Source organism: Anomaloglossus baeobatrachus, assembly GCF_048569485.1.
Source record: "Anomaloglossus baeobatrachus isolate aAnoBae1 chromosome 5 unlocalized genomic scaffold, aAnoBae1.hap1 SUPER_5_unloc_4, whole genome shotgun sequence".
Lineage (NCBI taxonomy): Eukaryota > Metazoa > Chordata > Amphibia > Anura > Aromobatidae > Anomaloglossus > Anomaloglossus baeobatrachus.
The window spans coordinates 899,979-1,021,874 of record NW_027441808.1 but is presented as its reverse complement, the minus strand read 5'-3'; the positions used below and the strand labels follow the sequence as shown (position 1 = coordinate 1,021,874).

The following is a 121,896-nucleotide window of genomic DNA, read 5'->3' as shown; positions in this document are numbered from 1 at the left end:
CGGAGTGTCTTAATAACTTCCACATAGCTAGGTGTCACGGGTGACAGACAGTCATGTGGTTTCTTGCCATCAATGCTCACAGCGTCCGTACAGAATGCATTCCTGCTGGATTTATCTCTCTCCCTTTTGGACCCAGCAGGAGCTCGACTTCCACCCACCTGTTGATTATCAGTATTCCCTTTGTGTTTAAATTCCCATTCCTTCCGTTGGATTGTGCTGGCGATATTTTCAGTTCCTTCAAACCGAGGTTGCAAGCAGGTGGCTTGTTCTCCTCTGTGGTGTTGTTGCTGAAAGCTCTGCTGAACTCCTTCCTGAGACATTAATGATAAGTAGATCATGCATTTCCTCGTGTCCCGTCCCCCCTGTGTCTTCTATAGTTGTTTAGTGGGGTTGACAAAGAGCTCATCCCATCTGTTCCCTCTTTAGGGCCCAGCATTAGGATACCTAGGGTCAGGTATCCGGCTTGGCACATAGGTGCTGAACCTATTTCGGGTAATGAGGGACCTCAGGGACCAGCAGTAGGTTTAGTCAGGGGTCATCATCTTCCTAGACACAGGGTTTCCCTTCCATTTCCTTCCTCCGTGCGCTTGGTACTTCCCCGTACCTAGCGTGACACTAAGATACAGTGTGATTTAAATTCTCCCCTCCCTATTTTTGTGTGAAATGTCTACAGCTCTGCCTCAACTCCAGAGGTTCTGAGGCAAAATCATCACATCTAAACAACAGAAAGCCAGGCATGAAGAATATATATTTACAAGCATTTATTAACAAAACAACAAGTTTTGAAATGCAATTATATACAATGTGATATACTTCAATACTCACTCTTCAATATTCACTGCTCCTCACTCCCATAATCCCGTCTACCTCTAGCCACTGAAGCCGGCATCGAGGGGTGGGTAGAATTATGGGTGTGGGGAGCAGTGAATATTCATACTCTTTAATAGCAGGCACATGATGACCCAGGCACCAACTTACTGCTGCGGCTGAGTAATTACGTGTGTCTGCTATTAGAGAATGAATATTCACTGATCCTCCAGTCCATAATTCTGGGTGTGGGGAGCAGTGAATATTCCGGTAGCTGATGTCTGTGTGTAACTGCAGGTGCATGGCAGTGACGTCAAGCAACGCACCGCTTACACAATGAATTCACTTGCCGTCACCAAAGACAACACCGCACACTGGGGGAGCAGAGGGATGGTGAGTATAATCATTTTTTTTGTCTGCAGTGTGATGAGGGATATATACCTGGATGACAGCAGGGGGAGATAGATCATTCGTGCAACCTGCAGCCCAAGAGGTAAGGGGCCCATTTTCACCTGTACATAACTAGATGGGAATCATATATACAGTGCCTACAAGTAGTATTCAACCCCCTGCAGATTTAGCAGGTTTGATAAGATGCAAATAAGTTAGAGCCTGCAAACTTCAAACAAGAGCAGAATTTATTAACAGATGCATAAATCTTACAAACCAACAAGTTATGTTGCTCAGTTAAATTTTAATAAATATTCAACATAAAAGTGTGGGTCAATTATTATTCAACCCCTAGGTTTAATATTTTGTGGAATAACCCTTGTTTGCAATTACAGCTAATAATCGTCTTTTATAAGACCTGATCAGGCCGGCACAGGTCTCTGGAGTTATCTTGGCCCACTCCTCCATGCAGATCTTCTCCAAGTTATCTAGGTTCTTTGGGTGTCTTATGTGGACTTTAATCTTGAGCTCCTTCCACAAGTTTTCAATTGGGTTAAGGTCAGGAGACTGACTAGGCCACTGCAACACCTTGATTTTTTCCCTCTTGAACCAGGCCTTGGTTTTCTTGGCTGTGTGCTTTGGGTCATTGTCTTGTTGGAAGATGAAATGATGACCCATCTTAAGTTCCTTGATGGAGGAGCGGAGGTTCTTGGCCAAAATCTCCAGGTAGGCCGTGCTAGCCATCTTCCCATGGATGCGGACCAGATGGCCAGGCCCCTTGGCTGAGAAACAGCCCCACAGCATGATGCTTCCACCACCATGCTTGACTGTAGGGATGGTATTCTTGGGGTCGTATGCAGTGCCATCCAGTCTCCAAACGTCACGTGTGTGGTTGGCACCAAAGATCTCGATCTTGGTCTCATCAGACCAGAGAACCTTGAACCAGTCTGTCTCAGAGTCCTCCAAGTGATCATGAGCAAACTGTAGACGAGCCTTGACATGACGCTTTGAAAGTAAAGGTACCTTACGGGCTCGTCTGGAACGGAGACCATTGCGGTGGAGTACGTTACTTATGGTATTGACTGAAACCAATGTCCCCACTGCCATGAGATCTTCCCGGAGCTCCTTCCTTGTTGTCCTTGGGTTAGCCTTGACTCTTCGGACAAGCCTGGCCTCGGCACGGGTGGAAACTTTCAAAGGCTGTCCAGGCCGTGGAAGGCTAACAGTAGTTCCATAAGCCTTCCACTGCCGGATGATGCTCCCAACAGTGGAGACAGGTAGGCCCAACTCCTTGGAAAGGGTTTTGTACCCCTTGCCAGCCTTGTGACCCTCCACGATCGTGTCTCTGATGGCCTTGGAATGCTCCTTTGTCTTTCCCATGTTGACCAAGTATGAGTGCTGTTCACAAGTTTGGGGAGGGTCTTAATTAGTCAGAAAAGGCTGGAAAAAGAGATAATTAATCCAAACATGTGAAGCTCATTGTTCTTTGTGCTTGAAATACTTCTTAATACTTTAGGGGAACCAAACAGAATTCTTGTGGTTTGAGGGGTTGAATAATAAATGACCCTCTGAATAAACTTTTCACAATTTAAAAAAAAAAAAAAAAAGAAATAACATTCTTTTTTGCTGCAGTGCATTTCACACTTCCAGGCTGATCTACAGTCCAAATGTCACAATGCCAAGTTAATTCCGAATGTATAAACCTGCTAAATCTGCAGGGGGTTGAATACTACTTGTAGGCACTGTAAATGACATATTCCAGAATGGGCCCAGGATGGGGACCATATGCACCAGCATGAGCCCAGGATTAGGGCCTTATTTACCAGGATGAGAGCTATACATACCAGGATGAGCACCATATATACCAGGATGGGGATCATATATACCAGGATGAGCCCAGAATGAAGGCTATATATACCATGATGATTGCCATATATACCAGGATGAGAGCTATACATACCAGGATGTGAGGCATATATACCAGGATAGGGATCTTATATACCAGGATGAGCCCAGGATAAGCGCCAGATATACCAGGATGCGAGCCATATACACCAGGAGAAGACAAAGATAGGGAACATATTTACCAGGAAGAACCACATATACACCAGAATGATCGACACATGGAACTGAAAGTGGCCCAGGATGGGGGACATTAGTATAGAATTGGGGGATATTGCCCCCATAATAGTTAGCAGCAGATTCCCCGCCATAAGTGCATCATGACTATATTTTTTGCTACATACTTTTCCCTATTTTCCTCCTCTAAAACCTAGGTGTGTCTTATGGTCATAATAATACAGTAAGTTTAAAAAGAAAGAAAATGGTGCTTTCCCTGACCAATTCTTACTTGAGCAATTGATTTTAGGATAAAACCCTTTGAATTATGGTACATCATGATGGCTTCTCCCATTATACTCATCTGACAACAGAACCTGACTAATGATAAAAACATTTGCACAATTCTGAATACAAGAATGGCTCCTCTACTGTGTGGGTTTTCTCATGGTCAATAGGAATTGATTTACCAGTTAAACATTTCAATTATTCACAACATGATAAAGGTTCCTTCCCTGTGCGGCTTCTTCAGATGTTTAATGAGATCCGATTTCTGAGAATAACATTTTCCACATTCAGAACATAAAAATGGTTTATCCCCTGTGTGAGCCTTTCCATGGTTAACAAGAGTTGATTTCCTAGTAAAACATTTACCACATTCCAGGCATGAAAATGGCTTCTCCCCTGTGTGAGATATTTCATGCGTAACAAGATCTGATTTCCAAACAAAACATTTCCCACACTCTGAACATGAAAATGGCTTCTCCCCTGTGTGAGTTTTCTGATGTCTAACAAGTTCTGATTTGAGAATAAAACATTTCCCACATTCTGAACATGAATATGGCTTCTCCCCTGTGTGAGTTTTCTGATGTCTAACAAGTTTTGATTTATGAATAAAACATTTCCCACACTCTGAACATGAAAATGGTTTCTCCCCTGTGTGAGTTTTCTGATGTCTAAGAAAGTCTGATTTGTAAATAAAACATTTCCCACACTCTGAACATGAAAATGGCTTCTCCCCTTTGTGATATTTTTGATGATAAATAAGGTTTGATTTTTGAGTAAAACATTTCTCACATTCTGGACATGAAAACAGATTTTCATGTGTGTGAACCTTTTGATGGGCAACGAGATTTGATTTCCCAGTAAAACATTTCCCACATTCTGAACATGAAAATGGCTTCTCACCTGTGTGAGTTTTTTGATGGGCAACAAGATTTGATTTCCTGGTAAAACATTTCCCACATTCTGAACATGAAAATGGTTTCTCCCCTGTGTGAATTTTCTGATGTCTAGTAAGGTGTGATTTCTTAATAAAACAGTTCCCACACTGAGAACATGAAAATGGTTTCTCTCTTGTAGGAGCCATTTCATGTTCCACATCTCTTCTGTAACTTTTATTTTGCTTACAATTCTGTGATAAATCGGAATTTTGGACTTGTTTGAAAAGATCAGATGATAGCGCTTTCCAAGGAAGGGCTGGAGGTATATTTGGGACAACAGCATGCTCTTCATATGTATCATGTGTGATACATTCATCATCTGTTATAAATTCTGAAGATATTAGAGGTCCATGTAAACTCCCAATACAGTCATCTGCGAAAATAAACACAATGTTATTATTTTTAATGATATTATCTTGAAAGTACACTTATTTTTTTAAACCATAACATCAGAAATTAAATTAGCAAAACATGTATTCTGAATCTGTTTTCCAATTTCGACATCTAAGAGTTACATCTTCGTTAATTTGGATCTCCCATTCTTATCACCAATTCTCTGGAATGTGCTACAGTAATCTGATTGATTGTCACAATGTGACTGCAGGATAATGAGGGACAGGGGGCTCCTATACTGTCTTTCATACTAGGGCACCCTAAGCTATTCCTAACCTCTGGATTACCCCTGAAGTTGGAGATGGCGGAGTCCCATGCCTTACTACTCTCCTGACCAGATCTAATCTGTTATACCCCTGGGGAAGGAAGGGGCAGGCATGTGATGGAAACACAGATTAAGGCTATGTCCGCACTTTGCGTCATCCAAAACGCATGTCAAAACGCACCCTCTGGCAATAATTGATTTTGCCCAAAGTTGCTTTTGACCACAAAATTGCGCTAAAAACGCATGCGTATTTACCGCGTTTTTGATGCGTTTTTAGCGCTTTTTAGATGCTTTTCAATTGCGTTTTGATAGATGCGTTTTGAACATAAAGACACTGCTTAATAAAGTTGAAACAGTCAAACTTAATGAAAAAAAGGAAAAAAAAGAAACAAATCTATATTTTTAAGGAAAAAAAGGAAATAGATATATTTCATATAATTATTGCGGTAATATTAAATTTATCGCAAAAATAGCCAAAAAATAATTTTCTTTAATTAAATTGTCGGACTGTGTGTGTGTGTGTAAAGGGACTTATGATTTCATTATTTAAATGTTCAAAAAGCATGATTTCTGCACTTGAAAAGCAGGTAAAACGCTGGAATTTTGATGTTTCTTGGTTTTTGCCATTTCTCATTGACTTCAATGTTAGCAAAACGCACCCAAAATGGCAAAAACAATTGACATGCTACTTCTTTGAATGCATGGTTTTTGCCACAAAATAAACGCTGCGTTTTTAAACACAAAGTGCAGACAGGAAATCCACATTTTCCATAGACTTTGCTGGAAAATCAAAACGCATGCCTTTTGGCATGAAAACGCTGCAGTTCAAACGGACCTAAAAAGCACCTAAAACGCAGGTGGAAACGCAAAGTGCGGACACAGCCTAAGACAGACGGGACACATTGCAAACTCACAGAAATAAACAGTGAGAGACTAAGGAGAAAAGCAAGAGAAGGAAGGCAGCAACAAAAAGACAACAAGGGTTAACACCAGAACAGCTCACAGCAATACCACACAACAACCACCCGTAAGTCTGGATCACAACACCTCACCAGACTAGTATAGGTAACCTATACCTGGCATTAATAGAAAAGTCCAGCCAGCATATACAGAAGGGGAGCAAATAACACTGGCTCCACTACAGCATGTGATCAAGGACAGTAACAAGCAGCCCAGCAGAGAATAACTCTTGTTACCCTGCCCAAGCCTGTAGTTCATACATAAATATAACACTGCACTCTCAATGGGCAAGAATGAATAAAGATATAACTCTTTTTCTCAATGCTAATAGATTTTTAATACAGAAGGCAAGATAGCAACAAATGAAAGACATGCGACACTTGCGACAATTAACGTTTCGGTCCTCCAGGACCTTGATCACATTAATCGCATTGATAAAAAAAAATGGCAATACGGTGAGGTTTTTCCTGTTCCCTCCACAGTGGAGTTCAGGGTAGGAATATCCCGTCCTTCCTGGGCAGTTAGGGAAAATTAATCGCCTGTATAGAAATGCAGGAAGATCCTTGAAGTAATTAATGCATCTGGAGCACATATTCATTTTATGAGCCCACTCATAAGATATATGCATTAATTACTTCAAGGATCTTCCTGCATTTTTCAGGGATTTTTGATCCTCTTACACTAGCACCTCCCCCATTCTTATAATTCTAAGTGTGTGCACACTATTGTCTTATTTTCAAGCCTGTGGTTCGACGCCAAAGTAGGTAGCAGGGTCTTGCGGTCTGTGCAGATAAACATTAGGGCTCCAAATCATCAAGACCGGCCATAGACACTGAAAAATGATGTCAGGGACTGGAGTGAGATTTCTGTAATATGGAATGCCACAGTTTGTTACAAATTAGAGAAGCGGTGGCATCATAATAATAATTATAATAATTTTGTTATTAGAGAAGCGGTGGCATCACACCCTTCTTCTGGCCGTGCTCTGCCCATTTTGGCAAAGCTGGTTAAAATTGGCGTTAACACACACAGACACCAGCCTGTCGACTTTTCAGCTTTAGACTTCTGTAATTAAAGGGAACCTGTCACCAGTTTTTTGATTATTAAACCAAAAGTGTCACCTTCTGCAGCTCCTGGGCTGCATTCTATGAAGGTGCACCTTGTTGCTGTCCCCACTTGCAGACCACAAAAAGAAATTTATAAAATCTCACTGTTTTGTATGCTAATGATCTGTGTTGGCTAGATGGGCAGGCTCTATTTGGCTCCTGTCCCTCCTTTTGGCTTTGCTTGCCGTCCTCCTGTCATGATTGACACGCCGCCGTCATCATACACACCGCTGGCCAAGTCTCGCGCTGGCACAGATACATCACCGGCACGTGAGGGAAACTGTTTTTTGCTCGGCCCGCGATATGGGCAGAGCGAACTGAGCCTGCGCGAGACTTGGCCAGCAGCGTGCATGATGACTGCGGCGTGTCAATAATGACAGGAGGCCGGCGAGCAAGGCCAAAAGTAGGGACAGGAGCCGAAATAGAGCCCTCCCATCTGGCCAACAAAGCTCATTAGCATACAAAATGGTTATATTTTATAAAGTTCTTTTTTTGGTCTGCAAGTGGGGACAGCAACAAGGTGCACCTTCATAGAATGCAGCCCAGGAGCTGCAGAAGGTGACACTTTTGGTTTAACAGTCAAAAAACTGGTGCGTTTCCCTTTAAGAGATCTTTGATCACATGACATGATGTCAACAGGGTCCTTAAGCAGTCCTATAATCATCATATAAACACCGGGCCCTAGGAGAAATGGGGCCTGTGAATTTGTCCAGTTTGCTCTTGTGACGCCCACCCGTAGTGGTCGCCTCCGGGACATCACTCCACCTCCAGGGACGCCACAGGGTCTTCACTTGGTTATCTCTGGCAACAGGTATGTCAGTTTTATATGTATAGGAGTCGTGCCACCACTCACGGTTTGCGGTCAGGGTTATGGGTGACCGCCACTGCAGGTTTAACGAGCGTCTGGGGCTGATGGAGTCTGCAGTCGGGTGGTGTGGCCTACCGTGAGTGAGGCTGGCCCTGGGGCTCGGGTATATAGAACAACAGGTCTCAGAATAACTCAGTCTCAGTCCAAGGAGTCTTTCAACTTGTTTACTCACTTTTGATGTTTTGTGAGGTACCTGAGCGAGATTAGACCAGGTGGAACCAGGTATCCTTTAGGCCGGTCTAAGGGTAACCGTTAACTCGCCTTCCTAGCACTTCTTGTTTCGGATAACCCCTGACTTAAAGTACCGTGGGATTCATCAAGGGAAGTCGCTACTGCCTTTTCTCCCCATTTTGGCCCGTTTGCCGGCAGCGTGGACCAAGGAAGATGGCTCCAGGCTCGATCCTCCTTATAGTCCCCCTCGTTGCTGCTGAGGCTCGGACTCTAGTTGGTGCAGGACTTGTTGTTCCCCTCACCAGCAGGTTTAGCAAATCAGTAAATGGACGTCTACTCTAGGGACCTGTTCCCCGTGCGTGCCTAGCCACCAGTAGTCCCCGTACTCGACTGCCTCTCTTCAGGTGTCTTTCAGACTGATTTGCTGATGACCGTTCTACCCCGCTAACGGCTACTTCACGTGCAAGGTTTTACTAGTGGCAGCGCACGTCCCACTTGCGACTGCCGCACTTTCCTCTCAGACAGGCTCTCTCCTTTCTTCTTTCCTGACAGCCGCTGCAACCTAGCTTCCAGCTCCTCCCCCTACACCCCTTGCTGAGATGTGGAGGCAAGCCCCCTCTTGGGTCTGCCCAAGGGTCCCCTCTCAAGGTGTGGGAGACCTGGTTGCTATGTGTCTGTGCGTACACACCCTATTCCAGCCTTCAGGATTACCTGGAAGCACTGCCCCAGCATGGGTGCAGTACTCAGTGGCGCCTGACCAGGTCAGGGGCACCACACTCTCCCTTTACCCTAATGCCAGTCCTGCATGCCAGCCTGTGTCCTGTTCAGTTCTTTTAGACTTCTGCAATTAAGAGACCTTTGGTTACATCATGTCAAGACTCTGAAGTCATCTAAGGTCCTTAAACAATCTACCTCAGAATACAACTTATGGGAACCCTAAGGCTATGTGCGCTTGTGTGCATATTACATGCAGTTACGCTGCGATCTGCACCGCAGCGTAACTGCATGCGTCCTGCGTCCCCTGCACAATCTATGGAGATTGTGCAGGAGCCGTGCGCACGTGGCATATTAGAACGCAGCGATTGGGCTGCTGCCCGAATCGCTGCGTTCTAAGAAGTGACATGTCACTTCTTCCGTGCGCTTTGCATGCTGTCTATAGGGAGAGGTACCATGCAAAGCGCACGAATTCTGCAGGCACCATGCGCTTCAGAACGCACCTTTTCAGCTGCGCTCTGAAGCACACCTTTTCTTTGCGGTGCAGAGCGCACACGTGTGCACATAGCCTAAGAGAGTGCGACTCCTGAGAAATTGCGGTTAGACTCCTCCCAACGCTGGCCCTGACTGTAACTAGGGTTTATTTATGGAGTAGGGCTTATATTTCAACCATTCTCCAAAAATGCCATAAAATCATGCTAGAGATTATTTATGGTGTAGGTCGTCTTTTCGGGGGAACTGGGTATTCATGAACCCTCTGCAGGTCTTTGAGTTGCCTTCATAATGACATAGAGAAGGGACTAGAAACAAACAGCAGAAGAAGCAGAAGCAAAGAAAACACAGCTGAAAAAAACAGAGCAGAAAGTCTAAAAATGTAAACACAACATTAGTGCAGAAAGTACATGAGTAGATATCTCTTACTGGATAGAGCTGGAGGAAACACATCCTGAGGAACATCGGGGTCTTCTTGGTTACAGTCCTGTGGGAGAAGAGGACGGGGACATCTCTCTGGTGTTGTCCTCTTACTGGATAGACCTGGAGGAGACACATACAGGGACTGAATTCATTCCTTACATACAGATAATTATAGGCCGTGTGTATTTAGTCCTGTCTATTACCTGGTGATGTGAGGGGCTGGGGAACCTCCATCATGACGTCCTTGTACAGATCTTTGTGTCCTTCTAAATACTCCCACTCCTCCATGGAGAAATAGACGGTGACGTCCTGACACCTTATAGGAACCTGACACATACAATGATACCGTCACCCCCGATCCCTTCATAGCGTTACTGTATAATGTCCCAGCATTCCCAGCAGTGTCACCTCTCCAGTCAGCAGCTCAATCATCTTGTAGGTGAGTTCTAGGATCTTCTGGTCATTGATGTCCTCATGTATCGGGGGGTGAGGTGGAGGCCCCGTGATTGGGCTCAGGGGTCTTCTCCATCCCTCAGACACAGGGGCCTGACAGCGCTCACTAGAGGTCTTCTTCACTACTGTGTAATCCTGGTTATGGAGAGACACAGTAATAAATCTCACTCCAGACATTTCCAGAGTCCTCACCTCTCCAGTTCTGTCCATCTGTTATTCCCATAGATAAGAATGATGTAATGTGACGTCATCAGAATCTCTCACCTCTCCAGTAAGCCGGAAGAGGATCTCTAGGGTGAGGTGTAATATCCTCTCCGCCATCTTGTCCCTGTCCATATCCATCCTTCACGGGGCAATCAGGAGAATTCTCTTCTATAGAAGATCTCCACTGAGAGGATCCGATATTATAAGGACCTGAATGTGGAGAAGATGACGATGTAACATCATAAAGAATCCGCTGTAATAATACAATTACTGGAGAGAATAAGGGGAAACGTATAATGAGAACATTCTGGGGGAACATTATACTGTGTGGGGGCAGAAAGGGGCCGAGGACTGAGGGCAGAAAGGGGCCGAGGACTGAGAGCAGAAAGGGGCCGAGGACTGAGAGCAGAAAGGGGCCGAGGACTGAGAGCAGAAAGGGGCCGAGGGCAGAAAGGGACCGAGGGCAGAAAGGGACCGAGGGCAGAAAGGGACCGAGGGCAGAAAGGGGCCGAGGACCGAGGGCAGAAAGGGGCCGAGGACAGAGGGCAGAAAGGGGCCGAGGACAGAGGGCAGAAAGGGGCCGAGGACAGAGGGCAGAAAGGGGCCGAGGACAGAGGGCAGAAAGGGGCCGAGGGCAGAAAGGGGCCGAGGGCAGAAAGGGGCCGAGGGCAGAAAGGGGCCGAGGGCAGAAAGGGGCCGAGGGCAGAAAGGGACCGAGGGCAGAAAGGGGCCGAGGGCAGAAAGGGGCCGAGGGCAGAAAGGGACCGAGGGCAGAAAGGGACCGAGGGCAGAAAGGGACCGAGGGCAGAAAGGGGCCGAGGACTGAGGGCAGAAAGGTGCCGAGGACTGAGGGCAGAAAGGTGGAGGGGACTAAGGGCACAAAGGGGCCGAGAACTAAGGGCAGAAAGGGGCCGAGAACTAAGGGCAGAAAGGGGCCGAGAACTAAGGGCAGAAAGGGGCCGAGAACTAAGGGCAGAAAGGGGCCGAGGACTGAGGGCAGAAAGGGGCCGAGGACTGAGGGCAGAAAGGGGCCGAGGACTGAGGGCAGAAAGGGGCCGAGGACTGAGGGCAGAAAGGGGCCGAGGACTGAGGGCAGAAAGGGGCCGAGGACTGAGGGCAGAAAGGGGCCGAGGACTGAGGGCAGAAAGGGGCCGAGGACTGAGGGCAGAAAGGGGCCGAGGACTGAGGGCAGAAAGGGGCCGAGGACTGAGGGCAGAAAGGGGCCGAGGACTGAGGGCAGAAAGGGGCCGAGGACTGAGGGCAGAAAGGGGCCGAGGACTGAGGGCAGAAAGGGGCCGAGGACTGAGGGCAGAAAGGGGCCGAGGACTGAGGGCAGAAAGGGGCCGAGGACTGAGGGCAGAAAGGGGCCGAGGACTGAGGGCAGAAAGGGGCCGAGGACTGAGGGCAGAAAGGGGCCGAGGACTGAGGGCAGAAAGGGGCCGAGGACTGAGGGCAGAAAGGGGCCGAGGACTGAGGGCAGAAAGGGGCCGAGGACTGAGGGCAGAAAGGGGCCGAGGACTGAGGGCAGAAAGGGGCCGAGGACTGAGGGCAGAAAGGGGCCGAGGACTGAGGGCAGAAAGGGGCCGAGGACTGAGGGCAGAAAGGGGCCGAGGACTGAGGGCAGAAAGGGGCCGAGGACTGAGGGCAGAAAGGGGCCGAGGACTGAGGGCAGAAAGGGGCCGAGGACTGAGGGCAGAAAGGGGCCGAGGACTGAGGGCAGAAAGGGGCCGGGGACTGAGGGCAGAAAGGGGCTGAGGACTGAGGGCAGACGGGTTTCCTCACTTCCGGCCTCTCATAGTTGGGGCGTTTGTATCTATCAGAGGAAAAGGAACAAAAACCTCACGATTTATAGAAATCAGCGAGAGAAAAACTCCAAGAAAGTCTCAGAGCTGAAGGGGTTAATTTTTTTTTTTTTATTTTTTTTTATAAAACCTTTCAGGTTAAGATAGAGTGTCCACCATAGCCCTGTGCTCCCATAGGAAGACAGCATATGGTCATGTCTTAATCATCATATAAGGTTTTCCTTTAATTCAGTGTCATCACAAAAGAAAAACCATAACTGTTACAAACTTATAACCATGAAATCCAAATATACAAATCACACAAATATCTGTTTCCACTTCAAAAACTTCCACATCCCCTCTGCATCCAGTCCTCTCTCCAAATCATACTTATAATAGAAATGCAATTTCTCTAAGATCATACTGACGCAATCAGTCACCTCAATCACCTCCTCCTTATACACATACAGATTTCTACAATTCCAGAGCACTTCCTTCACACAAGCCACAAATATCCACAACAATCTATCCTCCGTCCTGTTTAATTTACATAACCCAAACATAATAATCTTATAAGTCAGACACTGTATCCCAGTCAATTCCATACATAGCCCACTCATCTTATTCCAGACATCCTTAGCAAAGTTTCATGACCACAGCACATGACCCACCTCCTCATCACTTCCACACCGCTCTCTTGGACACCGTTCAGACACAGCCAACCCCTTTCTTTTCTGCACGCTCCTCACCGGCAGCACCCCATGCAAAGACATCCACACAAAATCCTTCTGTTTATTAGACAAGTCACAACGCTCCAATTTTTGCCAGACATCTTCCGCTTCTGCAGACTTCAACCCTGCAATCACGCACATCATATCATTCATACACATTCTCTTAGTCAAAACCTTCTTGTTAAGAAAGCTCAACATAGACATTTTCTCCAGATGAAATTTCTTGATAAAGGCTTCCACCCTCAAATACCACAGCGGACACAGAAAGGCAATTGGCTTACTATTGTCCTGAAAAGACCATTGTAGTCGGTTGGCCATAGTGCCGGCCAAATATCTGGCCATACTAGCAGCTTTAGTTTCCTTAGCAAATAAAGTTATTAAAAACCTAATGCAATTTAACCCAATATAAACCTCCAGGTTAGGGAAACCCAAACCCCCATTCCTTCTACTTTTCAAGAGAATCTCTCTTTTAGCTTTCTCTATGTTACTACCCCATAGAAATATAAACAATAATCTATTTATACGCCTAAAAAAGACACACGGCGGAGGAAACACCAACGCCAAATACATAATCATAGGCAATATTACACTTTTAATGACCAATATTTTCCCTGTGAAGGATAATTCACGCAGCCTCCAAAAATCCAATTTCCTCGCTATCTTAGCACTCATTACATCCCAACTTTTCTCACCTTTCAATTCCTCATCCAAACTAACACCCAACACCTCAATACCCTCATTCACACATCCCATATCCACATCCCTCACCTCCTGAGAGCTAAAAAGAACCTTAATTTTACTTTTCCCCCAATTAATTTTGAAACCAGACGCAATACAGAATAATTTCACCAACAATTTCACCCTTTGCAAATCACACTCAGAGTCACACAACACACACACATCATCCATGTAGCCCACAGCCTTCACGACCTTACCATCACTACCTGGAACCAAAATCCCTTTCACAACCTTATCTTGCCTAATCAATTGTAACAGAGGTTCTAACACACAAATAAATAAAATAGGAGAAAGTGGACAACCTTGTCTAACACCAGACAAAATCCTAAAAGGTTCCGTGAAAAAACCATTCACCTGCACCACACTCTGAGCACCTTCATACAAACACGCAATCAATCTAACCAAACGCTCAGGAAAACCCATTCTAATCAACACACCAAACAAAAACAAATGGGCCACTCGATCGAACGCTTTCTCAAAATCCAATGCACACACAATTATACTTTTCTTCCTATTCTTACAGTCCTCAATCACATCTCTCACCAGGCACACATTGTCATGTATCCTACGCTTGGGCACCGCACAGACCTGTTCCTCACCTATCACTGAAGCAATCACCTCCTTCATTCTACTTGCCAGAATTTTTGCATAGATTTTATAATCTGCATTCAATAAAGTTATGGGTCTCCAATTCACCAAACTCCTCTTATCCCCCTTTTTATAAAGTAAAACCACCAATCCTCTCTTCATAGAGTCCGGCATCTCCTTTCCTGTGAATAAGAATTTCACCACCTCCAAGAATTCTTTACGCACAATGTCCCAGAACTTGACGTAAAAGTCACATGGTATCCCGTCATGCCCTGGGGACTTGTTCTTAGGTGATTTGCTTATCACATCATGGAGTTCCCCCATAGTAATATCATCCAGCAACCTAAGCCCTTCATCCTCATCCACAAAGTTCTTCACCACCTGCAGAAACTCATTGTCCCTCCCCATCTCACATTCCTTCACATCATACAATTCTCTATAAAATCTTGCCACTTCTTTTATCACACCTTCTCCACGCACTTCTTCACCTTCCTCATTCAGCAAAATTCTCATATCTTTCTTCCCTCCACACATTTTCTTAAAGAAAAATCGAGTACATTTCTCATTCTGCTCTTTGATTTTCACTCGAGACCAGAACACAATCTCTCGACCTTTCTCAGTTATCCAGTCATTCACCTCTTTCTGCGCTCCCTGCAACTCTTTCTCCACACACATACCAAACGATTTACACCTACGCAGAAAAGCAATCCGTCTATTAAAGCGGGTAAAGGCCAATCTTCTCTGTTTAGCCCTGATGCAACCAACTTTCCGAAAGAAACCGCGTATCCTACGTTTAACCCATTCCCACCATTGCAAAATATCACCAAAATAATTTTTCTGCCTCACCCATCCAGCAAACCTCATAGCAAACATTCTTGTAACCCTTTCATCCCCTAGCACACTCACATTCATTCTCCACCTACCCCTTCCATAAGAAAATTCATCCACCTCAAACACTCCCATCAAACATTCATGATCAGAAAAACACACTCTCTCTTGGACATAATTAGTACAGTAAATTTCATCTGAAAGGAAAAAATAATCCAGCCGGGAGTCCGTGCGACCATCCGCGGCATGATAAGTAAATGGTCCCGGTTTGGTAACCACTGCATCCTTTAAGGAAAAATCTTTCATTATCTTATTCCACAAAATACCTGTTGCATCCACCTTGTTTTCACAGGCACTTGCTCTTGCTGATTTGGAAAATACACAATTAAAATCTCCTACCACAAAAACAGGAACTTTACCGTGTAAAAATGAAATTAACTTCTGAAATAACAAAAGACGGTCATGTTTGTCCACATTTGCGTAAATGCATATGAGCCTGAAGTCCCATCCATGGTAACACAAAGAAACCAGCACACATCTGCCTTCTTCAATCACGGTGTATTCCTGGACAGAAATGTCCTTATTTTGTATCAACACCCCAATGCCATCATTCCTATTCAAAGTAGAAAAAGACCAGATAGAGTCTCCATATTTCCACTCACTTTTCTTGGGAAATTTCTTTAATCCACACTCTTGTACACAGACAATATCACTGCCCTTTGAGGCCAAAAAATCCAATACCACTGCGCGCCTAGGCAAAGAGGTAAACATACGCACATTTTGTGATAGGATCCTTAGTTGTAACACCATAGAGGTATAGGTTTATGGGAACCAAAGAGGGGAATAAGAAACCACATTCAAGCAGGTGCAGAGCATTCACATTACGACGGATCTTCAAGCATATCCTCCAGGAGAGCCACCTTGCCGTCCTCCAAAAAACCCACACTGGGAGAAATAGGATTAACTGCAGAAAGCGCCTCAGATTGCAACTCGTCCCCCAAGTCAGGAGACAATATAGCATAAGGATTATGTGTCTCTATTGGAGGCACATGAACCCTTGCCAATGGATTACTCCTTAACCTCTTCACAGATTTATGAGACATTTTATTTTTGTCCAGCACCTTCTTGAAAATAGCACTGCTCTCTGCCCTGGGCATCCTGGCTTCCTCCTTCTCCTCTGGAGACACAGAAAATGTATACATACTAGGGCTCAAGGGAGAAACAGGCTCAGGGCTCAGAAACTCCTCAATCAGCTCTGCCGGCGTGAGATCCACAGAAGAAGCAGGCAGTGGCACACTAGGAGTTTCTGGCACCACACCCAATGGCTCTGCACACACAGAGGGCTCTGCCACCCCCAATAGGGCTTCCACCTTGGGAAGGTCAATGTCCACCAACATGGCTTGCTTCTCAATCTTGGGAAGATCAACTACCACAGCCCCCATTACAGACACAGCTGGCACCTCAGACACCTGGGGGTTAACATCCACCTTCTCCAGAGCTGGTGTTTCCTTCACAGCCTTATCCCTGTCTCTGCGCCTCACAAACTGAGATCTCTCCAAAAATGACTGGCGATGCAAGCCAGGGCAAGACCTACAAGTGTGATCTCCTGCACCACAGATATCACACATAGGGGAAAAGGGACACTCCGAGGCTTCATGCCCCACTTGTTTGCAATTCCTGCAGGCTACACCTGCCTCGCAGTTATCAGCCACATGTCCATATTTGAAGCATTTCCTGCAAAAGGAAGGCTGCCCAGGATAGAAGAGATAGCCCCTATCTCCCCCAATGGAAAAATTCCCGGGAGGGTGCATTATTCCACCAATGTTCTCTGGATCTTGTTTAAAACGCACCCAGAATTTTATGTTCCCATTAAACACCCCAAACATGTTTTTCTGCTTAATGCCTCCTTTAACAGAAGAGCAATATCTGGCCAAAAACGCTCTAATCATGGCTATTTCTACAAAAGGGTTGTACATATGGACGGTGATGGGCCTCTCCACATTAGAAAAAAGTGGTTTAACCAGGATAAACTGCAGAAACTCGTGCGCCTGGTTCTCTCTCAGCAGCTGGTAAAAATTCAGGCAGTCCTCCTCCGTGTAAAAGGAGATGTCAAATCTACCGGCCTTCGCAAATTCCTGGATGCAAAACACCTTGTCTAGGTCCACTCCGGCCAGCCCCATCACCACATTCCTGACTATGTACTCCGGCCAGCCCCATCACCACATTCCTGACAATGTACTCCAGCCAGCCCCATCACCACATTCCTGACAATGTACTCCAGCCCAATATCCATCCGGTCATCCTCCACCACCTCCAACCGCACAGTATTCTTAATAGCTGCCATTTCTAAAGTGCCCAAGGCACGGGATCACTCCTCCTCAACCCGGAACCCTACTGGGCAAGAACCCCCCGGCCCAGCCCAGGTCCCAGCATGTGCAGCAGACGCCACACACACCAGGACAATGGAGCTAATTCCCCCAGAGAGCCTGAGCCCAGTAATGGGGAATCTCCACACACCTCCACCTGCAGAGCCGCACACTAGATATATAATACCCTGCACCTACCTCCACCTGCAGAGCCGCACACTAGATATATAATACCCTGCACCTACCTCCACCTGCAGAGCCGCACACTAGATATATAATACCCTGCACCTACCTCCACCTGCAGAGCCGCACACCGGATATATAATACCCTGCACCTACCTCCTCCTGCAGAGCCGCACACTAGATATATAATACCCTGCACCTACCTCCACCTGCAGAGCCGCACACTAGATATATAATACCCTGCACCTACCTCCACCTGCAGAGCCGCACACTAGATATATAATACCCTGCACCTACCTCCACCTGCAGAGCCGCACACCGGATATATAATACCCTGCACCTACCTCCACCTGCAGAGCCGCACACCAGATATATAATACCCTGCACCTACCTCCACCTGCAGAGCCGCACACTAGATATATAATACCCTGCACCTACCTCCACCTGCAGAGCCGCACACTAGATATATAATACCCTGCACCTACCTCCACCTGCAGAGCCGCACACTAGATATATAATACCCTGCACCTACCTCCACCTGCAGAGCCGCACACTAGATATATAATACCCTGCACCTACCTCCACCTGCAGAGCCGCACACTAGATATATAATACCCTGCACCTACCTCCACCTGCAGAGCCGCACACCGGATATATAATACCCTGCACCTACCTCCACCTGCAGAGCCGCACACCAGATATATAATACCCTGCACCTACCTCCACCTGCAGAGCCGCACACTAGATATATAATACCCTGCACCTACCTCCACCTGCAGAGCCGCACACTAGATATATAATACCCTGCACCTACCTCCACCTGCAGAGCCGCACACTAGATATATAATACCCTGCACCTACCTCCACCTGCAGAGCCGCACACTAGATATATAATACCCTGCACCTACCTCCACCTGCAGAGCCGCACACCGGATATATAATACCCTGCACCTACCTCCTCCTGCAGAGCCGCACACTAGATATATAATACCCTGCACCTACCTCCACCTGCAGAGCCGCACACTAGATATATAATACCCTGCACCTACCTCCACCTGCAGAGCCGCACACTAGATATATAATACCCTGCACCTACCTCCACCTGCAGAGCCGCACACCGGATATATAATACCCTGCACCTACCTCCACCTGCAGAGCCGCACACTAGATATATAATACCCTGCACCTACCTCCGCCTGCAGAGCCGCACACTAGATATATAATACCCTGCACCTACCTCCACCTGCAGAGCCGCACACTAGATATATAATACCCTGCACCTACCTCCACCTGCAGAGCCGCACACCAGATATATAATACCCTGCACCTACCTCCACCTGCAGAGCCGCACACTAGATATATAATACCCTGCACCTACCTCCACCTGCAGAGCCGCACACTAGATATATAATACCCTGCACCTACCTCCACCTGCAGAGCCGCACACTAGATATATAATACCCTGCACCTACCTCCACCTGCAGAGCCGCACACCGGATATATGGCTGCTCTGTGCTTACAGGACCTGTGATGATGTCACATGGAGGGGAGGAGTCAGGGGTCACATGATCAGCTCCTCAGTGTAGTCCTATATTGGCGTGCAAACAGTGAGGTGCGGTGTCAGTGGACGGTTTTAGTAAACCATTGTTGCGTATGTATGTGACCCCTGTTGCGTATGTATGTGACCCCTGTTGCGTATGTATGTGACCCCTTCACACTCTTATTTCAATCTTTGCTAAATTGAATTCTTTATTGATAAGTTCAGGTGAGGAGAAGATTTCTTGAACAACTTTAAAATAAAGATGTTTTGATCTGATCGCTCTTGATCACAAGTCACTGAATATGTGTGTATGACATATATGGAGCAGAGCCGCATGTGTACGATGTGTACGGAACAGTGCCATGTGTGTACGACGTCTACGTAGCAGAGCTGTGTATGTATGATATCTATGTAGCGGAGTCGTGGGTGCACAATGTGTATGTAGCGTTTACCCTCTTTTACCAGTTTATTAATCCCCAAAACACCCGTGCAGGTCCAACATAATTCACACGAGGTCCCACAACGATTCAAGCTCTGCTACATGTAAAGTCACAGTGAGCGATTATGGCACATGACTACCTGCTATGAGGCTCAGACAGAGACTGATCAGCGATCAGTGGTGACGTCAATTAGGTTAGTTGCGACCACAGGTGGAGGTTCCTATAGTCCTCCACTTGTGACCGCAGGTAACTTGACCTCAGGTGACTTCAGTGACCTCACCTGAGTTCATTCACCGCTCATCACACGACTCACTCTGTGCCTGATCATCACAGTGTACGTAGGAAATACAGTGGATAAAAGCACAGAATAGGGTCTCACCAGGTACGGTAACAGATAAGCCAAGGTAATTTAAACCCAGAACTGCTTTTTATGAATCCAGTAATTTGCATGATTTCACGATAAATTTCATTACCACATACAGTAATGACAATGTTTTTATTAGAAACGTTTTGGAAAAACATTGCAACATGTTATTAAAAGATCCTATTTTAAAGGATGTTATGCCTCCTCATCCGGGTATCAGTTTTAGAAGGGCCCCTACCCTGAGAAATATTGTAGCCCCCAGCAGGTGGAGAAGTTCCAGCCAATCTAGGATAGTTAGGGGGTCAAGGCCGGTGCTTCCTTCTGTGTGTCCTCTCTAGTGGTCTTCCCTCCACCCCAGCTTGTGGGCCGTGGAACGGGTCATCGGTGGTTGCTGCACTCCTCGCGAACCCTGGGATTCCCCTTATTCCTAAGAACCTGGGTTGAATCTCCACCTCCGGACCATGGGCCCCTTTCTATTCTGTCATTTTTTCCTGACGTCTCTAACTGATGCCTTCTCGACCCCCTTCCTGGGTGCTGATCTGGCGCTAACTGAATTCTGTGTGAGATGGCTCCTAACTTCCCTTGAAGGTGCCCCGCCTCCTGGTTTGCTGAACCACTGGGCAGGAGGTCCCATACCTCATGATGGCCACCCCCGGCACCTACCCTTGCCCAGTCCCAGTGAAAGAGCTCCTGTGTTATGTGTTGGATGTGTTATGGTGGTTTAGCGGTGATGACCTCCTCCGTATCCAGTATGAATACTGCACCCTAGATGAGGTGCAGTACCCTGTGGCGCCTGAAGCTGCAGGGGCGCCACAGATACAGTGAACTCTGTGTTGCAAGCAGGCTCATATTGATACTTTGCAAAAAACTGTTTATTCTGTAAGTCAATCCAGCATCCAACATAAGGGGAAATTCTTCTGCTCTTCCTCAGTTCGGAAGATTTTCTGATAAAGGGCCCTCTCAGATGCCAGTCTTATTTTATTGTATACCTGATAGAATGCGAGTGTAATAAACAGTATGTGGGCAGGACCTCTCAGACACTCCACTACAGACTTCATTCCCACAGGCAGAATATTAAAACTGTTTTTTTACTACACGGACTCTTTAGGCATTGTACGGTAGTTCATAATAAAAATGGCTTTAAGGGTGACCCCATCGATTAGATCCTTCCTAATACCCCTAATACAGTGGAGGTATTAAGTACAAAAGAAACATTCTGGATATACAAATTAAATAATTTGAAGCCTATAGATTTAAATGAGGTGACAGATCCGTGTTATTAATATTATTTTATTGATCTATTTTTATTCAATTTAATAGATTTCTTGGTTTTATATTATTTATTTATATTATATTCATTTTAATTTATCTTAATTCAGGTCCCGACTTTTAAATATGTTTCATTTTAATAATGTTTATATTTATACATTTACATAACTATAAATTGTATATGATTGATGTTAATGATTCATGTTTCTAATTGAGGGAAGGGGTGCGTGATTATGGGGTCCTGTGTGTGGTTATTCCGGCACTGTCCTTCGCACTGTAGTCATGCGGGAGGGCTTCTCGTTTGAAGCTTGTGAACTTTCCGTAATCTGTACAGACGCAGTGAGGTAATTCCCACGGTCTGAAGTCTTTTAACCCCCACGCATGCGCAGTGTGGTTCTCTCCCACGGACCTGAACTCCTGTTACCCCTCACGCATGCGCACTCCTGCTTTGCTCTGGCACTCGCTTTCTGAACCTTCACAGCTAGAATCCCTATACTAAGGAATACAAATATATGGTGCACATCAACACTCCCCACCAATAACTAATATTATATAATTCCATTAAAATTCATTATTTCAACATTCCTTTTTGTTTTTAAAACTGAAGAAATGTTCATTAATTACTTTCCTCCATGGATTTTTCTTCATTGCTTCCTGAGCGGCTTCATTAGCACAACATTAACACCCGCAGGCGGACCGCCACCTACATGGCTTCTAACTGGGTGTGTTTAGGGCCCTTATACAAAAAGAAAGTTTTTAAATGTTCACACATATTGCTTTGTTTGCTTATATGAACTCCTTCTAGTACGTTAACCTCATATGTACGATTGCCGCACGCGGTCTCTGCACACACACTGTATATTATGTCTGCACTACTACATGAAACCTCTCAACACTTCTTACCCATAAGGGCTTTCCTGCTCGTGGTCTCTGAACATTCGCACTGCATATCAATTTTTACACAACCCGTCACTATACACACGCAATTCTTTATTTTTCTTCAGTTTTTTCCTTTTTCCCTTTGATAAATAATACATGATTGTGAGATTCAAAGTTTTTAATTTTTTTTTTCCTCTCTCTGTAATATCATCATCAATTTAGTTTTTTAAAACAACCCCCCCCCTTTTTAACACAAAATATACCATAACCTTTCTTATCTTCCCATTGTTTATCATGATCCCCTATATAGGGCTGTGGATAGAGCCTCTAGCCAGTGTATTACTACGATCCCCAGTAAATCCACAGTTCTAGACTCTCAGCATTCTGTTATATTTTACTTCTTCCCTCTGTACTAGTCTGTCTATTGTAACTTGTATATGTATTCTTTATGTAACCCCCTTCTCATGTACAGCACCATGGAATCAATGGTGCTCTATAAATAAATAATAATAATAATAATATTTCCAAGAAATATTTTTGCATTATTCTTTTGCTCTTTTTGCTTTTTGTTTTGTAATTTCTATATTGTTGCGATATTTGTTACCTCCAAGACTTTTAAAGTCGTCCGTTTATACATTATGCCTTAAATCTTGTTGCCACTATCTGATTAGTCGATTGTCCCACCAGTATTTGAAATACAGTGGGCGGTCCTCTGACATATCTGTATGTATATCTACAGTATATATATATATATATATATATATATATGTTCTTTCCTCTGTAGTAGACTGTTGATTTTTCCTTGATGTCCTGATCAAGGATACAGAGTTCTCTGAAATGCGTCGACCCGAATAAAAGCATAAAGAGATGAAATAATCAACATCTGATTTTCTGGTGATAGTGTGGCATACACCCGATCTCACCCCCGTTATGTCTGAATTCGCTTTCCAGAGCTGCGGCTGTCGCCATCAATTATGTGCATTTAGGAGTTGTGACTGGCACAACCCTAATAGGTGAATGAAATTACCTTGGCTTATCTGTTACCTTACCTGGTAAGACCCTATTCTGCACTTCTATACACAGTATTTCCTACGTACACTGTGATGTTCAGGCACAGACTGAGTGAGTCGCGTGATGAGCTGTGAATGACCTCAGGTGAGGTCACTGAAGTCACCTGAGGTTAAGTTACCTGCGGTCACAAGTGGTGGACCGTGGGAACCTCCATCTGTGGCCACGGCTAACCTGAGTGACGTCATCACTGATCACTGCTCAGTCTCTGCCTGAACCTCACAGCTGGCGGTCATGTGCCATGATCACGTGCTATGACTACATGTAACTTAAACCGAATAATGTCAACAAGGATGTATGTAAGGATAGTCTACTGTGGACACACTATGTATATATAGTGTGTCCACAGTAGACTATCACTATACTAAGAATAGGCTATTATAATTGAACAAAAACCCAATTCACATAGAATAGCCATTAAAAATAGTAAAAATACACAATTTTATTAGTTCATCACAAAAGACATAAAAACAGCAAGGAAAAATAACAACAAAGGGATTGGATCAAGACACAGCGATAAAGCACCAAAACAGTCCATTAAGATTATAAATATGTATCAAATTATTTTTTTAGGTGCAACGAGAATATGGCCCATCATTTGGTAATATCAATTAAATATTGGATATCAATACAAACAAACTAGCAGCTACAATTTACTAAAATATAAAGTGCACTAGTGAAAATAGCTAATTAATAAATAGTAATTGTTAAAAAGTAGCAGCAATTTAATTATACATAGTATCCCATAGTATCTCATATATAATACATGTGCAAGATTGCACAGAGATCAAATGACAAAAATATAAGATAATATTTATGGTTCTTTAAATCAACCAAGGTGTTTACCTGAGGCCATGACTGTATCAGCTGTGCTGACGCCAATCCCAGACCCACCCTACGCGCGTTTTGGCGTACCTTCGTCAGGCGAGAATGAATGGTGCCGGAGCAGCAAAAGCCGATGCTATTTAAAGGACCCGTATCCAATCAAATGGGGAAAGAATTCCCGCCGGAACAATTACATGGCGCATGTGTGCCAGACTCCAGGACAGCAAGACGTCACTGATCAGAGACGTCACCTGGAAGCAGAGCAGGTGACGCGGCCAGCACAGAGCCACGTGATAAACACGTGACGCGATGACGATCACATGACCCGATCCGCGCCAAGTATGAGACGCCTCCAAGCATGACGTCCGCTCTCCCAATCTGCGCATGCGCTCCATACCGGACATATATATGAAGAAGATTAAAGTATACAACTGAGGATAACATGAGCCATAAGTATGTAGAATGGGATTAGGTGTGCTGATGTTATCAAATGTACCACAAATATGTATCCATATGAAGGGAGGACATAAGGAAACATATATAATAGGAAAATAAATGAATAGGATAATACTATAAAAATCAAAAAATCCCCCCAAAAAATGTGAGATATACACACATGAAAAGTAAATAAAAATTAAAAAATGAGTGAAGAATAATTAAAAAAAAAAATGAGTGTAAGATGAATGCAATGTGTATAAAAGTGAAGAAAAATATACAGTACAGACCAAAAGTTTGGACACACCTTCTCATCTCTAGAACAACTATTAAGAGGAGACTTTGTGCAGCAGTTCTTCATGGTAAAATAGCTGCTAGGAAACCACTGCTAAGGACAGGCAACAAGCAGAAGAGACTTGTTTTGGCTAAAGAACACAAGGAATAGACATTAGACCAGTGGAAATCTGTGCTTTGGTCTGATGAGTCCAAATTTGAGATCTTTGGATCCAACCACCGTGTCTTTGTAGAAAAGGTGAACGGATGGACTCTACATGGCTGGTTTCCACCGTGAAGCATGGTGGAGGAGGTGTGATGGTGTGGGGGTGCTTTGCTGCTGACACTGTTGGGGATTTATTCAAAATTGAAGGCATACAGAACTAGCATGCCTACCACAGCATCTTGCAGCGGCATGCTATTCCATCTGGTTTACGTTTAGTTGGACCATCATTTATTTTTTAACAGGACAATGTCCCCAAACACACCTCCAGGCTGTGTAAGAGCTATTTGACTAAGAAGGAGAGTGATGGGGTGCTACGCCAGATTATCTGGCCTCCACAGTCACCAGACCTGAACCCAATCGAGATGGTTTGGGGTGAGCTGGATCGCAGAGAGAAGGCAAAAGGGCCAACAAGTGCTAAGCATCTCTGAGAACTGCTTCAAGACTGTTGGAAAACCATTTCCGGAGACTACCTCTTGAAGCTCATCAAGAGTATGCCAAGAGTGTGCAAAGTAGTAATGAAAGCAAAAGGTGGCTACTTTGAAGAACCTAGAATATAAGACATATTTTCAGTTGTTTCACACTTTTTTAAGTATTTAATTCCACATGTTTTAATTCATAGTTGTGATGCCTTCAATGTGAATCTACAATTTAAAGAGTCATGAAAATAAAGAAAACTCTTTGAATGAGGAGCTGTGTCCAAACTTTTGGTCTGTACTGTATATGCAATAAATACTATGCATATACACATTGATGTATCTACAAACTAAATAAAAATTAATGAAGGATTAAAAGGGATAACAAATGGGGTTCCAATCAAGTATAAACGGCCACTCAGTATAACATGACAAGTAAAGAAAAAGAAAAAACTGAGTTTTGTAAAGCCTTGCATAATCAAAGACAGACTGCCCCCCGAGGAAGCATTTCTGCGAAACGCGTCGGGGCTTCCCCTTCCATTACCTGGACCACTGACACAGCGTTCATATTGGCAACATATATGGGTAAGCACTGCTCTAGCTTTGAATAATGATATATGTCCCCCTTACTGTGTGTGCCCTATCGGGCCCCCTCCCTTCACTGATTGTTTGGGCCATTACTATACAGTAAAGTTGGAGCTAATACTCTTTTATACAATATGCTGTTGTTGAGGTCCTAGTATGGGACTTCCCTGATTCTTTTTTCCAAATCATTGTCAGTATTTTATGTCTCTACTTACATGACAGTGCCCCTATCTGTTTTCTAATAAACATTATGTGACGGGGTGTACATCAGAGCAAAGAGAGACAACAGGCCGAGGATGATCCAACAGGTTTAAGTACTCCAAAGAGTTCCACACAATCCCACGGGCCGCCACACAGGCCTAGCTCCGTCCGTGTCCACAGCCACCCAGGCTGGGGCTCCTGCTCTCTTCAAGTTTCAGCTCACTCTGAAGTTACAAAAAGGGAAATGCATTGTCTGGGCTGCTTGACCAGCCCACCATGTTCAGGGGGTAGGGGTCACACATCCTATCATCAATGGTTTGGTCCATCACAGGGCTCCAATATGTCTGCCAGCCACAGTAGATGAAGGGACCCCCTGCTGTAAAGAACAATGACTATTCCTTCACTGGCCAATGCAATTACAGATTAGATACACAACTCTGGAAAGAAGAGGACAGGCTATTTACATAATCACATTAGATGCCAAGACTACAATTGTATGAGAGAGACACATTGAGACCAGTAGCTCCCCCAAGAAAATACATGAATTACAACTAATACAACCAGGGAAATATACATATCATGACATAGTATCACAGCATATACAGTGAGAGGGTAAATTACATCTTCACAATCCCTCCCCCTCCCAACTTGTGTACGTACTAGGGACCTCTACAGGTCACTGGTTAAGTACACACAGGCAGAGCGTTACTTACATGTGGCTTCATGCAGCCACGAATTGGCATTGTAGCTCTCCCACATCATTGCCCAGGAGAACAGCTGCAGGCAGACCACCCATCACCCCAACCACACATCGCCTGACCCCAAAACCAAAGTTCAGATCCACAGTGGCTGTGGGAATAGTCCTCCATTGTCCACCAGCCAGTTCAATAACAATCCCAGGTCCTCTATGGATTGCCTCAGGCCGAACCACTCGGGGATCAGCCAGTGTGAGGAAAGCACCCGAGTCACAAAATCCAACAAGTCTCTGTCCATCCAGCACAACCTCCTGCAAGTGCTTACCTCGATGAGCAGAAGTCGTCATAACTGCGGGTCGCACCCCGTAAACTCCTGGTGGTGCAACATGGGGGGCTGAGTCACTAGGCCAGTCCTCACATAACGGTGCCACATCTTCCTCCATGGCACTGGGCTGTAAATAATTAACAATCCGATTGGGTGCAGGATCAGTCCTCATTTGAACAGCTGGGCAGGAGACTTGCCGATGCCCTGGCTGTCCACATTGATAGCATCTGAGCTGGGTCTCCCTCCATCCAAGGCGTCCTCTTGGGTAAGGGGTAGGGGAACTTGGAGGCCGGCTCCCACCTGAAGGTGCTGTAGGGGTTTGAGGATGATTCCTCCATGGCCTGGCTGGGCATGAGGCCTGCAAATGCCCGGGATGCCTACAAACATAACACCTGCGCTCTGTTACTTCCTCTCCCCGGCGTATTCCAGAAAGTGCAGTAGAACCAACTGGAGGCACATTAACACGGGTATCAACATGTGGTGGCTTAGAGGAACGGGGAACAATGGGGACAGAATAACTGGGGGCATCCGGTGTTGTGGAGCTGTTAGGCGTCTCTCCATCCTCCAACAGAACCCTCCACTGAGGCTTGATGGTGAGAGCCTCATCAGCGAGAGCAGCAGCTTCCTCCACTGTCGCTGGTTTTCTCTCACGCACCCATTCCCGGATCTCAGCGGGGCACTGGGCAAGGAATTGTTCTTTTAGGATGACCTGCAGGAAGGTCTCCCAAGATAAGGCCTCCTCTGCCTCCAGCCAGCGATTACATATTTGTTTGAGTCTATGAGCATATATCTTAAAAGACACTTCCCCATCACAGGCTAAAGCACGGAACTGAGTCCTGTAAGTGTCTGGGGTCACAGCATAATGTTCTAGAATAGTCTGTTTAATATCCGCATACTCACAGTTCCACCGAGGGTCCATAGCTCTATAGGCTTCAGCAGCTCCCCCCTCTAGGAGCCCAACCAGATGCCGGACACGCTCCCTGTCCGGGACTTCCATTAATCGACACTGATGCTCAAAGTCCTGGAAGAAGCCCTCAATGTCACCAGCAGCCTCATTAAACTGCTTGAAGTCTTTGCGGGACACTCTGGGAAGTTCCCTCATGATGGGTGCTGGGGTTACAGTCTGTCTGGAACCTCTCGCGGCTTCCACAGCGAGCTGCTTATCCAGCAATGCCATCTCCTCCATCCTGCGCTCCTTCTCTTTAGCTCCACGCATGGCCTCCCTCTTATCTTCTATGGTGGCCTCATCTCCAAGCAGTGCCATCTCCTCCTTGTACCACACAACCCATTGACTTTTTTGGGTATTCACCTCCGGCTCCCGTCTTTGCTCCCCTTGCTGTGGAAATTGTTCCTCGGTGCCATCTTGCAGGCAAGCGTGTTCCAATGCCTCAATTAGTTGCTCCTTAGAGAGTCCTTTGTAGCCGACACCTAATTCACGGGCCTTTGTTTGTAGACTCGCCACAGTCCAGTTCCTGTATCCTGAGGTTTTGGTTTCAGACGTCGATTGGCTGTTGTCCTCCATTTCTTCTGCTCTGATCCCACTGCTGCCACCAGTTTGTGACGGGGTGTACATCAGAGCAAAGAGAGACAACAGGCCGAGGATGATCCAACAGGTTTAAGTACTCCAAAGAGTTCCACACAATCCCACGGGCCGCCACACAGGCCTAGCTCCGTCCGTGTCCACAGCCACCCAGGCTGGGGCTCCTGCTCTCTTCAAGTTTCAGCTCACTCTGAAGTTACAAAAAGGGAAATGCATTGTCTGGGCTGCTTGACCAGCCCACCATGTTCAGGGGGTAGGGGTCACACATCCTATCATCAATGGTTTGGTCCATCACAGGGCTCCAATATGTCTGCCAGCCACAGTAGATGAAGGGATCCCCTGCTGTAAAGAACAATGACTATTCCTTCACTGGCCAATGCAATTACAGATTAGATACACAACTCTGGAAAGAAGAGGACAGGCTATTTACATAATCACATTAGATGCCAAGACTACAATTGTATGAGAGAGACACATTGAGACCAGTAGCTCCCCCAAGAAAATACATGAATTACAACTAATACAACCAGGGAAATATACATATCATGACATAGTATCACAGCATATACAGTGAGAGGGTAAATTACATCTTCACACATTATATAAATTATTGGGGATGTGTCTGTCTTTGATTATGCAAGGCTTTACAAAACTCAGTTTTTTCTTTTTCTAAACTAAATAAAAATGATCCTAATAACCTAGATGAAAAGTGTATGTTGCAAAATGGAAACGTGTAGCATATAAAGATAATGTGATAGTGATGTGAATATGATGTGAAAAGAAATATAATAATATATTAAACATTACCATTGTTGAATATATCATATTACCCACACCCACCCCATGCATAAAAAATATATAAAAAGTGAACATTAAATAAGTCCTAATGAACAAGACCATATGTGTCTCGTCACTTTCTTGTCTTTATCTTCATATCTCTTCATTTTAATTTCATCTGTATTCATCTGCATCCAGAAGTCCCAAATTAGCCCCGAGATAAAACGCATCCTCATGTTCATATACTAAAAGATATGTATTAATAGTATTAATAATTATACACAAATTAATAAAGCAATTCTGACAACAATAAAAATATGATGAAAGATTAAAAGACAAATCAAACAGATTAAAACCAGTGGTCAAGGCGACAAATCAGGACCCTATTGTTGTATTATATATACATAATATAAATATAAATATATATCAAGAAAAAGAAATGGGGAAATTAAATCAATTATTATTGATTTGAATGAAGAAATGGTTCAAAACTAAGTGTTTCGTTTAGACCTTTAGGATACACAGTGTCCAAAGTCTATATCCATTTGCATTCTTGTTGGGCCAGTCTCCTCATCACATTCCCACCACGTATGCCTGTAATGATATGATCAATGCCTTTTACCTTGAATAAAGAAGAATCACCATTGTGCAATTCTAAAAAATGTCTAGGTATCATCTTCAAGGTATTAAGCGGGCTTTACACGCTACGATATCGTTAATGTTTTATCGTTGGGGTCACGTCGTTAGTGACGCACATCCGGCGGCATTAACGGTATCGCAGCATGTGACACTTATGAGCGATTTTGAATCGTTGCAAAAACGTTCAAAATCGCTCATTGGTGACATGCCCTCCTATTTTCTAATATCGTTGACGCTGCAACTAGCGATGTAGTTCCTCATTGCTGCGGCAGTACACATCGCTATGTGTGACGCCGCAGGAACGAGGAACCTCTCCTTACCTGCGGCCACCCACAATGCGGAAGGAAGGAGGTGGGCGGGATGTTACATCCCGCTCATCTCCGCCCCTCCACTTCTGTTGGGCGGCGGTTCAGTGACGCTACTGTGACGTCGCTGTGACGCTCAACGAACCGCCCCCTTAGAAAGGAGGTGGTTTGCCGGTCACAGCGACGTCGCAGGGCAGGTAAGTAGTGTGACGGGTCCGGGCGATGTTGTGCGCCACGGGCAGCGATTTGCCCGTGTCGCACAACCGATGGGGGCGGGTACGCACGCTAGCGATATCGGTCACGATATTGCAGCGTGTAAAGCGACCTTTAATATTCGTTTCAGTTTTAGCAGCATTGATATCCCGGACGTGCTCTCGAATCCGTACCTTTAACTCTCTTGTTGTCAATCCCACATAAATAAGGGAACAAGGGCATGTGGCATAATAAGTCACAGCCTTTGTTGTACAAGTGATGCAGTGGGTAATCTTATACATCTTTGTGCCAGCAGAATTGGCAAATTCAGTGGCCGTCTTCATATTGGGACATGCCACACATTTATCGCAAGGTTTACAACCCCATTTTGGTCCCGGAATAGAAGGAAAAAGTTTATTTAAGGTGGGTATATAATGACTAGATGTTAGTACATCCCCAATATCCAATAGCATAGCTATTGCTGCTTCGGCACCATTCATTTTTCCCTGACGAAGGTACGCCGAAACGCGCGTAGGATGAGTCTGGGATTGGCGTCGGCACAACTGATACAGTCATGGCCTCAGGTAAACACCTTGGTTGATCTAATGAACCACAAATATTATCTTATATTTTTGTCATTTGATATCTGTGCAATCTTGCACATGTATTATATATGAGATACTATGGAATACTATGTATAATTAAATTGCTTCTACTTTTTAACAATTACTATTTATTAATTAGCTATTTTCATTAGTGCACTTTATTTAATTAATTGGTTGTTATTAATATATATAGCGTTTTGTTTTTTTCCAAGCTGCTAGTTTTACATTGTTTGCACATTGTTGCTATTATAAATGATATTTTGTACTTTATATTTTAGTAAATTGTAGCTGCTAGTTTGATTGTATTGATATCCATTATTTAATTGATATTACCAAGTGATGGCCCATATTCTTGTTGCACCTAAAAAATTAATTTACTTGTTCTATTTATTGATCGATTATTGTAACTGTATATATATATTTATTTTGTTCTGCCACTTTGTCTATTGTATGCAATCAACATTTAGTTTGTTCTGAAATAGTCGGCAATTTTTTTGCCCTCTAATTCTATTCTTATATTTTTGAACTATTTATGTATGATTGCATATATCAATACCATAGGGAATATTCACATTTTAAACATGTATGTGACTGTATGTTTTATGTTATACGTTTTATCCATATTTATATATTATTGCTACTTCCATTTTGCTGGGTCCCCTATAACCACCACATTGGGAGTTGCCTTGAGCAACTTATACATGTGTTCCAGATTACAAGTGGTGGGGAGACCCGACAAAAGGAAGCTGGTCGCATTCAATGTCAGAACATGATTAAGACCTAACGTCGAAACGTGTTGTTCTGTAAGCCATCCGACATATATGCCGTATGTGGAGACACGGGGCTCAGTGGGTGCGCTCGTCCACTAAAACCCGCCGCCTTTAGAAAGACAGCGTGGCTCAGGGCTCATCCCAACTGAACGCCGGCCTCCTTAACCGTGGGCGTAACACTAGTCAGACAACACAGGGTGAGGGAACCACAATAATTAGACTTTATTGGATCCCCAAACAATTAACGGCACATAACACATAACCAGCAAAACACAAATGTAACAGGCAACAGAGTCTCACCCTTCCGCTGGCTCCTCAGGGATTTAGAATGTCCATGCCTCAGAGCTTCCAGGGCCGCTTACTCCAGTCCAGCAGCACCCCGCTTTTGGCGGGCACCCACCAAGAAAGGAATAATGCCAGATTCAGGAAGCTGTGTGAGGTCTGCAAAGTCTGTAACAGGTGACTGAACTGTCCCAACCTGAGTGTCCTCCTTAGGTAGTCCTGGTTTGATGTTACAATCCTGGCAGCCGGAGTCGAAATCCCTAGGCTGTGGATATGGTCTCCAACTGGAACCGGGGTCCCTGAATTGAAGCCATAAGATATCCTGATCCTCTAGTCAGCTCCAAAGAGCTTAGACTGGATCCATCAGCATCCATCAACCTTCATCAACCCTGGTGGCTTAAAGAAGTCCCTTTTATAGCCATAACCTTCCCTTAGGATACACTGCGTCCTCATCGATTGGTTGGACAAGATTGCTTCTCCCATTGGATGAATTTCAAGCTGCATGGATAATGTTCATTTAAATGATGTGCATAGAAAGACTCAGTATATCTACATGGAGTCGGCAAGTCACCGACTAGACAATGGCTACTAAGGTAATTACATTATCAATACACAACTACAATACAATGATTACTGGAAAAGTCTGGAGAGCAATAGCTAAGCAAACATGACTTAGCACACATAAGAACAATAGTCTGGCTGAATGTTAAGAAACTTTAACCCATGAGAGTCCATGTCATCACATTCCTCCCCCTTCTTAATATTAGCCAGACATGATAGGCTTCCGATCATCCTTCTCCTCTTGTCGGGAAAGCCCATCCGCATTTCCATGGTTCTTGCCCTGTTTATGGGAGATGGAAAAATTGTAAGATTGTAATGCCAGACTCCACCTGAGCAAGCGTCCGTTGTCCCCGGCAGTGCGATTTAGCCAACTCAATGGATTGTGGTCAGTGAGGACTGTGAACTCATTGCCATAGAGGTAGGGCTGCAATTTTTTTAGGGCCCAGACTATGGCCAGGCATTCTTTTTCTATGGTGGCATAAGCCCTCTCTCGGTCCAACAGCTTCTGGGAGAGGTACGCTATTGGATGTTCCTCACCGTTGTCCCCCACTTGGCTAAGTACAGCTCCTAGTCCTGTGTCCGATGCGTCTGTTTGGACAATGAATCTGCGACGGACGTTAGGAGCAGTCAAGACTGGGCTTTGGGCTAGCCGGTCTTTCAATTGGAGGAACGCAGTTTCACATTCTGGGGTCCAGATAAGGTTACGGGCATATCTTTTGGTTGTGAGGTCAGTGAGCGGTTTTGCTATGGTACTGTAATTGGGGATAAACTTTCGATAGTAGTTTGCGGTTCCTAGAAACGCACGGACCTGTTTTTGATTGACCGGGCGTGGCCACTGGATAATGGCTTCTACTTTTGCAGGTTCGGGATGAATGCACCCACTTCCCACCCGATGTCCCAGGTATAGCACTTCGGCCATACCCATTTGGCATTTGTCAGGTCGGATGGTGAGCTGGGCTTTGGTTACCCTCTGCAGCACCTGGGACACATGCTGAAGATGCTCTTCCCAAGTGTCGCTGAAGATAGCGATGTCATCCAAATAGGCCTGGGTAAACCCCTGACATCCCTCTAGTAAATGGTCTACCATCCTCTGGAAGGTGGCTGGGGCATTTTTCATCCCAAAAGGCATGCTGGTAAACTCAAAGAGGCCAAAAGGGGTTATGAAGGCCGATTTCTCTTGAGCGTCTTTTGTGAGTGGGATCTGCCAGTATCCCTTGCTCAAATCGAGGGTAGATATAAACCGAGACCCTCCTAACCTATCTAGTAGTTCATCCACCCGGGGCATGGGGTAAGCATCTGTAATCGTGACCTCATTGAGCAGTCTATAGTCCACACAGAAACGAGTACTCTTGTCCTTTTTTGGCACCAACACCACACTGGCAGCCCATGGGCTATGGGAAGGGACTATGACTCCCATATTTAACATGTCATCCACCTCAGCCTTCATCATTGCCAACACAGGAGGGGTCACCCGGTAGGCGGGTTGTCTTATTGGGGTGGCTGCCCCTGTATTGACATGATGCTGGACCAGGGGGGTTCTACCAGGCTGACTTGTGAACAGTGTTTCATATGTTTCGAGTAGGTCTGATATCTGTCGCTTCTGTGATGGACAAAGCTGCTCCCCTAGTGATACATCTTTTACCCCCATTTCCCTTTTGGAGTCCACTAATAGGTCTGGGATCTGGTCCAACTCTGGATCATCTAACTCTGGACAGCAAACTGCTAAATTGGTGACTTCTCGTTCCTCATAAGCTTTTAGCCTGTTGATGTGGTAGGCACGCTCACGAACACCTGCTCGATCCAGGGCCACGGTGTAGTCAGTATTGCCACATTTCTTGGTAATGGTGAATGGACCCGCCCACATGGCTTGTGGCTTGTTTTTCCGCACCGGTACTAGTACTAGGACCTTCTATCCACAGGCAAATTCTCGGGGCCGGGCAGTGCGGTCGTAACATCGTTTTTGCCTTTCCTGAGCCACTTCTAAATTCCCATGGGCTAACGCCATGAGGTGCCTCATCCTTTCCCTAAACTTTTGAACATAGTCCAGTATGGGAACCTCTTCTGTGGGGAAGGTGCCCTCCCAACTCTCTCGTACCAGCTCTAGGGGCTCTCGTACTTTCCGGCCGTACAGCAATTCAAAGGGAGAGAACCCAGTGGAGTCCTGCGGCACCTCCCGGTAAGCAAAAAGGAGCTGCTGCAAGTTTTTCTCCCAGTCTCCCCCCTCGGACTCCACATATCAGTTAATGAGCTGTTTGAGCGTTTAAGTTGAAGCGCTCACACAATCCATTTGTTTCAGGATGGTAGGGGGTTGTGCGCATGGGGCGGACTCTATGTTTTTCCCACAGGGTGTGAATCAGTTCACTTTGGAACTGTGCCCCCTGGTCAGTCAATACTTCCTGTGGAAACCCTACCCGGCTAAAGATGTCCAGTAGAGCCTGAGCCACGTGCTCTGCATCTATGGAGGTTAAGGCAACGGCTTCTGGGTAACGGGTGGCAAAGTCTACCAGGGTGAGGATGAATCTTTTTCCTCTGCGGCTGGGGATGGCTAAGGGGCCTACTATATCAATGGCAACTCTCTGGAACAGTTCTCCTATCAAGGGCATGGGTTGAAGTGGGGCACGGCATGGGGCTCCCCCCATACGCTGACACACTGGGCAAGAGGCTCTGTATTTTTGCACTTTTTGAGTGACCCTTGGCCAGAAAAAACTACGCAGCAGGCGGGCCCGAGTCTTTTTGGTCCCCATGTGCCCAGCCGCAGGAACATCATGAGCTAAACGCAATAGTTGGGGTCGGTATTGCTGGGGTACCACAAGCTGATGTACACGGGTCCAGGGTTTTTCTGGGCAGGATGCGGGCTTCTCCCGATATAAGAGGCCTTTTTTCCATCTATATACCTCCCCCTGATTTCCTCCCCCAGGTTGGGTGGCCGCACTACGGATAAGCTCTAGGGTGGGGTCTGACAGTTGAGCTTCCCTGAACTCCTTACGATCTATCTCCCCCCAATCAATGGCCACAGTTGGGTCTGATGTACTCACATTTGTCGGCTCTGATGAGGAGGCTGAAGATTGAGTAGTTGGGTTCTCCTCTGATGAGCTGGAAGAAAGACCTGCACCAGGATGGTGTTTGGCTTGGCTGCGGGTGATGGCGGTGACAAACTGGCTGGATAGTCCTTGCCCTAGGTCATTTCCCAAAATTACAGGGGTGGGGAGGCCGTCCATGAGCCCCACTTCAACCTCTCCTTGGTCAGTTCCCCAGTCCAACTGCACTCATGCCAGAGGGATGTTCGAGCGCTGGCCCCCAGCAAGGGTGATGGTCACTTGGCGGCCAAGTAAATGATGTTCTGTGGGAACAATATCTGGGCTGACCAGGGTGATGGAAGATCCCGAGTCTCGAAGTCCCTGAGCCTGTACATCACCGACCTTGACCGTCTGGATGTGGGGATGGAGGTTAGCTGGTGTACGGTGTCCGGCCTGCCGTAGGGTGTGGACTGGATAAACCACTTCCTCAGCTATTGGTGTTTCTCGGCAGTAGCATTCCTCAGGTCTCGTTGGTTCATCTCGGCATATGTTGACTGGTAGACGGGCTCCAGGCATGGGGCTCCGGTTTTGTAGACACTCTTTGGCCATGTGTCCAAGGCGCCCACACGTATAACAGCGCCGTGGGTTAGACAAGTCACCGACCCTGTTGGTAAACCTTTGTCTTGTTGGGGCTTCTGTGGGGTAATGAGTTAGTCCAGCACGTGAGTCTGGGGGTCGCTTGGATCCTTGGTTGAGGGACCTCCTCAGATCGGTGGGCCTATTGGGCTTCCAGCTGGGTCGGTTGGCTGTAAATTCGTCAGTCAATCGCGCTGCTTGCTCTGGGGTGTCGGGCTTCCTGTCAGCTACCCATTCTCGGATTTCCGGGTCCATCTGCTCCAGCAGCTGTTCAAGCACTATCACATCCCGGAGGGCAGCAGCGGAGTGGGCAGCCCGACCATCGAGCCAGCGATTACAGTGTCGTCGGAGTTGACTGCCAAATTCGACGTACGAGACACCCTGGCGAGACATAGTCCAGAACTTAGTGCGATGTCTCTCGGGTGTTATGGTAAAAAGGGCCAACAAAGTGTCCTTACTAATTCCGTAGTCCAAGCAGTCCTGAGGCCCAAGTGATCGGACAGCCTCCTGGGCCCAAACCGGCAAGCTTGTCCACAGGTATTTGGACCACTCATCTGTGGGCACCTGGTGCATACGCATTAGCATCTCAAAGTTTTGCAAGTGTTCATCTATCTCAGTGCTGGAATCATTAAACACTGGCACATCCCTGTAGCGAAGATGACTTCCTTGGTGGTGGTCTATCCTGGAGGTAGGTGCTGATGGTGAGGAAATTGGAAATCCAAACACAAATTGCAGAACACCAGCCCTCTCTTCCCTTGAAGCTTCAGGCCCCAATGCAGTAAACAATTCCTTGACTCGGTCTGCTTATGTTTGGTTTGTTTCCAGACTGTCACTGGATCTAGGATGAGATACAGGGTTTACCTCCTCTGATACCACAACGGCAGTGTCCTCATCATCCTCTGCATCATTCTGGGCATCCCAACAGACTAATTTCTGGATCAAGTCTGACCGAGTGTCAGTGTTCCTGTAGTCAATCTTTCGCATCTGGCACAGATCCTATAGCATCCATTTACTGCTGCGGTCGTAACTCCTCTCTGGTCCTTGTCCCATGGCTGAGCTGGTGGGGTTGGACATGGCAGCGTCCGAAACCTGAATGCCTCCCCTATGGCCTGCTGGGTATGCTTATGTGCCTCCCTGGTTGTTGAGTCCTGGACGGTGTCCTAAAACACCAGTCCACTGCAGCTCCCCTGGGTAAACCAGGCTGAGTAGTATCCCACTGCTGCCACCAATTGTGGAGACACGGGGCTCAGTGGGTGCTCTCGTCCACTAAAACCGCCGCCTTTAGAAAGACAGCGTGGCTCAGGGCTCATCCCAACTGAACGCCGGCCTCCTTAACCATGGGCGTAACACTAGTCAGACAACACAGGGTGAGGGAACCACAATAATTAGACTTTATTGGATCCCCAAACAATTAACGGCACATAACACATAACCAGCAAAACACAAATGTAACAGGCAACAGAGTCTCACCCTTCCGCTGGCTCACCAGGGATTTAGAATGTCCATGCCTCAGAGCTTCCAGGGCCGCTTACTCCAGTCCAGCAGCACCCCGCTTTTGGCGGGCACCCACCGAGAAAGGAATAATGCCAGATTCAGGAAGCTGTGTGAGGTCTGCAAAGTCTGTAACAGGTGACTGAACTGTCCCAACCTGAGTGTCCTCCTTAGGTAGTCCTGGTTTGATGTTACAATCCTGGCAGCCGGAGTCGAAATCCCTAGGCTGTGGATATGGTCTCCAACCGGAACCGGGGTCCCTAGATTGAAGCCATAAGATATCCTGATCCTCTAGTCAGCTCCAAAGAGCTTAGACTGGATCCATCAGCATCCATCAACCTTCATCAACCCTGGTGGCTTAAAGAAGTCCCTTTTATAGCCATAACCTTCCCTTAGGATACACTGCGTCCTCATCGATTGGTTGGACAAGATTGCTTCTCCCATTGGATGAATTTCAAGCTGCATGGATAATGTTCATTTAAATGATGTGCATAGAAAGACTCAGTATATCTACATGGAGTCGGCAAGTCACCGACTAGACAATGGCTACTAAGGTAATTACATTATCAATACACAACTACAATACAATGATTACTGGAAAAGTCTGGAGAGCAATAGCTAAGCAAACATGACTTAGCACACATAAGAACAATAGTCTGGCTGAATGTTAAGAAACTTTAACCCATGAGAGTCCATGTCGTCACACCGTACCGGTTGGATTTTTACATATACATATTTGATAAAATGGATTTTTAACTTTCCATTCCTTGCGCTGGAAATCTCCTTCCTATCTTCTACTATTGATTGGCTGCCCAGCCACATTCCGTGCGCAGGATCCGGATTCTACCAGCAAGGCAGTTTGGTGAGCTGGACTTTCTTTCCCTGTTACTAAAAAATTAATTTGATACATATCTATAATCTTAATTAACTGTTTTGGTGCTTTATCGCTGTGTCTTGATCCAATCACTTTGTTGTTATTTTTCCTTGCTGTTTTTATGTCTTTTGTGATGAACTACTACTAGTATTTTTACTATTTTTTGTGGCGATTCTATGTGAATTGGGTTTTTATGACTGCATGTAGCAGAGCTTGAATCATTGTGGAACCTCATGTGGATTAAGTCGGACCTGCATGGGCATTTTGGGGATTAATAAAGTGGTAAAAGAGGGTATCCGCTACACACACATCATGCACACAGGGCTCCGCTACATGCATGTCATGCACACACAGCTGTTACATACACAGCTCCACTACGTAGACATCGTACACACATAGCACTGTCCTGTACACATCGTACACATGCGACTCTGCTCCATATATGTCATACACACATTTCCAGCGACTTGTGATCAAGACCGATCAGGTCCAAACGTTTTTCTTCTAAAGTCGCTCAATAAATCTTCTCCTCACCTGAACTTATCAATAAAGAATTCAATTTAGCAAAGACTGAAATGAGTGTGAAGGGGTCACATACATACGCAACAGGGGTCACATACAATCGCAACAGGAGTCACATACATATGCATCAGAGTTTTACTATAACCGTCCACTGACACCGCGCCTCATCCAGTGTGAAATTATTGAATGTTCTCAGTGAGAGGAACAAAATTATAATCTTGTGATACCTTTTAATGGCTAACTAAAATAAAATAAAGTGATGCTATAAAGCAAGCTTTCGAGACATCTCAGGCCTATTCCTCAGGCATGCTATAACAAATTTCTGAAGAAACTCAAATATATACACAAACAGAGCAGAGCAGAGCTGGCAAGCACCCCAAAACACCGTGTCTGCAAATTGGGATTCTGATCTGGCTATATATCCTAAGTCATTTGTAAAGGATTGTTCAAAATCCACATTTAACTTTTAGGATCGCTACTTCCAATAGGTGGCGCTGTGCTAGAGTTTGTCTCCTGTCTTGGAGAGTCAATTTGAATATTTTGCAGAGGGGCATGGCAGCTATAAGTTCCCTTACTTTATTTGCAACCACACCGGTTTGCGAAGTCTCCATAAGGAGAATAGTGTTCCCCCATGGTCCCACAAAGCTTCTCATAGCCAGATCAAACACCCCATACTTTGCACTGATGAGGGGCAAGCACCCCGAAACACCGTGTCTGCAAATTGGGATTCTGATCTGGCTATATATCCTAAGTCATTTGTAAAGGATTGTTAAAAATCCACATTTAACTTTTAGGATCGCTACTTCCAATAGGTGGCGCTGTGCTAGAGTTTGTCTTCTGTCTTGGAGAGTCAATTTGAATATTTTGCAGAGGGGCATGGCAGCTATAAGTCCCCTTACTAGCATCCAGTCAGACTGGCTTGCAAAGTCTCCATAAGGAGAATAGTGTTCCCCCGTGGTCCCACAAAGCTTCTCATAGCCAGATCAGACACCCCATACTTTGCACTGACGAGGGGCAAGCACCCCCAAACACCGTGTCTGCAAATTGGGATTCTGATCTGGCTATATATCCTAAGTCATTTGTAAAGGATTGTTAAAAATCCACATTTAACTTTTAGGATCGCTACTTCCAATAGATGGCGCTGTGCTAGAGTTTGTCTCCTGTCTTGGAGAGTCAATTTGAATATTTTGCAGAGGGGCATGGCAGCTATAAGTCCCCTTACTTTACTTGCAACCAGACCGGTTTGCGAAGTCTCCATAAGGAGAATAGTGTTCCCCCGTGGTCCCACAAAGCTTCTCATAGCCAGATCAGACACTCCATACTTTGCACTGACGAGGGGCAAGCACCCCGAAACACCGTGTCTGCAAATTGGGATTCTGATCTGGCTATATATCCTAAGTCATTTGTAAAGGATTGTTAAAAATCCACATTTAACTTTTAGGATCGCTACTTCCAATAGATGGCGCTGTGCTAGAGTTTGTCTCCTGTCTTGGAGAGTCAATTTGAATATTTTGCAGAGGGGCATGGGAGCTATAAGTCCCCTTACTTTACTTGCAACCAGACCGGTTTGCGAAGTCTCCATAAGGAGAATAGTGTTCCCCCGTGGTCCCACAAAGCTTCTCATAGCCAGATCAGACACCCCATACTTTGCACTGACGAGGGGCAAGCACCCCGAAACACCGTGTCTGCAAATTGGGATTCTGATCTGGCTATATATCCTAAGTCATTTGTAAAGGATTGTTGAAAATCCACATTTAACTTTTAGGATCGCTACTTCCAATAGGTGGCGCTGCGCTAGAGTTTGTCTCCTGTCTTGGAGAGTCAATTTGAGAACATTCAATAATTTTTCAACTGGCTAACACGGTACCAAAACCTTTTCATCCAGTGTGTGCACACCAATATAGGACTACGCTGAGGAGCTGATCATGTGACCCCTGACTCCTCCCCTCCATGTGACATCATCACAGGTCCTGTAAGCACAGAGCAGCCATATATCTAGGGTTGAGCCTAGAATGTACAGGCTGTAGTCATGCCCAGGAAGGAGCCTGTACATTCTAGCTACTTCAGTAGTGAAGCAGCTAGAATGTACAGGCTGCAGTCATGATCTGGAAGGAGCCCGTACATTCTAGCTGGCTCACTACTGAAGAAGCTAGAATGTACGGGCTCCTTCCTGGGCCTGACTGTAGCCTGTATATTCTAGCTGTTTCACTACTGAAGACACTAGAACGTACGGGCTCCTTCCAGGTGTATATTACTGAGGATTTCAGATATACAGGCTCCTTCCCGGACCTGACTGCAACCCGTACATTGTAATACACTCTTTACTGAAGAAACTAGAATATACGGGCTCCTTCCAGGTGTATATTACTGAGGATTTCAGATATACAGGCTCCTTCCCTGACCTTACTGCAGCCCGTACATTGCAATACACTCTTTACTGAAGAAACTAGAATTTATGGGCTCCTTCCAGGTGTATATTACTGAGCATTTCAGATATACAGGCTCCTTCCCGGACCTTACTGCAGCCCGTACATTGCAATACACTCTTTACTGAAGAAACTAGAATGTACAGGCTCCTTCCAGGTGTATATTATTATTATTTATTATTATAGCACCATTTATTCCATGGCCATTTACATGTGGAAAGAGTATACATAAAAACAAGCACAATAATCATGAACATTACAAGACACAGACTGGTACAGGAGGAGAGAGCACCCTGCCTGCGAGGGTTCACAGTCTAATTACTGAGAATTTCAGATATATGGGCTCCTTCCAGGTCCTGACTGCAGCCCGTACATTCTAGCTGACTCACTACTGAAGAAGCTAGAATGTACGGACTCCTTCCTGGGCCTGACTGCAGCCTGTACATTCTAGCTGTTTCACTACTGAAGACGCTAGAATGTACAGGCTCCTTCCAGGTGTATATTACTGAGGATTTCAGATATACAGGCTCCTTCCCTGACCTTACTGCAGCCCGTACATTGCAATACACTCTTTACTGAAAAATTAAAGTGTACAGGCTCCTTCCAGGTGTATATTATTATTATTTATTATTATAGCACCATTTATTCCATGGCCATTTACATGTGGAAAGAGTATACATAAAAACAAGCACTATAATCATGAACATTACAAGACACAGACTGGTACAGGAGGAGAGAGCACCCTGCCTGCGAGGGTTCACAGTCTAATTACTGAGAATTTCAGATATATGGGCTCCTTCCAGGTCCTGACTGCAGCCCGTACATTCTAGCTGACTCACTACTGAAGAAGCTAGAATGTACGGACTCCTTCCTGGGCCTGACTGCAGCCTGTACATTCTAGCTGTTTCACTACTGAAGACGCTAGAATGTACAGGCTCCTTCCAGGTCTTTATTACTGAGGATTTCAGATATACAGGCTCCTTCCCTGACCTTACTGCAGCCCGTACATTGCAATACGCTCTTTACTGAAAAAACTAAAGTGTACAGGCTCCTTCCAGGTGTATATTATTATTATTTATTATTATAGCACCATTTATTCCATGGCCATTTACATGTGGAAAGAGTATACATAAAAACAAGCACAATAATCATGAACATTACAAGACACAGACTGGTACAGGAGGAGAGAGCACCCTGCCTGCGAGGGTTCACAGTCTAATTACTGAGAATTTCAGATATATGGGCTCCTTCCAGGTCCTGACTGCAGCCCGTACATTCTAGCTGACTCACTACTGAAGAAGCTAGAATGTACGGACTCCTTCCTGGGCCTGACTGCAGCCTGTACATTCTAGCTGTTTCACTACTGAAGACGCTAGAATGTACAGGCTCCTTCCAGGTGTATATTATTGAGGATTTCAGATATACAGGCTCCTTCCCTGACCTTACTGCAGCCCATATGTGGCACCCCAGGGTTGCCACAGTAACAACACAAAGGGTTAACTCCCCACACACAACACCAAGACCTCCTGGCCAGAAGGGGGAGACCAAGCTGCTTCCCTGTATATTCTGGTGGAGGGAGGAAATGGTCAGAAGTAGTTTCAGAGTAGTTTCAGTTTGGAAGTTCAGTGCAGAGCACTGAGGAGAAAGGATCTGCAGGTTGGAGCTGGCTTTAGCTCACCTCAGGATCCACTGACCAATTCCAGGCCTAGCTGAGGGTCTGAGGAAAGGAGAAAGCGTACACAGAGGAACATTCCTGGGAGACAGAGCATTGCTGAGTTCATCCCAGTGGAGCACACAGAACGGATGCTGGATCCGAGACTGCAGGTTACATACTGCACAGTTACCACCAGAGAAGTGAAGATTCCAGATCTTTCACCTGTACCACAGACACAAGCAACAAGCGCAGAGTTCAGGAACATACTAGTAAGGACTCGAGTTGCCTGTCAGGTCGGTACCGAGGAGCACAGAGCCAGCTGCATAGTTCACGCAGCAGCAGGGCCACAGACACACAGTGCAGGCAAGGAAGCCAAAACGGCCCGGCTGGGTGGGAGAAACCCTGAACCCCTCACAGACTCCGTGGACAGTACTCTGCTGAATAACATCATCAGTAAAAGACAAAGAAACTGCAAAACCGTGAGTCTGCCTGTTTATTGTGCTCGTGTCCTGCACTCCCCCCATAGACTAACATACTGCCCCTGGGAAAAGGCTCTACCCGTGGGGAGCCGTCCCATCTCAAGCTGCCTTCCATCACCCCGGAGGTTCTGCAGCAGCGGTGGTCATCTCTGATCACATTCCACGGGTGGCGTCACGAACATAACCCCCCCCTTTTATTGTGGAACCAGGGAGCACAGACCGGGTCACGACACCGTGATCCCCTGTCCAGAAGCGACCCCTTGGCCCGGTTCTGAGTATCTCCTTAACCCCTGGCGACACACATACATTGCAAAACACTCTTTACTGAAAAAACTAAAGTGTACAGGCTCCTTCCAGGTGTATATTATTATTATTATTTATTATTATAGCACCATTTATTCCATGGCCATTTACATGTGGAAAGAGTATACATAAAAACAAGCACTATAATCATGAACATTACAAGACACAGACTGGTACAGGAGGAGAGAGCACCCTGCCTGCGAGGGTTCACAGTCTAATTACTGAGAATTTCAGATATATGGGCTCCTTCCAGGTCCTGACTGCAGCCCGTACATTCTAGCTGACTCACTACTGAAGAAGCTAGAATGTACGGACTCCTTCCTGGGCCTGACTGCAGCCTGTACATTCTAGCTGTTTCACTACTGAAGACGCTAGAGTGTACAGGCTCCTTCCAGGTGTATATTATTATTATTTATTATTATAGCACCATTTATTCCATGGCCATTTACATGTGGAAAGGGTATACATAAAAACAAGCACTATAATCATGAACATTACAAGACACAGACTGGTACAGGAGGAGAGAGTACCCTGCCTGCGAGGGTTCACAGTCTAATTACTGAGAATTTCAGATATATGGGCTCCTTCCAGGTCCTGACTGCAGCCCGTACATTCTAGCTGACTCACTACTGAAGAAGCTAGAATGTACGGACTCCTTCCTGGGCCTGACTGCAGCCTGTACATTCTAGCTGTTTCACTACTGAAGACGCTAGAATGTACAGGCTCCTTCCAGGTGTATATTATTGAGGATTTCAGATATACAGGCTCCTTCCCTGACCTTACTGCAGCCCGTACATTGCAAAACACTCTTTACTGAAAAAACTAAAGTGTACAGGCTCCTTCCAGGTGTATATTATTATTATTTATTATTATAGCACCATTTATTCCATGGCCATTTACATGTGGAAAGGGTATACATAAAAACAAGCACTATAATCATGAACATTACAAGACACAGACTGGTACAGGAGGAGAGAGTACCCTGCCTGCGAGGGTTCACAGTCTAATTACTGAGAATTTCAGATATATGGGCTCCTTCCAGGTCCTGACTGCAGCCCGTACATTCTAGCTGACTCACTACTGAAGAAGCTAGAATGTACGGACTCCTTCCTGGGCCTGACTGCAGCCTGTACATTCTAGCTGTTTCACTACTGAAGACGCTAGAATGTACAGGCTCCTTCCAGGTGTATATTATTGAGGATTTCAGATATACAGGCTCCTTCCCTGACCTTACTGCAGCCCATACATTGCAAAACACTCTTTACTGAAAAAACTAAAGTGTACAGGCTCCTTCCAGGTGTATATTATTATTATTTATTATTATAGCACCATTTATTCCATGGCCATTTACATGTGGAAAGGGTATACATAAAAACAAGCACTATAATCATGAACATTACAAGACACAGACTGGTACAGGAGGAGAGAGCACCCTGCCTGCGAGGGTTCACAGTCTAATTACTGAGAATTTCAGATATATGGGCTCCTTCCAGGTCCTGACTGCAGCCCGTACATTCTAGCTGACTCACTACTGAAGAAGCTAGAATGTACGGACTCCTTCCTGGGCCTGACTGCAGCCTGTACATTCTAGCTGTTTCACTACTGAAGACGCTAGAATGTACAGGCTCCTTCCAGGTGTATATTATTGAGGATTTCAGATATACAGGCTCCTTCCCTGACCTTACTGCAGCCCGTACATTGCAAAACACTCTTTACTGAAAAAACTAAAGTGTACAGGCTCCTTCCAGGTGTATATTATTATTATTTATTATTATAGCACCATTTATTCCATGGCCATTTACATGTGGAAAGGGTATACATAAAAACAAGCACTATAATCATGAACATTACAAGACACAGACTGGTACAGGAGGAGAGAGCACCCTGCCTGCGAGGGTTCACAGTCTAATTACTGAGAATTTCAGATATATGGGCTCCTTCCATGTCCTGACTGCAGCCCGTACATTCTAGCTGACTCACTACTGAAGACGCTAGAATGTACAGACTCCTTCCAGGTGTATATTACTGAGGATTTCAGATATACAGGCTCCTTCCCGGACCTTACTGCATCCCGTACATTGTAATACACTCTTTACTGAAGAAACTAGAATGTACAGGCTCCTTCCAGGTGTATATTATTATTATTTATTATTATAGCACCATTTATTCCATGGCCATTTACACGTGGAAAGGGTATACATAAAAACAAGCACTATAATCATGAACTTTACAAGACACAGACTGGTACAGGAGGAGAGAGCACCCTGCCTGCGAGGGTTCACAGTCTAATTACTGAGAATTTCAGATATATGGGCTCCTTCCAGGTCCTGACTGCAGCCCGTACATTCTAGCTGACTCACTACTGAAGAAGCTAGAATGTACAGACTCCTTCCAGGTCCTGACTGCAGCCTGTACATTCTAGCTAATTCACTATTGAAGACACTAGAATGTATGTGCTCCTTCCAGGTACAGTTGTGCTCAAAATAATAATGTGTTTAAAAACATGAGTTAAGGCCAAAATTGTTATAATAGTTTTTATTTCCATGCATTGGGAATGTTGCACACTGTTTTCTAAATGAAAACATGCCGAGAAATTTATAGATTGTTTAACTACTTTACAGAAAATATAAAAAAAATGAACATTGGCTGTTAAAAAAAAATACCAGTGTGTTAAAATATATCCCTTAAATATATTTTTCTTCAAATACGTGATAAGGCGCATGAAAGACGAACTTAAAAAAATGTAAAAATAAATAGATATATTTTATATTTAGTAAAAGGTTTGCCAAAAAATAAAGTTACAGTTCAGTTACAGAATGGAAAAAAAATAGTATTCTTTCTTAGCTTACGTAAAGAGTTCAATAATAGTCCAATTCTTACAAAATCAATAGAAATCTTCATTCATCTTTCCTTGGTTCCTGAATGGTTAGGCAAGCCTTAGATACTGTAGGCCTGACAGCATGTGTTACTTCATCTTGCATGGGCTGGATAGATTCTGGCTCAGCTTCGACATGTGCAAGAGTGACACCCCCCCCCCCCTCCCATGTGTCATGTTATATATGCAGCTGTCCAAACCATATAGGGTTATTCTGCTGAGCGCATGAGGTCACTCACTAGCAGCTTCCAAAGAGCCTATATCTAATATATAAAGCTGAATGTGTGTATGTGTGTGTGTATGTATGTATGTCCGGGATTGGCATCCGCACCGTCGCAGCTACAGCCACAAAATTTTCCACACTCACACTTCTGGACCCCGAGAGCGTCATAGGCTATGTTGTGAGGGGAAATTTTAACCCCGCTCTTTACAGTTATTCGCCAAAAAACCTGCCTCCATTAAAGCGAATGGAGCTGGGAGCCACAGTGCACCAGAACTTCAGAAGAATGCGCAGCCACGCCGTTATATGGAATGTTGGCGTGTCACAATGCAGCCAGGGAAAGAGACAGACACAGACAGGGAAAGAGGCAGACACAGACAGGGTAAGAAACAGACATAGACAGGGTAAGAGACAGACAAAGAGACAGACACAGACAAAGAGACAGACTGACAGGGAAAGAGACAGACAGGGAAAGACAGGTTCAGAGACAGACACAGACAGGTAAAGAGACAGACAGGTAAAGAGACAGACACAGGGAAACAGACAGACAGGGAAAGAGAGGGAAAGCGACAGACAGGGAAAGAGACAAACAGGGAAAGTGACAGAGATAGATAGACAAACAGACAGGGACAGAGATTGAGACACACGGAGAAAGAGACAGACAGGGAAAGAGACAGACAGACAAAGAGATAGAGAGAGAGAGACAGATATATCAGAGGGGGAGACAGACAGAGAATGGGTGAGAAACAGAGAGACAGTTACTATCCCGGGCGTTAATATATTCTATTTATACATTCTATCCCGGGAATGTTAATACATTCTATTTTGTTAACAGCAGTTATTAACCCGGGCATTTACTGTGAATCCCTAACGTAATATTTAGCTACATAACCATTTTTTTAGAACTGCTTCCCATCTATGTTGCATAGTCACCAAATTCTGATGTGGCGCCCCTGCGGCTTCAGGCACCACAGTGTACTGCACTTCACTTAAGGTCCAGTATTCATCATGGATACGGAGGAGTTCGTCACCAGTAACAACCACCATCACATTCAACCAACACATATACACGGGAGTACTGCCACTGGGACCGGACTAGGGTAGGTGCTGGGGTAGCCATAGCGAGGTATGGGACCTCATGCCCACTAGTTCTGGGACCCGGGAGTCAAGGCAACCACAGGGGAAGCGAGGAGCCATCTAACACACAATAGGCAGTCAGCACCAGACACTGTCCGTGTGAGGTCACACTCAGAAGCAGACAAGCCAGGAAGCAAAGACACGAACAGACAGGGGCCCGTGGTCTGGAGCTGGAGGCTCAACCTGGGTTCTTAGGAAAGAAAGGGAATTCCAGGGTACGCGGGGAGTGCGGAAGGCACCCGTGACCCATTCCACGGCCCAGGAGCTGGGGTGGAGGGAAAACATCTAAAGGTGACGCACAGAAGGAAACACCGGCCTCGTCCTCCGAAGTATCTGGGATCGGCGAAGCCCATCACAGCGTAGCCCGGTGCTCCAAAAGCGGTGTGCTACTAGAGAGAAAAGACCTTGAACTGCATCATCTGTGTCATCCATTTTCTGCTGGAACTTCCAGTATCGCGCTCCTACATCGACAGAGACTACTACCGCCATCATCCTCCCTGGGGCATAGCTCTGCCTGTGGAGAGCTGTACCATCTGAGCTGCGTAGTCATCCACCTCAGAAGAGAGAAGCAATCCCGCAGCGGTGGCTAATAACTGTCCTCACACCACAGGTGGCTTCACAAACTACTACTCCCATAATCCCCATCCCAAAGCTTTATTGACACCGCCGGGCGAGGCCACCGTGGCGTCCCAGGAGAAGAACCGTGGCATGGTGACGAGTAAGCACCCGACCCCATGGGTGCGTCACTGGCACCTGTTGTAAAAACATTAAAATTAATACATCTAGTTATCAAATATTTTATAGTAGGACATATATGTTCACAGTTCTGTTTATGTTGGAGGGCATAGTTTATTGATAAAGTTCTCATAAGGAATAAATATTAAAATATCCATATTGAATATACATAAGTGCTGACATGGAAGGATATATATATAATTTGGAAGTTTCTAGAGATTACACCATGTGACATGCGTCCAGCAGTAATTTCCCTATATGGTTTGAACAGTTGTCATATAACACACGATGGAGGGGGCTACTTCGGCTCCTGCACGTCATCAGCTGTCCCAGAATGCTTACAGGCTGCAAGATGAACACATGCTGAGAAGCCTACGGTATATCACCCCTGCCTTGCCATTCAGAATCCAAGGAGAGATGGATGAAGATTTTCTATTGATCAGTATGGACTAAATGAACTCTTTTCCGTAAGCTAATGAAGTATATTATTTTTCCTTTCTGTAACTGAACCCTGGCAACCATTTTTAAATAGATAAAATACATTTATTTTTTACATTTTTGGAGTTCTTTCTTTCATGCGCTTTTACGTATTTGAAGAAAAATATATTTAAGAGTATATTTTTAACACCTGTCAACTCTTTTTCCAGCCCAGAATGCTTTGACTACATCCCATAATCTATTTCCATTTGTTGGCTTTGCCTCAGAAACACCATTTTTGATGTCACCCCACAAGTGTTCTATTGGATCATGGGCTCATTCAGACGACCATTCCGTTTGTCCTGCTCAGTTCCTTTTTTTGCCGACCTACTGACAAGACCATCTTTTCAATGTGTTTTGTGTAGGATCGAATGCTATATAGAAGTACTTCTGTGTGCCATCAGTTTGATAAAAATACACATTGGTGTCCGTATGTCCATTCCATTACTATGCAATATGTCCAATTCTGTTCCGCAAATGCGGACCGTGACACAACACAAGTCAAGGGGTCTTCAAAATCCCCGTAAGATACACGGACGTACTTCTGTGTGGCTTCCGTCTATCGGTGCCCCTGCAGTCTGTCTTACACTCCCCCGCCAGCCCCGCAACGGCTCACAGCAGTGTGTAAGCAGTTGAGGGGACGATAAGCGCTGTCGTCTCAAGGTTAGCAAAGTTCATTACCTGTACTGATGAAGTCCGTTGAACTCATGACGTCAGCTTTTATCACTGAGTTCCATGCTTGCAGCCATATCACCTCAAGTCTCATGAGCAGCCCGAGGCTGTGAGTACCGGTGAGATCACAGGCTGCTCGCCATACTTTGCATGCCAACGCTGCGGTCATTGAACTCAGTTACGAGCTCTAACATCAGAGGTTCAGCGCAGTTCATCACTGCAGCTAATTAACTGAGCTAACCTCACGACGTTGGCGCTTGCCATGCCCTGCCGTGACCTGCCTGACCTAATGATGTTAGCTCAGGTCAATACACTGCTCTCCCAGTCAATGGGGAACATTCTGTTCTTCACTGACTGTGACAGTGAGTATGGATCGTCGTAGGAGACTCTTATTGGATTACACCTGACCCGGATTTGTTTTTTCTTTCAATAAATTGGTAAAAGAGGGAATGTGTTGGGAATTGTTTTTTCAAATAAAAATTTGTTTGTCCTTTATTTTTTTCATTACTGACTGGGTTAGTGATGTCGGGTATCTGATAGATGCCATGACATCACTTAAATCTGTGCTTGATGCCAGCAGACCTTATACAGCTGGTATCAACCTCATATATTACCCAATTTGCCACTGCACCAGGGCAACAGGATGAGCTGATGCAAAGCAACAGGATTGGCACATCTAATGGATACGCCACTTCTGAGGCAGCTGCGGCCTGCTTTTTTTTAGGCTGGGGTGTGTCCAATAATCATGGACCTCCTTAGTCTGAGAATACCAGACCACAGCTGTCCTCTTTGCCTTGGCTGTTGATCCAATTTGGGGGCACCCCATAATTTTTTTAATTATTTATTTTTTGGCCACGTACCAGGCTAAACACCCTTTAGTGCCACATCAAAGGCACTAAAGGGTGCAAGATTACAAAATTCAGTGGAGTGGGACATTATATGTCTTTCTCATCTATCTTTCTACTTTTAGACTGTATGTAACCCTCCTTCCGTGTTTTTGTGGTCCGCAAAAAAAAGGCACACAGACCGTATATGGAATGGAACGGAAGGAATGCGCTTGTCACACGAATGTCCCACGGATGCATCCGTTGAAACACAGGACCGTTGTTTGCAGACTGCAAAAATGGGACGGTCGTGTGAATGTACCCTAAGGTCCAGGTATTGGACTTGCTGCTCCATAACCTCCATTTTGTTGGAGTGGAATCAAAATTTTGGTTAGGGTTGTTGTCTTGTTGAAACACCCATTTCAAGGGCATTTGCTCTCCAGTGTAAGGCAGCATGACCTCTTCAAGTATTGTGATATATGTAAACTGGTCCATGACCCCTGGTATGCGGTAAATAGGCCGGTATCATAGTAAGAGAAACATGCCCATATCATGATGCTTGCACCACCATGCTTCACTGTCTTCATCATGTCCTGTGGCTTTAACTCAGAGTTTGGGTGTCGGCTGACAAACTATCTGTGGCCCTTCGAGCAAAAAAGAACAATTTTACTTTCATCAGTCCACAAGATGGTTCTCCATTTTTCTTTATGCCAGTTGAGGTTCTCTTTGGCAAATTGTATCCACTTCAGTATATGTCTTTTTTTTAACAGTGGGACTTCAAAATTCCTGGCGTCACGAACAGGATATGAGCAGGACTCACTTACCTGGGTGACATGCGCCTTGAAGACCGAAAACCGCGAGTTTCCTGCCAACTCCGCCATCTTTCCCGCAAAAGCGCGCAAAGCAGAAGCCCCGCCCTTCGTCCTGAGTGTGAGGCCGGAACCGGAAGTTCCCAGAGGGCCACAGCATCGAGAAGAGTGCTGAGTGAAAACCGAGGGGGCGTGACGGCATGTAGCAGCAGCGGAAGAGAAGCAGGGACTCCAGTACTCTGCCATAACGTTCCTGGAACGTGCTGTTCCCGGGACCGCGACCTGAATCGAAGAAGAGATGGAGCAGCTGTGCAGGAGAATGCGGATGCAGTTCCTGTTTATACTGGACCACTTGAGAGAAGAGATGAGGACCCTGGCGATGGCGGTGCGAGCCCGTGCGATTGAGATCCTACGTGAAGAAAGGGTAAGTAGTTACCCAGTCCCTGTTGATTACCCTAATCCGGCCAATGCAGCTGTGGGATCCGGACCACCCCCAACCCCGTCCTCGGTGGACGCCGAGCTACCTACTTCCACCCCGGCAGTGGTACCATCAGCTCCTATATATGAAACTCCAGCTGCGGGAACCCCGGTTCTGTCCCTTGACCCAGTCACGACAGTGGTCACCCTGACACCGGCCAGACCAGACCCGGCCGCTTTACCGGGCCCGTCCTCAGAGGTGGAGCACCCGGACTCTGCAACCTCGGCTGCAGAGCAGTGGGTTCTTCTGTTTAACAAAGCGGAAGTGGAGCCTGGAGAGCTACCGGTTCCTCCGCCGCGCGACATCTCTACGGCTGTTGGGGCCGCAAGAGTGCACCTGAAGCCAGAGCCAGCTTAGTAGCCGAGGCCGGACGCTGACGCCCCCTACTGGGAGCGAGCACCACTTTAGCCAATTGTCACCAAGCAGCCCCTGGAGATTGTGGCTCTGGACCATGTCAAATTGACCCCCAGCAGGAGTGGATATATGTATGCACTCACGATAGTCGACCACTGCACACGGTTCTTGGTGGTGGTACCCGTTAAAGATTTGACTGCCAGCACCGCGTTCCAGGCACACTTCTGTAGGCTGCATGGGTACCCCGATCGAGTCCTTACGGATCAAGGCCTTGCATTCGAAATCTTCCATGAGATCTGCAGTCTGTACGAGTGCAAAAAGATACGCACCACACCCTATCATGTGCAGACGAATGGGATGTGTGAGAAGATGAACCACCTAGTGATCAATCTGTTGAAAACCCTTCCTCTTGAGCAGCGGTACCAGTGGCCTAAAAAACTACCAGACCTTGTGGACATCTATAACAACATGCCGGTGGGATCCACCAAGTGTACCCCAGCTTATCTGATGAGACCTAGACCTGGAAGACTTCCCGTTGACTTGGAGACGGAGGTCGAATTGCCCGAAACCCACGTGCCCGGAGCGGATTGGGACTCGCGTCGCCAGATCCAGTACAGATTCAGAAGTCCGTTGAAGAGAGTTTGAATCAAACCCGGGAACGACAAGAAAGAAACTTTAACAAGCAAGCAAAAGCAACCACCTTCGCCCGCGGCGAGATTGTATTAAAAAGGAACAGAAAGCTGCACAAACTAGATGATCAGTGGGAAAAGGAGCCATATGTGGTAGAGCCATCCAACTTTGATAACCAGAAGACCTGCCTAATCAGCAAGGATCAAGGAAGGACCACATCTACGGTATCCCGAGACCATCTGAAGAAGTGCCCAGAACCCTTAAGGGTGGCAGATGAACCTCAGCCTCAATTGGTGGAAGGAAAGAAGAGGATGATCCGTACCATCCTAGGTGACTTTCCGGAAGATTGGCCTATGCAGAATGGAGCAGTAATAGTCCCTGTGTTAACATTCCCACAACCCATGGAAGAACTAGAACAGAAAAGGCTTACTGACACTGCACCCACTCCAGCACCTAGAGTAGCGCCTGTACCCTTGCCACGCACACGTAGGGTCCTACCAGCTACACCCAACACTGAGGGCGAGGAACCTGTAGAGGTGTATTGTCATGCCACCAGGGGGGATGAGGGTCTAGAGTTGAGGTCAACCCGTGCTAACTTTGGTCAGCCCCCACGGAGCTATCGTGAAGAATGCTAGAGGTACCAGTAATGTTTAATGTTGTAACAGAAATTGCTAGGTATCGGTGTTTCGTTTGTTATTTTACTAAGTTTGTTATTTTTCATGTAGAGATTTTTAGAAAATGAGTGTCTAATCAACAGGGTCTAAATGAAAAGAGTGAAAGTTACCTGATTTGCGAGCAGATTGGCAATAATGTGTACACTCGGTACATGGACTTTGTTAATTATATATAGTTAAAATGGACCATGGTCAAAGGACTGGTTGTGACCAATACGAACTTGTGTTTTTGTAAATAGTTGCATCTCCTGTGCCCACCAGTCGTCTATTACAACGCCCATGACAGTAACCTGGTCACGGACCCACAATAGGTTTGCAGGGGGTCAGGTTGTTTGGGTGGCGAGTTAATGGGATTCGGGACTGGACTGTTGCAGGAAGAGGCTGCAACGGGGCAGGTTGAGCCTCCTCTACTACTGAAACCGGTAGCGTTCCACCATTGGAGAGATTAACTCACAAAGTTTCCCGTAACGTTTAAGTAACCAGCCTCACTAATGAGGGATGTATTGTGTAAATAAAAATGTTTCTTTTTTTCTACTTCAGTTTTAAAAAAATAAATAATAACCTCTGATGTACTGTAGCTCGAGGACGAGCTACGTTTAACGAAGGGGGAATGTGACGCCCTGGCCTATCAGGTCGTCACAGGGTATTGTGCAATCTGCCCTTCGGTGCAATATCCACCTCATCCTTGGTTATGGGTCCCTAACCAATGGTGTTGCCAAAACCAGCTAATCAAAATCCTAGGAACACTCTGCACCACACCCACCAGTGGACAGCATGACAAGGGGCACAGTATTGTCGTGGAGGACAGTCAGCGGTCTTTTACCATTACCGTGCTGGGACCAGGGTAAAACGGGGTACGTGGACCCTAGGTCAGGGAGTAGCTTCAGGCAACCTGACATTTCACCCGACGAGAACGGAGCCTTCAAGATCCGCTCTCCACCCGCTCCAAAATTGGGGTACTAGCGCAACGAGGGGGACTTTCCACTAAACCGGTCCAGGAAATCTCAAGCATGAACCCCGAGAGCAAGCTCCCTCAGTCACACTGGGGAGCGGGACCCGATTAGTTTCAAGCTATAGGGGCCAACTAGAAGAGAACATGGTGCCAAGGGAAAGGTCACAGATCATCAGGCAACACCAGCAGAAACAGAACCCAAACATGCTCCCAGTCAGCGGCAGCAGCGTCCAGAATTTTTGTTTACGAAGTTGTCGGTGTACGCTTTATGGCCTGAGTGAGTACGCAAGTGACCCCCAACGGCACATCCCGCCACCATCACAGAGTCCCGGGGCATTCCCCCACCCATGGAGGGGGTTAAACACCTGGCTGCCCACTCCATCGCCATCGAGTACTCCCAGCTGCAGTGGTGGTACTCCACCTTACCACACACCACGGGTGGCGTCACGAACTTTAAATACACCATCCCCTGTAAATAGCCCCTGAATACAAGTGGCCGCGCGACCCCCGGGTCCGGACGCCCCTCGTGCCACTGCGGATCCGAGCAGCCCGGCTGCTGACGTGGGGGCGGCTCAGTCTCCATCTGCCTCATAGTGAATTTTCAGTCAGGGGTTCTGTCTGAAGCCCGTGTTTCAGAGATTTTCACAGATTCTCCTGTTTAAGAGCTCAGCTCTGAGTTCAGGATAAATGTGTGCAGAGCCCTTTTGCGATCTTTGGGAGGAACAATGAACAAATCCACAGGTGGTCAATAATTTATTTAGTTTTTACACAGTTCACTGTGCGGTATACATGATTAGACGTTGCCATTACACCAGTTTCAGATTTATATTGTGTGTCTTTAGATTTGGGTGTGAACCCCTTTTCTAAAAAAAAAACAAAAAAAAAAAAAACCCAAACCTTTTTGCATCAAACTATTTTGAGAGCTTTCATTTTTCTTTGTCTAGTAAAACAGTCATCTAAGATTGTGTTTTTCTGCAGCACTAGTTTACATTTTTATTGTTAACATTTACATGCACATACCATTTTTTAATTGCTTTATATTAAGATTTTTATTAGGCAGAATGAACAAATAAAGAAATAAAAAACCCACAAAAACATTACTTCAGGACTTTTTCACACCGTTCCACGTGTGTTACAAGTGAGACGATGGCTTTATTCTCATGATTACAGAGATACCGGATTTGTATTGTTTTTAGTGACTTTGCACAATAAAATATACTAATATAGAATATAACAAAATAATTATTTTGTGAGCTGTATATTTAGTTTCTCATGATAGAGTTGTTTGGCATCTTTATTTTTGCAGGACAATTACATTTCTAGGATACCTTTTAATTTACACTCGTTTTTTCGATCATGTTGTAGTCCAATTTTTGTTTGATGCTTTGAGTAAACAGTATAATGTAATTTTTGCCTTGTTCACTGAAGGGGTTAAATATTTTTTTAGTTTTATAGTCGGCTTGTTCCTGATGTTTGCTGAATATATCTACTTTATTTACATAAATGTACCTATTTAGTGACAATATTTATAAAAAGATCACTTTTTTTTAACTAAGGGTACTTTCACACTTGCGTTTATTTCCTTCCGTTACAATCCGCCCTTTTGGAAAACAGCGGAATCCGTTAACGGATTCCGCTGTTTCCCATAGACTTGTATGGGTGACGGATTGTACCAAAAGGACCTGAATTGCTTCCGCTGGGCGACGCTCCGTTGCTTCCGCCCAGCGGGAGGAACGCAGCATGTAACGTTATTTTGAGCAGCGGAATCCTCTGGATTCCACTGCGCATGCTCTTTTTTTTTTTTTTAAAATCAAACTTTATTTTGGCTCGCGGTGGCCGAACGTTCAAGCTGAGCGCCCGGCCGTCGCAAGCGACAGCGCTCAGCTGAGCGACCGGCCACCGGCATGCCCGTGCGCCGGCAAGTGACAGCGCTCAGCTGATCACCCGGCTGCAGGGAGCGATCAGCTGATCACCCAGCTACTGGAAGCGATCAGCTGATCGTTTACAATAGTCTGCCGCTGGTAAAACTAAAAAAAAAAAAAAAAAAAAAAAAAAAAAATCAAAACGAATTGCGTTGTTTTGCAGTATCCGTTGCGCCACTATATGCAACATATCCGTTGCATCCGTTACACAACGCAATGCAACGGATACCGTTCAACGCAAGTGTGAAAGTACCCTAAGTGGGACTTTAACTTTGATTACACTCATTGCTGATATAATGTATAGTAATTAGGGATGATCGAATACTTCGATTATTCGCCTTTGCAAATATTTTCCAAATACCTCTCCGCTATTCGACCATTTGCGAATATTCGATGGACAATGTAAGTCAATGGGAAACCCGAATAACTATTCACTACTATTCAGGCTTCCCATAGACTTACATTGCGCATCGAATAGTGGCGAGGTATTCGGAAAATATACGCGAAGCCGAATATTTGAGGTATTCGATCATCCCTAATAGCAATGCTTCAGATTTGAAAATTATTATATCCGAGCTCCTCAATGACAAGCCCCTCAATCCATGTTTGTCATGGTCCGAGAGGATTTCCATAGGCTGGTGACCTGGTGGTTGTAATGAGGTCTCTTGAGGAGCGGCCAAAATACCTGTCGAGAGGCGCAGAAGTCTCATTAACAGTTACAGGAATGGTTTGATGCCTCGAAAGGTTGTGCAACAAAATATTAAGTTACGGGATCATCATTTCTGTCCAGGCGTGTATCACGAGTTTCATTTTTTAAAATAATTCTGTGGAAGCAGAAAAGTAGTAATGTCTGACTGACATTTGCTCACTTTCATAGATTATTTTTGTTAGGTTCAAGTTATTTCTGTGACCATTGTGGGTTTTACTTTAAATGAGGGGTACCAACAATTTTGACCATGTAGATTTTAAAATGTACTATATAATTAATCTGCTTTTAGAAAATTTAAAGAACATTTTTAATATGCTGTGAAAGTGGCTATAGAGGTGAGACAGCGGCCGGATGCTGCATCGCAGGACTCTTCAGCACCACGGACAGCAGGAACAGGAGAGGTGAGTTTATGTCCATGTGCAATCATGTATAACAAAGCACGCATGGCGGATTTCTAATGGACAACCCATATGTGCCGTGAATCACAGCACACGGAGGGACATGTGCATTTTTTTACAAGTCTAAAAAATGTCTGTTTTTCACTGACGTGTGAAACAGTCCTTAGGTCGGTGTCACACTTGCGATTGCCTCGCGTGTATCTCGCGGTGCATCACCCGTCACGGACTCTCACTTTCCTCACAGGAGCGGGTCGGTTGCATGTATCTCTATGCAGCTCAGACACTCCTGTAAGGAAAGTGTGAGTCCGTGAAAGGTAATGCACCGCGAGACTCGCTCGAGATACACGCGAGGCAAACGTGACACCGGCCTTAAGGATATTTTCCTCCATGCAGCTTTTGCAAGTGAACATCATTGTTACAAAAGTATCCACAGAGTCCACGAGGGCCAGGAGTCCACGAGGGCCACGAGGGCCAGGAGGCCACGAGGGCCACGAGGGCCAGGAGGCCACGAGGGCCACGAGGGCCAGGAGGCCACGAGGGCCACGAGGGCCAGGAGGCCACGAGGGCCACGAGGGCCAGGAGGCCACGAGGGCCACGAGGGCCAGGAGGCCACGAGGGCCACGAGGGCCACGAGGGCCAGGAGGCCACGAGGGCCAGGAGTCCACAGAGGCCACGAGGGCCAGGAGTCCACAGAGGCCACGAGGGCCAGGAGTCCACAGAGGCCACGAGGGCCAGGAGTCCACAGAGGCCACGAGGGCCAGGAGTCCACAGAGGCCACGAGGGCCAGGAGTCCACAGAGGCCACAGGAGCCCCACAGAGGCCGGAGGCAGGCGAGTCCACAGAGCCCGGAGGCCACAGAGGAAACAGGGGCCAGGAGAACACAAAGGCCCCAGGGACCCCGGCCATGGCAGAACCCAGCTCCAACGCTCGGGACGATCCTCCCTGCACTGACGGGACACCTCGAGGAGACAGAGCGGGGACGCGGCCCATACCGGGCCCGGCGGATACAGCGCACCCGTCGTGTAACCGGAGGCGCAGCCCGCGCCACAGGGAGAGGCGCCGGCCGCCGAGAACCGACAGCAACTTACCCCGCGTCCGGCTCAGGAAGGAGGGATCCACGGCCTTCACAAGGAACCTGCCCGGTCCACTCTCCCGGAAGCGCTCCAGTGCACTTCCGGGTCACGGCAGCAGAGAGAGCGCGCGGACACGGCAGGGTCCTCCCTGCCGTCCACAGAGCCAGTCGCGCGCAGGTGCCGGCGTCATTACCCCGGAGGCAAAGCCGAACCAAGAGGACGAGACGCACCGGAGGACGGAGTCCACGAGGGGAGCTCCACCGACCGTGCTTCTGGACCTAGAGCTCCGCCGTTCCCACGGAGACCGCACGGACTCAACCGGACCCAGGTACTGTAGGTTCCTCTCCATTCAGGACAGGAAACCAACTGATGAGGGAGGGGGACTGCCCCTTTTTTATCTGTAGGTTTCCTGTCCTGAAGGGGGCGGATCCCTCTCTCGTGGGTGCTGTCGTGACGAAAGTAAAAGTATTTTTCTTGTCCACTTCATGTTCTTATAAGGACCTTAGGCTTTACACAGATGCAAACTTTTCCTGCATATGCATGTAATTAAAATGTAAATTTCAATATGGAAACTAACACTGACCAATTTTATAACTACATACTGAATGTGTTAAAGGGGGAAGAAAAAAAAAAAAAAAACCATTTCCATCACTCGTCGAAATTTAGTAATTTTACTTTAAAAGATAAATTTGGCATAAACATTCACAGAAATATTTAAATAAAATAAACAGATTTAAATACAAACAGGACTAAATATTGTACAAATACAACTTTATTATAGTTTATCACAAATTAAACTTTTGTACAAAAATACATTTTTTTACATTGTAAACTGTAGACTTTACTGTTTTATGTTTCTTATTTCTGATGCATTTAAAACTTACTTCAACTTCAGATATTAATGACTGAAAAACAGAATCTCCTTTTAAAATAAACTTTTTCCTGAAGAGTGAAACTTTATAACCCCCCCCCCCCTCCAAAATTCATTACAAAAGCAATAGAGCAACAAACTCAGTATAAAGGCAACTGAAAGGATAAAAATATGTACAGCCCCCCCCATGTAGGACGCGTCATCCACACAAAGCAAGGAGTACGGCAATTCCATCATCAATTCTGCAGCAGATTGTGTCAAAACCTGAAAAAAAATAAAATAATTAAAATGATTAGAAGTGCAGAAAGGAAAAAAAAAAAAAGTTGTATTATGAAGCAACTTATAACCAAAAAATTAATTTACCCCCCAATAAACCTCTGAAATCTCTTTTGAATGCAGCAGTCAGCATCATAGCTCACTCAAAACGCTAAACCCATGCCTCTACCCTGTGCCAGCTGCTGCCCATCCGCTACAGAGTACAATCTAAAGTGCTCTCTCAACCATAAAGCAATCCACAGATACGCACCACCTACATCCCCTCCCCATCTGTTCATCACCTACCCGTCCTCTCCACAGATCCGCACCGCCCTACATCCCCTCCCCATCTGTCCATCATCTACCCATCCTCTCCACAGATCTGCACCACCTACATCCCCTCCCCATCTCTGTACCTCACCTACCCGTCCTCTCCACAGATCTGCACCACCTACATCCCCTCCCCATCTCTGTCCATCACCTACCTGTCCTCTCCAGAGATCTGCACCACCTACATCCCCTCCCCATCTCTGTCCATCACCTACCCTTCCTCTCCACAGATCTGCACCACCTACATCCCCTCCCCATCTCTGTCCATCACCTACCCATCCTCTCCACAGATACGCACCACCTACATCCCCTCCCCATCTCTGTACCTCACCTACCCATCCTCTCCACAGATACGCACCACCTACATCCCCTCCCCATCTCTGTCCATCACCTACCCGTCCTCTCCACAGATCCGCACCGCCCTACATCCCCTCCCCATCTCTGTCCATCACCTACCCGTCCTCTCCACAGTTCTGTACCGCCCTACATCATCTACCCGTCCTCCCCACAGTGCTTCCCCACTCTACATCTCATCCTCATCTGTCTGTCATGTCCTGAAAGGGCGGGGGGGGGGGGGCAACGATCCCCCCCCCGTAACAGATGCACCCGACCCCCACCAGAGGGCAGAGCCCCCCAGCACCCGACCCCCACCATCCCCAGCAGAGGGCAGAGCCCCCCACCGACCCCCAGCACCCGACCCCCACCATCCCCAGCAGAGGGCAGAGCCCCCCACCGACCCCCAGCACCCGACCCCCACCATCCCCAGCAGAGGGCAGAGCCCCCCACCGACCCCCAGCACCCGACCCCCACCATTCCCAGCAGAGGGCAGAGCCCCCCACCGACCCCCAGCACCCGACCCCCACCATCCCCAGCAGAGGGCAGAGCCCCCCACCGACCCCCAGCACCCGACCCCCACCATCCCCAGCAGAGGGCAGAGCCCCCCACCGACCCCCAGCACCCGACCCCCACCATCCCCAGCAGAGGGCAGAGCCCCCCACCGACCTCCAGCACCCGACCCCCACCATCCCCAGCAGAGGGCAGAGCCCCCCACCGACCCCCAGCACCCGACCCCCACCATCCCCAGCAGAGGGCAGAGCCCCCCACCGACCCCCAGCACCCGACCCCCACCATCCCCAGCAGAGGGCAGAGCCCCCCACCGACCCCCAGCACCCGACCCCCACCATCCCCAGCAGAGGGCAGAGCCCCCCACCGACCCCCAGCACCCGACCCCCACCATCCCCAGCAGAGGGCAGAGCCCCCCACCGACCCCCAGCACCCGACCCCCACCATCCCCAGCAGAGGGCAGAGCCCCCCACCGACCCCCAGCACCCGACCCCCACCATCCCCAGCAGAGGGCAGAGCCCCCCACCGACCCCCAGCACCCGACCCCCACCATCCCCAGCAGAGGGCAGAGCCCCCCACCGACCCCCAGCACCCGACCCCCACCATCCCCAGCAGAGGGCAGAGCCCCCCACCGACCCCCAGCACCCGACCCCCACCATCCCCAGCAGAGGGCAGAGCCCCCCACCGACCCCCAGCACCCGACCCCCACCATCCCCAGCAGAGGGCAGAGCCCCCACTGACCCCAGCAGCACTGGCCCCCAGCACAGATGCTGCTGTGCATTGAGCGCCCCAAAAAAAATTCCAGACCAGGCACACAGCATGAAGCTCCCACACACAGTAATAAAGAACTCCAGTTTATAACTATGAAGACACTGACCTTGGTCTGTGCAGGAAAGAGTCATCCATAGCGCGGAGTCCTGAGGTAGAGGCTGCAGCAGAAGCAGCGTCCACACATGCCGAGAAGCAGGAGGAAATGGCGTCTCCTCGTGCATTGTGAAATTAAACCCCGCCCCCGACCACGCCCCTAACACGTGACGGTAGTGACGTCATGCCGGGAAGGAGCCTGTACACTCTAGCATCTACCATATATCTAGTGTGCGGCTCTGCAGGTGGAGGTGTGTGGAGATTCCCCATTACTGGGGCAGGCGGCATTAACCCCTTCAGCTCTGAGACTTTCTTGGTGATTTTCTCTTGCTGATTTCTATGAATCGTGAGGTTTTTGCTCCTTTTCCTCTGATAGATACAAACGCCCCAACTATGAGAGGCCGGAAGTGAGGAAACCCGTCTGCCCTCAGTCCTCGGCCCCTTTCTGCCCTCGGCCCCTTTCTGCCCTCGGTTCTTGGCCCCTTTCTGCCCTCGGTCCTCGGCCCCTTTCTGCCCTCGGTTCTCGGCCCATTTCTGCCCTCAATTCTTGGTCCATTTCTGCCCTCAGTCCTCGGCCCCTTTCTGCCCTCACACAGTATAATGTTCCCCCAGAATGTTCTCATTATATGTTTCCCCTTAATATCTCCAGTAATTGTATTATTACAGCGGATTCTTTATGATGTTACATCGTCCTCTTCTCCCCATTCAGGTCCCTACAATATCGGATCCTCTCAGTGGAGATCTTCTATAGAAGAGAATCCTCCTGATTGCCCCGTGAAGGATGGATATGGACAGGGACAAGATGGCGGAGAGGATATTACACCTCACCCTAGAGATCCTCTTCCGGCTTACTGGAGAGGTGAGAGATTCTAATGACGTCATATTACATCATTCTTATCTATGGGAATAATGGATGGACAGAACTGGAGAGGTGAGGACTCTGGAAATGTCTGGAGTGAGATTTATTACTGTGTCTCTCCATAACCAGGATTACACAGTAGTGAAGAAGACCTCTAGTGAGCGCTGTCAGGCCCCTGTGTCTGAGGGATGGGGAAGATCCTTGAGCCCAATCACGGGGCCTCCACCTCACCCCCCGATACATGAGGACATCAATGACCAGAAGATCCTAGAACTCACCTACAAGATGATTGAGCTGCTGACTGGAGAGGTGACACTGCTGGGAATGCTGGGACATTATACAGTAACGCTATGAAGGGATCGGGGGTGACGCTATCATTGTATGTGTCAGGTTCCTATAAGGTGTCAGGACGTCACCGTCTATTTCTCCATGGAGGAGTGGGAGTATTTAGAAGGACACAAAGATCTGTACAAGGACGTCATGTTGGAGGATCCCCAGCCCCTCACATCACCAGGTAATAGACAGGACTAAATACACACGGCCTATAATTATCTGTATGTAAGGAATTAATTCAGTCCCTGTATGTGTCTCCTCCAGTTCTATGCAGTAAGAGGACAACACCAGAGAGATGTCCCCGTCCTCTTCTCCCACAGGACTGTAAACAAGAAGCTCCCGATGTTCCTCAGGATCATCAGGTAGATGGAGAGAAGGTGCCATGAAATCCCCCTATGATGTGTAGACGGCTGTGAAGGTCTTGTGCTCAGTCTTGTTTTATCCTCCAGTATTATATGATTTATACTTGTGTAATGAGAGCGGTGGAGATGGCAGGATTAGAGCTGATTATAGATGGGACTTCTTAATCTGTCTGTGACTTTTACAATATTTGTTTCAGTGTGAAGATCTGCCCCATATTAATACTACAGAGACATACATGAGGGGTGATGAGCGGAGTAAAGAGGAGATTCCTACAGATAACCGCCCAGGTGAGTAGTGAGCACTAAATGCAGAGAAGTCACAGATTCTTCTCAGTCACCGGCTGTGGCTGCTTTATCAGGGTTGTAGTCCGGCCATATCAAATGGTCACCATTCTGCTGCTAGACCACCACATGCTCATCCTGAGATCTGTATCAGTCAAATTTTACAGGTAGGATCCACTCTATCACCTGAAATTAGAAGACATTGACCCTTAGCTGCCCAGAGCTCTAATCTTCAAAGCCAAATGACAGCGTACGTAGAATGTGCAGACAACTTAGAAAATCATGGGAAGAAGAATCTAATCTGTATGGTGGACCCCTAAGAGAAAGCGGAGGGTAATGATGCTGGTGACGTCCTAGATTCTTAGTTTGGTGCCGTGTTCTCAATATGAATAAAGATTGATTGTTCTCAGTGGGAGAAACAGAATAATAATCTTGTAGTTGATGAAGAGACCTCAGTAGTCTGGAAAGCTTGCTTTGTAACATCATTTATTTTATTTTTGTTCTCCATTAATAAGTATCATAACTACAAGATTCTTATTGTTTCTCCCAATGAGCGCAATTAATCCATCTTTTATAACTACAAGATTCACTGGCGGATATACAATGATGCAGCTGCACAGGGGCTCTGAGCAGGATAGGCCCCCAAGTGCCTGAAAACATATGGAGATTTCCTTTGCTGGTGGCAGCTGCAATACTAATAGGAGAAGCAGGGGCCAGAACAGCTGAGCGCATATGATTATGTGGCACCCCAGGACCTGGTTGCCACAACAGCATTGCCCCTCCAAAGGGTTAATGCTGAGCATGGAGGTAATTGGGGGAATCTTTGGCCAGTAAGTTCAACATCCAACGCAGTTTCTCCCTCAGGCCAGCAGGAGGAGCTCTGAACCTGGAGTTCCAGGGAGCATTCCTTAAGTCTGACCTGAGGGAGGAGTTAGTGTGTTCAGTCTGTAGCGAGAGAGCAGAGAGTCCAGATGCAGAGTGTGCTGTCTTGTGGAACTGGGGCCTAGAGCTGGAATAGCTTGGCCCAGTGAAGCAAGATTTGCAGACAGGCACAGAAGAGACTCGGACATCGGAGTCTGTGGTTGCCAGGGTATAAAATCCATCCCTGGTGGCCGAATCCGGAGGGCAGGAGAGCTGCAAGCCCCCTGGCCCATCAGCAATCTGGAGGTACAGTTGCATTCCAAGGGCCCGGTGAGGACTCCAGCAGAGAAGCACCCGAGAGGGCCTGCGCAGCCTACCACACAGAAAAAGGGACGAACCACCGGTCCCAGCAGCAAGAGGGCCATTGCTAAATTCAGAGTGCAGGGTCCTGTAAAAGAAAAGAAAGAACAGGGAGTAGGCCTCATACTCAACTGGCCAAGGAGATCACCCCCAGGCACTTCCAGGCCGGCCGGATCATCTTTACCACCTGTGACAGTCTCCCTGGACTACACTGTTGCCAAGTAAAAGAGGAGAAGGTAAAGAGACTACTGTTTGTGCCTGTTTCTTTCACTGCCTGTCGGCCCTGCACCGTATTATTTACACAACATCACACCATAGACTCTCACGAGCACCAACTGTTGCCCCGGGGTGCCGCTCCACCTGTGGGGAGCAGGACCATCCAAGCTGCCATTCCATCAGCCCCGGAGGCTCCATACAGCAGCAGCGGCTTAATAGCCGCAAACCACAGGTGGCATCACGACATCCATAAACTTTATTCATCAGCCCTATTTAATTGACACCCACCAGGGCCACGGAGTCAGGTCCCGCCACCACTGATGACCCCCGGACTAGTCCGGCCCAGCACCGGGTGTCCCATAGCCCTGGGTGGGCGAGTCAATTATGCTGAGCTGACACAGGCCCCTTCCCTCACTTGTTAGAGGCCTGCAGGAGGGAGGATTCATCACCTCTGCAAAAGCTGAGTATTTTTCTGTATACATCCTCGTATTCACCTATATGTTCATATTATTTCAGCTTTATTACAAGTCTGAGAAATGCCGATGTGGTGAAGTCACATGTGCACATATAGGTGAATACATACAAAGAAGACTCCTACTCTCTTTTTTAATGGAGTGTGCATGTAATGTAGTGTGAGTGTATTTATATACTCACCTACCTCCACTCTTCTACTCTCCTGAGTGACATCACCGCTCTCTAGTAGCTCAGGTCACACTACACTCTGAGCCAGAGGTCTTTTACAATTAAAGCCCATTGATCTTCTTTCTGTTGCTCCATAGACCTGCATTGTAAGTCAATTTTGGGTCCTGCAGAGCACAGAGTGACCTGGAGACACTAGAGTGTGGTGACGTCACTGAGAAGAGGCACAGAATAGCGCTGGACACCAGAGATACAGGAGAGCAGTGATGTCACTGAGAAGAGGAACAGAACAGCGCTGGCCACCAGAGAGAGCAGCGGTAGGTGAGTATATTATGACACTACATGCATAAACACACATTCCATCAGTAAACAAGCTAGTGGGGCCTTCTGTAATGATGTCTATGGTGCGGCTGTTTTTTGTTGTATTTCCTCTGTTTCTCTGCTGTACTCACCTGTCATGTAGAGCGCTGCTTAAAAGGATCCAGCCAGCGGATACATGTTGTCCGTGGATTGAGCAGCGTGTATCAGACATCACATCTTTATGACTAGTATTTGATGCGGCTCAGTCCCAAACATCTATTAAAGTGTTCTTTCTCCTCTGAATCTCTGCAGCACTTTAGGGGCACATACACCTGGCTGTGATCATACAGACACTGCCTGTTACAGGCTGCCACGGCTCATGGGTCTCAGCTGTCAGGGTCACACACCCCTGGCTGTGATCATACAGCCACTGCTTGGTACAGGCTGCCCACGGCTCATGGGTCTCAGCTTTCGGGTTCCCTATAAAGGAGTTGTGTGAAATAATACATGTACTGTAAAGTCATTTTTTGGCAAAAGGATCTAATAAGGGTTCAATTTTGTAAAACTAACAAAATAAATTATTCACCCCTACAGTCACCCTCCTGGATCCAGCGCAGGCCGTCCTGTGGTCTGTGCCAGCATTATTTATGTCACCGTTCTACGAGACACAGGACCGCTGCAGCTTGTGATCGGCTGCAGTGCTTAGGTGACTTGAACTGCAGGCATCACAGGCTGCAGCGATCCTGTGTCCCGTAGAATGGTGAGATAATGCTGGCACAGAGCACAGGGCGGCAGCGCTGGATCCAGAAGGGTGAAAACAGGGGAACACAATTTATTTTGATATTTTTACAGAATCTGGCCTCCAGGTAATGACCTTGTGTCTGGACAATCCCTTTAATAAACTATAAATCCTCATCTTTGTTGCACCTGAGAGCTCTAGTGTTACATTCCCTGATGCTTCTGATTACAATGGCTGCAGACATCACAGCCCAGGTGCCTAATGTGACCGCTGAAGACAATCACTGGCTTCAGACTCTTGAGCCGTATACCACTGACAAGCTGCAAACCATACACAGAGTATACAGGCTGTGCCATCTCCAGCCAATGTAAGTAGAAGCATTGGAGACAGCGCTGAAGCTGCTGCAGATAGGAGGGCGGCAGGACTGGTCTGTGTTATATCCAGATGGTGAATATGGAGCTTAGTGATTGTTTAGATTTAGTAGTTGTGTCTTAACCCTTTAGTGACGGAGCTAATTTTCACCTTAATGACCAGACCAAATTTTGCAATTCTGACCAGTGTCACTTCATGAGGTTATAACTCTGGAACGCTTCAACGGATCCCGGTGATTCTGAGATTGTTTTTTCGTCACATATTGGACTTCATGTTAGTACCAAATTTAGGACAATATTTTTTGTGTTTATTTATGAAAAAAATTGAATATTGGCAAAAATTTTGAAAATTTAGCAATTTTCAACTTTTGAATTTTTATACCGTTAAACCAGAGATTTCTGTGACACAAAATAGTTAATAAATAACATTTCCCACATGTCTACTTTACATCAGCACAATTTTGGAAACAAAATTTTTTTTCGTTAGGAAGTTAGAGGGGTTCAAAGTTTATCAGCGATTTCTCATTTTTACATCAAAATTTACAAAACCAGTTTTTTAGGGACCACATCACATTTGAAGTGACTTCAATAGGCCTAGATGACAGAAAATACCCAAAAGTGACACCATTCTAAAAACTGCACCCCCCAAAGTACTCAAAACCACATTCAAGAAGTTTATTAACCCTTCAGGTGCTTCACATGAACAAAAGCAATGTGGAATGAAAAAAAGCAAAAATTAAATTTTACCTAAAAATGTTGCTCTAACCCAAATTTATTCACTTTTAGAAGAAATAACACAACAAAATGGACCTCAAAACTTGTTCCCCACTTTCTTATGAGCGCGCCGATACCCCACATGTGGTCAGAAACCTCTGTTTGGACAAATGGGAGGGCTCGGAACAGAAGGAGCAATATTTGAATTTTGGAAAGCAAATTTGGCTGAAATAGATTGCGAGCACCATGTTGCATTTACAGGTCCGCTAAGGTACCTAAACAGAAGAAATCCCTCACAAGTGACACCATTTTGGAAACTAGACCCCTCAAGGCTTCTATCTAGGGGTATAGTGAGCATTTTGGATCCACAGGTACTTCACAGATTTTGTTAACGTTACGTTGTCATATTGAAAATTTTAATAATTTTCTCAAAAATGTTGCTTTAGCATCAATTTTCTCACTTTTTCAAGAGGTAATTCCAAAAATTTGACCTCAAGGTTTGTTAACCACTTTTTTATGAGCGCGGTGATACCTCACATGTGGTCTGAAACCTTTGTTTGGACAAATGGGAGGGCTTGGAACGAAAGGAGCAATATTTGAATTTTAGAAAGGAAATTTGGCTGAAAAAGATTGCGGGCACCATGTCGCATTTGGAGGTCCCCTAAGGTACCTAAACAGCAGAAACCCCGCACAAGTGGCCCCATTTTGGAAACTAGGCCCCTCAAGGAATTTATCTAGATGTTTGGTGAGTACCCTGAACCCCCAGGTGCTTCACAGAATTTTATAACGTTGAGCCATGAAAAAAAAAAAATAAAATTTTACCACAAAATTGTTATTTCAACCAGGTAGCTTTTTTTTTTACAAGAGTAAAAGGAAAAAATTCAGCATAACATTTATTGTGCAATTTCTCCTGAGTTTGGCGATACCTTATATGTGGTGGAAATCAACTGTTTGGGCGCATGGCAGGGCTCGGAAGGGAAGGAGTGCCATTTGACTGCAAAATTGGCTGGAATCAATAGCGGACGCCAGGTTGCATTTGGAGAGCCCCTGAGGTGCCTAAACAGTGGCGGTCCCCCACAAGTGACTTCATTCTGGAAACAAGACACCTCAAGGCTTTTATATAGGTGTATATTGAGCAGTTTGAATCCACGAGTACTTCACAGAATTTGATAAGCTTAGGTTGCCATATTGAAAATTTTCATTTTTTTCACAAAACTGTTGCTTTAGCATCAAATTTCTCACTTTTTCAAGAGACAACAACAAACCGTGGACCCCACAGGTTGTTATCCAATGTCTTATGAGCACAGGGATACCCCACATGTGGCCAAAAACCTCTGTTTGGATAAATGAGAGGGCTTGGAATGGAGGGAGCACCATTTGAATTCTGGAAAAGTTGAAATAAATTGTGGGCACCATGTCACATTTGCAGGGCCCCTTGGGTACCTATACGTCAGAAAACCCCCACAAGTGACCCCATTTTGGAAACTGGATTTTATTCAGGAGTATAGTAAGCATTTTGAATCCACAGGTACTTCACAAAAATGTTGCTGTAGCAACAAATGTCTCACTGTTAGGCTATGTGGCCATGATCCAGCGACACGGCGTCTAGTACACAGTGTCAGCCTCCTGCAGAGATGTGAGTGTTGTCCACGGGAGAACGCAGCTGCCCAAGCCCACGATTTGGGTTCAGGCCGCTGTGGAGCTCTATGCTACCTGCAGAGAACACTCATCTCCGCAGCATAAATTGACATGCTGAGGCTCGGGAAGCTGCGCCACAGGTCGGTTTATGCTGCGGAGAAAAGAAGCACATTGGGCATGGGATTTCTAAAAATCCTTCCACTGTGCTTCTACTGCACAACGCAGCATTATGGACACAGGGAAAACACCCTGCGCCCAAAACGCTGCAAACCCTGATTGTGGGCACACAGCGTAAAATGCTACAATGGATGAATGGATAGATGTCAAACAAATATAACGTCCCATTCCCCTGCATATTCTAAGCTGGCGCCCTTTAGTGCCTTTCATGTGGCACTAAAGGGTGCCTAGCCTTGTATTTAGCCCCCCAAAAAATTAATAATTAAAATAAACGACGTGGGGTCCCCCCTATTTTTGATAGCCAGCTAGGGTAAAGCAGACAGCTGTAGCCTGCAAACCACAGCTGACAGCTTCACCTTGGCTGGTGATCAATTTGGAGGGCTCCCCAGGCGTTTTTTAAAAAAAAAAAAAAACGTGGGGTCCCCCCCAAATTAGATCACCAGCCAAGGTGAAGCGGACAGCTGGGGTCTGGTATTCTCAGGGTGGGAAGAGCCATGGTTATTGGACTCTTCCCAGCCTAAAAATAGCAGGCCGCAGCCGCCCCAGAAGTGGCGCATCCATTAGATGCGCCAATCCTGGCGCTTCGCCCCAGCTCATCCCGCGCCCTGGTGCGGTGGCAGACGGGGTAATATATGGGGTTGATACCAGCTGTAATGTCACCTGGCATCAAGCCCTGGGGTTAGTGATGTCACGGCATCTGAACAGATACCCGACATCACTAACCCAGTCAGTAATAGAAAAAAAAAAAGACAAAAAAAAAATTTATTTGAAAAAACACTCCCCGAAACATTCCTCTTTTACCAATTTATTGAAAATAAAGAAATTCCGGTCGCTGTAATCCATTTTGGAGGTCCCACGCCGGCTCTGGATCTTCTAGAATATGGGGGGCACGTTCAGGGAACGTATCCCCCATTTTCTGGAAGAGCAAGCTCTCCATGAGCAGTGTGGGTGCAGTAATCTGAGAATACTGCACTCACACTGCCCCGGTCCAACCTAGGGCAGAGTGACCTGCAGTAACCTCATTCCAGAATATGAGGGGCACGCTCACAGAACGTACCCCCCATTTTCTGGAACAGCAGCCTCTCCATGTGAGGAGTGTGGCTGCAGATCACTGCACTCACCCTCCCCCGGTCCACAGTGGAGCCTGTGCATCAGCGACGTCAGCAGGATTCCTGCTTGCAGGGATCCAGCTGACAGCCGCTGTCTGCGCATGCGCCGCCAGCATTGAAGAAGAAGGAGGCGGCGATCGCGGGCCCGGAGCGGCAGACAGGTAACGTATAACCGGGGGCTTGGGGGGGGGGGTGACGGGGGGTGACCTAGTGGGACCTGGGGACACCTTTCTGCCGCATGTGACACATGCGGCAGAAAGAGCAGAATGAAGGCGGCCGCGCGCTGTGCGCCGCCATCTTCCACGCTCCGGAGGGGGGAGGGGGGAGGCGGCTCTGGAGACCGGAGGGGGCTCCGGTGACCAGAGGGCTCCGGTGGACCGGAGGAGGGGTCAGGAGGAGGACATTTCCCTCCGATCTGAAATGTTTGATCATTTCAGATCGGAGGGAAATGACTGCAGAGCCGGCGCCGGCGGCAGTTTTCTGTGCGCTTCGGCGCCATTTTGGATGTCCGGTGGGGGTGGGGGTGGGGGTGGGGGGACTCTCCGGTACCGGGGGCTTTGGGGGCACTAGGGGGTTAGATTTCTTTCTCATCTGACATGTTTGATCATGTCAGATGAAAAAGAAATCAGTTTTACCGGCCATTTCTTTTTTTTTCATGTGTTCGTCGGTATACGGTGTATACCGCCGATCACATGATCGGGGTCCAAAAAAAACACCCCGATTCATAATCTGGGGGGTCTCAGCTACCCCCGGTAGCTGAAACCCCCGAGATTTTCGGTCGCTGGGGGGCGCTACAGGGTTTTTTCGGGCCGCCGCTTTAAAGCGGCGGAACAGAATAAGTACCCTGTTTTGCCGCCGCTTTAAGTCGTACGGCCGTCGTTATGAGGTTAAACTAGGAATAAACACAACAATCTATATGTTTACATCATTTTGTTACCGAATGAGGGGGGGGCCAGAAAGATTTCTTGCACAGGGGACCCCTGCAGTCTGTGTCCGCCCCTGACAAGATTCTTATTGTTTCTCCCACTGAGGGCAATGAATTCATCTTCCTAGAATCTCGGCATCTTATTGATGGATCTTCCTTCTCTCCCTTCTGATGAATGTGCTGATAGGGGCGTTTATATCCAAAGTTCAGCACAGGGTAACTGTAACATATGAGGGGGGTTAGGATTATCTCACAGTGGGTACATGGAGGCCGGGCAGCCCACCCACAGGATTTGTAAAATTTAACTTCTTCACCCCCAGGCGATTTTTCTTCTTTTCCAAAAAGTATAACTTTTTTTTATTTTTCAGTCAACATAGACATATAAAGGATTATTTTTGCAGAATGAGTTGTACTTTTGAATTACACTATTCATTTTATCATATAGTATACTGTAAAATGGTGGAAAAAACCCCTAAGTGCAGTGAAATTGCAAAAAGTTAGGGAAATTACACAATGTTTTTTATTTACCATGTTCACTATATGTTCACATGTTTAGCCTCTGATGGTGAGGAAAGGCTTGTGCTAGGAGGTAGCTGCCAGATGTTACGCCAGGGAGACTTGGTACTGTGATGGTTGACCCCAGGAGTCGGCGATTGGATACTGACAGTCACTGATGTGGTCGTGTGCAGACCAGACGGCTTGTGCAGGCAGGTGCAATGGATAGGGCTAATAAAACAGGTGCAGTAGATACAACAGGCACAGCTGGTATAGACATATGTAGCAACTACAGTGGGCACAACGTACACTAGGAAACAGACACGTGTTATCACACACAGCATGAGACTCCGAAAACAGAACGGGAACTGACAACTAGCAACATATCTCTAACGATAGACCATGTTGCCCAGGCTCCTCCCATAGAGGGAGGATGCCTTAAATACCTAGTGCCTCTCAGCCGTAGTTTGTGAGGCACTTCCGGGTAAGGGCACTTTGGCTGTTTAAGAATATATAAGCGTACCCTAAGCGCACTCCCAGGAGACCTGAACCGGGGAAAGGCTGCAGGGCACTGCGGGGACACCGGTAACGGCATTACAAGCTATTTTATAAATTATATCCTTAAATTTGTATATGTTATTGTAAATAATTTTAATTCTTGGCAGATGACTGTACCAGGAAAACAGAGGCACAACTGACATCTTCAAATTTAAAATCAGATGACCTTGATAGCACACAAGATATAACTGAAGTGAATGCCACTATTCAAGATATACCATCATCCCTTCACAGCAAAGATGTATCATCTGATTCTTTTAAACAAGTCATATATTCTGAATCATTACAGACTATTAAGAAAAATAAATGTCACAAAAGCAGCATTAAAAATCAAAGTGTTATTACAGCAAAGAAGCCATTTTCAACTTCAGAATATCAAAAAAATATTACAAAAATTCACATAGGGGAGAAAAGATTTTCTTTAGAATCTGTTAGTTACCAGAGAACTCACACAGAGGAGAAGCCATTTTCATGCTCAGAATGTAGTAAATGTTTTAACACCGAAAATCATATCTTGTTACACATCAGAGAATTCACACAGGTGGGAAACTTTATTCATGTTCAGAATGTGGGAAATCTTTTAACTGGAAAACAAATTTTGTTACACATCAGAGAACTCACACAGGTGAGAAACCTTATTCATGTTCAGAATGTGGGAAATGTTTTAACAGTAAAACAAATTTTGTTAAGCATCAGAGAACTCACACAGGTGAAAAGCCATATTCATGTTCAGAATGTGGGAAATGTTTTAGCCAAAAATCAGGTCTTGTTACACATCACAGAATTCACACAAGTGACAAACCTTTTTCATGTTCAGAATGTGGGAGATTTTTTAACCGAAAATTACATCTTATTTCACATCAGAGAACTCACACAGGGGAAAAGCCTTTTTCATGTTCAGAATGTGGGAAATGTTTTGCACATAAATTGCATTTTCTTACACATCAGAGAACTCACACGGGTGAGAAGCCATATTCATGTCCAGAATGTGGGAAATGTTTTACCCAAAATTCAAGTCTTGCTAGACATCGGAGAACTCACACAGGGGAGAAGCCTTTTTCATGTTTAGAATGTGGGAGATTTTTTAAGCGAAAAGTAAATCTTATTTCACATCAGAGAATTCACACAGGGGAGAAGCCTTTTTCATGTTCAGAATGTGGGAAATGTTTTACACATAAATTGCATTTTGTTACACATCAGAGAACTCACACGGGTGAGAGGTCATATTCATGTTCAGAATGTGGGATATGTTTTAACCGAAAATCAAGTCTTGGAAAACACAAAAGAATTCACACAGGGGAGAAACCCTTGACATGTTTAGAATGAGGGAAATATTTAACACACAATTGGGTTATTTTTGAACATCACAAAACTTACAAAGTTAGAAGCTATTATCATACCTAGAAAAAGAGAAATCTTTTACTTGCAAATTATAATTTGTTGCCCACTAAGAGAAATTTACATGGGCTACTCAAAGCCTTTTGGAAGTAATGTTAATTAAACCATTTAATGGAAGTTGTTTTTTTTACCTCCCTACTATCTCTTCTCTTGTGTAGGTGAAGGAGGTGGGGTGAAGTGATTCTCTCTGTTCTTTTATTGGATATTTATATTAGATCCTTAGAAACCCATCTCCCTTATTTAAGTCTTGCTAATTGGGAAGAGAGTGGCATTTCGAATTTGGCGGCTATTTATAGAGATTCTCAGTTAATGTCCTTTTTGGAGATGGTTGAGAAAGTTTGATCACATTGAAGTTGCTTTATCAATACCTCCAAGTGAGACATCTCCTTAGTACAGGATCTGACATTGGGTACAATTCACCTCCTCTCTCTCTGCATAGACTTTTTCAAAAAGGGGAATATTATATTAAAGAAGTCTCAATTTTATATAGTTTTCTAAACTCCCTGTTAGAAAATCTGAAGTTGTCATACATGGTAAAATGGGAGCAATAGGTATCTTTTACATTCTTCCCTCAACAATGGTGGGCCGCCTCGGAATGGACTTATAGGACCTCAGCTTGTATAAATCACCTAGAACAAATTACATAAAATATACAAGGTGGTATCTGTTTCCAGGCAAATTGGCTCACATGATCCCTGATTATTCCCCTTCCTGTTGCAAAGGCTGTCTTCAGAAAGGCACTCTGGGGCATGTATGGTGATCCTGTCCTAACTAATGGTATTTTGGGAGCAGGTGATTGATCTAGTTTCATCTGTAACTTGTCTTCATTTAGTAATGGAGGCTCCACTGGCAATCCTGAATATAGGACTTGATAAATTCCCTGAAAATGTGAAAACTGTTATTGCTGATATGCTTACCTCGGCCAGACGATGTCAGGCTATAGAGTGGAAACTCCCTTCAGTTCCCTCGGTTGAGGAGATTGTCAGGAAGATTAATACTCATTTTCATTATGAATTTGCACTTACCCATAATATAGAGAGGAAAAAACAAATTCTGAGAAATTGGTGCATTTGGGAATTTTTTTTCAAATTCTATTTGTCCTATGGGGTGTTGATCTATATGTATTTGTATTATTAATTCCTATGAATAGAATTGACCAGATTGGTGTTCTTCCCCTCCCCCTCGCTTTATTTTATTTTTTTCTTCTTTTTCCTTTTCCTTTATTTTGCTTTGTGGTGGTTGTTAATATTTGCGTAGTGTTACACCTATTGTGATATGTATTGATTGTTATTATGTAAAAAATTTAAATAAAATATATATTGGAGAAAAAAAATCACATGGGAAGAAACTATAACTATGACAATCTGAACAAGAAAAGACAATAAAAGTAAAGACAAGAAAGTAAAGAATAAAGGGAAAGTATGTTAGATTTAGTGTTAGGGAAAGCAAGTTACATTATAATTATAATATACAGTTACTAATAGACCTCTGTTTTATAAAAATAAAAATCAATATTCCATGTACATTGAACATTTCACATTGTTGTATATTTATATATTCACTATATTGAGAAGACTATTGCAACCCTCCCCCCAAAAAACCCAATATTCCTCCTCCCTCTTCTTACTAACTCCCAATCTCAGCGATCTGCCATTGATTACAGTTACTTTCAGCGCACAATCTCCATGTCTGAGCAATGTCTGTAACTTCTCTATACTACAATAATAAACATGTTCATATTACAAATTACTATTTACATCGACTGCTTCCCTCATTATGGTATTAAATATCTTGGATACAATACTATTATTACTGCAATTTCTCACTGACCTTATTAATCACGTTTTGTCGGAGTCATCTGAATCCATCTAAATGTTATCAATTTATGTGTAAGAAACAGTAAATGTCCTACCGCAGTTTTCCCGCGTGTGTCCAGTGTCTGTTCTTCTATATTCCTTTATATAAAACCTTGGTGTCTCCGACCAAACCTGCAGATTAAGATTTTACAATTGTAATAACTTTATGCGTGTGTATAAGATCTGCAGCCTGTGTATAAGATCCGCAGCTTCCGCTCAGCACTTCCCACCTTTGTCCTCTGTACGTATGCCGACCTTGTGGAGGAACTGAAGGTCATATATCCCCTATGGATGATTTATAGATCTGACAGTCTACAATGTCCACTAGAGATATAGATCTGACCCCTTCTGATCCTTGTCAATTGATCATCAGTAATGGCCCAATGTCCCTTTCCCATTTACACATAATAAGAGGATAATTTTCCACATATTTGGATAGCGGCACTTTATAAAGTCCAGAAATCTCACCAGACGTTCTCCGTGAATTAGATATTGTGCTCAGTCTATAGTAATACACTGCACACACTTTGTCTTTGCTTTGCAAATAAAAGAATTATATTTATTTAGGAGAAATCATAAATTTTAACCCTATCAATTCCTATGTTTTGGCTCGAGGAGCCGTGTTCATGAGGTCGCTAGGAAAAGAAATATAAACAGTGTCTAAATCAGGGGTCTCAAACTCGGCTGGGTGTATGGGCTGCACAGAGGAAAAAAATAATTTGAGGGGCCGCATTCTTTGCAGGAGAAAGTGACATTTTTATTAGTACCATATATAATATTTTTTTTTTTTTTACACACCTTTGGATCACTGATTTTGAACATTTTCACTTGTATATTATAGCAAACGTGCACATTCTTTGTTTAAATATAAAAAAAATTATTATTTTTTTTTTTTACATTTTATCCCTTTCTTGTAACTAATAGTCTTACAATTAGCACTATATAGAAATTTTGACCAACATCTTTTAGTAATGTTCCCCATCTTGTTGTAACGTGCCCATCCTTGTCCCCTTGTAGTATCGTGCCCCATCCTACAGTAATGTGCTCATCCTTGTCCCCATCCTAAAGTAATGTTCCCCATCCTTGTCCCCATCTTGTAGTAATGTGCCTCATCCTTGTCCTCATGTTATAGTAATGTGCCCATCCTTATCTCCATCCTATAGTAATGTCCCCAGCCTTGTCCCCATCTTACCGTAATGTGCCCATCCTGTACTAATGTGTTCATCCTTGTCCCCATCCTATAGTAATGTCCCCAAACTATAGTAATGTGTCCATCCTTGTCCCTCATCTTATAGTAATGTTCCCCATCCTTGTCCCCTTGTAGCAATGTCCCCATCCTATAGTACTATGCCCATCCTAGTCCCCTTGTAGCAATGTCCCCAATCTATAGTAATGTGTCCATCCTTGTCCCCTTGTAGCAATGTCCCTATCCTATAGTAATGTTCCCATCGTATAGTAATGTGCCCACCTTGTCCCCATCCTGTAGTAATGTCCCCAGCATTATCCCTATTCTATAGTAATGTTTACCATCCTTGTCCCCTTGTAGTAATGTCCCAATCCTGTAGTACTGTGCCCATCCTAGTCCCCATCCCATAGTAATGTGCGCACTTTATCCCCATCCTATAGTAATGGGGGGGGCAGTGGCTATAACTTACCGATCGCTCCTCTCACCTTCCACAGACGCCGGAGTGAAGCTGAGAGGGGCAGTCTCCGACCCCAGATCCACAGTGATTGGACAGATCAGTCACAAGGCCGGTCTCTCCAATCAGAGCTGGGGGCGGGTGAAACTGAGGTCACCCAGCTCCAGCCAATGATCGGTGCTAAAGCTGCACTGACCATGGCTGGATTTCAATGTTTCAGCCATTTTCAATGGCTAAAACATTACAGTGGCTGTGATTGGCGACGTTAGTCAGCCAATCACAGCCTCCGTAGGTCCTGGGAGGAGACACCACCCCTCCTGAGGTCCCCTCCTCCCCAAATCTAAGGTATTTGCAGCGATCGCAGTCACTGGGGCTGCGATTTCGCCATGACGTACTGGGTATGTCATGGGTCCTTAGGTACCAGGGAGCCATGACATACCCAGTACGTCATAGGTCGCTAAGGGGTTAATGTGCCATCCTTGACATACACACAAACCCCCCCTCCCCCCCAAAACAAAACATTCTTCTCACCTGTCCCGCGCTCCCTCGGCTGCCTCATCTCTGCTTTGTGTGGCCTGTGCCCCTGTTCACTATCGCGGCCGATGCAGTGTCACTGTCAGTGATTTATGTCAGATGATTGTGTTGCCGGCACAAGAGTGCAGCGCCAGCAAAACATTCATCTGCCATAAAGCGCAGACAGTGGCTGCGGCCCCTGCACCTGCTGCGATAGTGAACAGGGGCACGGGCCTGGGGGCCGCACAAAGCAGCCTGAGGGGCTGCATGTGGCCCGCGGGCCGCGTGTTTGGGACCCCTGGTCTAAATACATATTTACAGATAGCTACAATAAATACAGTATATTCTTAGGGTAAACATTCTTTCTTTGGATCAGCATTTTTTAAACTTATAAGAATAATCTCCCAATCTGGAAACGTAATATACATTGAATATAGCACTTAGTATAAATAATACGAGATGTACATATGGCAGTATAAAAGTCTATCAAATTTTGTACATGAAAATTAGTAATAGTGAAAAAACATAGAAGTTGCATTAGGTTTAAATAGGTTAGGAAGGAGGATGAGGGTAGAGGAAAAGGTAGTAATGATAGCCTATGTAAGGCAGTTATGTTCTACCTGTTAATGCTGATCTCCTGGAAATGTGAGGGGTTTTTGGTAATGAGGGTTCCTGAAATGTTAAATGAAAGCTAAGTCAGGAAATGTAAGTTATCTCATATAAGGAGAAGGGAGAAAAAGGATATAGTATATGAATAAATGTAGATTGCCTTTGTGTGATGAGCACTCCTGTGTCTGTGCTATCCTGGATATAGCCCTGTCATGGTGTGAGTGCGTGAGCTTTAAATAGCCCCGGCGCCTGCGCACTGGCCGTCTCGTGTATTACAGGCTTGTGACATGTCTCAGTCTAACGTGGGAAGCTGGCGCCTGCGTACTGGCCGTCTTGTGTATTACAGGGCTGTGACATGTCTCAGTGTAACGTGGGACGCTGGCGCCTGCGCACTAGAGGGCGCCTGCGCACTAGAGAGCGCCTGGGTGACCGTCACGTGCGTATTTGCCGTCTCTCACACTGCAGGGAGATGACGTGTGTTGGTGTGCTGACCAGAGTCCGTGCCTGTGCACTGGAAAGCATCTGGATGGCCGGTGCATGCGCATTGTGGTGAATCTATGTAATGGTGTAATAGAGAATCCTGGTTATTATGGAGATGGTGGCGCATGCGCATTTGGAAAATCAGTGATGCGTTGATATAGTAGACGTTTATGTATTGTGAGACATGTTGTGGCAGCTTTGTAGTGGGAATGGCAGCGTGTGGCTCTAATTTGTTTGACATGCTGGGAGTGTCTCAAAGTACATGAATATATGGTGCTCTATTGGTTATATAGGATGGGTAGAGGTAGTGATAAGGGTAGGGAAGAGCAGAGTTAGGGTACGGTCACACTTTAGCGACGCAGCAGCTATCCCACCAGCGATCTGACCTGGTCAGGATCGCTGCTGCGTCACTACATGGTCGCTGGTGAGCTGTCAAACAGGCAGATCTCACCAGCGACCAGTGACCAGCCCCCAGCCAGCAGCAACGTGGAAGCGACGCTGCGCTTGCAGGGAGCCGGCGTCTGGAAGCTGCGGACACTGGTAACTAAGGTAAACATCGGGTATGGTTACCCGATGTTTACCTTAGTTACCTGCGCACACCGCTTAGCGCTGGCTCCCTGCACTCGTAGCCACAGCACACATCGGGTTAATAAGCAAACCTTTGCTTATTTACACGATGTGTCATCAGGCTACGTGTGCAGAGAGCAGGAGCCGGCACTGGCAGCGTGAGAGCTGCAGACGCTGGTAACGCAGGTAAATATCGGGTAACCACCTTAGTTACCCGATGTTTACCTTGGTTACAGCTTACCGCGTGCTGCCAGATGCCGCCTCCTGCTCCCTGCACATTCAGGATTGTTGCTCTCTCGCTGTCACACACAGCGATGTGTGCTTATCAGCGGGAGAGCAACAATAAAAAAAGAACCAGGGCTGTGTGTAACGAGCAGCGATCTCACAGCAGGGGCCAGATCGCTGCTCAGTATAGTAAAGTGAACCCCAGCACTCGAATGAAAACGAAAGGGAATATGCGTAAGTGAATTTATTGACTGACACACTGCAGCCATTCTCCCTGCCATTGTGCCAGCCCCGGATCTCCACTGCAGGCGTCCACTCACTTCACATTGTGATCCTGTCACCCCTTCACCAACGGCAACAACCTTGAGAAAGGCTCTATGCCGAAACGTTGGTGCTGTTGCTCTGGTTAGGTTCCTCTTGCAGTGTGTCAGTCAATAAATTCACTTACGCATATTCCCTTTCGTTTTCATTCGAGTGCTGGGGTTCACTTTACTATACTATATGATCCTTTATTCCCATAGCACCTATATTGTGCGTGGTAGAGCCTTTAATCTCCAAGTATTGATCGCTGCTCAGTGTCACACACAGCGAGATCGCTAATGAGGTCACAAAAAACGTGACTCAGCAGCGATCTCAGTAGCGATCTCGCTGTGTGTGAAGTACCCCTAAAGTAGCTGGTGGATATATGAATAGACTTTGAGGAGAGAGCGAAGTTAAAGAAAAAAAAGCAAAGATAAAGAATAAAGGTAAAGAATAAAAAGCAAATAGATATAAAGATATTGGGACAAACTGGTATTCCTGATTAGTGGAAGGAAAGGTAAACGATATATATGGGCAGAGAGTTAAGAGTCAGCTATTGAGGAAGATCTATAAAATGATTCTTTTATGAAAAGTACTGTATAATGATATAAATTAGTATGGATTTTTTTTTATAAACTGTTTATTTATTAACAAGATTTTCAAGTGAGTATCAAAATCAATTGCATAGACAGATATTGTTTTCAAATCTGAGGGAGATACAAGGAAAGGAGGGGAGAGGGAAGGCGGGAAGGGACATTTAACATACGAGCCACATGACACATCTATATATATCACTGAAATGTGTTCATCCTTTAATCTAACTAGTTACGATCTTCCATAAAAAGATCCCATGGTGTCCATATTTGTTGAAACCTTTCCAGCTGATTGTTTATACAAGCAGTAAGGTACTCCATCCGCTTTGTTTCTTGTATCCGTAGTTCCAGATCTTGAAGGGTAGGGGGAAAAGCTTTTTCCCAGAACGAGGCTATCAAGCACTTCGCCGAGTTCCATATTTGGAGGAGCAACCTGGCCAAGTTTTTTGAGGCGCCTAAAGGCAGTACATTAAGAAGGTAGCTGAATGGGTCTAGAGCAACATCAAACCCTAAAACCTCGTGAACCAATTTCTCCACCCCTTTCCAGAAATTAGCAAGAACCTCACAGTCCCAAAAGATATGAGTGAGCGATCCTCTATTTCTCGCGCATCTCCAACACTGGTCTGACGTGTTAGGGAAAAGTTTACAAAGAACCTCTGAGTATGATACCAATGCATTAAAATCTTATATTGGTTTTCTTTTCGTGCGGTGCATATAGATGTCTTTGCCGTTCGATTCCAAATGCCAAATAGCCTGCCACATCGGTCTCGATATCACCCTCTCAAAATATGTCTCCCATTTTGTCATATATGAGTGTTGTATCTCTACATGCGTGGTCAGCATATTATATAAGCATGAGCTTAGCCCCTTCGTTGAAGCCCCTATGCCCTCAAATGGGGTGGGTTTAGGGAAAGTAGTGGATTTAATTGTGGATATGGCCAGGTGACGTATTTGTGCGTAAGTATTCAAAGCCTCCCCAGGGATTTCAAATCTCTCCTGTAATGTCGAGAAGGGCAGTATCGTATATGTGCGTGGGTCTATTATGTCTATGTATCGGAAAAGCCGTGCACAAACCCATGGACCAATCACCTTGTTATCCATACTATCTTTCAAAGCTGGAGTATATGTGAGTGGCATCAATGGGGAATTTGCCGAGATGAGCGGAAAAGATTTTATAGCCAGCTTCCAGACACGTCTGGTGAACGCCATAGGCCCCAGCAGGAGTCTATCAGGGGTGTCCGGAAAGCTCATCCACAACATAGCAGCCGGATGAACAGGGGCCACCCAGGTCCGCTCCACATCCATCCATTTACCCACCGAAGACAGGCCCAGACAGGCAGGAATACGCCTTAAATGTGTAGCTATGTAGTACTTCCACATGTCTGGGAAAGCCAAGCCACCCATCTTTCTAGAGGCCAACAGCACTGACTGTGTGATCTGATGACGTCTATATACCCATATAAATGCATTTAGTCAACTCTGGAATCTCCGGATCACCAACCGAGGGATCGGTACAGGAAGTGTCTCTAATAAGTACAAAAAGTTTGGCAGAATCATCATCTTGACAGAGGCCATCCTCCCAAAGAAAGATAGGCGAAGTTTGTCCCATTTGGCTAATGTCTTTTTAAGATCTTCGAAGAAAGAAGGGAAATTATGTGCGTATAGTGTTTTATAGGAGTCTGTTAAATGTATCCCCAGGTATTTTAGATGGTTCATATGCTGACTGTTAGGCTGAGAGAGTGGGCGGCTTTAAATTTAGCGGCAGGGCTTCTGTTTTTGTAGCATTCATTTTATAATGCTGACTGTTAGGCTGAGAGAGTGGGCGGCTTTAAATTTAGCGGCAGGGCTTCTGTTTTTGTAGCATTCATTTTATAACCCGATAGGTTCCCATACTCAACTAAAATGGCATGGAGATTGTGTAAGGATATCAGATGATTTCTCACCGTCAGGAGGATATCATCAGCGAAAAGTGACAACTTGTACTCCCGTCCCCTATTTGAAACCCCTGCACATCTGGATTTTCCCTAATTTGTGTGGCTAGAGGTTCTATACATAGAACAAATAAAAGGGGGGACAGAGGACACCCCTGCCGAGACCCATTATGTATTGAAAAGGCCGAGGATGAAGCATGAGGGAGTTTTACTAAAGCTTCAGGGTTTTATATATAAAGCGCGAATAGCGTGCAGGAATGGTCCCTCTATACCAAATATTTTAAGAGTATTGAACAAAAAAAGCCAACCTAATCTATCAAATGCCTTTTCTGCATCTAGGCTCAGGAGCAAGCCTTCCCCTTTCTGATGATTCAATGCATCTATAAGATTTATCGTCCGCCTAGTATTATCGCCTGCCTGTCTATCTAATATAAAACCCACCTGATGTCCGTGTATTAGCTGGGGGAGTAACACCGACAACCTGGTGGCTAATATTCTCTAAATGTTTTTAAGTCCGCATTGAGTAGCGATATTGGGCGATAGCTTGCGCAGTCTGCAGGGTCCTTTCCAGGCTTTGGGATCACAGTTATATGAGATCTTAACATTGAAGGGGATATTGGCGCTCCATTTAAAAAAAAGAGTTAAATAGGGTCTGCATATGGGGGACAAGAGTACTCTGGAATATTTTATAATACAGATATGAAAATCCATCTGGACCTGGTGGTTTCCCATACGGGAGCTCTTTAATCGTGGAGGTCAATTCCTCAACGGTAATCGGGAGATTAAGTGTATTTAGGGCTGCTGCATTTAATTTTGGCAGTGACCGAGCTGCCAAATACTCATTGATTAGGCAATCTCTCGCCTCTGCATCTGTCGGAAGGGTTAATGGGAGTGAATACAATTTGGCATAGTAGTCTCTAAACGCATCTGGGTGTTTCTGGGGGTCATATGTCAAGTGCCCCTGTGCATCTCTAATGCCCATGGCAGTGGATTGCGCTGTACGGTTTCTGAGCTGTGCTGCTAGTATCGAATGGGCTTTGTTACCTTTTTCATAGTACCTCTGTTTGGTATAAACCAGCAATTTCTCTACTTTCTGAATTGCCAGGTCCTTCAGCTTATTTCTCACCATTACAAGAGATTTTAGCTTGAAGTAGAAGGATGTGTAAGCATTTCCTGCTCCAGCTTTGCCAGCTGATCCGTAAGCTCTTTACGCTGCGTCTCTGAATCTCTCTTGAGGCGAGATACCAAGGAGATACAATTCCCCCTCATGACTGACTTATGAGCCTCCCATAAAGTTGACTGTGAGGAAACAGACCCATCATTTATTTGGAAGTACTCCTCCAGGTGGTCCTGAAGCTTAAATTGATGCATGGGGGTCTTCAAGAGGTGTTCGTTTCGTTTAATCTCCAATGGCATACCCTCCTGGTTGAAGTAGACTCACAGACTGGGGACTTAATTAGGACTGAGGCATGATCTGACCATATAATATGACCAATGTCAGAGTTTTTAGTGAGACGTAGGGCTGGCAAATTTCCCAAGAAGGTGTCAATGCGTGTATGCATTGAATGTGGGTGAGAGAAAAATGTGTACTGTCGGGCAGTGGGGTTGATTAACCGCCACAGATCAAAGAGCGCATGTTTATGTATCAAGGCACGAAAGGCCTTTGCTTGTCTGATTAAATGTGCCCCTGGTTGCTGGCCACTCGCAGAACTTCTGTCCCTCACCTCCGAAAATGGTAGATTAAAATCACCGCCCAGAAACAATGTAGAAGGAAGTTCTCGTGTTACTTTAGCAAGGACCCGTTCCAAAAAAGGTATTTGCCCTACGTTTGGTACATAAATATTACACAGGACTATTGGGGTACCTGTCAGTAATCCCGTCAAGATAATAGCGACCCTTTGGATCTATAGTGGATTTGGTAATTTGGATCGGGCATCCTCTAGCTATAAGGATAGCCACCCCTGCTCTTTTTTTGTCGCATGGAGCTACAAATGCTGTAGGGAATTTTCCCTTCGCAAATTGGAATGAGCCCGAATTGTCATGATGGGTTTTCCTGTATAAAGGCCACATCCGCCTTCAGGGATTTTAAAGGGTGCTTTACACGCTGCGACATCACTAGCGATCTCGTTAGCGATGTGACACGCTAGATCGCAGATGCGATTTGCCGAGATCGCACATGTGACCAGTGCTATAAAAACGACCTACGTGCATCTACGATCTGGCCTGTCACATCGCTAACGAGATCGCTAGCGATGTCGCAGCGTGTAAAGCACCCTTAACTCCTGCAGGGCTAATCTCCGTTTAATAATGGAATTGAACCCCTTAGTATTTATGGATACTATACGAATCATGGGAATGGTTGGTGTGGTCAGATGCAAAATTGTACCCAGTCTTCTGTGTCTTACCTAATCTTAGCCAATGCCTCACCCCCGGCCCGTTGGAATGGTACTCAGCCAGATTGCTCCACAGGATCATGAATGGTTTAGAGCGCCTCACGTAGAGCGATTCAACATGACACAGGGTAGGAAAGCACACTGGGGAAGGAGGGTGACAACAAACAACATTTAAGCACATTACCAATATATGCATCAAAAGCTGCTTCACAGTATTAGTTTTCCCAACTTCCATAAAAAAATAGAACAAGGGAAGAGAGGGAAAAAAACAACTTTAGTCAAGTGTCCTTGAACAATATAGTAGTGTAAACAAAATTATCTATCTCTAGAGTTTGATCCGCTCCAGGAATTAAGGTACCGTCACACTAAACAACTTACCAGCGATCCCAACAACGATACAACCTGATAGGGATCGCTGGTAAGTTGCTAGGAGGTCGCTGGTGAGATGTCACACAGTCAGACCTAAGCGACGCTTCAGCGATCCCACCAGCAACCTGACCTGGCAGGGATCGCTGGAGCGTCGCTACACGGGTTGCTGGTCAGCTGTCATACAGTCAGATCTCACCAGCAAGTGACCAGCCCCCAGCCAGCAGCGACGTGGAAGCATGCTGCGCTTGGTAACTAAGGTAAATATCGGGTAACCAACCCGATATTTACCTTGGTTACCAGTGCACACCGCTTAGCGCTGGCTCCCTGCTCTCCTAGCCACAGTACACATCAGGTTAATTACCCGATGTGTACTCCAGCTACGTGTGCAGAGAGCAGGGAGCCGGCACTGGCAGCGTCAGAGCACACTGCTTAGCGTTGGCTCCCTGCTCTCCTAGCCACAGTACTCATCAGGTTAATTACCCGATGTGTATTCTGCTACACGTGCAGGGAGCAGGAGCCGGCACTGACAGTGTGAGAGCGGCGGACGCTAGTAACGAAGGTAAATATCGGGTAACCAAGGACAGGGCTGTTTACCGTGGTTACCAACGTCCGCAGAAGCCGGCTCCCTGCTGCCTGCACATTCAGTTGTTGCTGTCTCGCTGTCACACACAGCGATGTGGGCTTCACAGCGGGACAGCAACAACTAAAAAATAGTCCAGGACATTCAGCAACAACCAGCAACCTCACAGCAGGGGCCAGGTTGTTGCTGGATGTCACACACAGCGACATCACTAGCAACATCGCTGTTACGTCACAAAAGTTGTGCCTCAGCAGCGATGTTGCTAGCGATGTTGCTTAGTGTGACGTGGCCTTTAGAATCCCTCTGAGGGGTTTACAAGCCCTAAAACAACACAGAGTCCTTGGCCTGTGTCAAGAAAATAAATAAAAAGTGAAACAAGAGCTTTTTCTTCATATGTCAGCTCCCCGCAACTATTATTCACAAACAGTGCTCAATGCACTCAAGAAAAGGTGAACTATAGTCTCCTCTTGACTAAGTTTTCTGCCTCTTTTTTCCTGCAGATTGGTCTGCTCGACCCTGATGCGCTGGAGAGGATGGAGGTGAACGGCGCCTTTTAGATTTAACCTGCTGCCATACAGCCGAGGGTGGTGGTTGTGGAGGTGTTAATTCCCAGTTAGACATTTTTGAGACGGGATCTCCAATATTTCACAAAAATAAGGTACATCAGCTGCATTCTTAACCCCTTAACGACCTTTGACGTACTGAGTACGTCATGGTGACATGGTGCTAAACGACCCATGACGTACTCAGTACGTCATGGCGAAATCGCGGTCCCGGAGCCCCGGGGAGTGAAATTTGTTTACTTAAACGGTAGATTCGGGAAGGAGGGGACCTCTGCCTGACCTCAGGAGGGGTGGTGCCTCCTCCCCAAACCTACAGAGGCTGTGATTGGCTGACAAACGCCGCTCAGCCAATTACAGTCACTGTAATGTGTCAGCCATTGAAAATGGCTGACACATTGAAATCCAGCCATAATCAGTGCTGCTGTAGCACTGATAACTGGCTGGAGCTGGGTGAACTTTGTTTCACCCGCCCCCAGCTCTGATTGGAGAGACCGGCCTTGTGACCGATCTCTCCCAATCACTGTGGATCTTGTGCCGGTGACCTGTATGTGACCGCTACCCTCAGCTTCACTCCGTCCGTGAAAGCTGATGAGAGCGGTCGCTGCAGGTGCCCATCGGTAAGTTATAGCCCCCCCCCGATCCACCGCTGCTCCCCGCCGATCCACCGCTGCTCCCCGCCGATCCACCGCTGCTCCCCGCCGATCCACCGCTGCTGCCCGCCACGCCGCTGTTCCCGCCGCTGTCCCTGCCCGCCACGCCGCTGTTCCCGCCGCTGTCCCTGCCCGCCACGCCGCTGTTCCCACCGCTGTCCCTGCCCGCCGATCCACCGCTGCTGCCCGCCGATCCACCGCTGCTGCCCGCCACGCCGCTGTTCCCGCCGCTGTCCCTGCCCGCCACGCCGCTTTACACGCCGCTGTCCCTGCCCGCCACGCCGCTGTTCCCGCCGCTGTCCCTGCCCGCCGATCCACCGCTGCTGCCCGCCGAGCCACCGCTGCTGCCCGCCACGCCGCTGTTCCCGCCGCTGTCCCTGCCCGCCACGCCGCTTTACACGCCGCTGTCCCTGCCCGCCACGCCGCTGTTCCCGCCGCTGTCCCTGCCCGCCGATCCACCGCTGCTGCCCGCCGATCCACCGCTGCTGCCCGCCACGCCGCTTTACACGCCGCTGTCCCTGCCCGCCACGCCGCTTTACACGCCGCTGTCCCTGCCCGCCACGCCGCTTTACACGCCGCTGTCCCTGCCCGCCACGCCGCTTTACACGCCGCTGTCCCTGCCCGCCACACCGCTGTTCCCGCCGCTGTCCCTGCCCGCCGATCCACCGCTGCTGCCCGCCACGCCGCTGTTCCCGCCGCTATCCCTGCCCGCCACGCCGCTTTACACGCCGCTGTCCCTGCCCGCCACGCCGCTTTACACGCCGCTGTCCCCGCCGCCACCGTCCCCTTTCAGTCGCACCCACCTTTTTCAGCCGCCGCTGCACCCGATCGGCCGCCGCCTCCATGTGCTGCCGCCTTCCATGTGCTGCCTCCCCTCCCCCCCTCCATGTGCTGCCTCCCCTCCATGTGCTGCCTCCCCTCCATGTGCTGCCTCCCCTCCATGTGCTGCCTCCCCTCCATGTGCTGCCTCCCTCCATGTGCTGCCTCCCCTCCATGTGCTGCCTCCCTCCATGTGCTGCCTCCCCTCCATGTGCTACCTCCCCCCTCCCTCCATGTGCTGCCTCCCCTCCATGTGCTGCCTCCCCCCTCCCTCCATGTGCTGCCTTCCCCCTCCCTCCATGTGCTGCCTTCCCCCCCTCCATGTGCCATCGCTCTCTCCCATCAGACTCTGCCCCCCTCCCTGATCTGCTGCCTGCTCTCTCCCATCCTTTTCACCCTCCTTCATCTGCTGCCTCTTTTGTCTGCTGTGATCCTGCTGCCTAGATCCCAATCTCACCTCCCACCCCCCCATCCTCCGCCGCTCCTCCATTCGCTGCGCCCTTTCCCATCCTCCATCCGCTGCGCCTTTTCTCATCTGCCGCTCCTCCATCCGCTGCGCCTTTTCTCATCTGCCGCTCCTCCATCCGCTGCGCCTTTTCTCATCTGCCGCTCCTCCATCCGCTGCGCCTTTTCTCATCTGCCGCTCCTCCATCCGCTGCGCCTTTTCTCATCTGCCGCTCCTCCATCCGCTGCGCCTTTTCTCATCTGCCGCTCCTCCATCCGCTGCGCCTTTTCTCATCTGCCGCCCCTCCATCCGCTGCGCCCTTTCTCATCTGCCGCCCCTCCATCCGCTGCGCCCTTTCTCATCTGCCGCTCCTCCATCCGCTGCGCCTTTTCTCATCTGCCGCTCCTCCATCCGCTGCGCCTTTTCTCATCTGCCGCCCCTCCATCCGCTGCGCCCTTTCACATCTGCCGCCCCTCCATCCGCTGCGCCCTTTCTCATCTGCCGCCCCTCCATCCGCTGCACCCTTTCTCATCTGCCGCCCCTCCATCCGCTGCGCCCTTTCTCATTTGCCGCCCCTCCATCCGCTGCGCCCTTTCTCATCTGCCGCCCCTCCATCCGCTGCGCCCTTTCTCATCTGCCGCCCCTCCATCCGCTGCCGCGCCCTCTTGCATCGCATTATCCAGCGCAGTTGCTCACTTCCAGACAGGAGCGGATGATGCGATGCAAGACTCGTGCATAATGGCAGGCACTCATTTTTTTTTTTTCTGACGTCCGTCTTTATTTCGCCAAACTAATATTTTTTTGTATTTTCTCTTTCTTTCTAGATTTTCCTTGTTCATCAGAGACACAAACACACACATACACTAAATAAAGTATTTTTTTTCTCACACACACAAACACTAAATAAAGTTTTTGTACACACACCACACATACAATGTCCCGATCCCAGAGACAGTATTCAGATGAGGAGGCATATGCCTTTGTTGCCTCCGAGCCTGATAGCGAGGGAGATGACCCCACATTCCTCTGTTCCTCCCAAGCTGATTCCTCCTCCAGTGACGAAGGACCACCGCGAAGACGTCGTAGGACGAGGTATCAGTCACGGCCCAGGGGAGAAGAACCGGGGCCCAGGGGAGAAGAGCCGGGGCCCAGGGGAGAAGAGCCGGAGCCCAGGGGAGAAGAGCCGGAGCCCAGGGGAGAAGAGCCGGAGCCCAGGGGAGAAGAGCTGGAGCCCAGTGGAGAAGACTCGGAGCAGAGCGTGAGTGAACCCCAGCCCAGCACTAGTGCTAGGGACCCCCAACCTAGCGCTAGTGACCGGGTATGGACCCCAGTCCCTGAAAACTTTGCACCACAGATTCCTGAGTTTCTTCCCCAACCAGGAATCCAGTTTGATGCTACAAACCTTGGAGCAATAGACGTTTTCAAAGTCTATTTCTCTGAAGAGTTTGTCAGTCTCATGGTGGTGCAAACGAATCTCAACGCCCAACGATTTTTGGCCCAAAATGCTGACTCAGCATTTTCTAGCTGGACCCCGACGGATTCAGTAGAAATGTTGAAGTATTGGGGTCTCACTCTTCACATGGGGCTGGTGAAGAAGCCACAACTTCGCCAATATTGGAGTGTTAATATTTTATACAACACTCCAGTATTTGGCATGGTTATGACCCGTAAGCGTTTTGAGGCCATGCACAAATTTTTACATTTTAGGGACAATGCGGACAGTCTTCCCCGCGATGACCCGAATTTTGACAGACTGTTCAAAATTCGTCCGGTCATCGAACACTTCAAAAGTAAGTTTGCTGAAGTGTATGTTCCCCAGAGGGAAATTTGTGTGGATGAATCCCTCATCCACTTCAAGGGGAGACTGAAGTTTCGCCAGTACCTGCCCAGTAAAAGGGCAAGATACGGCATTAAACTCTATAAGTTGTGCGAGAGTACCTCAGGGTACACTCACAACTTTAGAGTTTACGAAGGGAAGGACACGCGGATCCAACCCCCAGAATGCCCACCTACTCTGGGGGTGAGTGGGAAAATTGTGTGGGATTTGATCCACCCACTGCTTGATAAAGGTTATCACCTGTATGTTGATAATTTTTATACAAGCGTCCCACTCTTCCAATCCCTCTCTTCCAGAGGTACCGCAGCTTGCGGTACTGTCCGGAAAAATCAGAGGGGCCTCCCTGTGACGCTAATTGGGCAGCTGCTCCCAAGAGGTGAGAGTAGAGCCCAATGTAGCGACAACATGGTTGTTGTCAAGTTCAAGGACAGAAGGGATGTCCTTTTCTTGACCACAATTCATGGTCCCGGCACCACAGCCATCAGTGTTCGAGGTACCTCGGCACAGGTTCGCAAACCGGACTGTGCCTTGGGGTACAACAAACATATGGGAGGAGTTGATCTTTCCGATCAAGTCCTCCAGCCCTATAATGCCATGCGGAAGGTGAAGGTGTGGTATAAGAAGCTGGCTGTGCACATCGTGCAGATGGCACTGTACAATGCTTTCGTGCTCTCACGAGGTGCAGGCCAGACCAACAACACCTTCCTTCAGTTCCAGGAAGCCGTCATCAAGACCTTGATGTTTGGAAGAGAAGAAGCAGCTGCCCCTAGCAACTCTGGAACTGCAAGTGCCCGCATGGTACCAGGGCAACATTTTCCTGGTGAGGTACCGCAAACCACCGGAAGAGGAAGATCTCAGAAAAGGTGCCGGGTGTGCTATAGCAGGGGGGTGAGGAAGGACACAGTGTTTCAATGCGACACTTGTCCCGATAAACCTGGACTTTGTGTGATAAACTGCTTCAAAGTTTATCACTCATCCGGGTACTAAATTAACATGTGCCATCCCAACATTCCTCCATAACACACAAAACGACGTACAACACATAGACGGGGGGACCTTCTGTACGCTACATAACGGGGGGGGGGGGAATCTTCCATAAGCCACATAGAGGGGGGAAGGGGGGATCTTCCATAAGCCACATAATCGGGGGGGACATTCCGTACGTCACATAGACGGGGGGGAACATGATGTACGCCACATAACGGGGGGGGGGGGGGTCTTCCATAAGCCACATAGAGGGGGGAGGGGGGATCTTCCATAAGCCACATAGAGGGGGGAGGGGGGATCTTCCATAAGCCACATAGACGGGGGGGGGAGGAGGACCCAATGAACGCCACATAGACGGGGGGAGGGGGATCTTCCATAAGCCACATAAACGGGGGGGGAACCTGATATACGCCACATAACGGGGAGGGGGTCTTCCATAAGCCACATAGAGGGGGGAGGGGGGATCTTCCATAAGCCACATAGAGGGGGGAGGGGGGATCTTCCATAAGCCACATAGACGGGGGGGGGGAGGACCCAATGAACGCCACATAGACGGGGGGAGGGGGATCTTCCATAAGCCACATAAGCGGGGGGGAACCTGATATACGCCGCATAATGGGGGGGGGGGGTCTTCCATAAGCCACATAGAGGGGGGAGGGGGGATCTTCCATAAGCCACATAATCAGGGGGGACATTCCGTACGTCACATAGACGGGGGGGAACATGATGTATGCCACATAACGGGGGGAGGATCTTCCATAAGCCACATAGACGGGCGGAGGGGGGACCTGATGAACGCCACATAGACGGGGGGAGGGGGGATCTTCCATAAGCCACATAGATGGGGGGGGGGACCCAATGAACGCCACATAGACGGGGGGAGGGGGATCTTCCATAAGCCACATAAACGGGGGGGAACCTGATATACGCCACATAACGGGGGGGGATCTTCCATAAGCCACATAGAGGGGGGAGGGGGGATCTTCCATAAGCCACATAGACGGGGGGGGACCTGATGTATACACCACACAACACAGACGGGGGGAGGACCTGACGTACACTACTCAGCACACACATGACGGCCTGATGTACCGTACACAAATATACCACACTATGAAATTGACATACCAGGTCCCTGCTAATGTACAGCACTCCTTCCCTTTGGAGCCCTGCCGTGCGCCCAAACAGTGGTCTGCTGCCACATATGAGGTATCAGCATACTCAGGACAAATTGCCCAACAAATTTTGCAGTCTATTTTATCCTGTTACCCCTGTAAAATTTAAAAAATTGAGCCAAAAATAACATTTTTGTGGAAAAACAGTATTTTTTTGTTTTTACGGCTCAATGTATGAAGCACGTGAGGGTTCAAAGTGCTCATTACCCATCTAGATTTATGCCATGGGGGTATAGTTTCCAAAATGAGGTCACTTGTGGGGGAGCTCCATTGTTTAGGCACCTCAGGGGGTCTCCAAACACAACATGGCATCCACTAACTATTCCAGACAATTTTGCGTTTGAAAAGTCAAATGACGCTCCTTGCCTTCTGAGCCCCGCTGTGCGCCCAAACAATTGATTACCACCACATATGAGATATCTGTGTACTCAGGAGAAATTGCACCATACCTTTTATGGTGCAATTTTTCCTGATACCCTTGTAAAAAAAAAAGCTATCTGGTAGAAGTAACAATTTTGTGGTAATTTTTTTTTTTATTTTCACGGCTCAACGTTATTAACTTTTGTGAAGCCCCCAGAGGTTCAAAGTGCTCACTAAACATCTAGATAAATTCCCTGAGGGGTCTAGTTTCCAAAATGGGGTCCCTTGTGGGGGAGCTCCATTGTTTAGGCACCTCAGGGGGTCTCCAAACACAACATGGCATCCACTAACTATTCCAGACAATTTTGCGTTTGAAAAGTCAAATGACGCTCCTTGCCTTCTGAGCCCCGCTGTGCGCCCAAACAATTGATTACCACCACATATGAGATATCTGTGTACTCAGGAGAAATTGCACCATACATTTTATGGTGCAATTTTTCCTGATACCCTTGTAAAAAAAAAAGCTATCTGGTAGAAGTAACAATTTTGTGGTAATTTTTTTTTTTTTATTTTCACGGCTCAACGTTATTAACTTTTGTGAAGCCCCCAGAGGTTCAAAGTGCTCACTAAACATCTAGATAAATTCCCTGAGGGGTCTAGTTTCCAAAATGGGGTCACTTGTGGGGGAGCTCCATTGTTTAGGCACCTCAGGGGGTCTCCAAACACAACATGGCATCCACTAACTATTCCAGACAATTTTGCGTTTGAAAAGTCAAATGACGCTTCTTGCCTTCTGAGCCCTGCCGTGCGCCCAAACAATTGATTACCACCACATAAAAGATATCGGTGTACTCAGGAGAAAACGCACAATTAATTTTATGGAGCATTTTTTCCTGATACCCTTGTGAAAATGCTAAATTTTATGGCTAAAGTAACATTTTTGTGTAAAAAAGTTAAATTTTCATTTTTTCTTTCTACATTGATTTGGTTGCTGTGAAGCTCCTAAAGGGTTAATAAACTTCTTGGATGTGGTTTTGAGCAGAGTGAGGGGTGCAGATTTTAGAATGGGGTCACTTTTGGGTATTTTCTGTCACCTAGGCCTCTCAAAGTCAGTCCAAATGTGATGTGGTACCTAAAAAAATTTTTTTGTAAATTTTGTTGGAAAAATGAAAAATTGCTGATGAACTTTGAACCCTTCTAACTTCCTAACGAAATTTTTTTTTTTTCCGAAAATTGCGCTGATGTAAAGCAGACATGTTGGAAATGTTATTTAGTAACTATTTTGTGTGACATATCTCTCACATTTATGGGCATAAAATTTCAAATTTTGAAAATTGCAAAATTTTCAAGATTTTCGCCAAATTTTCGAAATTTTCACAAATAAACGCAAAACATATCGGCCTAAATTTACCACTGACATAAAGTATAATATGTCACGAAAAAACAATGTCAGAATCGCCAGGATCCGTTGAAGTGTTCCAGAGTTATAACCTGTCAAAGTGACACTGGTCAAAATTGCAAAAAATGGCCGGGTCTTTAAAGTGAAAACAGGCTGGGGGCTGAAGGGGTTAATCATGGCTGTACGACCGTTTCTTCTGGCTGATAGGCTGAAAGGAAAGCCCCACCTGTAAAGAATCTGTTTCTCTCGTAAGGTGTCCAGAAGGGGTTTGAGCAGCTTTCTCTTTTGAAGAGTGACCCATGACAGGTCTGGCAAGAGTTGGAGAGGGTGGCCTTCATACTCTATTTTGTGCAGTTTCCTTGCTTGCAGCATAATCTCCTCTTTGAGTTTGTAATCCGTGACACAACAAATAATGTCTCTGGGTGCTTGGAATGACTCCTTTGGTCTGATTGCTCTATGCGCCCTGTCAAAGCTTATCTTGTGTGATGAGCGAGCTTTTAGGTTGCTGTTGAATATGGTCTGGAGGGTCATAAACAGATTTTCTTCTTTATTCTGTTCTGGGAGACCTCTGACCCTGATGTTATGGCGGCACCCCCTGTTATCTAGATCTTCCAAGTGTCTCTGGTATTCACAGAGAGTATCATGCTGCGTTGCTACAGTAGATTGAAGACAGGCAACATATTTTCTTGTTTCATGATCATCCTCTAACGTTTCTACTCTCTGGGCTATGGACTGGATGTCCTGTCGGACAATGTCAATTTCTGTTCTACAGACTTCCTTTATTTCTTTTATTAGTGACTGCAGATCCTCTTTTGTAGATAGTTGAGCCATATATAGTCTCCAGTCCCTCATCGATATACCTTGGGAATCTTCTTCTGGGAGGGAGGGGTATCTGACAGGGAGGATAGCAGTGGCTGTGCATATCTTGTCATGGATGGGGTTGCAGACAGATGCAGGTCCTCTGTAAACCCCTGGGACTGTGATAACTTATCAGTTGTTCCCTGTGCTTTCAGGTGCTGAGGAAGTAGAGAGTCAGTTTCTGACATTATCTGCTGTGCACTCATGTTCCCTGATGGGACTTATAGGCCTTTTCCCTCTCTGTCTGCATTCCCTTTCTTCTGCCTTATCTTCTGTCCCTCCTCCCCTCCACTACCCAATGCCTTGGGTCTCCCTAGATGAGTGTTGGGGCCTTTACAAATTGGGTCTCCCTCCTGCTGCAGCATCTTGGTGCCATTTTCAGTGGCTTCCCTCTGCACTGCAGCCATTTTACCTTCCTTCTTCCTCTTCACTCTGGTGTGGAGGTAAGCATCCAGGGGTTCCGGTGTCAGCGCTAATGATGAGGAAGGCACCGCTGGAATCACTGTCTTTTGTGGAGGCCTCCTGACCATCTCCTGCACTCCAGCGACAGGTATAGTTTGAGCAGTGAGTGCTTATATAGCTGTAGCTGCGGGGAGCTCTTTCACAAGCTTCTTACTCTATGCACTTCTGGTCCCGCCCCCCTTTATTCTCTATTTTTTATTTTTATTTCTTTATTCATTTTTCTATTTTTTTCATATTTTTTTTCATTATCATTTTTTCATATACATATACACTGTGTGCAGAATTATTAGGCAAATCAGTTTTTTGATCACATGATACTTTTTATACATGTTGTCCTACTCCAGGCTGGATAGGCTTGAGGGCCAACTACCAATTAAGTAAATCAGGTGATGTGCATCTCTGTAATGAGGAGGGGTGTGGTGTAATGACATCAACACTTTATATAAGGTGTGCTTAATTATTAGGCAACTTCCTTTCCTTTGGCAAAATGGGTCAGAAGAGAGATTGACGGTCTCTGAAAACTCCAAAATTGTGAGATGTCTTGTCTCTGAAGCGTGATCACCGAACAATCAAGCGCTTCGTGGCAAATAGCCAACAGGGTTGCAAGAAGCGTATTGGGCAAAAAAGCCGCAAAATAACTGCCGATGAATTGAGGAAAATCAAACATGAAGCTGCAAAGATGCCATTTGCCACCAGTTTGGCCATATTTCAGAGCTGCAACGTTACTGGAGTATCAAAAAGCACAAGGTGTCCCATACTCAGGGACATGGCCAAGGTAAGGAAGGCTGAAAAACGGTCCCCTTTCAACAAGAAACATAAGATAAAACGTTAAGACTGGGCCAAGAAATATCTTAAGACTGATTTTTCAAAGGTTTTATGGACTGATGAAATGAGAATGACTCTTGATGGGCCAGATGGATGGGCCAGAGGCTGGATTAGTAAAGGGCTGGTATCATCAAAGATGAACTTGTGGGACCTTTCCGGGTTGAGGATGGAGTGAAGCTCAACTCCCAGACCTACTGCCAGTTTCTGGAAGACAAATTCTTCAAGCAGTGGTACAGGAAGAAATCAGTATCGTTTAAGAAAAACATAATTTTCATGCAGGACAATGCTCCATCACATGCATCTGACTACTCCACAGTGTGGCTGGCCAGTAAAGGTCTAAAAGATGAAAATATAATGACATGGCCCCCTTGTTCACCTGATCTGAACCCCATAGAGAACCTCTGGTCCCACATAAAATGTGAGATCTACAGGAAAGGAAAACAGTACACCTCTTGGAACAGTGTCTGGGAAGCTGTGGTGGCTGCAATCGTTAAGTCACCACTGGAGTCCGCTCCATCGACTTCAGCGCCGATCGCCAGGCGACGCCGTGTTCCTGCCGTGGATGGTGCTGGTGATGGGAGAGGAGTCGATGCCGGCGGCGCAGGCTCCGTTCTTCCACTGGTCTGGGTTTCCTGGGGATCTGCAGTGCCACTGGCTGACTGTAGGTGGCGGGTGTCTCCCAGCTGAGGTACCATCATTCAGCTACAGCCTATGGGAAGACACCACACCCTTTTTAATTCCCCTTCTGTCTGCTGACCTCTGCCAGAGATAGTTCTGAGAATTCTGGCTCCTGTTTCGTCCTGTGATTTTGTGTGCTGATTACCGCTTGTTTCCTGACTACCCTCCTCCCTGCTGTTTTTATACCTCGCTGCCCGATCCGGTTTTGACCTCTGCTTGTTTCTGATTACGTCTTTGCATGCCGATTTTATCCCTTTTCCGCAATTCCTGGCTTGACCCTGCCTGACGACTACTCTCTCAGACTGCAGCCTTCCACAGGTAGTGAGCTCCAGGGCCCTGTGTAATTCCAAATCCCTGTATAGGGGTTAAAGGGTTTCAGGGTTCTGGGGGTCCTGCTTGGCGAGCGGTTTCCCTCTAGCCTGTCCATTACAGCCCGTCTGAGTCTGTGGATCTAGGCAGGCGTTACATTAATGTTGATCGTAAACAGATCAAGCAACTTACAGAATCTATGGATGGTAGACTGTTGAGTCTCATCATAAAGAAAGGTGGCTATATTGGTCACTAATTTTTTGGGGTTTTGTTTTTGCATGTCAGAAATGTTTATTTCTAAATTTTGTGCAGTTATATTGGATTATCTTGTGAAAATAAACAAGTGAGATGGGAATATATTTGGTTTTTATTAAGTTGCCTAATAGTTCTGCACAGTAATAGTTACCTGCACAAACAGATATCCTTCTAAGATAGCCAAATCTAAAAATATTAAGCTTTGATATTTATGAGTCTTTTGGGTTGATTGAGAACATAGTTATTGATCAATAATAAAAAAAAATCATCTAAAATACAACTTGCCTAATAATTCTGCACGCGGTGTACATATATATATTTTTCATTTTTTATTTTTCTATTTATTTTTGTATAATCCATATTTGGGCAGTGAAGATGAATGCAAGTTTCTATCCAGCTGTCACAATTGACTTAACATTTTCAGCTGATTTGTTTCGCCCTCCCCTCATTGTAGGATATGGGCGTTTCTTGTTATTCTGAGTTTCATTTGGGATTTTGCCTTTGGGTATTTAAAACGTGTCTGATGTACGCATATTCACCTATGATTAAGGACTTGTTTTTACTTATTGTCCGAAACGTGTAAGGTGCCCTTATGCATGTACTCTCATTTTTAGATCCTTTGTAATTTTAGATATCTAATAAACTTTTGATATTTTAATATATCCGATTTTTTGGTGCTGGGTCCACTCTTCACCTCGCCTCATTCATGAAATGATGATGCAGGCCTCTTCATGAATCTGGAGCGTGCCTCCTTGTGCCATACTAGAAATATTACTCCCATCAGGGACTGGAGTGAGATTTCTGGCATAGGGAACGCCGCAGCTCGTAATGAATTAAAGGAGTGGTCCCAGTCAAGCTCTGCCAATTTTGGAGTGAAAAATTTGCCACTGAGCTTGACCCAAATTTGTGACTTTGTGACACTTTTCAAAGCTTTTGTGCTACTCTTTTGGCATAAAAGCTTTGATGATTTGGGACCAGAGTGTCTAAACAACATCCACATATCTAGGATACATAATCGGATTAAATTCTCCCCTCACTATTTTTGTGTGCAACGTCTACAGCTCTGCCTCAGCTCCAGAGGTTCTGCGACAAAATCATCACATCTAAACAATAGAGAAAGCTAGGCATGAAGAATATATATTTTACAAACATTTATTAACAAAACAACAAGCTTTGAAAAGCAATTACATACAATGTGATATACACTGGAACCTTGCTTAACGAGTAACCCAGTTAACAAGAATTTCGCTTAACAAGCAAAGCTTTCTGTAAACTTGTAACTCGGTTTACCAGAAAGCTTTGTTCTACGAGCAAAATACTCACCGCACACACTTCCAGTTCCGTACATCTGTAAGGGGTAGTCGGACCCCCGAACCGGGAAAGAGAATCCCCCCCTGAAGACGCCACAGGAGTATGGTGGCACATTGTACCATGTTATGTGTTATGTACGGTTCTTCCTCCCCTAGGTGCCAGTGTAGTGAGTGGTTCCCCTGGTAACAGTGACAGGGAAGGAAGGGGCAGGGCAGCCTAGGAGGGAAGAGAAGGGGGGTTGGGCTCTGAATGCAGGGCAGTGTGCTGTGAGATGTAACATGGGAGAGAGCTGAGGAGAAGTGCCGGGGCAGAGTGCAGGAGTGGGTGCTGTGGCAGTGGAGCGAAGAAGTTGGAGCTAATCCGGAGCCGGTAGTGAGTACTGGAGCCGTCCCCTAGTTCAATACAAATCCCTGGGAAAGGGCTGGACTAAAATCGGGATAGGAGTACCACTGCTAGGGGGATAACAATTGGCCCCTGCAGGCAAAGGAAAGTGCCCGTAGAGAAAAAGGAAACAGTTTTCGTAGAAAAGGACTTGTAACTTGTAACGTACTAAAGTAAGCCTGCTGCAAACAGAAAGATGGAAGCTTTGTTTAATAAAACGGTGTTTGGTTTATCTGCTGCCTGCAATTGTCTCTTTCCTGAAAGTGAAGAAGGAGCTGGAGAGCACAGAAAGAACGCTGTCATGAATGGGCCCCATGCATCCACACTCTGCCCCAACAACACACCTGTTTTGCAAGTAACGGCCGGGCCGGGGTTCAGCCTGCGGCCCACAAGGCGAGGGGACTCGACTACACCCCCTGAGGCGCCCCCTGCCCCCGTTACACATCCACCGCACTCTAACCCACTCTTGCAGTCCACACAAGCACACACAAGCACGCACAAACACACACAAGCACGCACAAAACACACACAAACACGCACGCACGCACACATACAGTATTATGCTCACCTTACCTTCCATTGCATCGCCGGCCTCATGGTTCTTGTAGTTCGCCGGTGCATCGCGACGAGGGAGAAATCCTCGCGGCGAACTACACGACCCAGGAGGCTGGCGATGGAACGGAAGGAAAAGTGAGCATAATATGTGTACCTTCCATTCCATCGCCGGCCCCTGGGTCTTGTAGTTCGCCGCTCCAGGCTGTGTATCGGCAAGCATAGCGACGAAGCAGGAACTTCCTCTGTCACCGCTACTCAAAGGCAGTGCGCTGACCAATCAGAGGCAAGCGGCTCCTGCCTTTGATGTCAGCGCTCTGGCAGCGGAAGTTCCTCCCTTGTCGTGATGGTTACCCGATACACAGCCCCTACTAGCGAACAGCAAGTCCCAGGAGGCCGGCGATGGAACGGAAGGTAAAGTGAGCATAATATGTGCGTGTGTTTGTGTATGTTTGTGCATGTGTGGAATGACACAATAGGGGACCAGGATGGGACATTTAACAAGTTGTGGAACGAATTGTCTGCATTGCAATGATTTCCTATGGGAAATCTTGCTTTGCTGAACGAGTAACTTGGTTACCAAGCACACTCCCAGAACAGATTGTTCTCGTTAACCAAGGTTCCACTGTACTTAAGAGTTCCTATCTCCAATCTGCGGTTGCTCTTTTTAGTAAATAAAGCAGTGGGCAATATGACATTAGTGAATTATTTAAATATAATCCAGTATCAAACCTTTCACAAATGTTCATAAAGGCTCTTGAAATACCCAATTTACTAGCAGAGTGGAGCCTGAATTTCCATTTTGTGGGATCTCAGTGTGCAGAGCGGGATCCCACAAATCTCTGCAGCTGCTCTAAGCACGAGACACTGCTCTCAACTAATCCAGCGTGGTCACATACTTTATTAAGGTTTTACTGAACTTCTTAAGAAGGATGCCGCAGAGCTGGGGTCGTAGAGCTCACTCTTCAACTGTGAGACTGATCACTGAGGGTTGTGGGATCACACAACATGAAAGTTTCTTTTGGGGACATTAGGGACACTTCCAAAAGTTTTGGTACTGGATGATATTTAGAAAATTCACTAATCTGCGGCTCTTCACTGTTTTAGTAAATAAAAAAGGTAGCCACAGATTTATGATAAGCACTATTTAAGGGGAAATTCATCAAACTCATTGCGCTACAAACTATTGTGTAAGTCACACATTTTGTGTAACACACACTTTAATTGTTCAAACATCTAGTGAGTTTTGAAATTTTTTTTTGTCTGAAATGTTAGAGAAGTTTAGTGAAGAGGGTGGTGCCTGAAACGGTCAGACAGATTCACAATGATTTGTGCCCATTTATGATATACGATTTTGATAGTAACAGTAAAAAATTACAATACAATTTGTTAACCAATTACCATTTTTCAGTCTTCAAGACACACTCTTCCCCCACTAAAAAAAATAATTGTGTAGGAAAGGGGGGTGCGTCTTACAGTCCTGATGCTCTTGACTGTGGCTGGAGGTGCGACGGTGGAGGAGTGGGTCACAGGAGGCAGAATCTGAGGATAACAGTGTGCCGCTAATAACGAAAGTGAATATTCACTGCTCTCCACACCCATAATCCTGTCTACCTCTACGCACTGAAGCCGGCATCGAGAGATGAGCTGGATTATGAGAATGGGGAGCAGTGAATATTCATTCTCCAATTGCGGTACACATGATCACCCAGCAACCAGCTAACTGCTGCAGCTTGGTGATCACGTGTGTTTGCTATTAGAGAATGAATATTCACTGCTCCACACGCCCCTAATCCCAGGTGTGGGGAGCAGTGAATATTCTGGCAGCCGACGTCCGCGTGTAACTGTAGGTGCATGGCAGTTACGTCATGCGATGTGCCGCTTACACACTGAAGTCACTTGCTGGCATTAAAGACAACACCGCACACCATGGGAACAGAGGGATGGTGAGTATAATCAGGTTTTTTTATGTCTGCAGCGTGATGAGAAACATATATACTAGAATGATGGCAGGGACAGACATATCATTGGTGCAAGCCCAAGAGGTAAGGGGGGCTCATTTCCACCTCTAAATTAGGCATAATTGTGCATTATGATGAGCTATTGGACTTCAAAAGGGCCCAATTACTGTTCTTGCACAGGGACCCTCTTCTGTCTGTGTCCACAAGTGGATGAAGGACATATATATAACAGGATCGAATCATATATACCAGGATGAGGGACATAAACTCCAGAATGCGCTCAGGGTAAGATCATATATACCAGGATAGGCCCATGAGGAGGGCCATATATACAAGGATGGGGTCATATATATCAGGATGAGGGCCATAGAAACCAAGATGAGAGCCATATATACCAGGATGGGGATCATGTATACCATTATGGGACAAAGATGGGGAACATATATACCAGGATGAGGGACATATACACCAGGAAGAGAGAAACATAACTGGAAGGGGCCCAAAATGGGGGACATTAGTACAGAATCGGGGGGGATATTACCCCTATACCCATGTCAGTAGCAGGTTCCCGCTCACAACAGTGCGTCATGACTACATATTTTGTTTCAATTTTTTTTCCTATCTTCCGCCTCTAAAACATAGGTGCGTCTTATGGTCATAATAATACAGTAAGTTTAAAAAGAAAATAGTGTTTTCCCTGACCAATTCTTACTTGAGCAATTGATTTTAGGATAAAACCCTTTGACTCAAGGTATAACATGAATCCTTCTCCCATGTGACTCATCTGACAACAGGACCTGATTAATGATAAAAACATTTGCCAAATTCTGAATGTAAGAATGTCTCCTCTACTGTGTGGGTTTTCTCATGGTCGACAAGAATTGATTTACCAATTAAACATTTCAAATGTTCCCAACATGAAAAAAGGTTCCTTCCCTGTGTGGCTTCTTCAGATGTTTAACGAGATCTGATTTCTTAAAATAACATTTCCCACACTCTGAACATAAAAATGGCTTCTCCCCTGTGTGAGATCTTTGATGACTAACAAGATCTGATTTCCAAATAAAACATTTCCCACATTCTGAACATAAAAATGGCTTCTCCCCTGTGTGAGATCTTTGATGACTAACAAGATCTGATTTCCGAATAAAACATTTCCCACATTCTGAACATGAAAATGGCTTCTCCCCTGTATGAGATCTTTGATGACTAACAAGATCTGATTTCCGCATAAAACATTTTCCACACTCTGAACATGAAAATGGTTTCTCCCCTGTGTGAGATCTTTGATGCCTAACAAGTTCTGATTTCCGAGTAAAACATTTCCCACATTCCAGGCATGAAAATGGCTTGTCCCCTGTATGAGATATTTGATGCGAAACAAGAGCAATTTTCTGAATAAAACATTTCCCACATTCCAAGCATGAAAATGGCTTCTCCCCTGTATGAGATCTTTGATGCCTAAGAAGAGCTGTTTTCTCAATAAAACATTTCCCACACTCTGAACATGAAAATGGCTTCTCCCCTGTGTGAGATCTTTGATGCCTAACAAGTTCTGATTTCCGAGTAAAACATTTCCCACATTCCAAGCATGAAAATGGCTTGTCCCCTGTATGAGATCTTTGATGCGAAACAAGAGCAGTTTTCTGAATAAAACATTTCCCACATTCCAAGCATGAAAATGGCTTCTCCCCTGTATGAGATCTTTGATGCCTTATAAGAGCTGTTTTCTGAATAAAACATTTACCACATTCTGAACATGAAAATGGCTTCTCCCCTGTGTGACATCTTTGATGCTGAACAAGAATTGATTTCCGAATAAAACATTTCCCACACTCTGAACATGAAAATGGCTTCTCCCCTGTGTGACATCTTTGATGCACAACAAGTTCTGATTTCCAATTAAAACATTTCCCACACTCTGAACATGAAAATGGCTTTTCTCCTGTGTGAATTTTCTGATGTCTAACAAAGTTTGATTTCTGAATAAAACATTTACCACACTTTGAACATGAAAATGGCTTCTCTCCTGTGGAAGCCGTTTCATGTTCCACATCCCTTCTGTAACTTTTATTTTGCTTACAATTCTGTTGGACTTGCTCGTCATATGTATCACGTGTGATACTTTCATCATGTGTTTTAAATTCTGAAGATATTAGATTTCCATCTGAACTCCCAATACAGTCATCTGCTAAAAATAAACACAATGTTATTATTTTTTTAATGATATCTTGAAAGTACATTTATTTTTTTAAACCATATCAGAAATTAAATTAGGAAAAAATGTATTGCGAATCTGTTGTCCAATTTCGACATCTAAAGGCCGCTTTACACACAACGATATTGCTAGCGATCTCGTTAGCGATGTGATACTCCCAGATCATTGCTACGATTAGCTGAGATCGCTCATAGGTCGTTTTGTAGCGGTCACACGTACCCATCTCACAAACGACGCAACATCGTTCAGCAATATATTGTTTGACCAAGGCGGTCGTGTGGACACCGTCACACAGCATTCCTCCCAACGATTCCGGCAACGACAGAGGCGTATAATTGTCCATAGCATACACCCTGGCGTGTAATTGGCAGGAGTATGATGGAAACACAGATTAAAACAGACAGGAACCACAGATTAAGACAGACGAGACAAATTGCAAGCTCACAGAAATAAACAGTGAGAGACTAAGGAGAAAAGCAAGAGCAGGAAGGCAGCAACAAAAAGACAACAAGGGTTAACATGTTGCGGGCGGCGGGGCGCTGCGCTCGCTAACGCTCGGGTCCGGCACTGCAGCTGCTGCTCGGTGGCTCGAGCGGTGGGCCGGATCCGGGGACTCGAGCGGCGCTCCTCGCCCGTGAGTGAAAAGGGGTAGTTTTTTTTGGGGGTTTAGTCCGTGACGCCACCCACGGGTTGTGGTGAAGATGGGCACCACCGCTGCTGGTGATGGGAATCCCGGGAGCGATGGTAGGGAGCAGCTGGGATGTTGTTTTCCCCCTCCGTGGGTAGGGGTTGGTGGTGTGACGGGGAGGCAGGGTTGGTGAGGTGCAGGGTCGCAGGGACAGCGCAGCGCGGTGCCGGATGGCACTGGTGTACTCACTCAGCAACAGATGCACAAAGTCTCTGGTAAACCAAACGGCTGGATGGACGGGTCCCGCAGCCGGCTGCAGTGTTTCTCTCCCCGGACAGGTGATGGTGGCTGTCTTTCCCTGCACCTTTGTGTTATTTTTTACTCCAATGGCTTCCCAACGGTAGTCCGCTCCCCGGCATATAGGTGCCGTAGGAGCCCGTTTTGTCCGCAGGCGCTGGCCCTTGGATCTCTAGCCTGTGGCGGTGGCTGTATATCCTCACGGTGTGAGCGGTTGCCTTCAATCGGGACTTGGTTGTTAGGGAACCCCGGGGGTTCCTGTCACATTCGGATTTGACTATTGACGGCGGCTCCAAGCCTGGTCGGGGTCCGATGGCCCTGCCTGTGTGTGCTGGTTTCACTTCGCTCCCCGGTTCGGTACCGGCGGGCCACCGCCCGACCCCGGTCCTACGGTTCCGCGTCGATTCACCACTCCTGCAGACGGCCACCACCATCTGCCAACCTTGCTGTCTGTGTCTGGGCTCCAACCCAGACACCAGCATTCACTCCTCTCACTTTCAACTCCAAACTCTATCTGACCACTGTTCCTGCCTCCAGGACTGTGAACTCCTCAGTGGGTGGGGCCAACCGCCTGGCTCCACCCCACCTGGTGTGGACATCAGCCCCTGGAGGGAGGCAACAAGGATTTTGTGTCTGACTAGTGTTACTGTCTGGGGGTGGGGGGTGTGTGTGTGTCTTACCTGTGACGACCTGACTAGTCCAGGGCGCCACAAACACCACAACAGTTCAGAGTAATAATGCACAACAACCATCCGTAAGTCTGGATCACAACACCTCACCAGACCAGAATAGATAACCTATAGATTGCATTAATGGAATAGCCAAGCCAGCTTATACAGGAGGGGAGAGAATGATACTGGCTTCCCGCAGCATTTGATCAAATACACTAACTAGGAACCCAGCAGAGGTTAACTCTTGCTAGCCTGCCTAAATCTGTGGTTTGATGCCTGTGTCTCCCTGCACTGCTCACAGACATCAGAGAAGTTAGCAGGTAGAGTGTAGTTTCCACAGATCCTGACACCGCCTTGACAGTGGAATAACCTGCAAACATCTGTGACATTGATCCACAACATAAACAATTTTAAAGAGATTTTTTTCCAAGACGAAAATAAAATAGTTAAAGACAGATGGTGGAAATTTAACGGGGATGTCCAGGACTGTAATGTTGATGACCTATTCTTAGGCTTTGTAACCAAAGCAGGTAGCAGGGTCTTGCTGTCTGTGCAGATAAACATTTGGGCTCCAATTCATCAAGACCGGCTATGTACACTGAAAAATGACATTAGGGACTGGAGAGAGATTTCTGGCATAGGGAACGCCGCAATTGTTACGAATTAGAGAAGCGGTGGCATCACACCCTTGTTCTGGCCATTTTGACAAAGCTGGTTAAAAGTGGCATGAACAGACACACACACACACACACCACACACACACACACACACACACACCAGAGCTCTTCTGCTCAAAACTCCTGCAATTGAGACATTTGGTCACATGACGTGGTGTCAAAAACATCCTTAAACAGTCCTATAATTGGCATATAAACACTGGGGCCACTAGGAGAATGGGAGCCCTCTGAAATTGCACAGTTTACTCTCCCTTTCCCCTAATGCCAGTCCTGCATGCCAGCCTGTGTCCTGTTCAGTTCATTTAGACTTCTGCAATTAAAAGACCTTTGGTTACATCATGTCACATTACTTTGAAGTCATTGTGACGCCCTGACCAAATCAGGTTGTCACAGAGGACTGCATCCATCTTCCAGGTGCAGGACTCCCTCCTCCTTGGCCTTCCAACACAAAACCCCACACACAGGTATCCAACACCAGCCATCAAACCCTAGTCACCCCCCAGGACAATAGGGACACACCAGTGGGCAGGGCCAGGCAGATGGTGATGCCTACCTAGGGGTTCTGAGGTGTCAGGGGAGGGAAACACACAGAACAGTGCTAGACAGTTGAAGTGAGAGGACGGTGAAGGGGTTGGAGCCTCGGACTACTGGACTACTTAACCTGACTAGGTTAGGTGGCAGACGGCAGAGCAGGGACACATGCGATGCAGATCCGGTCGAGGGAGACCTTAAATAGACCGGGGCAGGGTTGTAGCCCGCCGGTACGGACAGCAGAAATCCGGTCCAGAGGCCGTGCTCAGTCGGGGTACCTGGACCCTGGAGTGAGGACAGCTTCAAGCACCTTTCTAATTAACCAGCAGGGGACAAGATTCCAAGTCTTGTCCCACCGTCAGCCCAGATAGAGCGAGACGGAAGCCCAACGAGGGGGATAGGGCTTCTGCAAGTGCCTGTTACGATCCCACGGGTCAGTTCTCGCAGGCCACAGCTCCCACAGAAAAGACACAGGGAGTGGACTTCCCAGTTTCATGCGGACTAGTCAACACACAAGACACAAACCAAAAGTACAGGAGGAAGGGCCCCTGTTTTGTGAACCGGTGTGCGGGACCCGAGCACACCCCTCCGGAGGCTACCGGCAGTTGGTTTACTATCTGGACTCTGTGTGACTTTATTCAAACAGTGAGTACACTGGTATCATCCGGTCCAACCCCGCAGACTGTGCCCCATCACTCCATCCCACCAACATCTGGGCCCCGGGACAACAACTCCCCTACCCGTGGAGGGGATACCATCCTGCTGCCCCGCTCCTTCAGCCCCGGGCACGCCCATACCAAGGTAGCGGCGGTGTCACCAACAATCACCACAACACATGGGTGGCGTCACTGACAAACCTCCCCTGTTCACTTGCGGACGACGGACGGCTGCGCGCGCCCGGGTCCGGCTGCCACTAGACCCACATCAACCGCCCGGATCCGAGCATCTCGAGCAGCCCCCCTCCTGCTGAAGGTTAACATCATCAAAGGTCCTTAAGTAATCAACCATAGAATACAACTGATGGGGTCCCTAAGAGACTGGACTGGGGTTCCTAAAAATAGCGCAGTTTGACTTCTCTTGACGCTGGTCCTGACTGTAACTAGGGCTTATTTTCAGGGAAACAGGGTATTCATGAACCCTCTGCTGGTCTTTGAGTTGCCACCATAACAACATAGAGAAGACACTAGAAACAAACAGCAGAAGAAGCAGAAGCAGAAGCAAAGAAAATCCAGCGGAAAAATAAACAGAGCAGAAAGTCTAAAAATGTAAACAAAATTAGTGCAGAAAATACATGAGTAGATATCTCTTACTGGATAGAGCTGGAGGAAACACATCCTGAGGAACATCGAGATCTTCTTGTTTACAGTCCTGTGGGAGAAGAGGACGGGGACATCTCTCTGGTGTTGTCCTCTTACTGGATAGAGCTGGAGGAGACACATACAGGGACTGAATTCATTCATTACATACAGATAATTATAGGCCGTGTGTATTTAGTCCTGTCTATTACCTGGTGATGTGAGGGGCTGGGGAACCTCCATCATGACGTCCTTGTACAGATCTTTGTGTCCTTCTAAATACTCCCACTCCTCCATGGAGAAATAGATGGTGACGTCCTGACACCTTATAGGAACCTGACACATACAATGATACCGTCACCCCCCAATCCCTTCATAGCGTTACTGTATAATGTCCCAGCATTCCCAGCAGTGTCACCTCTCCAGTCAGCAGCTCAATCATCTTGTAGGTGAGTTCTAGGATCTTCTGGTCATTGATGTCCTCATGTATCGGGGGGTGAGGTGGAGGCCCCATGATTGGGCTCAGGGGTCTTCCCCATCCCTCAGACACAGGGGCCTGACAGTGCTCACTAGAGGTCTTCTTCACTACTGTGTAATCCTGGTTATGGAGAGACACAGTAATAAATCTCACTCCAGACATTTCCAGAGTCCTCACCTCTCCAGTTCTGTCCATCTGTTATGCCCATAGATAAGAATGATGTAATGTGACGTCATCAGAATCTCTCACCTCTCCAGTAAGCCGGAACAGGATCTCTAGGGTGAGGTGTAATATCCTCTCCGCCATCTTGTCCCTGTCCATATCCATCCTTCACGGGGCAATCAGGAGAAATCTCTTATATAGAAGATCTCCACTGAGAGGATCCGATATTGTAGGGACCTGAATGGGGAGAAGATGACGATGTAACATCATAAAGAATCCGCTGGAATAATACAATTACTGGAGAGAATAAGGGGGAACATATAATGAGAACATTCTGGGTAACATTAAACTGAATGGGGGCAGAAAGGGGCCGAGGACCGAGGGCAGAAAGGAGCCAAGGACTGAGGGCAGAAAGTGGCCGAGGACTGAGGGCAGAAAGGGGCCGAGGACTGAGGGCAGAAAGGGGCCGAGGACTGAGGGCAGAAAGGGGCCGAGGACTGAGGGCAGAAAGCAGCCATGGACTGAGGGCAGAAAGGGGCCGAGGACTGAGGGCAGAAAGGGGCCGAGGACTGAGGGCAGAAAGGGGCCGAGGACTGAGGGCAGAAAGGGGCCGAGGACTGAGGGCAGAAAGGGGCCGAGGACTGAGGGCAGAAAGGGGCCATGGACTGAGGGCAGAAAGGGGCCGAGGACTGAGGGCAGAAAGGGGCCGAGGACTGAGGGCAGAAAGGGGTCGAGGACCGAGGGCAGGAAGGGGCCGAGGACTGAGGGCAGAAAGGGGCCGAGGACTGAGGGCAGAAAGGGGCCGAGGACTGAGGGCAGAAAGGGGCCGGGGGCCGAGGACTGAGGGCAGACGGGTTTCCTCACTTCCGGCCTCTCATAGTTGGGGTGTCTGTGTATCTATCAGAGGAAAAGGAATAAAAACCTCCCGATTCATAGAAATCAGCGAGAGAAAAACTCCAAGAAAGTCTCAGAGCTGAAGGGGTTAATGCCGCCTGCCCCGGTAATGGGGAATCTCCACATACCTCCACCTGCAGAGCCGCACACTAGATATATGGCTGCTCTGTGCCTACAGGACCTGTGATGATGTCACATGGAGGGGAGGAGTCTGGGGTCACATGATCAGCTCCTCAGTGTAGTCCTATATTGTCGGGCACACATTGGATGAGGCGCGGTGTCAGTGGACGGGTATAGTAAACCACTGTTGCGTATGTATGTGACCCTTTCAAATTCATTTCAATCTTTGCTAAATTGAATTCTTTATTGATAAGTTCAGGTGAGGAGAAGGGACTTTAGAAGAAAAACATTTGGACCTGATCAGTCTCAATCACAAGTCGCTGAAATGTGTGTATGACATACAGTACAGACCAAAGTTTGGACACACCTTCTCATTCAAAGAGTTTTCTTTAATTTCATGACTCTGAAAATTATAGATTCACATTGAAGGCATCAAAACTATGAATTAACACATGTGGAATGAAATACTTAAGAAAAAAGTGTGAAACAACTGAAAATATGTCTTATATTCTAGGTTCTTCAAAGTAGCCACCTTTTGCTTTGATTACTGCTTTGCACACTCTTGGCATTCTCTTGATGAACTTCAAGAGGTAGTCACCGGAAATGGGTTTTTTTTTCACTTCACAGGTGTGCCCTCTCAGGTTTAATAAGTGGGATTTCTTGCCTTATAAATGGGGTTGGGACCATCAGTTGTGTTGTGCAGAAGTCTGGTGGATACACAGCTGATAGTCCTACTGAATAGACTGTTAGAATTTGTATTATGGCAAGAAAAAAGCAGCTAAGTCAAGAAAAACAAGTGGCCATCATTACTTTAAGAAATGAAGGTCAGTCAGTCAAAAAAATTGGGAAAACTTTGAAAGTGTCCCCAAGTGCAGTGGCAAAAACCATCAAACGCTACAAAGAAACTGGCTCACATGAGGACCGCCCCAGGAAAGGAAGACCAAGAGTCACCTCTGCTGCAGAGGATAAGTTTATCCGAGTCACCAGCCTCAGAAATCGCAGGTTAACAGCAGCTCAGATTAGACACCAGGTCAATGCCACACAGAGTTCTAGTAGCAGACACATCTCTAGAACAACTGTTAAAAGGAGACTTTGTGCAGCAGCCTTCATGGTAAAATAGCTGCTAGGAAACCACTGCTAAGGACAGGCCACAAGCAGAAGAGACTTGTTTGGCCTAAAGAACACAAGGAATGGACATTAGACCAGTGAAAATCTGTGCTTTGGTCTGATGAGTCCAAATTTGTGATCTTTTGATCCAACCACTATGTCTTTGTGCGACGCAGAAAATGTGAACGGATGGACTCTACATGCCTGGTTCCCACCGTGAAGCATGGAGGAGGAGGTGTGGGGGTGTTTTGCTGGTGACACTGCTGGGGATTTATTCAAAATTGAAGGCATACTGAACCAGCATGGCTACCACAGCATTTTGCAGCGGCATGCTATTCCACCCGGTTTGCGTTTAGCTGGACCATCATTTATTTTTTTAACAGGAAAATTACCCCAAACATCCCTCCAGGCTGTGTAAGGGCTATTTGACTAAGAAGGAGAGTGATGGGGTGCTACGCCAGATGACCTGGTCTCCACAGTCACCAGACCTGAACCCAATCAAAATGGTTTGGGGTGAGCTGGACCGCAGAGTGAACGCAAAAGGGCCAACAAGTGCTAAGCATCTCTGGGAACTCCTTCAAGACTGTTGGAAAACTATTTCTGGTGACTACCTCTTGAAGCTCATCAAGAGAATACCAAGAGTGTGCAAAGCAGTAATCAAAGCAAAAGGTGGCTACTTTAAACAGGGCAGCGCAGCCCTGGAAAGCGAATTCAGATGTATCGGGGGAGATATCGGGTGTATGCCGCGCTATCACCAGAAAATTAGATGTTGATTATTTCTTTATGCTTTTATTCAGGTTGGTGCATTTCAGAGAACTCTGTCTCCTTCATCAGGACATCAAGGAAAAATCAACAGTCTACTACAGAGAAAAGAACCTATATATATACATACAGATACGTCAGAGGATCGGCCACTGTATTTCAAATACTGGCGGGACAATCGACTTATCAAATAAGCGGCAACAAGATTTAAAGCATAATGTATTAAAAGATGATTTAAAAGTCCTGGAAGTAACAAATATCGCAACAATATAGAAATTACAAAACAAAAAGCAAAAAGAGAAAAAGAGAAAAAGAATAATGCAAAAATATTTCTTAGAAATATAACAGAATGCTGAGAGTCTAGAACTGTGGGATTTACTGGGGATCGTAGTAATACACTGGCTGGAGGCTCTATCCACAGCCCTATATAGGGGATCATGATAAACAATGGGAAGAGAAGAAAGGTTATGGTATTTATTGTGTTAAAAAATGGGAGAGGTTGTGTTGAAAAACTAAATTGATGATGATATTACAGAGATAGAAAAAAAATAAATAAAAATAATGAAAAACTTTGAATCTCACAATCGTGTATTATTTATCAAAGGGAAAAAGGAGAAAACTGAAGAAAAATAAAAAATTGCGTGTGTATAGTGACGGGTTGTGCAAAAGTTGATATGCAGTGCGAATGTTCAGAGACCACGAGCAGGAAAGCCCTTATGGGTAAGAAGTGTTGAGAGGTTTCATATAGTAGAGCAGACATAATATACAGTGTGTGTGCAGAGATCGCGTGCGGCAATCGTACATATGAGGTTAATGTACTAGGAGTTAATATAAGCAAAAAAAGCAATATGTGTGAAAGCTAACATTTTTTTTGTATAAGGGCCCTAAACAGACCCAGTTAGAAGCCATGGAGGTCGTGGTCCTCCTGCGGGTTTTAATGTTGTGCAAATGACGCCGCTCAGGAAGCAATGAAGAAAAATCCATGGAAGAATGTAATTAATGAACATTTCTTCAGTTTTAAAAACAAAAGGAATGTTGAAACAATGAATTTTAATTGAATTATATAATATTAGTTATTTGTGGGGAGTGTTGTTGTGCAATATATATTTTTATTCCTTAGTATAGTGATTCTAGCTGTGAAGGTTCAGAAAGTGAGTGCCAGAGCAAAGCAGGAGTGCCCATGCGTGAGGGGTAACAGGAGGTCAGGTCCGTGGGAGAGAACCACACCGCGCATGCGTGGGGGTTAAAAGAGTTCAGACCGTGGGAATTACCTCACTGCGTCTGCGCAGATTACGGAAAGTTCACAAGCTTCAAACGAGAAGCCCTCCCGCATGACTACAGTGCGAAGGACAATGCCGGAATAACCACACACAGGACCCCATAATCACGCACCCCATCCCTCAATTAGAAACATGAATCATTAACATCAATCATATACAATTTATAGTTATATAAATGTATAAATATAAACATTATGAAAATGAAAAAATTTTAAAAGTCGGGACCTGAATTAAGATAATATAAAATTATCATAATATAAATAAATAAAATAAAACCAAGAAATCTATTAAATTGAATAAAAATATATTGATAAAATAATATTAATAACACAGATCTGTCATCTCATTTACACCTATAGGCTTCAAAGTATTTAATTTGTATATCTAGAATGTTTCTTTTGTACTTAACACCTCCACTCTATTAGGGGTATTAGGAGGGATCTGTTCAATGGGGTCACCCTTACAGCCATATGTTTATTATAAACTACCGTACAATGCCAAGAGAGTCCGTGTAGTAAAAAAACAGTTTTAATATTCTGCCTGTGGGAATGAAGTCTGTTGTGGAGTGTCTGAGAGGTCCTGCCCACATACTGTTTATTACACTCGCATTCTCTCAGGTATACAATAAAATAAGACTGACATCTGAGACGGCCCTCATCTGGGGTGCAGTATTCCTCTTGGATACTGAGGAGGTCATCACCGGTAAACCACCATAACACATCTAACACATAACACGGGAGCTCTTTCACTGGGACTAGGCCAGGGTAGGTGCCGGGGGTGGCCATCACAGGTATGGGACCTCCTACCCACTAGTTCAGCAACCCAGGAGGCAGGTCACCTTCAGGTGAAGTTAGGAGCCATCTCACACAAAAGTCAGTTAGTGCCAGGTTGACACCTAGGAAGGGGGTCGAAAAGGCATCAGACAGAGACATCAGGAAAAGAAGACAGAATAGAAAGGGGCCCACAGTCCAGAGCTGGAGGCTCGACCCGGGTGCTTAGGTAGAAGGGGAATCCCAGGGTTCACGAGGAGTGCAGCAACCACCCGTGACCCATTCCACAGTCCATAAGTTGGGGTGGAGGGAAGACCACTGGAAAGGACACACAGAAGGAAACACCCGCCTTGACTTCCTAACTATCCTGGATTGGCTTGAGACCATAACAACAGAGCACGGCACTGCAAAGGCGGTGTAATCTCAGTGAGTAAAGAACTTTGACTGCAACCTCTGTGCTGTCCCATCACTGCCGGCGCTCCCATCATCACACCCCTGCGCCATAGGCAATTACTACTCCCAACATCCTCCTAAGCTCTGCCTGTGGAGACCTGTACCATCCGAGCTGCATGATCCTCCGCACCAGAGAAGACCTCCCGCAGCGGCGGCTAATACTTGGCCGCATACCACAGATGTCGTCACAAATACAAACTCCACACCCCATCTCCACTATTATTGACACCACTGGGGTCATGGAACCGGGCACGGCCGCTGTGACATCCAAAACCAATACCGACCCGGTGACGAGTAATCCCCAAGACCCCGTGGGCACGCCATACCCATGGAACTTCTCAACCTGCTGGGGGCTACAATATTTCTCAGGGTAAGGGCCCTTCTAAAAGTGTTACCCAGATGAGTAGGCATAACATCTTTTAAAATAGGATCTTTTAATAACATGTTCCAATGTTTTTCCAAAATTTTCTAATAAAAACACTGTCATTACTGTATGTGGTAATGAAATTTGGCATGAAATCATGGGAATTACTGGGTTCAAAAGCAGCAGTTCTGAGTAGAGTTGAGCGCGGTTCGCGGTTCGAGGTTCTCCAGTTCGCGGCTCGAGTAATTTTGGGGGCTGTTCTAGATCGAACTAGAACTCGAGCTTTTTGCTAAAGCTCGATAGTTCTAGATACGTTCGAGAACGGTTCTAGCAGCAAAAAGACAAGCTAATTACTAGCTGGCTTTCCGCTGTAATAGTGTAAGTCACTCTGTGACTCACACTATTATGAAATTTCAGTGTGTAGTGTGCGGGAACAGTGCATTCAGATCACTGCTGCTGGGATAATGACCATTTTTTTTTTTCTTGTCTTCCTTCCCTATGCGCGCGCGTGTAGTGGGGCGGGCCAGCATGTCAGCCAATCCCAGACACACACACAGCTAAGTGGACTTTTAGCCAGAGAAGCAACGGCATGTGTGATAGGATGTCCATGTCACATGTCCCTGCATTATAAAAACGGACATTTTCCTCCAGTACGCCATTATCTGCCTTCTGCGTCTTGGTGTCAGTCACCGCTGGCTTAGCTCCTGTCTCCGATACTGCTGTGTACGCTCTATACACAGCGCTATACAGAATAGGGATAGAAGTTTCTTTCAGCCCTTCTAAGGGCTAATACCGGCAGGGTCAGAGCCATAGGTGACAGTCAGGGCCGTGAAAACAGATTTTAACAGCTACAGATAAGAGCGTCTGTGTAGCTAAGGTCAGGGATTTCCTCGCTGCATTTCCCCATTAGGAGGGATAGAAAGGGAGGCTTCCATTCCTCTACCCAGACCCACAACCCAGCCACTGTACCCTCCTGCCCTTTGCACACTCAAACTCATTGTTACTAAGCCATTATACTAGCAAACACTGAGGAAACTTAGTGGCATCCTAAACGTGGCTGTTGGACTTCTGTATTGTCCCACTAGTGCAAAGATATTTGCAGCACGTCTGCCTGCATTGCACACTCAAACTCATTGTTACTAAGCCATTATACTAGCAAACACTGAGTGAACTTAGTGGCATCCTAAAAGTGGCTGTTGGACTTCTGTATTGTCCCACTAGTGCAAAGATATTTGCAGCACGTCTGCCTGCATTGCACACTCAAACTCATTGTTACTAAGCCATTATACTAGCAAACACTGAGGAAACTTAGTGGCATCCTAAACGTGGCTGTTGGACTTCTGTATTGTCCCACTAGTGCAAAGATATTTGCAGCACGTCTGCCTGCATTGCACACTCAAACTCATTGTTACTAAGCCATTATACTAGCAAACACTGAGGAAACTTAGTGGCATCCTAATCGTGACTGTTGGACTTCTGTATTGTCCCACTAGTGCAAAGATATTTGCAGCACGTCTGCCTGCATTGCACACTCAAACTCATTGTTACTAAGCCATTATACTAGCAAACACTGAGTGAACTTAGTGGCATCCTAAAAGTGGCTGTTGGACTTCTGTATTGTCCCACTAGTGCAAAGATATTTGCAGCACGTCTGCCTGCATTGCACACTCAAACTCATTGTTACTAAGCCATTATACTAGCAAACACTGAGGAAACTTAGTGGCATCCTAAACGTGGCTGTTGGACTTCTGTATTGTCCCACTAGTGCAAAGATATTTGCAGCACGTCTGCCTGCATTGCACACTCAAACTCATTGTTACTAAGCCATTATACTAGCAAACACTGAGGAAACTTAGTGGCATCCTAATCGTGACTGTTGGACTTCTGTATTGTCCCACTAGTGCAAAGATATTTGCAGCACGTCTGCCTGCATTGCACACTCAAGCTCATTTGTTACTAAGCCATTATACTAGCAAACACTGAGGAAACTTAGTGGCATCCTAAACGTGGCTGTTGGACTTCTGTATTGTCCCACTAGTGCAAAGATATTTGCAGCACGTCTGCCTGCATTGCACACTCAAACTCATTGTTACTAAGCCATTATACTAGCAAACACTGAGGAAACTTAGTGGCATCCTAAACGTGGCTGTTGGACTTCTGTATTGTCCCACTAGTGCAAAGATATTTGCAGCACGTCTGCTTGCATTGCACACTCAAACTCATTCTTACTAAGCCATTATACTAGCAAACATTGAGGAAACTTAGTGGCATCCTAAACGTGGCTATTGGACTTCTGTATTGTCCCACTAGTGCAAAGATATTTGCAGCACGTCTGCCTGCATTGCACACTCAAACTCATTGTTACTAAGCCATTATACTAGCAAACTATGCTGCCAGTTTAAGGGCCGTAGTTGCATTGTCAGGGATAATTATTGTTGTTTATTCTGCTGTTAATAAAGATAGACCACCGCTGCAATCTACACCACCTCTCAATTTTTACTACCACATTTTAAGTGCACAATCTTGTCGCAATCAAAATGAGTGTAAAAATGACAGATGCTGGTGGAAAGGGGAAGAGGCGTGTTGGAAAAGGAAAAAAAGGGTTTGTCTGTGGGGAAGGTGGCAAAGCTCCATTAACATCTGCTGAAGATAGACCATCTTCCAGCAAAAGTAAGATGTCTACTACTTACCGTGGACAATCCGATGTGCTCACTTTTTTACGGACACGAACAAGTGGAACAAAGGTAGATGATGGCCAAAAAAGGAAAATGCTTGAATGGATCTCAAGTGGTCCAACAAGTGCCCTCTCCGCCACCTCAACTACCGCATCCAAAAAACACGAGTCCTCTGAGTTGTCAGCCCAATCACACTTGCATTCTCCCAGCTCTGAAGTCTCCATCCGCCCTGCACAGTATGGTGGAACTGAGATGGCTGAGTCTGCAGAGCTGTTCAGTCACACTATAGCCTGGGAATCAGAAGTCTGCTCCCAAGCTACAGTGAGTACAGACCAGGAAATGGTCTGCAGTGATGCCCAGAACCTTTGTGACTCTGATTCAGGCCGTGAGGACCAAGTTTCTGAGCATAATGTTGACCCTTTTTCACAAACTGTAACACCTGTTGTTATAGACAATGAGGAACATACTGATGACGATGAGACGCAGATACCAGATTGGGATGATAACTTAAATATTCGGTCAGGGCAAGAAGAGGCTCGGTCTGAGGGTGAGGGGAGTGCAAACACAACAATTGATGAGGAAGTTCTAGATCCCACCTACTGTCAACCCACAGTCAGGCACTCGAGGAGGTCAACAGAGGCGGTGGAGGAGGATGCAACCGACGACGAAGTTACCTTGTGCCTTCCTGGACAGAGTCGGAGCACTGGTAGCACGTCTACAACTGCATCCTCAGCCACCACTGTGCCTCTGAGCACTAGTCGGGGGGGCTCAGCAGGTCGCATGCCCTCTAAGCCTTGCCTAGCCTGGTCCTTTTTTGACATAGCAAAAGATCGCCCAAATTATGTGATCTGTAAAATTTGTCGTGATTCTGTTAGTAGAGGGCAAAACCTCAGCAGTTAGACAACTTCTTCCATGAATCGTCACATGAATAAATATCATATGTCCCAGTGGGAAGCTCACCGTGCTGCAATGCGGCCTAGCGGAGCGAACCATCCACCGCCTGCCCCTTCCAGTGCATCTGGGCGCTCTTCATCTTCTAGGACTGTGGGGACAGCTGTCACACCTGGTTTTCCACCCACAACTTACACCACTGTAACCGCAACAGGCAGTTGGCTTGGTAGGTCGTCAGTTGGTTTGGAAGGGGAAACAAGTACGTGTGTACAGCTCTCTCTGACATCGATAGCACCAACGTTGGATGAAGGCAACATCATGTCTACGCCTGCACTTTCCTCACAAAGCTGCATTTTTCCAGGGACACCCTACTCAACACCGTCTACACACAGCATCCAGATCTCTGTCCCTCAGATGTGGACAAGTAAAAGGCCATTTCCTGTGACCCATGACAAAGCTAAGAGGTTGACTTTATCCCTCTGTAAGCTCTTGGCTACCGAAATGCTGCCTTTCCGCCTGGTGGATACACAGGATTTTAGAGACCTTATGTCTGTCGCTGTGCCCCAGTACCAGATGCCCAGTTGCCACTACTTCTCTAAGAAAGGTGTGCCCGCGCTACACCAGCATGTCGCACACAACATCACCGCTTCCTTGAGAAACTCTGTGTGTGAACGGGTGCATTTCACCACCGATACTTGGACCAGTAATCATGGACAGGGACGTTACATGTCGCTGACTGGGCACTGGGTAACTATGGTGATAGATGGTGAAGGGTCTGCTGCACAAGTCTTGCCGTCCCCACGACTTGTGTGTCAATCCTCTGTCTGTCCAAGTTCCGCCACTGCTTCTGCCTCCTCCACCTCATCTGGGTCCTCCACCTCCACCCTAAGCCTGCCTGGTCAGGCCACCAGCGTTCTCACTGCGCAGAAGGAATCACGCACCCCTCATTACTATGCTGGCAGCAGAGCGCAACGGCATCAGGCGGTCTTTAGCTTGACATGTCTTGGAAATAGGAGTCACACAGCGACTGAGTTGTGGGCAGCTCTGGAGACTGAGTTTAATAAATGGTTGTCTCCACTCAACCTGCAGCCTGGTAAGGCCATGTGCGACGATGCTGCAAACCTGGGTGCGGCCCTTCGCCTGGGCAAGGTGACACACGTGCCTTGTATGGCTCACGTGTTGAACCTTGTTGTCCAGCAATTTTTAACACACTATCCCGGCCTAGATGGCCTTCTGACCAGGGCACGAAAACTGTCTGCTCACTTCCGCCGTTCAACCACCGCAGCTGATCGACTTGCATCGCTCCAGAAGTCTTTCGGCCTGCCGGTTCATCGCCTGAAATGCGATGTGGCGACACGCTGGAATTCAACTCTCCACATGTTACAGCGACTGTGGCAGCACCGCCGAGCCCTGGTGCAATACGTCATGACGTATAGTCTGGGCCAACGAGATGCAGAGGTTGGACAGATCACCCTGATGGAGTGGTCTCAGATCAAGGACCTATGCACCCTTCTGCACAGTTTCGACATGGCAACGAATATGTTTAGCGCTGACAATGCCATTATCAGCATGACAATTCCAGTCATTTACATGCTGGAGCACACGCTAAACACTATTCGGACTCAGGGGGTGGGACAACAGGAAGGGGAGGAACTACAGGAGGATTCATATGCGCAAGGGACAACAACATCACCAAGGTCCAGACGTTCATCATCAGCAACGCGGCAGGCATGGGACCATGGGGGACAGGGATCAACAAGGGCGCATGGTAGCAGGCGAAATGTTGAGGAAGGTGCAGGAGAACATGAAGAAATGGAGGACGAACTGTCCATGGACATGGAAGATTCAGCGGATGAGGGAGACCTTGGTCAAATTTCAGTTGAAAGAGGTTGGGGGGAGATGTCAGAGGAAGAAAGAACGGTTAGCACCTCTATACCACAAACACAGCGTGGATTTGGTCCGCATGGCTGCGCAAGACACATGAGCGCCTTCTTGCTGCACTACCTCCAACATGACCCTCGTATTGTCAAAATTAGAAGTGATGATGACTACTGGCTTGCCACACTATTAGATCCCCGGTACAAGTCCAAATTTTGTGACATAATTCCAGCCATAGAAAGGGACGCACGTATGCAGGAGTATCAGCAGAAGCTGTTACTCGATCTTAGCTCGGCTTTTCCACCAAACAACTGTGCAGGTGCAGGGAGTGAATCTCCCAGTTGTAACTTGACAAACATGGGACGGTCTCGTCATCTTCAACAGTCTACCCGTACCAGTAGCACCGTATCTGGTGCTGGTAACAGCAATTTTATTGAATCTTTTCATAATTTTTTTAGACCGTCCTTTGCAAGGCCACCAGAGACAACAAGTCTGACACATAGTCAACGGATGGAGAGGATGATACAGGAGTATCTCCAAATGAACATCGATGCCATGACTTTGCAAATGGAGCCTTGCTCATTTTGGGCTTCAAATCTTGAAAAAATGGCCAGAGCTCTCCAGTTACGCCTTGGAGATTTTGTCGTGTCCAGCTGCCAGCGTTGTCTCTGAACGTGTCTTCAGTGCTGCTGGGTGTGTGCTGACAGATAAGCGCACGCGTCTGTCCAGTGACAATGTGGACAGAGAAACGTTCATCAAAATGAACAAGTCATGGATCCACAAGGAATTTACTACCCCTGAGTCATCCTGGGGAGAGTAAATGCTTGTTGATTTGGAATGTGCTTGATGCAAATCAAAACATCCTGTTTGCAACTAGGGCACAAGTGCTGCCACTGATGGGGTGTTTGTGTGGCCCAATTTTTGGAAAAAAGGGAGATTCCACTTGGAGTAACCCTTGCTTACATTGTTTTTAAAAATGATCCAAGATGAACAGAGATGGGATCAGGAAAGACTTAGCTACCTACCCCGGTGTCATCCTGGGTACGGTTAAGTATGGCGTATTTTTGAATG

The 121,896-nt window shown here is 46.5% G+C and overlaps 5 protein-coding genes across 5 annotated transcripts; 2 read left to right on the top strand and 3 right to left on the bottom strand.

Moving 5' to 3' along the window:
* Positions 1-3,745: 3,745 nt before the first annotated feature.
* Positions 3,746-105,251, bottom strand: LOC142259226 (uncharacterized). Its single transcript, XM_075331716.1, has 2 exons — positions 103,630-105,251; positions 3,746-4,545 (listed from the first exon to the last, which is right to left on the bottom strand). Exons 1-2 carry the CDS (start codon positions 104,915-104,917, stop codon positions 3,746-3,748), a joined length of 2,088 nt encoding a protein of 695 aa, XP_075187831.1. The 5' UTR covers positions 104,918-105,251.
* On the bottom strand, positions 10,234-10,733 carry LOC142259235 (oocyte zinc finger protein XlCOF29-like). The gene is made up of 2 exons (XM_075331722.1): positions 10,588-10,733; positions 10,234-10,458 (listed from the first exon to the last, which is right to left on the bottom strand). The coding sequence occupies exons 1-2, from the start codon at positions 10,663-10,665 to the stop codon at positions 10,234-10,236; spliced, it is 303 nt and encodes a 100-aa protein (XP_075187837.1). The 5' UTR covers positions 10,666-10,733.
* LOC142259234 (gastrula zinc finger protein XlCGF66.1-like) lies at positions 63,235-63,845 on the top strand. The gene is made up of 3 exons (XM_075331721.1): positions 63,235-63,314; positions 63,444-63,623; positions 63,705-63,845. Exons 1-3 carry the CDS (start codon positions 63,237-63,239, stop codon positions 63,843-63,845), a joined length of 399 nt encoding a protein of 132 aa, XP_075187836.1. The 5' UTR covers positions 63,235-63,236.
* On the top strand, positions 64,157-76,076 carry LOC142259218 (uncharacterized). Its single transcript, XM_075331708.1, is given in 3 exon segments — positions 64,157-64,297; positions 73,501-73,892; positions 73,895-76,076. Coding segments are annotated over 3 exon segments (1,269 nt in total). The 5' UTR covers positions 64,157-64,245; the 3' UTR covers positions 74,720-76,076.
* Positions 105,252-108,971: 3,720 nt separating the features above from the next.
* On the bottom strand, positions 108,972-109,580 carry LOC142259252 (oocyte zinc finger protein XlCOF8.4-like). The gene is made up of 3 exons (XM_075331731.1): positions 109,410-109,580; positions 109,204-109,327; positions 108,972-109,120 (listed from the first exon to the last, which is right to left on the bottom strand). The coding sequence occupies exons 1-3, from the start codon at positions 109,503-109,505 to the stop codon at positions 108,972-108,974; spliced, it is 369 nt and encodes a 122-aa protein (XP_075187846.1). The 5' UTR covers positions 109,506-109,580.
* Positions 109,581-121,896: the final 12,316 nt, after the last annotated feature.

What these genes read in the sequence shown, in the direction of transcription:
- LOC142259226 (XM_075331716.1), bottom strand. Translation starts at nt 104,917, where the DNA reads ATGTACTTTCAAGATATCATTAAAAAAATAATAACATTGTGTTTATTT. An exon ending in GAAATCAGATCTCGTTAAAC is followed by an intron (nt 4,546 to 103,629) that starts ATCTGAAGAAGC and finishes ACCTTACTAGAC; the next exon opens with ATCAGAAAATTCACACAGGG.
- LOC142259234 (XM_075331721.1), top strand. Translation starts at nt 63,237, where the DNA reads ATGGATATGGACAGGGACAAGATGGCGGAGAGGATATTACACCTCACC. An exon ending in TCTTCCGGCTTACTGGAGAG is followed by an intron (nt 63,315 to 63,443) that starts GTGAGAGATTCT and finishes CTCCATAACCAG; the next exon opens with GATTACACAGTAGTGAAGAA. An exon ending in TTGAGCTGCTGACTGGAGAG is followed by an intron (nt 63,624 to 63,704) that starts GTGACACTGCTG and finishes TGTATGTGTCAG; the next exon opens with GTTCCTATAAGGTGTCAGGA.
- LOC142259252 (XM_075331731.1), bottom strand. Translation starts at nt 109,505, where the DNA reads ATGGGGCCTCCACCTCACCCCCCGATACATGAGGACATCAATGACCAG. An exon ending in TTGAGCTGCTGACTGGAGAG is followed by an intron (nt 109,328 to 109,409) that starts GTGACACTGCTG and finishes TGTATGTGTCAG; the next exon opens with GTTCCTATAAGGTGTCAGGA. An exon ending in CCAGCCCCTCACATCACCAG is followed by an intron (nt 109,121 to 109,203) that starts GTAATAGACAGG and finishes TGTCTCCTCCAG; the next exon opens with CTCTATCCAGTAAGAGGACA.
- LOC142259235 (XM_075331722.1), bottom strand. Translation starts at nt 10,665, where the DNA reads ATGGATATGGACAGGGACAAGATGGCGGAGAGGATATTACACCTCACC. An exon ending in TCTTCCGGCTTACTGGAGAG is followed by an intron (nt 10,459 to 10,587) that starts GTGAGAGATTCT and finishes CTCCATAACCAG; the next exon opens with GATTACACAGTAGTGAAGAA.